Genomic DNA, 126,798 nt, shown 5'->3' on the forward strand with positions numbered 1-126,798 from the left:
CAGTCAAAACTAGAGGCTCTGACGGCCAGGGTCACCGAGGCAGAGGAACGCGTTAGCGAATTGGAGGATGGGTTAGTAGAAGAAAAAACGAAAATAGAAGCTGGTCTTAAAAAAATCCACGCCCACGAATGTAGATTACGGGAGATTACTGACTCTATGAAACGATCCAATGTCAGAATCATCGGCATCCCTGAAGGGGTGGAGAAAAACAGAGGTCTAGAAGAGATATTTGAACAAATTGTAGCTGAAAACTTCCCTAATCTAGCAAGGGAAACAAGCATTCGTGTCCAAGAGGCAGAGAGGACCCCATCCAAGCTCAACCAGGACAAACCTACGCCACGGCATGTCATAGTGCAATTCGCAAATATTAGATCCAAGGATACAGTATTGAAAGCGGCCAGGGCAAAGAAATTTCTCACGTACCAAGGCAAAGGTATCAGGATTACGTCAGACCTGTCTACAGAGACCTGGAATGAGAGAAAGGCTTGGGGGGGCATTTTTAAAGCTCTTTCAGAGAAAAACATGCAGCCAAGGATCCTTTATCCAGCAAAGCTGTCATTCAGAATTGATGGAGAAATAAAGACGTTCCAAAATCGCCAATCATTAACCAATTTCGTAACCACGAAACCAGCCCTACAGGAGATATTAAGGGGGGCTCTATAAAGGTAAAAAGGCCCCAAGAGTGATACAGAGCAGCAAGTCACAACCGATACAAAGACTTTAAAGAGAAATGGCATCATTAAAATCATATCTGTCAATAATCTCTATCAATCTAAATGGCTTAAACTCTCCCATAAAACGCCACAGGGTTGCAGATTGGATAAAAAGACATGACCCATCCATTTGCTGTCTACAAGAGACTCATTTTGAACCCAAAGATGCATTCAGACTTAGAGTAAGGGGATGGAGTACCATCTTCCACGCAAATGGACCTCAAAAGAAAGCTGGAGTAGCAATTCTCATATCAGATAGACTGGATTTTAAACTAGAGGCCATAGAGAGAGATACAGAAGGGCACTATATTATTCTTAAAGGAAGTATTCAACAAGTGGATATGACAATTATTAATATATATGCCCCCAACAGGGGAGCAGCAAGATACACAAGCCAACTCTTAACCAAAATAAAGAGACATATAGATAAGAACACAGTAATAGTAGGGGACCTCAACACCCCACTATCAGAAATAGACAGAACACCCTGGCAAAAACTAAGCAAAGAATCAAAGGCTTTGAATGCCATACTCGACGAGTTGGACCTCATAGATATATATAGAACACTACACCCCAGAACCAAAGAATACTCATTCTATTCAAATGCCCATGGAACATTCTCAAGAATAGATCATGCTCTGGGACACAAAACAGGTCTCAGCCAATACCAAAAGATTGAAATTATCCCCTGCATATTCTCAGACCACAACGCTCTGAAATTGGAACTCAACCACAAGGAAAAACCTGGAAGAAACTCAAACACTTGGAGGCTAAGAACCATCCTGCTCAAGAATGACTCGATAAACCAGGAAATCAAAAAACAAATTAAACAATTTATGGAGACCAACGAGAATGAATACACAACGGTCCAAAACCTATGGGATACTGCAAAGGCAGTCCTAAGGGGGAAATACATAGCCATCCAAGCCTCACTCAAAAGAATAGAAAAATCTAAAATGCAGTTTCTATATTCTCACCTCAAGAAACTGGAACAGCAACAGAGGGACAGGCCTAACCCACTGACAAGGAAGGAGTTGACCAAGATTAGAGCAGAAATCAATGAATTAGAGACCAGAACCACAGTAGAGCAGATCAACAGGACTAGAAGCTGGTTCTTTGAGAGAATCCATAAAATTGATAGACCACTGGCAAAACTTGTCCAAAAACAAAGAGAAAGGACTGAGATTATTAAAATTATGACTGAAAAGGGAGAGGTCACGACCAGCACCATTGAAATTGCAAGGATTATTAGAAACTTTTATCAACAGCTATATGCCAAAAAACTAAACAATCTGGAAGAGATGGAGGCCTTCCTGGAAACCTATAAACTACCAAGACTGAAACAGGAAGAAATAGATTTCTTAAATAGGCCAATTAACTATGAAGAAATTGAGTCAGTGATAAACAACCTTCCAAATAATAAAACTCCAGGCCCAGACGGTTTTCCTGGGGAATTCTACCAAACATTCAAAGAAGAAATAATACCTATTCTCCTAAAGCTATTTCAAAAAATAGAAACAGAAGGAAAGCTACCAAACTCATTCTATGAGGCTAATATTACCTTGATCCCCAAACCAGGCAAAGACCCCCTCAAAAAGGAGAATTACAGACCGATTTCTCTAATGAATATGGATGCCAAAATCCTCAACAAGATCCTTGCTAATAGAATCCAACAGTACATTAAAAGGATTATCCATCATGACCAAGTGGGATTCATACCTGGGATGCAAGCATGGTTCAACACTCGCAAATCAATCAATGTGATACATCATATCAACAAGAAAAGACTCAAGAACCATATGATCCTCTCAATTGATGCAGAAAAAGCATTTGACAAAATACAGCATCCTTTCCTGATTAAAACCCTTCAGAGTGTAGGAATAGAGGGTACATTTCTCAATCTCATAAAAGCCATCTATGAAAAGCCTACTGCAAGCATTATTCTCAATGGGGAAAAGCTGGAAGCCTTTCCCTTAAGATCAGGAACACGACAAGGATGCCCACTCTCGCCACTATTATTCAACATAGTACTAGAAGTCCTTGCAACAGCAATCAGAAGACAAAAAGGGATCAAAGGTATCCAAATCGGCAAAGAAGAAGTCAAACTGTCTCTCTTTGCAGATGACATGATACTCTATATGGAAAACCCAAAGGAATCCACTCCCAAACTATTAGAAGTTATAGAACAATTCAGTAAGGTGGCAGGATACAAAATCAATGCCCAGAAATCAGTTGCATTTCTATACACGAATAACGAGACTGAAGAAAGAGAAATTAGGGAATCCATCCCATTTACAATAACACCAAAAACCATGCGTTACCTTGGAATTAACTTAACCAGAGACGTAAAGGACCTATATGCTAGAAACTATAGATCACTTTTGAAAGATATTGAGGAAGACATAAAAAGATGGAAAAATATTCCATGCTCATGGATTGGAAGAATTAACATAGTTAAAATGTCCATACTACCCAGAGCAATCTACACTTTCAATGCTATCCCGATCAAAATACCGAGGACATTTTTCAAAGAACTGGAACAAATAGTCCTTAAATTTGTATGGAACCAGAAAAGGCCCCGAATCTCCAAGGAACTGTTGAAAAGGAAAAACAAAGCTGGGGGCATCACAATGCCGGATTTCGAGCTGTACTACAAAGCTGTGATCACAAAGACAGCATGGTACTGGCACAAAAACAGACACATCGACCAATGGAACAGAATAGAGAACCCAGAAATGGACCCTCGGCTCTTTGGGCAACTAATCTTTGATAAAGCAGGAAAAAACATCCGGTGGAAAAAAGACAGTCTCTTCAATAAATGGTGCTGGGAAAATTGGACAGCTACATGCAAAAGAATGAAACTTGACCACTCTCTCACACCATACACAAAAATAAACTCCAAATGGATGAAAGACCTCAATGTGAGACAGGAATCCATCAAAATTCTAGAGGAGAACATAGGCAACAACTTCTATGACATCGGCCAGAGCAACCTTTTTCACGACACATCTCCAAAGGCAAGAGAAATAAAAGATAAAATGAACTTATGGGACTTTATCAGGATAAAGAGCTTCTGCACAGCCAAGGAAACAGTCAAAAAAACTAAGAGACAGCCCACGGAATGGGAGAATATATTTGCAAAGGACACCACAGATAAAGGACTGGTATCCAAGATCTACAAAGAACTTCTCAAACTCAATACACGAGAAACAAATAAACAAATCATAAAATGGGCAGAAGATATGAACAGACACTTTTCCAATGAAGACATACAAATGGCTAACAGACACATGAAAAAATGTTCAAAATCATTAGCCATCAGGGAAATTCAAATCAAAACCACACTGAGATACCACCTTACGCCAGTTAGAATGGCAAAGATAGACAAGGCAAGAAACAACAATTGTTGGAGAGGATGTGGAGAAAGGGGATCCCTCCTACATTGTTGGTGGGAATGCAAGTTGGTACAGCCACTCTGGAAAACAGTGTGGAGGTCCCTTAAAAAGTTAAAAATTGAACTACCCTATGACCCAGCCATTGCACTACTGGGTGTTTACCCCAAAGATACAGACGTAGTAAAGAGAAGGGCCATATGCACCCCAATGTTCATAGCTGCATTGTCCACAATAGCCAAATCATGGAAGGAGCCGAGATGCCCTTCAACAGATGACTGGATTAAGAAGCTGTGGTCCATATATACAATGGAATATTACTCAGCTATCAGAAAGAACGAATTCTCAACATTTGCTGCAACATGGACGGCACTGGAGGAGATAATGCTAAGTGAAATAAGTCAAGCAGAGAAAGACAATTATCATATGATTTCTCTCATCTATGGAACATAAGAACTGGGAGGATCGGTGGGGGAAGGGGGGGATGGAGGGGGGGTAATCAGAGGGGGGAATGAAACATGAGAGACTATGGACTATGGGAAACAAACTGGGGACTTCAGAGGGGAGGGGGTGGGGGAAGGGGATGGACTGGTGGTGGGTAGTAAGGAGGGCACGTATTGCATGGTGCACTGGGTGTTATACGCAACTAATGAAGCATCAAACTTTACATCAGAATCAGGGGATGTACTGTATGGTGATTAACATAATATAATAAAATAAAATTAATTATAAAAAAAAAATAAAAAAATAAAAAAAATAAAAAAACAAACTCTTTAGACACATGAAAAGATGTTCCACATCACTAATCATCAGGGAAATGCAAGTCAAAACCACAATGAGATGTCACCTTACACTTGTGAAAATGGCTAAAATAAAAAAAGATGAGAAATAACAAGTGTTGGTGAGGATGCAGAGAAAAAGAAATCCTCGTGCACTCTTGGTGGGAACGTAAATTGGGGGCAGCCACTGTAGAAAACAGAATGGAGTTTTCCTCAAAAAAATAAAAAATGGAAATATCATATGATCCAGTAATTTTACTACTGGGTATTTACCCAAAGAAAACAGAAATACTAATTTGAAAAGATCTATGCACCCCTGTGTTTATTGCAGCATTATTTACAATCGCCAAGATATGAAAGCAACCTAAGTGTTATATTGACAGACAAATGAATTAGGAAGATGTGATATACATTATTATATATAGTGAAATATTACTCAGCCATAAAAAGGATGAGATCTCACCATTTGCAGCAACATGGATGGACCTACGGAACATTATGCTAAGTAAATAAATCAGACTAAGAAAAACAAATACCATATGCTTTTACTCATATGTGGAATCCAAAAATCCAGACAAATAAATAAACAAACAAAAATCAGAATCAGACTTATAAATACAGAGAACAAACTGATGGTTGCCAGAGGGGAGGGGTTTGGGGGATGGGCAAAGGTGTGATGGGGTGAAATGGGTGAAGGGGAATGGGTGGTAGAGGCTTCCAGTTCGGGAATGCATAAATCACTGGAGTAAAAGACACAGCATAAGGAATACAGCCAGTGGTACTGTAATTCTGTTTATGGTGACAGATGGTGGCTACACTCACGGTGAGCACAGCTTAAGGTAGAGAGAAGTTAAATCACTATGTTGTACACCTGAAACTAATATAACATTGTGTGTCAACCATACTAAAAAATGAAACAAAACAAAACAAAAGAACTCTTCCCTTAATCACCTCTTTCTTTGTTTCCTTACCAAGAAAAATTTATCAAGAGCATTTTGAATATGGGTGGTCTCAAATTCTTCACCTCCCACTCCTTCAACCTACCCCACTTGGGTTTCTGACTCAGCCACTGCCTCCCTTGACAAGATCATCTCCACAAGGACTGATCCCAAAGTCACATCTTCACCCTCCTTTTACACAACTTTTTCATGAGTAATCAACAACCTATGACTGTGGATATCTCCCTCTTCCTCCACTTTAAAAAAAAAACCAAAAAAAAAAACCCCTTTCTTGTAGTTCTGTGATACTATAAGAAGTTTGGGCTTTTATTTTACCAGGCTGGTCATTCCTAATCTCATTCACTTGTCTCAAAATGTAGGCTGGTAGCATTCTCAATGTTTTTCATAGGGAATTCAGTGTGGTCTAAAATTTTGAATACCATCTATATTCTGATGAGTTCTAAATTTATATTTCAGACCTGACCTCTTCTCTTCTATCAAACTGTCTAGTTGATATTTTCTCTGAATCCTATATTCTCGTTTCCCACTATCTCAGTTAAAGATATGAAAAACACTGAGGGCTCAAGCCAGGAGCCCAGGTATCATGCTTGATCTCTCTTGCCTGTCCCCGCCACATATGATTCATCAGCCAACTCTGTTAGGTCCACCCCCAAAATATAGAGGGTTGTATTTTCCAAAAATAATGATTATTTTATTTCTTCCTTTCCAGTTTGTCTTTTTTCCTTATCTTCATGCATTAGTAAGGACCTCCAGGGATATGCTAAAGGTAGGACCAAGAGTGAACATTCTTCTCATGTTCTTGAATTTAATGTGAATTCTTCTAACTTTCCACTAATGAATATAATGCTTTGCCAGAGGTTTCTGGTAGGTACATTATTTGTTATAAGAAGTTTCTTACTACTATCCTGTACTGCAAATGTTTAATCCTGAGTGGGTCTTGGAGTTTTCAAGTTATTTTCTGTCAAGATCATGAAGTTTTCTTTTATAATCTGTGAAGTCAGTGAACACACTAGTTGTTCTAGAATTGTGTCATTCTGCATTCTTGAGGTTTATCTGTTCCCCCAATCTACTTCCTCTAGACTTGGAGAATTCCCATGGCCACTCCTGGTCTATAAAGCCCTTTGCGCTGAGCAGGCTCTCGGTTACCTTTTACCATGTGATACCACCTTCCTGGGTCTTTTAGGGTGAGCCATCCTCTGGCTTTCCAGCAATGCGTTGGAGTTTTAGAAATGATCTTGTCTTTCTAGTAATTTAGAGCCAGGGTTTCCGAGAGGCTGGAGGCTGTGCTTCGTGTGCCATCTTGAGGACAGACGGGGAAGGACTGGAGTTATTTTGGTTGATGCTGTAAAGAGATTTGGGAATCATTCTGATTTAAAGGAATGCCTTTGATCCAGAATTTAATGACCTACAGCAGGACCAGGGAAGGTGACTGTTAAGAAAAAAGAAAAGCCTCTCCAAAATTAATGTTGAAGTTCAAGTGAGGAGAAACAGGTGTGGGAAGAATTAAAGACAGACCATAAAAATGTCAGGGCCTAAGGAATTTAATTAAAAGCTGATTATTTTGGGGCACCTGAGTGACTCAGTTGGCTAAACGTCTGACTCTTGGTTTCTGTTCAGATCGTGATCTCGGGATCGTGAGATCGAGCCTCATGTGGGTCTCTGCGCTGGGCTCAGAGTCTGCTTGGGATACTCTCTCTCCCTCTACCCCTCCCCCTGCTCTTGTGCCCACACACACACTCTCTCTCTATAAAATAAATAAATAAAATCTCTTTTTAAAAGCTGATTATTTCCCTTGAAAGTTTCCATCATCATCCCCCACAAAATTTTTGCTGAAAACATTTTTGTCTGTACTGAATCTTGAATATATAGAAGGGGTGGGGAGGAAACCAGTGGAAAGTTAACTTCTCATTTAATCTGACCACCAATATGACCAACATTTATGTAGCAAGGAATGAGGTTAAAAAAAAAAATAGAAGAAATACTAAAGTCATATTGCAGCTTCCCTTCTAGAGGAATAGAAGAATGCCTTTGAATTTTATTAAATATCATCGGCTTGTATAGGATATTCAGTGGAGGCGGGAGTTGGGAAACTCAGTCTTGTTTAGCTTCATCCAGTCAACAAATACCTTTTGGTGTGCCAGGCCCTGTGCTAGGAGTTGGGGGTAAAGCTCTGAGAAATGCAGACATCAACCCCACCTTCATGAAATGTACAGGCCAGTTAGGGAAGAGAACATCAAACAAACAATGCTGCAAATGTGATGAGAAGTAGGAAAGGAATCAGGGGGTATGACTGTAGGTAACAGTGCCCATAGTCAGGACACAGCTGGGTGTAGACTTTGCTCTAAGAAGTGGTTTTAAATTCAGACCTACAAGAGGAGACAGAACCATTGGTTAGCCTTACTAACCAGACTCCTGTGTCTCCAAAGCAGGAAAAAAACAAATTCTTTGCCTGTCTGAAGATTCTTTCTAACCAAGGCTACCTTTAAAATCAAGAGTGTATGGTTTCAGAATCATGGAATTCTAGAGGTGGAATCTCTGTGTTCATCACTGACTATCTTTACCATCAGTGGAAAACCAGCTTGTGTTTTCACTGTCCTGACTCAGGTTGTGGTGGCATCCATCCAATGTGAGTAGAGGAAAGAGGTGTGACACCAGAGCAAATCCTCGGTGAGAGAAGATGGGAGTCACACTGCTCTATCAGCAAACTGGAGGAAAGAGAAAATATTTCAGTTGGACTTTTATGAGGACAGGTGATGGGAACTCAACTCAAACTGGTAGAAGCAAAAGGAAGCAACTTACTGGTTTAGGAAACAAAAAAGCATGGGAGTTTATGTAGACTACTGGCCCTAGAGTCTGGAGCAATATCCCTAGGGACCCTGGAGATTCACAGCCTTATGACAAGTGAAAGTAGAGTGTCTCAACCGGCACCACTGTCGTTCTTCATTATTGCTCAACTGTGATCAGTCTGTGTCATTAGGAGATATCTCATACTAATTATAACCAAGCATTCATTGACCATGTACAGGGCACCACGTGCAGTGCTGAACACCGGGGTCACAGAGATGGAAAAGGAGAAGACACTGTTATATTGCTTGATAAGAGACACCACTGCTTAAACAAGCAACTAATAATGTGGTGTCATTAGGACACAAATTGACATGGGGGAGCAAGTAAATAATATCTCAAAGGAACACATTCAGGGAAGGCTTCTTGAAGGCAAAAAATGAGCTCATCTTGAAAGATGAATGGGAGTTTTCTTGGTGTATAAAGGAGGCAAGACTATTTCAGGGAGAAAGAGCAGTATCTGTAAATATACAGAAATGTGAACCATGGTGTTGTGAAGATTAGGAACAATTTGGATTTACTGGCGAATGAGAGGGTGGGAGCTGGAACTTGAGGTAGGAAGATAAACTAGAGCCAGAAAATGAAGATTCTGGCGTTCTACCTAAAGGCAGCAGGGGGTCACTGAGGGCCTTTAGCTGGAATGTGTGCTTTATTTGGCAGGAGTTTGGAAGACATGTCAGCTGGGATCATGCCTAGAGGTAGGGAGCCCAGTGAAGCCTGGAGGGATGGAAGTCTAGGTAGAGAGCAGTCAAGGAAGTCTACCCCCAGGGGCTTTAAAGTGAACTTGCCAGTCAAGCTTCTGGCTGGGACTGGGACTCTTTCCTGCTGACGCTCAGATTCCTTACTGCCAGGGGAAATGGTATAGTCCAAAGCTACCTTGCTGTCTGAAGTAATATCAGACTCTGGAATTGTGAAGGTAGTGAAAATCCAGAGACAGTTTGCTGTAAGACAAAAAGCAGGGGATCAGGAGTCAGAACACTGAACTTGAGTTCTATGTCTATCTCTTTCTGGTTAGCTGAAAGGTTGATGACACACTGCTTATGCTCTTAACCTTCAGTTCCTGCACCTGTAAAACGAGGATTGTATTTTCCACACCTGGCAAAGATTGCATTGAAAAATGGAAGGGAAGATTTCAAAATGCTGTAAAACATTGTGTACATATTACTTATTGTATAGTGAAACCAGAGTTTTGGATTTGAGTAGAAAGATACCATTTTGAGAAACTTGCTACCAGGTCCCTCTTCCCAAAATATGCCCTTGTAATGCATTGTGCTAGTGAGGTGAAGTCATCATCTTCTGAACTGTAAAGATAACTCAGGAGAAACCATTGATCTTGTATTTGGCAAAGCTGAGAGTCTATCTCAAGGTTGTCTGGCCAGAGCTGTGTTATTATGGTATATTTTCAATAACTCCACCTATTTTCATTTATTTCCACAAAGTTTGGAGGTAGAGGAGAGGACCAGGACACATTATCATTATCCATTTTAGACACTTAAAACCTGGGCCACAGAGAGACACCACCATAGCATCCCAGTCTCCCTCATTAAGGGGAGGCAGTGTACCCATGGCTGGTGTGGGTGATGCAGGAGTTGTGGGGCTCCTGGGGTCACCAGGATGTTATATACCTTGTGGGGGGGGTTCTGGTGGTCCCCATCCCTCCATTTTTACTCAATACCTGAATGTATATTTCTAGAGCTGTCCACATGTTCCAGTCATGCAGGGGTCTCCCTTGTCCATGTGGATTTTAATCCTTGGCTCCCCACTTAGATCTCAGAGCAGAGTTAGCCTGAAGTGGGGATGTCCAGGACCATCTCATGCATATAGATTGGCCAGAGGTTGCACATGGCCTCAGTGGTGTGGGGACAGATATCCCATCCAGTCACTGCTGGTTGTGGTCCAGCTTGTGGAAGGGAACCCAAATGCCTTCTGACCTTATGATCCCTTCATCAGGGAACACAGGCACTGACTGCACATGGCACATGATGGGATATCCTGAATGCAACCAACCTGAAGAAAACGATAGGAAAGAAGAGATGATGTGATGTGCAATATTCTTTGTAGAGTATATCTCCCCCACCAGCCCAGGAGACCTAAAACATTTTGAGTAATTCCAGATTAATCAGAGAAGCATTTGACTTTATCTCCCTGCCCAAGTTTACTTGCAATCTAACTGGTCTACTTCCAAGTTCCTTAGAGTTTGATACTCTCACCCCCACTTGACTCTGAAAAGTCAAGTCAAAAGAAAGAGAATCAGAGTAAAGGAGTCAGAAATAGAAAACAGACCAACAAAAAGGAAACTTCTCTCATGCACTTTGGGTACCTGGAGGCTCCAGTTCAGACACACACATTTATGTCCTTGATCAGTACATCCAATAGCTACATCCTCTCAGTGTCACCATAAGCTCTAGGCACACAATCCCAGTTCCAATACACAAGGAGGGAATCTCAGGAACACCTCCTTCCTCCATGCCTGGGACATTCACATTCCAGAAACAGCCAGAGAAGTTCACCTGGTCATCTTGTGACTATAGCTCAGGTCTAGTATGAGGGAGAAGAGTCATCTGTGTAGAAGTAGTGAGTGCATGGTCTGGAGATGCTATACACGGGGAAGAGGTATGATTATCTTTTGGAATATCCTTCTTCCTGCTTCCTTTTGGGAAAGTGGGGCTTGGCTGGACAACTTCCCCGAACACCTGAGTAACACTCAAGTAGTGCTTGTTGAGTCTGGGTCTGTAACTCGGACGGAAGTGATTTAGGCTGAGACCTTCCTAGTCAAGTGTTCTCCGCATGTCACCATCATGCTCTGCCTGATAGTATTTCCCTGTGGTGAGCAGGGGGGTCTCTGTAAAACTTCCGTCACTTCCTGTGAGAAACCTAAATGACCCAAAATGACAGGAAATGGTGACTGGCTGAGGAAAACAAAATGAGGTCAGCAACTGCTCGTGGCGTGTCCCATTGGAGAGTTTCCTTGGAGACTTAAGTCTTCATCTTTGTTCTTTGATCCTGGGTTAGGAAATTGGAATGCCACTACTGACCATATAGGGCCAGACTGGACATTCTGTGTTGGGCAAGTTCCTTCTGGTGAGAGGCAAGGCAATACGTCCTGATGCAGTTGCAGTCAGCTGTGAGGCCTCGCAAGATACCTGGGCTTAGTGCTGCTGATTTGGGAAAAGCCATAGAGCTGAAAGCTGATTCACCAAGAGCTAATGTTTCACTGGAAGCCAGGGTAGTGAGTGATGAGTTTGGTGAATTTATTTGTTCCTTGTAACTATTTGCGTAGTGTGCAGCACTTTATATCAGATGGGGATGGGTTTTAATGGCTTATGAAGAAATCTGTCTAGTTTAAGGTTTGGTTAGTTTTTATTTTAGTTTATGACAGCATCTGAAAAAATTTTCATTTGTCCTTTTTTGCCAAAGCCTCGCTACTGTACATGGAGGGAGACAGGGCAGAGAGAATGAACTCTGCTTGGGAAAGATGGAGTGAAAAGTGATCATTAACAAATGCACATTCTTCAATGTTAATATAAGAGAAGAAAGACTGAAAATAAATTGAACTAAACATCAACTTAAGAACTTAGAAAGTGGTAGTAAAATAATGCCTCCCCTGAGAAGCAGAAGAAAGGAAATAATGAAACTAAGAGTAGACATTATTTAAATAGAAAGAAAGCGGAAATAACCAACCTTGAAAGTCTGAAAAGATGAGTCTCTGGTGAGACTGATCAGAGATAAAAGAGGCGAGTGAAGCACAAATAATAATGTCAGGAATGAAAAGGGCAACAAAGGGACAGATGATGTGGAGATTAAGCAATCACATAAGGATGTTATAAACACCTTGAAGCCAACACACTGGAAAAGTTACATACACAAATTGTCGAAAAGCATAGTTTCAAAACTGAATTGAGAAGGAAGTTAATAATTCTGTAACCATCAAGGAAATTTTATAAAAACTTCTTATAAAGAAAATTCCAGGCACAATGTCTGGTGAGTCCTTTCAGACATTCAAGGAACAAATAATTTTAATCTTATGAAACCTTTCCAAAGAAAGCGAAAGAGGGAATGTTCAGTAACTTATTTTATGAGGAAGGATGTAACTTTGAGAAGAAAACATGTCAGGGACACTAAAGAAGGTGAATTGTAGCCCAATCTAGTCTGTAAATATAGCTGTGAGAACCCTAAGAACAATATTAAACTTATAAATAATATAACGCACGTGACTAGTTAGGTTGATACCAGGACGCCATATTGGTTTAACATTAGAAATTCAAGTTACGAACCCACCTACGTTAACAGATAAAAGAAGAAAAAGTACACAATCATTTCAGCAGTTGAACAAATGGTTTTTATTAAACTCAAAGTGCATTCAGTATTTTCTCTTAGACAATAAGGAAAGACAAACTTTCCTAAACTGATCATCAAAACCTATTGTTAGACGTTGCTTACATGAGGAAATATTCAAACATTTCCCTTTAGGATCAGAGTAAGAGAAGGATATACACTGGTACCATTTTTATTCAACATTGAAGGTCCTAGCCAGCACAGAACGCTAAGGTAAAATACATAAACAAACAAATAATAAAGAGACAAGTGTTATAAGGACTGGAAATAAATTTATAAAACTTTAAGTACTTACAGGTGATATGAGTGTGTATACAGAAAATATTTAGAAATTCTCAAAGTTTGAAAGCTATGGAGTTCAGCAGTGTTGCTGGAGTTAACACAGATATTAATATTTTGTGATATTGCTGGAGTTAATATATAAATATTAACTGCATTCCTATATACAAGCAATATTCCAGTTGTGAAATGAATACTTTATTCACTTGGAATAATGGAAAAATCCACTTATATTAAAAATTATTCAAGGAGCACCTGGGTGGCTCAGTCATTAAGCATTTGCCTTCGCTCAGGTCATGATGCCAGTGTCCTGGGATCGAGCCTATGTGGGGCTCCCTGCTCAGTGGGGAGCCTGCTTCTCTCTCTCCCACTCCCCCTGCTTGTGTTCCCTCTCTCACTGTCTCAGTGAAATAAGTAAGTAAGTAAGTAAGTAAGTAAATAAATAAATAAATAAATAAATAAAATCTTTAAAAAGATTATGAAGGATTCAAGAATGAAGTAATATATCTAGAAAATGTTCTACAGCTTATGGGAAAAAATGGAAAAGTATACAGAGAATCACTAGGAATACCTAAGGAGATGCAGAGGTAAAACATGGTCATAGACTGAAAAACTAATTTCTTGAAAGATGTCAGTTCCCCACAAATTGATCTATATTTTTGAAAAAATTTCTTAGAATCAAATCACAGCAGGGTTTATTATAGTAGTAGTTGTTTGCTTATTTGTTTTGGTGGAACACAGTGAGCTGATGTTAAAATTTAAATGGAAGCAACAAAGAGCCAAGAATAGTTGAGTGTTCTAGAAGAAAAATAAGAATATAAAAAATATTACTGTATTGTAGCATTGACACAGAGATAGAAAAATCAATAGAAAAAAACAGAGAGCCTCCAAAAACCCACAGTATACAGACACTTGGCCCAGCAGATGAGAGGAAAAGAGTAGACTTCAGCGAACAGTGCTACGGTAACTGGGAATCCATATTTTTAGACACTGAAGTTGTGTTCCTGTGTCACGTGACCCAGAAAACATCTGAACTTGAAAGGAAAATTGCAAAACTCTTGGAAGATAATATAGAAAAATATCTTCATGGAATTTGGATAAACAGAATGATTTTTAATCAAGATACAAGTGGCATTAACCATAAGGAAGAGATTAATAACTTTGACTTGTAACATTTATCAGAAAAAGTAATGTTTATCGGATGATACCAGAAGAAGAAAGAAGGGGCAACCCAGAGTGGAGAAGCTGTCAGCACACACGTAACTCACCACGGTTTTATCAACAGAATATCAGGACATGCAGAAAATCCAACAAAAAAATTCATGAGAGGAAAAAACAAAATCTAAATGTCAAGTTAATCTATGCAAAGCTGCCTAACCTCAGTAACCAGGACTGCATCAATTAAGAACACTGTAATAGGCTATTATGCACCCATCATTTTGGCAGAAAGGGGGGGCACTTCTATTAAGTGTCCACAGGATCGAGAACAATGGTAACTTCTCATATATGCAAAGTGATACAACTTGAACTCACTATTGTTTGTAACTGGTTTTCGTCTAGTACAGTTGAAGCTGTGCGTATTCTGTGGCGTGGCAGTTCCATTCTTGGGGTATACCAAGAGAGACCTTTCACGTGTGTACAGAGACACATAGAAAGAAGTTCATAGTAGCAAATGGACTCTAAATAAAAACAATCAAATATCTATCAACAGCAAAATAGATTATGTTTCGTATACTCTATTCGTACAGTGGACTATTAGGCAGAAATAAAAATAAACTATAGCTGTAGATATCAATGCAGATGAATTTCACAAATATTGTACAAAAGAGAGAATCCATAAAATGTTACATAAAATACAATCTTATTATATTTACATAAAGTTCAGAATCAATTAAAACTAAACTCTCTCTCTCCCTCTCTCTCAGATGGAGGTGGGGGGAGGAGTAGGGTGGGGGGAAGGGCAGAGAGAAAGAGAATCTTAAGCAGTCTCCATGCTGAGCACAAACCCGAGGCAGGCTTGATCTCAGGACCTTGAGATCATGACTTGAGCTGAAATTAAGAGTTAGACACTTAACGGAGGGAGCCACTTAGGCTCCAATAAACTATCTTGTTTACGGTTGTGCATAAAGGGCAGGAAAACTGTAAAGGAAGGCAAAGGGTGATCACAAAGGTCAGGTTAGTGTTCCATCCTGAGGCAAGGGAGGGGCTATATTCTTGGAAGGACACATGAGGGGCTTCAATTACTGGTGATATTCTATTTCTTAGCCTGGTGCTGGTCTGAGGGTTTACTTCACAATTATTACTTACATTGTACATATCTTTTGTGTACATTTTTTGTGAACATGACATATTCCGAAATAGCAAGAATATTGTTGGGTTGCATCTTCTGTCTCTAAAAGGTCCAACTTCAGTTATTAGAGCACATTATAACCTGTGTAGATTATAACATGACAGTGGTCCTAAAAATACTTCCTTTTTTCAGTTTTAAAGTCTATATTATAACAAATGGATTATGGCAAGTAAAGTTCAAAGTTCTGCCTGCTTCTGAGTTGTAACTTATTGCTTCTTCCTTCAAATTGTCTGGCTTTAGCAGAGATTCAAACAACTTCCATGTTTCCTTTTGATCTTTAAAAGCCTTAAGCCAGTGTCCCAACTCCTACCCCAAGATCTCATTATCTCTGGAAGGGTCCAAGAGGATGAAATCTTTTTGATAGAAAATCATAATATCCTAGTCACGTTAATTTAAATCACTTATTACTTGTGACTCAGAACTGCCCACACCAAGGAATCTTGCATCAAGTAAAGGCAAAGAAAAATAGGATGAGAATCTCCCTCAACACTGTTTTTCTTTTGTTTTCTTCTAGCTGAATATAGGATTTGAATATAATTAAAGAGATATACTGGCTCAAATCCTTTTAAGGGCAACCACCTATCCACATTCATACACCAATTTCCTGCCATTACAGGAGTAGCTAGAGCTCCCATCGGAACATCAAGCTCTAATTAAGGCATCCACTGCATAATTCTGCTTAGAGTCTTTAATACTCATGTATACACACACACACACACACACACACACACACACTTGGTTGGCATCTATATGTGAGACTAAAATTTTACTTTATATATTTGGCCAACTCTTTGGCAGGCTCAGAGTCCTTGACAGGATGTTTGAGAACAGGGATTCAAAAGAAGTAAAGATCCATGAGGTCCAAGACTCTGGTCTTCAAGGTACAGTCAGAATTCCCCGATTGTGGCCCCCATCTGGTGACGTGATTTTGATCCCAGTATGGGTGAAATCCCTGGCAAATTGAGTTGTATTTCCTAGTATCCTTTTTACATTTTGGGGGGGGGGTAGGGAGAGCTCTTCTTAGTCTTAACTATCTTGTGACTGACTATCCTATCATTATTCATTTTTTGATAAGTAGTTTGTAGCACTTGATATTCTTCTGTGAGTAGATTTTTTTTTTTTTAACCAAGTGGCCATGTTTCCTTCTCTGTGTGGTATGCGTCAAGTGGAAAGGCAGAGTCTGTACTAGGATCCAAAGAGATCTTATTGCCTCTTTTCCCTGGTGGGTGGTCACTAGTTCATGTATGTCCCCAGTGATTCGGCTGAAGAAGCCTGCCCATATATTGAGTGGCTTGACTCCATCAGTTAAAAAGAGTGCTCATCTCTGCGCCTCTTTCTTAGAAGGGGGGTTTTAAGTGAGTGAAAGGTAATGTTTACTTTGGGAGGATATTCCTCTGTGGTCTAGATATCTCTATGGCCAAAAGGGTATCTTTTAGGAAGGTTCTTGGGCTTGTTTTAATGATCAGCTATTTTATGAAAGTCACAGATTTAATAAGAGGTATTAATTAAAATTTCATATGTGTGATAGAGGCAGTGACTCTGTTGTATGTCAAGAATCTAAATCCATTCTAACAATATTATGAGTGAAACAGTAGAATGAATTTGTTTCTATTTGTGTAAGAGCGAATTGATTTGGCAGGTTTTTCATGGATAGTACAAGCGAAACTTGGCCTCCCTTGTGTTATCTCTATCCAAAGATCAAAAGCCATGGGGTCTTTTGGTGAGATATTTGTCTTCATGATAAAGACAAACTCTCAAAGACGTTAAAGTTTTGGATAGTAGGTTTAAATTACCCCTTCAGGAAATTTGCATATTTGTCCTCTTCTAAAAGTTATATTTCTTCGCTTTAAAAAATTCACTTAGAATATTTTTTAAAAAGTGAAGAGCGTATTGACTGTCAGTTGTTTTATGGGAGGAGTAGCATGGATAGCTCTTGTAAACAAAAACTAGGGCAGGGACTGAGTTTGCCACTATGGGAACAGTACTGTTAATAGTCAGGAGTTGTAATGTTTCTGCGTAACCACAAGGAGGAGTCAAAGAACAATATAGGTGACTGCAGAATCTATGACAAGAGGGAAATTAATTTAATTCCCTTTAGCGGGCTTTGTTATTTCATTTTAAAAATATTTGCCAGAAGTAAGAGGTTTTATGGTTCCATTCAGTGTAACAAACCACTAGAGCTTTAATGGTTTTGAAATTAATTTCCCATTCTTCTAATAAGTCAGTGGCTATATAGTGCTGAGAGGAGAAGATGTAGGTAGAGTCCTTCTTACTGCCTTTAAAACTGTAAGGCAGCCATTACTACTTCCCTAAATTACCCTAGGGTGACGTCTTTCCTTTGAAATTTATCCAATTTTCTAGGAATGTGGGTATTTCAGATACTGGATCTAATAGCCTATAAGAACATATGTGGTTCCTTGTCCCACACGCTGAGACATGAAGATGGAAGTTTCGGTATCCCTCAGAATGAGCAAAGGACACTTGGATACAAGTCCTGTGTTTAAGACAAGCTTCTAGGACTCCGCCAAGCTGTTATTTTGAAACATTGGATCTTAAAATCCTCCAGACTAGGTAGGGCAGGGTTGTGGTATTAAAGGATGTGTGCTTTGGATGAATGACCCTTATCATTAAGAAATTTCTTTTGAGTAACTAGAAGTAACATGTTAGGTTTTTAGCAGTTTGGATCAAGTTGGCCATTGTGGTCAGTAGGCATGTATGTGTAAATAGAGCTGCAGGTTGCAGCAGACCTGGTAAGTGTCTATAGTGTGTTGGCTGAGAGTGTGGGCTCTGGAGTCCCAACAAACAGCATTGGAAACGTGGCTTCACCACTTAGCTTTGTATCTCTGCTTCCTTCTCTGCAAAGTGGAGACAGTAATAACACTTATTCCGTAGGACTGTTATGAGCATAAATAAATAAAAGCACTTATAACAGTTCCTGGCAAACAGCATTTATTTTACTTTTTTGTTTTGTTATATATATATATATATATATATATATTTTTNTATATATATTTTTTTTTTTGGCAAACAGCATTTATTGATGATTCACCATGCTACATTCACATCCTTGTGAGCAAATATACCTGGACTACAGAATGCCCTGAGACAGTCACAGTTACAACTAACTGTGGACTTAGAAACAAGCAGTAGAGCCACTTGTAAGAAGGGGAAGGCTCTAGTTTCCACTTGCAGAGAGTGTGGGGAAGAGTCAGGTTTTTGTCTTTGTCTCTGTGGCAACCTTTTAAACCCAGTATTACCCATCCATGTTCTCCTTAACATCATGCTTAAGAACACCACTTCTGAAGTTGAATTTCCTGGGTTCAGATCCTTCCTCTACCTATAAGGAGGGTAATCATATGCTGAGACAACCAGAAAATCAGGTACCAATATCTTTTTGGAGGTTAAATTTGATATTTAATAAAATTTCAGTAGTTAACATGAGATAAATCAGAAGTTTGGTGAGCTTCCATTTTCTAGGTGAATTTTTGTTTAAATTCTAAACCTTCATGGAGGATTTTTTTCATTGCTGGGGGTTTCACTCAAGCTCTGGCTCTCCCTCTTCTTAGCTTGGTTACTTCAGAAGTTATTTAATATCCCTCAACATCCGTCTCCTCAACTATGATTTGGGGATAATAATAGTACCTACTTCAAAGGTCTGTTGCGAAGATTCCATGGCATAACTCATAGAAAACACCTCACACAAAGCCTGGGACAGAGTGACTGTCATTGTGTGCTAGGTGTCATCATTGTTCTTTCCATTCACAAATGGTTATGGAGTGCCTTTCATGTGAAAAGCACCTGGCAAAGAATAATAGTGGAATAAAAGGAAATTATCGTAGAATTAGGAGGAGGATGGGATTCAGAGAAAGACATTCCCTAAGTCACTTCTCTTTCCGGGGAGTCACTCTGCTCTGAACACAGCTCATGGAATGATATTCAACACAACAAAAATATGGTTTAAAAGCAAGCTAGAGAAAAATGGTCACACCCCATCATTAATCCTGGAAACTGAGCTCTAATGAGAACTCCACCTAGCCAAAGAATTGGGATGGGTCAGAATGGATTATGTGAAAGCTCAGGGAGGCTGCATTGTGGGTTAATTTGGTCTGCTGTGCCCAGTATAATCCTGGTTCCCAGTGAAGCCCGTCATGCAGGCGGACTTCTCGTCACAGCTACTGTTAAGACCAGACACTGCCTTGCTTCTGTGGTGACCAGAGGGATCTGCCACCTATTCTGTGCAAAGAACAAATAGGCTGGTGGACTTGGTAGACATTGCTACTGTGACATTTACTTATGGTTGAAACAAAAATACTAGAAGATGGAACTAACCAAGAAGACTAAGTGCTTTGTAACATCCAGTTTGAGTGTATACCATCTCTCTCTCTCTTTTTTAAGATTTTATTTATTTTGGAGAGAGAGAAAGAGTGAGTGAGCAGGGGGAGGAGCAGAGGGAGAGGGAGAAGCAGACTCCATGTTGAGCGTTGAGCCCGACGCAGGGCTCGATCTCACGACCCTGAGATCACGACCTAAGTCGAAATCAGGAGTTGGACACTTAACCAATTGAGCCACCCAGGTATCTTCATACCATCTGTTTTGAGTTTACACTATTCTTTGGGTTAGGTCATACCCAAGAATCCTGCTAGAGGTGGGAGAAGGGACAGAAGACAGGCTAGGATCTCAATAACTATCAGCGTTATCATGTCTGGAACAACACTGATAATGCGTGAAATACTCTTAGAGACTTCATGCCCACCCCAAGGTGGCCAACTCTGAAGTGGGATTCAGTTTTCAGGGTGTCCACACAGGTCGTCCACCCAGACAGGCCACCATGGGTCCTGGCAGGAGCTAAAGAATACCCTTGCATATGTATGCATATTGCAGGGGATTAACACGTTCACCATTCTCAAACAGTGGACTTTTATCCCCATGTCAGGGATGACAATACAGAAACACAGAGACTTTAAGAGATTTTCCATAGAACCAAAGCAAGTTCAGGGCTCTCTCTACCAGCCTGTCTCTTGCTATTAGAAAACTTCCCAAAGCATAAGAAATTGACAGCCGTGTTCAGGGCTGGCAGGGGTGAGGGAGTGATATCAGATTATTTTGGCTACCCATAGCCTTTAGAACTGTTGGTCAGGGGGCGCCTGGGTGGCTCAGTCAGTTAAATGTCTGCCTTCGGCTCAGGTCATGATCTCACGGTCCTGGGATCGAGTCCCACATCAGGCTCTCTGCTCAGTGGGGAGTCTGCTTCTCTCTCTACCTCTCCCTCTGCCCTTCACCCCTGCTTGTGCTCGCTCTCTTTTGCTCTCTAAATAAAATCTTAAAGAAAAGAAAGAACTGTTGGTCAAAAGTAGAAGCTGAGAGTTTGCAGGACTTTAGGATGCACAGATGTAAGATTCTCCACTGGAGGATTAGGATGAAGCAAGTCGGTGAGAGCAACAGTATAAACAGGGGAACAGAAACAAGGGCATTTTCCTGAGAAAGTTGGTGTCATTTGTCTTATGACTTAACTGCCTCTCCCTCCACCACCTTGCTGCACATCATTTACTCCTGAGGATGCATGTACACCCGCATGGGGTTTTCCTGCCACTCAGGCAGACAGGCCAGGCTGTTCCCCACTTCCTTCTGGACAGGCCAGCCCCAGGCCTCAAAGAATGGAGCCAGATTCTTCTGTACCTTTTCAGAGAACTTCTTCACCCATAGATTCATCTTGCCATCCTTGTCTTTGGGGATGCCAGAGAGCGTCTGGTACTCAGCAAAGAGCTGGGTGAATGGCTCCCACCCAAAGGCCTCCTGGAGCTGAGAAGAGAAAGAAGGGACAGGATGAGGAACCAGTTTGTGGAAGTACCTGCAAGAGGCACGTTCAAAGTGTATTTCAGTTATAGTGATTCTTTCCCCTTGATCATTCATGAGCTTCCCTCCTATGATTTGCCCCTGTGTGCCCACCCTATCCCTGCATATAAATACAATCCTGTTGGCTCATTCCACCTCTTGGCCACAGAACCTATACCCCTTGAATTTAGTAGGGGACTTCACAGGGAAGCGAATATCTGAAAAGACATAAATACTCAATAAATGACAGTTATTATAATTATCTCTAATTTAAAAAAATTATATGCCCAGATCCCAAGTGTTTTTCTAGGCATCAGACAGGTCTAAGCCTGATTGAGATGGGAAACCCTCATATCTCACGTGTTTGGCCTTTGGGGCTCTAAAGGCTGGGAACTTCCAACACTTTCCAGACATAATAAAATCCCTGGTTTTATACAGCCATCTCAGATTTGTAACTATTTTCAAGGCTACTATTTTGCTCTGTGGAACACTCCCTTTGGGGCAAAACAAGGAAGAAGCAGGCACATCACAAGGGGTTCAAAAGGAGAGTGACTCATGTACATGGAGGGGCAGCCCACCTGAAAGCCATGGGCAGGAGGCCCTTGTCAGCTAAGATAATAGAGGTGTAGAATGAGCAGGGATCCTGGCGTGTCCCAGACCTCTCGCCCTTTTGTGGAGAATTCTGACTCTGTAGTGTAAATCCTAAGGACAGATGACATCTGGGGAACAGCTTTGACAACTCGGAAACGTTAATGTTCAGAGCAGTTTGGGAGGGGGGCAGGGCTTCGTGTGTATTTCTCGGGAAGCCCACCTGCTTCAGGACTTTGGTGTTCTCCCATTGGACTGGTTGGTTAGTCATTTATTCATTCTAAAACATTTCAGGTTCAAGTAGGGTGACTGAAGGCAGAGAACCTTGACAACAGTTATCTCCTAAAAAGCCTCTTGTAATGTAGTTGTCCTGGAGACACACCACTGTTATCATGAAGGGACAAAGGAATGCAACACTCACTTGATCCACAGAACTAAGGTGAAGAGAAACAAAGCACAACAAAGTAACACCCATTTCTGGAGCACTTATTAGGAGACCATGGTCAAGACTGGTGAGTGGAAGTGCTGGGCTCCAATCTCAGGAATGACTAACTCAGAACTTCTGCTTATGACTGGTAGACCAGTAAGCTGAAATACTAGGTTTCCAGATACTTTTCATTTCCTCTTACTTAACATCATAAAGTACAGGGAGCCAGTGGGACAGGTGTTATTTCCTCCGTCTTAGAGAAGTCCCATTATGCAGTCGGGTCCCCTGTGCCCAGGCCGGAGGGGGTGGTGAAGGGGGTACAGGATGCTACATGATGGAGGGGTCTGCTGGCCCTCACCTCCCTGCTTTTCTGCTCTGTACCTGTAGGTATGTTTCCAGAGCTGTCCACACATTCCAGTCATGCAGGGGGGCTCCCTTTCCAAGGTGCGTTTTGATTCTCTTCTCTCGTTCTAGAGGGCTCAGAGCAGGGTGGGCCCGAGCCCTGGGGATGCCCAGGACTGTTTCATGCACGTAGACAGACCAGAGGTTGCAGGTGGCCTCAGTGGTGTGTGGCGGGAACTCCCACTCTTGTCGCTGCTGGTTGTGACCCAGCTCATGGATGGGGCCCCACAGACCGGTGCTCCTTATGCCTGCCTCATTGATGAGCTCTTGCACTGACTCCAGGTGGCACATGATGGGGTATCCTGAGTGCATCCAGCCTGAGAATGCAGAAGGAAGAGATGAGGCATGGTGGAGGCTGGGGGCACCCAAACTATCTCTCTTCATCCCTCTCTGCTAGGTAACTTTCCTTCACCATCCTGGTTGCCCCCAGTAATGCCAGAATCTCCATGCTGGTTGGAAAGTAGATGGCTTGTTCTGCTTGGTCAGAAACTGAACAGTCCCAGCCCCCTTCCCAGCCTTTCATGCCAGGTTATGCCCTCCTCCCTGCTCTGGCCCGGAACAAGACGAATACACTTGACATAAGCATTCTCGCTACAGTTCAGTGCTTCGTTTTGTGTGAGTTTTCTATTGTGTGAGTCTCTGACACTGTCCTGTGTGTGGATTTGGGATCCCTGAGGCTAGAGCGATGTCAGTTCTTCTGCAATGTAAGCCCCTGTTGTAGAGATTTATGCTCTTTAGCAGATAATCTTCTTTTTTAAGGAGAAGAACTCTGAGGTCCAAAGGAATGTTCTCTATGACAGAACCATGTTTCCTTATTTTTCTTTCATGTAAACTACTCAATACTTAACATAAACTTCTTTCCTTACTCCTTCCTTCCATTGCCAACTCTGACTTCTGTTTGAAGGAATATTTTTGTTTCTCCTTAAAACAATGAAGAGATGGCTCATTGCTGTCTGTGAACTCCTAGTAGCATTATTTTTTTTTTGAGATTGTTTTACCATCCTGTGACATCTCACCTTGTATATGTAAATGATTCACCTTTTCATATAGGAACATCTTTGCACCCCCATCAAGGTCTATGTCTGTTATGTCTTTTTTCCTTTACTGGTGAGATTATGCCTTTCACACGTAGGGCATTAAAAAAACAAAATAATGAATAATGGTGTCCACTGACTAGGAGCACCCACCAGCTGAGATCTGCACATCAGCAACAATCCTCTCGGGACGGCAGAAAGGGAAAGGCCGGGCTGCTAGCTGGGCTATAGCACCCATCATCTCATCCCAGAGGCGGAGTGCAGGCTCGGGGTCCTCCAGGTCTTGCAGGTTTGCACTCGGCACCGTCAAGATGATATTGTCTGTTGCCAGCTCTCCCCAGGGAGCCTGGCTCTCCTGGATACAGTTCCTCCACTCCTCCAGAGATGTCTTACCTGGGAATAAATATCGTGGGCCTGTCACCCATTTCCCCAACTTACCTTGAACTCCAGGAGGAGGACACTGAAATAATGAACAATTAACATGTGGGTCTACATGCTATGAAGTGAAGGACAGGCCTCGAGACCCTCCCTTCTGTTCTGCCCAGAAGTCTCCATGGACATGGTATTTCATAGCTCCTGCCTCCACTTACATCTTGAACAGTTCTTCACTCTTCTGTCTGCCAGTCCCTACCCTACCCTTCCTTAGCAACCGGCCCATAACTATGGTGGCGTCCCCGGCGCCCCCTCTTCCCTCAGCATTCAGTTCACTCACCCAACTTGTAGTATGGGGCAGGCACAGCCCCCTTGATGGTGACAGATATGGGGCCCAGTTTGCTGCCCTTTGGCACGATGACATACAGAAGGCCACCCCAGAGGCAGGAGATGGATCGTATGGCCCTGTCCATACAGCACTGATGCGTCACCACAGGGGCTCGAGACAGCTTGCCGGCCTTGGTCAAGTTATCGGTGTGGCAGCCAATCTGTACCTGGGGAGGTGATTCCACCATGTGTAGGAGGAACTAGGTCCCCTTAGTGTGTGTGTGTGGAGGGCGGACAGGGGTCTGTGCTGTTCTGGGTGAATGGTAGGTACTAGAAAAACACCAGCCTCCTCCTTTGATGAGCTATGCATGGAAAACTAAGAAATTTTAGTACTCCAAAAGTCATCGGGACTGAAAAGTATGTGGAACCATTCTTCCAGGGATTTAAACAGCTCCACAATGGATTGTCACCAGACAGACCAGACAGGTTAACCCTGAGGCTGATACTGACTAGGGCCCCACGGAGCCTCTGTACTGGGTGGAATCTGGACTCTCGTGGCAGGGCCTACGCCAATGTGGTGATTCCAAAGCCAGGATCAGCCAGAGGGGATCCTGGTCACCCTCTGTGCACAGATAGGAGGTCACCCATCCAGAGGCAGCAGGATCTGGCCTGAGCAGGGAGGACTGATTCTTGCTTCCCCCTTTGTCGAGGGCTCCCCTTCCTGGTCAGGTGGGTTGAGGGCTATTTTGTCCGGAGTCCTGGGGTTGCTTTTCTTAGGTTTAATGTAAGCGAGCTCCAGAAAGGAATTTGACACAGAAGACACCCTGTGACAGGAAGTGACCCTCAGAGCTGACGCAGGACAATTTTAATTCTGCCTCTAGGGCCTATTTTTGTGGTCAGATGAAGCACACCCGTCAGGTGTGAAGGTAATGACATACACCGCAGAAAGGCCGTGTGCTGTTGGCGATGCAGGTGAGTCCTGAGGACCTCACAGAGTCTCCTGGCCCTCCTCACATCCCCATGGGGACGTAAAATCACCATACGTGGAAATCCAGGGGCTTAGGTTTGAGTACCTGAAATTAGCTCTGGCATCTCAGTCCCTCCTTTAGGCTCCCTGAAATTGAGCTGCTTTATCTATGAAATCTGTGAAATGGGCAGAATTGTCCCTTCCTGGCCCCCTGGTGGCACTGCTGAGAGCTGAGGAAGAGAAAGTGGCTCTGTGGGTTAGGGTGTCAGCAGTGGCGGTTCTGGCCTTACCTTCAGGCCGGCACAGGCCGCAGCGTCAGACAGTGAGACTTCTGCACTCTGTCCACGTGGGAGGTAGAGCCTGGTGCTCACCCACGCATCACAGGGGCCTGACAAAAGCCAGAGGAAAGGCTGAGTTCTTCACCCACCTGCCTCTGCTGCACCTCACAGCGCCCCCCCCCACAGGCACAGCCCCTGCCCTGCCTACCTCAGCTCATCCCTGCTTCAGGCATGCACCCCTCCACAACCCCGTCTTCCCAAAAGTACATGATAGAGACTGAAGCTGGCCCAGCTGAGCTGTAGTACCTGCACTGTCCTGTGAGCCCGGGAACCCCACCTTCCCCCGGGTTCTGATGCTCTGGCTGCACTCCTCACTCCGTACCTGGGTTGCTCCCATCGATCTCCACAGTGATGGGCTGTCTGGAGCTGCAGCTCCAGGTTCCAAGCTCCTGCACCAGCTGGGAGCAGTCGGTCCCAGAGCGTGCCAGCTCCGTGGCCAGGCAGAGCGCTGCAGCCTCAAAGGAGTCACCAGCCACAGGGTACTCCCGGCTCACAGCTGGAAGGCCCGACACACGCAGCATCTTCCTCAGGAGTCGGTGCAAGGATATGTAAGCAGGGACCCCCTCTGCAGGGATCTGTAGGAAGCCTGCGCCATCGGCTCCCAGCTTCGCCAGCCAGTGCTTTTCCAAGTTGCCAGCCCCGTGGTTCAGTGCAGACTGGAATTCAGAGAGCGCCTTGCGGAAGTGGTAGCTCTGCATCTCGGGGGTAGGGATGGGGAAACAGCCCGCATCCAGAGTCTGAGCTAGGATGCTGAGGCCGAAGCCGTTGAGGATGACGTTACCAGGGAAACCAGCCAAAGCAGAGCGGCCTGGGTTCTGGGAGGCCCACCACCAGGCCTGGCCCCCGATCAGCAAGCCCCCGCCCTCGGCCACAAACTCCTGCAGCTGCTTGGCCTCCTTGTCACTGTAAGCCCCACAGCAGTAGACGCGGACGTCAGGCGTCAGATGGGGCTGCAGACTGCACTCCAGGCCGTGCTCTGACAGGAGGGCACACAGGTTTTTTAGACCTGTGTTCACCCCAAATTTGCCCGTCTGGCCTTTGGCCAGCCAGCGCACAGCATTGAGCAAAAAGGGCCCCAGCTTGGGAGCAGAGAGCATGCTCTCATGGGCAGCCAGGACCACCCGGCCCCGGCCATAGCGGGCGGCTGCCAGGAAGCAGCGGAGTGAGGCGTCCAACCCCAGAGGGAAGGCAAGGGCCCCATGCACCAGCAGCTGCGAGGGCACTCCGCCCGTCTTGATGTCCAGCTCTGAGATCCCTTCCAGGAGCTGCTGCTGATCGTGCCTGAGATCCTCCACACAGCTGCAAAGTGACAGGGGGACAAAGGGGTTCTGGTCAGTCAAAGCAGCACTGAAAGCAGCTTGCTGGCTGGGGAAATCTGTGTGGGGTTCAAAGATGACCTCATTCATGCCCATCTCTGCACTCTCACTAATAACTGCTAGGACTGGAGTATGTGATGCCATTGACTTTATCGAGTCTGAGGCAGGTTTTTTCACCTTTCCACAACTAAGCAATGGGATATCATTGTCTCATTGGCAGTGTTTGCTCTTACTTCGTGACACACAATGGTGCTTCTTATAACCGACGTGGTCACGTACTTGATGAGATACTGAGGAGTGTGGTAGCGGCCTTACGGGCACATCTTAAAGTCCATGTTCTCCAAGTGAACCCTTCCAGGAATTCTTCCCATGCTAGTCAACTGAGTGGTGGATATTCTGGCTTGACTTTCATGTCTTTAAGTAATTACACATATAAACAAGTTAGGAAAAAATAGTCCATTCCTAGAGAAATTAGTCCTATGTCTACATGTCTCAGAGCTAATTTTCTGCCCCAAAAAAAAAAAAAAAAGCTGTGAAAACATCAAATTGCTAGCTCTGAGGTAGAAACACAAGTAAATTGTTTAATACTGCACTTAAAGATTTATGCAAATACATACTCTCTTAAAATTCTCACTTAAATCTGATGAGAATATTTACCACTTTTATTAAGAAATGGTCTAAGTGTAATAAATTCAGAAAAAGTTTGTATTTCAAGATTTTTAAAAAAGATTTTATTTATTTATGAGAGAGAGAGAGAGAGAACGAGCAGGGGAAGGGGCAGAAGGAGAGGGAGAAGCAGACTCCCCACTGAGCAGGAAACCTGATGCAGGACTTGATCCAACGACCCCGGGATCATGACCTGAGCCAAAGGCAGACGCTTAACCAACTGAGCCACCCGGGCACCCATCAAGATTTTTTTTAACCAATTTGTAGGAACTCTAAATGTCAAACAATGGGAAATTGGTTAAATAAGTTACAGTTAACTATAGATGGCATACTGTATGGTAATTAAAATAATTATTAGATAATATTGGAAAATGCTTAATGGAAAAAATTTCAAAATCAGATTCCAAGATACTGTACCCTAAATAAACCAAACTTTGTGAAATGAACCATCAAAACCAAAACCCAAACAAACAGAAAACACAAAACCAGACATAGAAGCAGAATCTAAAGAATATTTATCAAAATGTCTTCAGTGACCATCTTGGCTAGTGTGATTATACCCAATTTTAAGTAGCTTTATAAAACTGTCTCATACTAAAAAGCAAATGTTGTTAAAAAATAGTTTTTTCAAGTAACAAAACATTATTGAAAAAAGTACCTCTTGTACAGTTTCTCCTTAATTTCTCTTCAGCATAAAGGAGGAGCAAATAAAAAATTGGCATCAATCATACCATGGCTTGCTGTTTATTGATTAAAAACAACAGGTAGATGCATGCGAATTAATGTGGACAGGTGTCCAGAACATTCTGCTGAGCAAAAAAATGTCTAAAATAGCGTAACTTGGTGATGCAGTTTATGTAAGACAAAAATAAAACAAAGTTAGTATATGTCAATGTAAATGTCAAAAAGTCAGGGTGAAACCACAATAAACTTTTGGATTTTGGAATGGAGAGACAGGGTTGGTACTGAAAGAGATGGTCAAAAGAGCTTTAGCCTCACTGGTATTTTTTTTTTTTCAAACAGGGAGAATGTACGAATGTAATTTGTCAGGTAATTAAAAATTAAAAATGAAATTTAAAATGTTAAGGTAACAGCTGGAAAAATAGAAATAAAATGTATAATCTACAAATGTGTTGGGGAATTTAAGGGATAGAGAAAACTTTGTCAAGAAAGAATGTAGAAAGAAACAAAGAAAGCGTAAAATCAAAATGAGAAAGAAGGCAAGAGGAAGAGATACACTGAAATTATCACTATATATAAATGGGTTAAATTTCTATATAAAAAGACAGAGGCTCTTGAATTGAGCTAAGAGCATCTAGGCATAAGCTGCTTGTAAAAGACAGATTTGAAACTCACACAGAAGCACTGAAAATGAGGAAATCGATATATCATCAAAGCTGTGTCTGAAAAACACAGCAAAAAGAAAGCAGAAGTACCAGTATTAATATGAGATGCAACTGAATTCAAAGAGGAAAGAATTAAAATACACAAAGATAACTATTTTCCATGGGTAAAAGTTACACTTTACCAACGACATAATCATCATTGGTTTTTAGGGTCCTAAGAACAAAGCACCAAAAGCAAAAACTGCTACAAAGCAAATTAAAATTTGATGAGCCCATAATTGCATGTGGGATGGTAATGGCTCTGTCAGCATCCAGTGGATCAGTGACATTAAAAAAAAAGAAGAAGAAGAGATGATTCGAGCAGAATGAAAAACACACTTGATTAGAATCAGAGGACAATAGTGCAATATTCTCCCAGACTCTGAGGACAACAGAGAGCCTGGATGCCATATTCCACTAATTTGTGGCATAAATATACAGAAAAAGCAGACTTTCTCAAACAGGATATGTTAACTAAAATACCAGTTTTCAGCTCACATGCACAGATGAGCAAATTAGATGATCTGTATCAGGCTTCTCTCAGAGTGGTAGCTTCCTTATTCCAGAGGAGTGAGACTGGGGACGGTGGTGTGGGATGGAGCACAACTGGCCTTTCTCCTCTGTATATTTCTCTGTTGTCTGTATGTTTTCACGGTAAGCTTAAATTCCTTTAGAAATATGTTTGTAAAACGATGGGATGTTTCTCAAAAGAGAAATGAAGGAAGGAAGTGGAAGCGTAGTAGATCACAGCAGATGGGACACCAAGTAATTCTCAACAGATGGACAATGAATGTTTCAAGTGCAATATTAATGATCTCAGATATCTATTTACCAACATTTAAAATCTTGTATACTATCTATTTACAGTATTGAAGCCTGAAAAATAATGAAAGTAGCTATTACTTAATGAGGCTTAATATATACTAGGCATTTACACATATGGATTATGTCTTTTAATCATTATGATAAACCCGAACTATATTATTCTTGCTTTACAAATTAGGCTTAGAAAAGTTAGGCAGCTTGCTCCATGGTTCTTAGCTAATAACTGGTGGGAATGGGAAGCAAATCCAGGGTGGTTTGCTTCTAAAGCCAATGCTGTCCACACAGCAGAAACTCTCCTTCAATTATTGAGTCTTTGGATTAAGCCCACAAGTGGGTATATGGCAAGTAACACGTATAGGTTGTGCAAAGGAGCCTTTAAATAGATGTGAAGGTTGGGGAGCCTGGGTGGCTCAGTCAGTTGTGCATCTGGCTCTGGATTTCAGCTCAGGTCATGATCTCAGGGTCCTGGGATCAAGTCCCACGTTGGGCTCCAGGCTGAGCAGGGAGCCTGCTTGGGATTCTTTCCCTCTGCCCCATAAATAAATAAATCCTTAAAATGATGATAGATAGATAGATAGATAGATAGATAGATAGATAGATAGATAGATAAAAGATAGATAGATAGATAGATGTATGTGAAGGTGCTAATAATACAGCACTTATGAAAAAGGAAACATATGTGTCTCTTCAGAGTGCAGGAGGCACTGAGGAAGAAGGGAAGCACGAGGGGCTGGTATTCAGGAAAGACACCAGATTATTGATGTAGGAAAAACGTTAGGGTTCAAAGCCCACGGCCAAGAAAGAATTCTTGAGATGTTGTGCAAAAAGCTGGTTTTATTAAAGCACGGGGACAAGATCGGTGGGCAGAAAGAGCTGCACTGGGGTTGTGAGAACCAATTGATTATATACTTGGAGTTAGGGGAGGTAAGGGAAAAGGGAGGGTTTCAAAAGAACTTTCGTAAGCTCAAGAAGACCTACCAGATACCAGAGGCCTTGCCATTGTCAAGTTAAGGTTATTTTTCCCTCTAGTAAACAGTAACATTAAGACAGTTGGGAATTTCCTTGCGGAAGTTAAGTTATTGACAAGAATGCTTTTTTCTTGTAAATCACTAAGACATTTGTAAATTGAAGGAGACTCTTGTCCTGTTGGACTGAGATCTCTATTCATTAACCATTTGTTTTTCCCTTACCTTAGTTTTAGGGCAGGCAGGAGTGCCTGAGGAATGTCACACGGATCCCACCTGGGAGTGGGGAGGGGGGTGGTGGGGTGTCAGTTTGAGCTTTGTCCTCAGCATGGCTTCTGCTCCCTCATCATAGATCACGTCTGAGCAGCAGGAGACTCGGGGAATGACTTTCTGAAAGCAGCTTAAAGAGCCCTCCCAGTCATGACAGCCATGACGAGAAGACTCAGTGGGAAATGAGCCACTGTCCCGTCACCATACCCTGGCCTCGCCTATTCTATTCCTTGTGGTGACTAATTGGCTTATTTTTCCTGAGGTGTTTGGTTCTTAATTGGTTTTCTTTGCTCTGAAATTCTCCTTTTCATCTCATTCTGTTGCTTGTTTTATTTAACATATATTTTTAAATAAAACTGTCATGGTGTGAACCGTTCTCAAGGAATCTGCTTCTGTTCACTGGGTCACATGTTTCTTCCAGGCATGACTGATTCTGTTGTCTTTCCATAGTAAATTTCTGTCTCTCTTATACTTCCCTTTCAAATTTATTAGTGTTTTTATAGTTGTTATATGGATTTCTTCCCAGTTAGGGTCCGCAGATCTTTTCCATGTTCTCCAATAGTTCTGGTCAATTCTCCTTCCTGTGCTTTCTAACTTACCCAGGACCCGTTTGTTTGTACACACACCCCACATCCATCCATCTTCCCAGATATATGGAGGTTGATGTATTTCTGCTTTCCACTTTGCCCCCTGAGGTTCGTAGCCTGAACTGAAGGCCAAAGGTCACCTGGGCCTCCTGCTGTCCTTGCTGGGAGCTAGTCTAGTCGGGGCGAGCTGAGGCTAAGCCCACTCCACCCTCCAGGGGTGGAACACGCCAGAGGGGTTCCACCCTCCACCGTTCAGGGAAGATGGCCGTTCCAGCATCCTTTTCTGCCTCCCTCAAATACTGAAGTAGCTTTGCTGCTTTCGTACTTGTGTTTAATCTCACCCAACGTGTTCATTCTTCTAAAACATGCGAAAGCATTAATGATAGTTCTTGGATTTGTGGTGTCCACTTTTTTCTTGCATCTGGGGTGGGAGTGGGGTCAGGCGATGCCATGTGCCTGCCACATGTGTCACCTGTCAGCCTCAAAACCTCCACATTCAGCTCTTTACTTAGCATTTTTCATTCATCTGGTCAGATTGGTGGAGGGGGCAGCTCCAGGATCTAGTCTCATTTCACACAACCTGGAAACTCTCTGGGATTGTGGTGAGGATCACATGACTGAACATGAAATCTTCAAGAAATGCATAAGCTGCTAGCACATGTTTACTTTCATGCGAGCCGTTCCTAATATATTCTAGACCTTAGAGGTGACACCATGTGTAAATGTATTGAGCTGTTGTTCTGGGAGAAATGTTTTCGCTAGATTCTTCTTTGTCTTGGTATAAAAGCAGTGAGCGCCTTTGGATCTGACTTTGCATGTTAAAGCAAGCGCAGTGTCCTCTTAGGCACAGAAGCATAGGTGTGCTTCGTAGAATGCCCCTCCCCTTGGCAGACAGAGTATTTCCTGCCTCCAGCAGGAATTTGAAGTTAGCGAACCTGCTGGGTCAGTCCAGGAGTATTTGACTAAGATTTGTTGGCAGGAAAGTTCCCTAAAAACCTCTAAGGGAATGCCAGGTGAAGAAGGAACAAATCTGAGCTGAGGGCCTGGGCTTAAAGTAAGCGGGCCTTCTTAGACTTTAGAGCTGACCTGGTCAGCCAGCTTCAGCTCAGTTTTTGGCTGAGCTCTCCTGGCGGAACATGCCTTAACGTGAAGTTAACCATGGGGTTAACACCAGTATTAGAGGCCACCCTTTCTTTTTTATGGTTTTGGATATGTATTCACTTATGTATTCATTAATTTATACGATGTACAAATTATCTCTTGCTCTCTACTACATTTCACACAGCAGGCACTGAGAATAAAGCGGCAAACAAGACAGGCAGGATCAAGGCATTCCTGCAGCTTTAAGGTCTGGCTGGCTGGACAGGCCTTAGCAAATGCACAGGTGGGATATAATGTACAGATTGTGATCACTGATGGTTAGGCCATAAATGGGGGAACAGTGACACCAGAAGGTCAGTCCTAGATTCAATAGGGTCATCAGGGAAGACTCCTCCGAGAAGTCTGAATAAGGAGAATAAATTGGCTTTTCAAAAGCTGAGGGAAGATCCAAAGTAGGAAGAGAAATTTGAAAACCAGGGTTTGAAAATAACTTTGCCATCAAACTGCCAATGTTATTTTTCTGAGTCACTGGATTTGCAAAACTCTTAGAATTTTATAAGACAAGAAACCTAAGGTTACACTTGTGGTCTTTGAATTTGGGGGGATTTCTAAAATACTTTAAAGATGTATGTGGCTGATGCATCAGCTACAGCCCCTCCTTGAAATACCCAAGCTAGAAAATGCCGAAGTACTCAACAAAAGGACACAGTGAAACAAAGTATGGCATGTACGCTGTACCCGAAAACTCACATTAAAAAGATTATTTTAAAAAATAGAAAAATGGTTTTAAATACAAAATAGCAGTATGCAGTCACAGCTAGCAAAAATGATGGATGATGACGGAAGTTATGGAAGGGTCAAGGTTTTGTTGGGGACATAATGAGAAACTAAACATATTCAGATACTTTAATGTCATTATTATTATTCCAGTAAAAGTTTTACAAATAAGGAACGCCGATAACGTGGAAGAGTTATTTTCAAACGTTATCTGCAGCATTCTGTTGGTCATTCAAGTTTGGACTAAACACTACTATAATAAACTATATATAGTTAAACAGTACCGTAACCCCCCAGCGCCCAATATAGTGTCTAGAACTTAAAGCTCTATCTATCTATCTATCTATCTATCTATCTATCTATCTACGTAATTTTTATTTATTTTGAGAGAGCGCATGTGTGTGTGGCAGTAGAGGCAGAGGGTGAGGAGGAGAGAGAATCTTAAGCAGGCTCCAAGTCCAGCAAGAGTCTGTTGTGGGGCTCGATTTCATGACCCTGAGATCATGACCTGAGCTGAAATCAAGAGTCAGAGCCAGCGAGAAGCCCCAGAATACATTTTAGATGAATGAAGGAATGGATAGGTACTACAAAGAGGGAAGGAAAATTGATATGTTAAGGAAATTTACTTCTTTATCCATTTCATTGCCAAATTAATAAAACAATAGAAGATGTGAGGTTAAAGAAAGCCATCTTAGTGTAACCTGAGGAAATTTTTTCCATTGTTTAAGATTTTATAAAAAGGCAAAAAAGTAATGTAAAAAAGTTTTTTTAGGTTATAATTATAGATAATTTGGAGATTACAGAAATGTTTAAAGATGAAAATGATAATCAACTATCAACCTGTCCCTAGAGATACACTATTAATACTTCATTTTATTTTCTTCTAGTGTTTTTTTCTACTTATATACGTAACATGTTTTAACAAATTTGGCATCATTTAAATATAGTTTTATATCTTAATTTTGTCTATTGTATTATGAGTATTTTCTTATCTCTTTAAGTAATGAGTCTTTAAGGAGCTGAAGAGTAAGATATACCATAATAATTAAAGCAGTGTTCCATTTATTAGACACTTAGAGTTTTCCCAGTGTTTTACTTAATAGTGAAAATACCATTAAAAATATTTGCTACTAAATATCTGCCTCATGGCCCAATCTCTCCCATCCAACCCTTCCGTCTTCCCTTCCCCCACAGGTGTTGATTTGGAGAGTCCCTCCTAGTAAACGTCCTGTACACTGTGTCGGTCTTTGAGTTGGGTTCCTGGGGAACCCAATTCCAGGGAATTTGATAATGTTTAGCAGAAATTACATTTGCATTTCTCCTTTGACTCACCAATCCCATTTCCAGGAGATATGCAAAAATATGATGACCTATGCACATAAGCATTTATTGTAGTACAGATGTAATAGTAAGAATATTGGAAAAACATTTTAAATACTAGAAACTTGAATGTCTGTCAGTAAAAAACTAACTGGATAGACTACACTGCATCTGTACATTTCAGTGAAATAAACTCTGTAGTGCGTATCGATGGGCTGGTATGCAGCCATATCCAGAAAACAATGTGGGCTTTTTAAAAAGATTTTATTTATTTATTTGAGAGGCAGAAAGACAGAGAGAGAAAGAGAGAGAGGATGAGCTGGGGGGAGGGGCAGGAGAGGTGGAAGAGAGTGAGAAGCAGACTCCTCGCTGAGCAGGGAGCCTGACTCAGGACTCGATCCCAGGACCCTGGGATCATGACCTGAGCTGAAGGCAGACGTTTAACTACTGAGCCACCCAGGCGCCCCCAGAAAGTAATGTTAAGTAAAAAAAAAAGTACGGTGGAGAAAGTATGTATAGTATACTATTATCTTTTTCAAGTCTCTGTGTGTGTGTGTGTTTATATACAAACTGACAGTGGAGTAAAGATAATTTTTTTTTTAAAAGGGAGAGAAGAAAATTATATAAAGGGAATAGGGATAGAATATTGGCTTCTTAGGATTTTACTTTAGATCCACGTAGCTATGTTACATAATTATAAAATAATGTTAATTCACAAAAGCAACTCCCAAAAGCAAAAGTAAGATATCTAAATGAATCTACATGTGTATCCACTCAGTGGTGTAACCACGAAGAGGAGGGCTAGTCTAAGTGTCGTTAAAGGGTGGTTATTTGACTTTATATACCTCATAAAACATATCATAAGGATGAAAGGAACTGAAAATAATCTTTGTGCTGGTAGTACTGTTATTTTGCAACTGTTATGTGTGTGTTGTGGCATAAAGCCAATGAGTCATGAAGGTGCTTCCTTTCAGAGCTGGGCTTTTGCATCATGGGGAAAAAAAGGAGACAGATGTAAGATTTTTAAAATTATTTAATTTCTGGGGGGAGAAGCCTGAAGGTGGGCAGGCAAGAGAAGGAGCCAGGGTCTTTGTCTCTCTCTTCAGGCTGTGTTTCTGACAATCACTGTGCCTCCTCTGCAACCCCAGGTCCCACAGACAGGCTGTCCATCGGGGGTCCCAGCTCCTGCTAGACAGGCCTAGCTTGGCACCTGCATCCAGCAGGTGACTCAGCACCTGGGCTCCAGGGACACTCTCACCTCCCTCTGCTGGTCGGGCTATTGCTAAGGCCTCAGTTACCCTGCTGTCTCTCCTACAGGTTTTCAGCCCTTGCACCACCTGCCTGGTCAGTTCCTTGTGTTAAGTGTCTCTTTTTGGAACACCAGCCAGTCCTGACTGGGCCTCACTGATAAGCCTTCCCGGATGACCATAAATACCCTCCACTCCCTTCCCTGTCACTCTGATCACTTCTTTCCTTTCCCTGTAGCTCATATCACCACCTGCTTGAGTTTCTATTTATTGGTGTCCTCAATTGCTTAATTCTCACTGGAATACAAATGAGCAAGTAGCAGGGCTTGGTCTGCTGAATGGGGCCTGGCACACAGCCGGGCTCACAAAGAAACCAATGTTCTTTCATCTGTTTGAGAGACACCGATACACACTCTCGCCAACCCCGGCATAGACCCCGGAGACACAGACGATAAGATAAGCTTTTTTATTTGGCCCCAGGACAGAGTAGTACTGAGAACCCAGCTGCCTTTGGGCCTCGGTGCATTTTAATTATCCTGTTTTTGGTTTGTGGTGCTTCCAAAGTAGAGTGGGGAATCATGCGTATTAAAATGGAAGCTCAGGGGCACTTGGGTGGCTCAGTTAGTTGAGCGTACAATTCAGAGAACCAAGCAGACTCCACGCTGTGTGCAGAGCCCAACACTGGGCTTGATCCCACAACCCTGAGATCATGACCTAGCTGAAACCAAGAGTTGGACGCTCAACCGACTGAGCCACCCAAGCGCCCCTGAGCATCCAACTCTTGATCTCAGCTCAGGGCTTGATCTCAGCGTTGTGAGTTAAGCCCCGTATTGGGATCCACGCTAGGCATGAAGCCTACTTTAAAAAAACAAAACAAAAAGAGGAAGCTCATTGAAGAGGGACATGGAATCAATTGTTAACAAATGTCAGACTCCCTGTTGGGAAATACCACTCACCTGACATGGAGTGGGATCTTGGGTATCTTCTTAGAGATCTTGAACCGGCCTGTGTCCCCACAGATGTCGGTGAAGTACACTCCAGCCACACTCGTCACCTGGTTCCCAGGAAACCTGGACAGCACGTTGTCATGACCGTGCTGACTGGCCCAGTACCAGGCTTGGCCCCCGATGAGCAAGCCGCCTCCACACTTCACAAATTGGATCAGCTCTGCAGTCATTGTATCATTGTAGGCATTGATGCAGTAAACCCCGAGGGAGGCCCCCAGTTCTGGCTGAACTTGTGCCTGAACCCCACAGCCCTGCAGGATGCTTACTAGTGGTGCCAGGCATGGGTGCACTCCAGTGGGAGCCCCAGGTGAGGGACAGAGCCAACCCACTGCATTATGAAGAAATGGAGCCAAGCCAGCATCCAGCAGGTAGCCCTCATGGGACACCACCACAAGGCGGCCTCGGCCATAGGAGGAGGCAGCAATGAGGACCTGGCCCTTGTCATTCACCATCACTGGGAAGGCAGCCTCTCCAGTAAGAAGCAGTTCACATGGGATGGGGCCTTTGGGGACATTCCAGCTGGTCATTCCGTCCATGAGGGCCTCAAAAGCACTGGCGGGAGTTGTTGCCATGGTTCAACTAGCTGCTGTAGAGAAAATCAAAGACTCAGGTTGGTCAGAACTGATGAAGGGCTGAGTGAAAGCACAGCAACTAAATGCATGCGAACAAAACCCATTTACTGGGTTCCCCACTGTGTGCCAACCACTGGGGGTGCTGCAAGGAATGCAGCAGACAAGGGCCCCACTTTCATGAATCTGGTATTTCAGAAGGGAAAGGACAATAACAGGGAAACAGATAAATGAAATGCAGCAATTAATAACTTATGAAAATAAACCAGTTATGTGTTATCAAGCAACTGGAGAATTTGGATTAGATGACAGGAGAGGCCTAGATGAGGACATGACCGCGAAGATGGAACTGACATTTCAACTGAGATCCGAAATGCTGCAGGAGAAGAGCACACCCAGCCCAAAGAAGCACCGGGCAGGGCAGCCAGAGAGCACGTGGCCGGGCGGAGCAGGCCCTGAGCGGCCAAGGGAGGGGCTGGGTCCTGCAGGGCCGGTCAGAGGTGAGAAGTGGTGTGCAGGAGTTGACTTCGTATTGTGCTGCAGCTCTGTGGACAAAAAGGTCAGGTGACCTTAAAGAAACTGCATTTTTGGGGATAGTTTTGACAAAATGAGTTGAAACCCCTCCCAATTTATCATGTCTGCCCTGACCTGTATGTGGGTAGCTTCCTGTGGTTTCCAGAGGTCTTTTAAAATTCAGTGTGCCTAAAATTGAGCTTATTATTCCCTTAAAGCAGCTCCTTTTGGATAAATGACTTAAGCCTCAGTTTCCTCATTTATAAAAAGAGAATAACACACCCCTTGGAGGATTGTTTTTGAAGATTAAGAGAATGTGTATAAAAACACCCTGTTGTGAGTACACAGTGAGCACTGAGGAAACACGAGGGTATGCCCCTATGCTGACCTTTCTAGCTCCCCTGTGACAAGGGCCATGCCCTGGGTCCCATGCCAACTCCCCTCGGCCCACCTCTGACTTCAGCAGCCGCCATGGAGGAATTTCCTGAGCACTCAGATGCCTTCTCACTTGGGCAGGTGCACAGGGGCAGCTCCGAAGTGGCAGAGGGCCAACAATGGGGAAGTGGAGGGCGTCAGGGACACATGCCACGGTGGTGGACCTCAGGTGCGTTCTGGAGTTCCTCACAGGAGGAGCTGAGCTCCAGCTGCCCACAGTGGTAAACAGCTCAGCCATGTGTCCTTTAATGCCTCCCCTCCTTCCTGGTCTCTCCCTCCCCACATCCTCAATCTGGCCTTCTGGGCTCATTTCCCAAACAAAGTACCAGACTCAAGTTCTTGTAGCAGACTTTACTTTGGAGAAGAAACTAAACTAAGACACCAAAGCTGTCCTCTATCTTTGCCTCTTTTCTCCCTCTTTCCTGTTTCCATACACAGCCAGCCACTTACCTCACTTTGTTCATCATCTGTCATTGGGGTCTCTCAAACATCATTGCCTTCAGCCTGTATTCACGTCTAGACTAAATGAGTTTGGCTTTAGTTCCAGGATGGATTTTCACCCACAATCTTCCTCAGCCACCGTACCCACTTTTTTTTGTAATAAAAACCCTCCAATTTCATCCACTCTCAATAAGGTAAAAGCTGAGTGCCTCGCCCTGATCTTAAGGCCTCTGGGGTCTGGGCTCTCCCGTCTTCCAGACTTTTTTCCTGCTAAGTTCTCCACAAACCTCTAGCAGGCTTGGCATCCCTGAGCATGCCCTGTATTTTCTGTACAAGGCCAGCTCCTTTCCATCTCCTAACTTCCCTCCCCATCTAACCACTCGTTTCTCAGCAATGCTTCCAGGAAAGTGAATTCACAAAAGAGAACCAATACCCACATGGAGCATCATGGGGCATGTGGGTGATCTCAGCTTTCTGGTGTAGCAGTGGGAAAAAAACCCAGCGAGGTCAAGATCATGTTAACTAGCTTTGATAGAGAAGTCTTTCACTAATCTGGTCCTCTATAGTTGAACGGGAAAATAGACACCCCCCCCCCCCCCCCCCCCCCCCGCCTAGGAGATGAATAATAATTCCTCCGAACTCTGACTTCCATTCACTAGAAGTGAGCGCGTGCGCAGACACGCACACATCCATCAGATTCCTAACAAGTTCGAAGAGGCAAAGAAATGTGTTTTGAGACAAACAGTAAATACTACCAGACCGGCTAAAGGAAACGAAACCCTGGACCTATGAAGAGAGAAACACGCTGACTAAGGACACGTCCTTCGGCAGGCTTCTGGCACCTCCGGGCGCGCCGCTGTGCCCAGGTGCTCGGTCCCCGCCCCAACCGCAAGGCTCTCGGATTGGCAAACTCACGATCAGTAGTCGGCTGTACAGCGTTGGCTCCGGGCGCGGTGGACTTTTGTAGTGGCGCAGCGGGCGGTCTGGGGGCTGGGTGAAGGGGTGGGACGGGGCGCAGTTGGGGAGGGCCGGGTGCCGGGTGCAGGGGGCGCGTGGGGCAGGGCGCGCGACGGCGCGCGGTCTAGAGGTGGAGCTGGCGGGGCGCAGCGGTAGGTCTGGGAGCCCGGGTAGACAGGGTGTGGCGGCAGTCCGGAGCCGGGGCGGGGGCGGAGCGCGGCGGGAGGTCCAGAGGCCGGCGGGGCGGGGCGCGGCGCTGGTGGGGCGGTTCAGGGGCGGGGCGCTATTCCCCGGAGTCGCCTCCGCTAGGCACCTCCCGACCGGACGCACTTGGGGCGGTGTCGCGCCTTGCGGGGCTCCTTCGGGTTGCGTGGCTAGTCCTCCCAGGAGGCGGGGTTCCTCAATCTGCAGGGGTTGGGGCGGAAAGCGATTCTCTCAGGCCTTCCGAGGGTTCCGGGATATGAGAGGGAGCAAAGTTGCTGTTACACTTGATTTGCTGTTGCTGTTACACTTGATTTGAAAAGCAAACGCCAAGTCCCCAGTAAACCGGATTCGGGATGAATAACGCTCAACTGCAACGTAACCCGCGGCCGAGAGTTCGTCGCGTGGAAATGCGCCCCTCCCCTCCGGTAGTGGGGTGCGGCTCCGGAGACCGCGCCTCCTGCGTTGCAGGGCTGCCCCCTGGTGGTCAGCATCCGCCTGTGCGCCCCGTGCGGGCGGAGATTTGAAGCTGTCCAGGGAAATCAAGTTAGAGAACTGGGCCTGGGAGATGGAAACGATGCTACAGTCAATAAATCTAAGAAGACAGTAGACGTGAAAGAACCATAATATCATCAGGATTTATGCTGTAAAATAAGTACCAGGGAAGAAAGGAAGAAGTAATGGGTTCTAGTCATCAGAGAGGAACTTACAGGGAAGGGAACACAAACTTAGCTTTGAAAAAACGTAAATGTTGTTTGTAGGCAGAGAAGAGTAGAGGGCATCACACCATGAGGCCGCATCATGGTCCACAGTGTGGAGATGTCAGTGTGAAAGCTTGATTTGAGAAAGACATGAAAATGTTCACTGTGACCGAAACTTGTTAACAGGACTTGCAGGAGCGAATTTGGATGGCATCCAAGGAGTTTGGATTGGGGTCTGTAGCCTGGAGGAAGGTTTTTAAGAAACTCCAGGTAGTAATCACTGAGATTCCCTCCCCAGCATCTATTCCCTACCCCACTTCTACTGTCCTTTCTAAGCAGATCCCAGTTTTGTTCAGATAATCTTTCCCTTACGAGATCCAGTTCCAAGGGTAGGTGTATATTAGCTGAAGCCAAGCATGCAAATCCCTGTCCTTCGTGCTGCAATGATTCGCTCTTTCTGGGTTATACATAATAAATATGCATGAACAATATGATACTCAATTGTCCGGCCTATGCAAGAGGCATACACAAATCACAACTGTTACTGTTATCAGTGGTACATCAGCCCAGGAAAATCCTTGCAGTAATTCCACTTTCTCACTAAACCAAATACAGGGGTTACTTTATACATAAGCTTTCTAATTATGGGCTAGCATTAATAGCCACTGACTTCCTTCTTCAATTATTTTTAGTTATGAGTTAAACTTAATGTGGTCCCATATATTCTTTCCCTGAAGGGCCTCAAGAATCTGGAAAGGATTAGCCACGGTCTAATTTAGGACTGGGGATGGTTGAATCTACCTATGTGCATTTACTGGTGTGAGTCACTGGCGAGGTTTACTCAGTCACTATTTAAGATGATCCAGAGCAGGTGTCTACAGCTGTTTTAAGACTAAGTACTGTGGTGGCCATGGAAATGCTCCGCTCAGATCTCCGACTGCAGGGAGCGGCTATGCACTTGACAGACAGCCCCAGCTGGTGCCTCTGGAATCCTGGTACCGGGCCATGCTGTGATTCTCCTGGCTTCCCTGACTGGTGATTAAGGGGACTAAGACAGGCCCATTCCTGGGAGACATGGGACTCTTCTGATGGGGGCGACTGTGGCTCAAGGACTCCCACTGGACTTGAAGAGATTTTCTGAGACCTGCCCTGCAATGTAAGCCTTTCTTCCTTTGCTCTCTCTTTCATGAGGGTTACACCGACCTCGAGGTCTGTTGGCGCCCCCAGCTTCCTCTGGTCCCTCTCTGTTTTCTCTCACAGATGTTTTCCTTAATAAATCTCTTGCACATCTAATCTCATCTTGGCTTCTGCTTCTTGGAGGATCCAGGCTAACACATACACTTGCAATTATATCTCCTCAAGTTCAAATACTCAAATGCATTTATTAAATTTGTGTTATAATGGGAGTCAAGAGCAAAGTCATTCACTTGAGAGCATTTAGGAAAGACTCACCCACTACATTTTTCATTCTTTAGTACATTTTTGATAACCCTTGTTCAAATTATAGCATGGTCTTTCTCTAGGGCAAGTTCCTGCCTGCCTGTTTATTTAAAGCAATGAAGCTGGAGTTTGCTGCCACTCCTGACAGGTGGCCAGTGCTTAATCAGAGTTAGAAAAGCTTTCGTATTCTCCTTTGGTGTATTTGTGAAATTAATCTGGAACTCTGTTTTCTTTTTGGATCATAAGTGTATGGAACACATACGGTAGGAGTGGGTGATATTGCAGTGAGGAACAAGCAAGGAGTCTTAATTTCCAGACTTGTCCCACCTCCAGGTCAGACGTTAATTTGGTTTTGTACTGAAGAGTTCAGTTGTCTGGGAGCCAGGGGAGCTTAGTCCAAGGCTGAGTGTGGGTGTTTTTCCTCTGCCTCTAAAATATCAGACCCATTGTGTAGGCACACAACAGATCCTGTTTCTATAATTGCACCCATAACAGCGTGGTTTATATGTCTTCACACACAAACTTACAAATGTTGTCAGGATGTCAGAGGGGCTAGTGTATGGGAATTGGGAGTGCGTAAAGGCCAATCTCTCTACAACAAAATTCCTACAAAGAGTCTCAAAGCTCCTAGTCCTATGGGACCAGCAACATTATTTTTTATGTTTCTCTACAAATGTAAACAATTATTTCCAAATTGATTATTCCAGAGCTATGTAACATCAAGGTCTTCCTTCTCAAGGCTTTTCATTTTATGTTGAGACCTGTGATCCAAGCATCTTTTAATTTTAATTGAGGTTGAATAGATACTATGTATCTTAGTAGGGGAAGAGGGAAATGGAGTAAGAAGCCAAGGATACCTGAGTCTGTTTCCCGTGACTCCCTGCAGGTTTGTCCTGATGGACCTGTAAGTCAGAAACTTTCATTGCTGTGCAAATTTAGTCAATTTTTTCCAAATCAATTTTCTCCCTATAAACATGGTTCCAAATTCTACTTGTTACTGGATCCATCAGGCCATCAACAGGGGCCCAGAACTTAGAGGCATGTCTTCACTGAGTACCTTTGGTAGAGGTCACAGCAACTACTGAGATGAGCCCCTCTTCTCCTAAATTTCAGAGGGACAAGCTCCTGTGAAGTGCACCTTGACTTTGAAATTTGAGGAGAGATAGTCAAAAGTTGTGAGTTTCTATTAGGTCAGTGGATCCTATCATAAGGTTAAGGTCAGAAATCAACACTTATCTCTGAGAGAGTAACTATTGACTCCTGTAGGGATGAAACTCTTGCCTGTCTTGCTGCTGTCAATATGCCAACTATAGTTTTACCTCTCTTTGCCTTGAGTTGTCTGCTTGGTTTGCTCCATCATTTCCTTCAAGGATTTGCCAAATATCCCCTTACCAAAGAGGCTTTCTAGGACCTCACTACATAAAATGCCAAATATATCCTTTGTCCAGTCCCCCCACCACCCAGAACACTCACTTTCCTAACTTTACTTTGTTTTATATTCCTTCATAGTGCTTATCATACTTGATATATGTTTATTTGCTCATTTTATTTTATTTTGTCTGTTTTTGCAATAAATGGTGTTTTATTTTTTTTTTAATTAATTTTTTTTTGAGAGAGAGAGCAAGTGCATGTGTGTGCATTGGAGCGGAGGAGGGAGGGGCAGAGGGAGAAAATCTTAAACAGGCTCCATGCCCAGCACAGAGTCCAACACGGGGCTCGATCTCATGCCCTGAGATCATGACCTGAGCCAAATGCTTAACCAACTGGGCCACCCAGGCTCCCCTATTTATTCATTTTAATGTTCCAACTGGAACATAAGCACTTTGAGGGCAGGCGCTTTATTATGTTTATTGTGTATTTCCAGTCCCTATAACAGGAACTAGCATTGTAGTAGGTGTTCAATAAACGTTTATTGAATGAATTTATAGGTGACCCAATGACCCGATTGGAAGGGGATACCCAAATGTGGGACATGCATTTTACAGATTTTATAAAAATTTTATAATGATTTTATGAATGTTCAGGAAACTTTTCCATGAGCATTTCTTAAAAGAGGGCAGATAAAACATGAAAGATTTTTATTTAACATAGTAAAGTATTTTTCTAGTGACTTCTTCTAGTTTTGTGCTTAAAAATGTTTAAAATTCAGTGAGTCCACAGATTTTTACTACCTTACTCTCCATCTCACAGAGACCATAAATTCAAAAGGGGGAGTTTGAGCTCTGGAGAAAATAGTTTCCGCTACTCCTTTTATCAAAACATTATATATCTAACGTAAAGGCATCTTTAGTTTCTGTTTTAAATTCCAGTTTTTTTCTGTGTGACTCAATTAACAAATGCATTTACACAGATTGTGAAGGTATATTATTGTTGCATTATTCCTGCGAGGTAAAAACAAACTGCCGCCCTAATGCCTACTTTCTATTCCTCCTGGGAAGGGCTCAGGGAATCTACATTTCAGAAGTGGGGATGTTTCAGACAATACGTAAGTGACCTGTTAGTATTGACTTGTGGTCCCAACTTCATTTTGAATTACAACCAAGACTTCCATCCTATCTAGGGAAGCATTAGGGAGTCATCCTTTCCAGGGGTCATTCTTGGGTACCTTGTGATGTTACTTTTCCCCAGTTTATCCCTATGTTCAGTCAAGAGGAAGGCATATTTTAATATTGTGTAGGAGCAACAAAAGCCATTCTTTTGGGTTGAGAAAGAAAACAAAAGCAGGTCTTGGCATGCAGGAGCTTGGCTGACACACTTGCAGCTGGCACTTTTCCTCCCCTTTGTACATAAACAATCTCATAGAACACCCACATCAAACAAGACAAGAACGAGATCCCTGGACAACCACAAAATACCAAATATTCCTCTTTTTTGTCTACAATGAGGGCCTGCTTTTTCAGAATCCAATTATGGATTTATGGTCACTTCAGTCATCCCCACCAATAGATGAGATTTACTGAGACGATCATAGAATTGCCTTTGCTTCTTTAGACTGTCACCAAAATTATCCTCCCAAAGCCCAAATTCTCTAAGTAGTTTAACACCCTTTTACTGAGGTGCCCGGTTTCCTGCAGTGTTTTACTCTCACTGCAATCCAGCTTGTTGAACTACAGGTGTATTGCTGGTGGTCTTTGGCTGGAGGGCACTAATACCATCGTCTGCTATCCCTGAGGATATTCTCTCCTCCCCATCCCATTAGACTCTCTGTACCAAAGATCCACTAGGCCTTATCCAAAGGTCACTCCAACACTACTGACATGAGTCAGCTGTTTGCCTTTTTATAGTTTAATCTGTTTCCTGTGAGGATTGAGATTTAAGTCAGCTCTAGGTTTTGACTGTTTGTTACCAATGGACAAGCTCACAGTGCCGCAGGTCTTGTGAATAAATGTCAAAAGCCTTATTTGAGGCTTATTTTTGTGTCCTTGGTAAGTTTGGTCTCAAGGCTGCTCTGACAGTAAGAAAAAAAGGAGAAACGATGTCAAAAAAAACCCAAAAAGTTGGAGTTGCCTCTCTCTTTATCTTGATGGAGACTGTGGGAAGAGTTTATGAACTCTTTCAGGTACCTGGCTCTTATTGAAAGCACAGATGCTTTGTAGATAACAGTTTTGTAGATAACAGGACCAGGCATAGGTAGAGCCTGTTTTACATATACTTGGGCCCTGGATTACAGGTTGTGTTGAGGAATGGAGAGATGTCTTCCGTGTCTGTGGGGACTCTTCTGGACTGCGTGATTTCATTGTTTTTATGTTGTACATTTGATCATTTTGCCCTCCTGGCTCCCACCCTACTGTCTCCCTCCCACCTGCACTATTTCAGATCTCAAATTATACTAAATAATTTTGGCAGTCTGCGAAAGTGAATTTTATGTCAAAATTTTGGCGGTTCATGCAAAGAAATTTTTAGTACCTACATGTATGCATTCCTTAATTATGTATATTTGAGTTCCTTTATAGTTCAGATGAACAGAAGTAATATTTTAATGGCCCTCATGTACACATATTTGTATTAACATAATCCTTGGCTCCTGGTACTGTCATCACTGGTCAATGCATGGTTTGTTTTTAATTTACTCATTCATTTATTCTATTTTTTCCTAATATACTGAATACCTATAAAACCATCCAACATGTGGATAGAACATTGATAATAACTTAATCTTTACAACTTTCCTCACAAAGAAGTGCTTCTTCTTTATAGTGTTCAAATTTACAAGAATCCAAATGCATAAATAGCATTCCTATAGCTTTCTTGAATTAGATTTGGAGTGTGTGTGTGTGTAGTTAGAAGATGTCTGAGGGGCGCCTGGGTGGCACAGCGGTTAAGCATCTGCCTTTGGCTCAGGGCGTGATCCCGGCGTTATGGGATCGAGCCCCACATCAGGCTCTTCTGCTATGAGCCTGCTTCTTCCTCTCCCCCCCCGCCCCGGCTTGTGTTCCCTCTCTAGCTGGCTGTCTCTATCTCTGTCAAATAAATAAAAAATCTTTAAAAAAAAAAAAAAAGAAGATGTCTGAAAAGTAGAGGATCACCCACCACTCCATCTCTACCACACTTGGAAGATTAACTTTAATGATGAGGGTCAAAGAAAGAAATCCTTTTCAAAAAGGAAGCTGAGCAGGGGACCAAAAGCTTTGAAGGACTAAAGAACATAGATATGATATAGTCTTGAAAGAAAGGATAGCATGTGTTTTGTCAGCAAAAATAGTCAACATCTAAGGCCATATCTGGTTACCTGTTGGCTTGCTAGGCATATACATTAGAGGAGGTTGGGACATCAAGTGGGGACCTTGGTTTAGGGACTAAATACATCAGACTGATCTGTAAAGCCAATATGTAAGGATGTAAGGCCAATATCCTTAGGGAGCTCTATCTGGCCTTGGGAGTTAGAAAATAGAAGAAAGTAAACTAACAGAAAAGGAAGAGCCACTGAGAGTAGGAATAGCAAGACACAAGAAATCTGGGAGCCAGAAGATCTTCCCTAGATGGCTGACTGCTTCTCCAAAATAATGTAGGAGAGGAGAGGGGTAAACAGCAGAAAGCGGATGATGATGTTCAGGCAAAGAACATAACAAGGAGACTGACAGATAGAAATCCTGACCCCATCTGGTCTCATATAGGACTAAAACTTTCTAAAATTGTCAAATGAATAGGAACAAATATCATACGCCTTTTCGGGAAAGAACACTGGTTGGCCATCTTCATGCAACACCTGTTGAGTGTTCCTTCACTCAACAAACATTGAAAATCTGCCAGAGAGTAGGTTAAATCTCAGATACATGGTGAGATCAGGGCAGGCTTTGCTTTTTGTGGAACACTCGTAGAAATGAGAAGGTGAAGTGTGAATAGCTGGAAGGTATTTCATATGGCTAGAACCAGAGAGTAATGGGGATGTACGATGAACCGGGACACATCAGATAGATCCAAATATTGGAAGGCATCATATGCCATTTTAAGGATTTTGGTTGGAGCATATCTTAGTCAATATGAGGTCACTGGAGAATTTTTATTTGAGTTTATTAAAAATTTTTCAAATACATGCACAAGGTAAAAAATTAAATAGTACAGAAGGACTTGAAATGAAAAACACAGTTTCCCACCCCACCCCCTTTAACCCTAGACCCGTTCCCTAGAGGCAATGCATTTAACAGTTTCTATTTTTAGATCTTCTGTTGACTAACTTGCTAGCATTAAATAATATGTCTGAACAATAATTCTTGACTTATTAACTTTAGACAATCTTTAATAATTCCCCATTATAAAAGATAAGGATTTAACTTACACTATCCCCACCTTTCCTTTGCCTATCCTTTCCCAAATTTTTGATAGATATGCCATTTTTAAGACTTCTATTGATTTAATTTATAACTTTGGACAGTATACTATCCTCCAGTTCTTGTTCCATTAACTGCAAACTTTATCTTCTCATTCCCACCGTGAATATCTAAGTAGCCCCACTCTTCCTGCCACCTCTCTTCCCCCAACCAATTCTCAACCTCTTTCTGCTCTCTTATTTCTTAACTTGTCAGGATTAATTATTTTCAGTTTCAGTTCTGAATGAAACAGTAAGCCTTTCATGTTTTGTCTCTAGGCTGGTCAGAACACTGAATACCAACAAACAGCATCCACATTACTTTGGCTAAGTAAATCCTGTTTACTGAGAGCTGAGTAGAAGCTAGGCCATTTTCTCCCATACACATCCAGTGTTCATGAAGCCTGTGCCACTTCTAAGGAGAGGTACCTACCGCCAATGTCCATTGAGTCGCTTCTTACATCCCATGAGTTTTTGTTGTTATTTCACAATTGGACCCGAATGTCTTGATATATTTCTGTTTTCTTTTTGCTGACTAAAGAATGTATGTCCTCCACATATTCAAACACCCCAGCTTCTCAATGAAATTATCTATGGAACAGAATGCATACTTTCCCCAAAGAGCCTGAGACTGTGTACTCTCATCTGAAATGGGTCTGCTAGAGTGACACATCCTGGGTGGGATCCACTGTTTCCTGGATTCTATTTTTTCCTCTTCCCCAGTTTTCCTCCTCATTTTGCTGGAGAACTTCCTCGAGGTACTTTCTCAGAAAGGGTGCAAAGTAGGTAGACTTTCTGAAAACTTGCACGTCAGAAAATGTCTTTATTTTGACACTACTCTTGACAGTTTGGCTTGCTGTGTTATTCTGAGTACGAAAATTTTCCAAAGTGAAGAAATTGTTCCACTGGCTTCTAGCATTCAGTGTTGCTAATGAAGAATCCGCTGCCAGTCTATTTCTTACTCCTGTTTTAGTTGAGCTAATTATAATGAATTGACTTTATTTTCTCTTTGGGCACTTTCAGTATCTTCCCTCTATCCTTAATATTCCAAAATTTCACAAGATTGTGTCTAGATATAGGTTGTATTGGGAACCCCTCAATCTGGAGACTTGGTTCTTTATGTTCTTCATTTTTTGTCCTTTTTATTTCTTCACCTGTATTTTTTTATGTTCTCTTTTCCAGAAAGTCCTAATGCTTAGATATTGATTGTCTAGATCTTTTCCTTTATTTTTTCTGTTATTTCTTTTTGTTCTATATCTAAGGAATTTCCCTCAACTTTATTTTCCAGCCTGTCTGCTGAACATTTTGGGCAGTTTTATTTAACTTTTAAGGGCTCTTTTTATTCTCAGTTTTTCCTTTCTTTGTAGCATTCTGTACTCATCTTACAAATACACCTCAAATCTCTCTGAAGATACAGATTTTAAAGTTATTCTTTCCATGTTCACTTTGTTTCCTCTAGAGTTTGTTGTATTTTCAAGTCTCCTAATTCTAGCTGGTTATTTTTCTTACATGCTCCTCCCCTGGTCCTCCCCCTCCACCCCCCGATGCCCAAAGACTGGGGATTCCTAGCTGACTGTTTGCATTTAAGAATCAATGTAACTGTTAACTTTTATAGGAATTGGTGTGGTTGTCCTCTGCCAGTGTATGGTTGGATCTGTTTCTCCAATAAGCCTCTTCTAGGACCAGATGCACTTGGGTTACTTGAGGAGGAGTTTCAACAGTCAGAGAACTACCTGATAGGCTACGGGGTCACTTATTTCCACAAAAAGAGAAATTTTATTCTGGGGCACCAACTCCCACCTCTCCTCAGGCAGTTTATTCCATTTCTATGCAAACAACAACAAGAACAATAGATTCTTAATGGATACCAATTATAGACTGCCTGTATTCTATGCACAATGGTGGGGGCAGAATAGGATAGGGTTCAGTTTTACAACTGGTATAACTCTTTATAGATTTTTCAGGTGCTCATGTTTCTTTGGGATTATGTTGTTCAGATCAGCTTCTATTCTGTCTGAAAGATACCTTCACTCTTTCATTCTCATGCTTCATCCACTTTCTCTCTTCCAGAAATGTGTTGAGATCTTCTTCAGTTAAAATCAAGTCTGTTCATTTTTCTTTGCTGAGATGTGTCAATTCTCTTTTGCATTTCTTGACTTCAATTTCAGTGGGGCCTGGGGAGGGAGGGGAGGTAAACTTATATGCTCAGTTCATCATCTTATATTCAAAGTCCCACTGGAAGCTTTCAGACAGGGGAGTGACATGAATAGCTTCCTATTTTAAGAAGGTCCCCAGGGCTATAATGCTAAAAATGAACTAAAGAGGGCCAGGATGGATACAAATATTATTGCAAAGGACCAAGAATCTGATTTCCTTGCTGAGAACATGCAATGTCTGGGACTTTTGGGAGTCAGGCACTTTACCAAAATAACCCATCATTCAAAACCCAGTACACTACTAGAATGCTTTCATGGTGCCCTAGAGATGATAAATGAAACCTGAATAGACTGGAATCTAAAAGACCTGGATGATGCTAAAGGGCTCACTGTCTTTGGGATGTACCTTAGGAACCTACCTCAAGTTCTTCCTTTGAACTGGATTTGGGAGAGACAAAAGGACTTTCTGTTCTGATAAAATTGGATGAGGGGTGAGTACAAGCAGGCAAAGAGCTGGCAAGTAGGGACATAAAGGTCCTTCTGTTTGCTGGCTGGTTTCTTCATTTTCTTATTTATTTGAGTATTCAAAGCACTGTAGTTACTAACACCCATTCTGTAATCAGAGTGCCTGGGTTCAAATCCCAGGTCTACCATTTATTAGTAGTAGAACAGGGTAGACTTAGGCAGTTTACTTGATCTCCATAAAATTCAGTTCACTTATTCCTAAAATGGGAATGATAAATTTCCATCTCATGAGATTATTGTGAAGATTAAACAATTTATATAAAAGAACAAGTATAGTATTTGGCACATACTATCTACTTGATAGAATTCTATCTAATTGATAGAATTTTTTCAAATGTTGAATGCATATCCAATATCATCTATATTTAAAGCATCTAGATGATACATATTCATGAAATAAGGGAAAAGAATTCTAGGATTAAGAAATGACATAATAAAGGAATCCACAAAAAACACTCTCTAGGTCAAATCTTGTTGTCTCTGCATCCAGCCAATTCTTAATAAGGCAAATAGAATAGTGTATTAAAACAACTAAATAAATAGAAGTGGTCTAAAAGGAAACTGGCTGGATGTACACATTATTCCCAGAACCTCAACTCTAGTTAAAATTACACAGAAATGGGAGGTTTTGAGTAAGATTAGAAGAAAAGTTATGAAAATCTTTGCATTGTAATTAAATAAAATTTTTTGTCAGTCGTATCCAGTTATCTGGTTCTGAAGTCAAGATTTCTCTCTGTGTGTGGACTTTACCTGCCAAACTGGTAAGGAACTCTGGGCAGTGATAGGGATCTGTGTCACTACAGAAACATAAACACCATCCCTAACCTGGATGCCCATTGTTTGCTAAAGACAAAAAGCCCTCATGGGTTTGTTCTGATTTGTCAAGTGACTTACACTCTTGATTTAATCAAAGAAGGAATTTTACCTGAAAGATGGAACTGAATAAAGAGCCCAAACCCCAAGTAGCTGTTAAGACCCCTGCTATGAATTTAGAGCCCACGGATTCTGTAGACCCTGTAACTCATAAAGCAGTGGACCCCAGTCCTTTGAGAGGCTGGTGTCTGAAGTGTAGGATGGGATGGGATGGGTCACACTGCCTCTGTAATGCCATCTAAAGGGTAGTCTAGCTCTGAAATGATCAATACATATTCATTAGAAATAACGGCAGCTGGCATTTTCTCAATACCTTCCAACAGCCAGGCACTGTTCTAATTCCTTTTAGAGGGACTAGAATTTAATCCTCACAATAATTCTATGAAATAGATACCATTTTATAAGGAGTTTGCCCAGAGTCATATGACTAACAGGTGAAAGAACCAGGCTTTGGATGCAAGGAGTCTACTGCGAGAGATGACAGTCTTAACCTCCAGGCTACGGCAAGAGAAGGGGAGTACTCAGCTCACTACTCTGTGGACCAGTGGAACATGGAAGAATCGCTTAGATGTGCAAGCGCTGCATTCACAAACCTCTTCAGAGCTATCCGTTTGAGTCTTCACGACATCCCTGTGAGGTAGGGATTTTTGTCTTCATCTCACACACAAAGAAATGTGAGCAGAGATACAGTGACTTTTCCAAGAGCTAACACTAGCTATGGGCTCTTTTTTCTACTACACCAGATTGCTTTTCAAGCTCTTTGAAAACTACCTAAGACACAGAATATCAGGGAACTGTCTGGTTATCCTGGTAAATTTGTGTTTCAGGGGATTCTATGCTCAGGTTTTTGGAACAACCGGTGAAAAACAAAAGCCCAGAGAGTCCTCAAGATGTCAGGGTGAGAACCACCCCCAAGGGCCATGGCCCATAATGGTGAACCAAAGGCTGGCATAGAAGCAGATGCCAAAGCTCTCAGAGCCAGGCCAGTAGAAGGCCAGGAGGGAATCTGATAGTTGAGAGCAGAGGAACGAGACCCATAAACAGAAGGCCTTGCTCCTAAGAAATCCTGATTCCCCTTTTTGCTGTTTTCTTAACCCACTTTCTAGAGATGGAACTACTAGGTATTAAGATACGGGGGCAATGAGCCAAGAGCACAAGGCTAGAACCCTAAGAGACAGAGGTCGAGGAGTGAATCCCCATCTCTGCCTACCTCCCCAAACCTCTCTACCTGCCACCTCGCTGGGCACTCCTTACATCTGTGTGAGGAGGTATAATTTCATAATATTTTCCTTCCATTCAGGCAGATAGGCCAGGCTGGTAGCCACTTCCTTCTGGATAGGCCAGGCCCAGGCCTCAAAGAACGGAGCCAGATTCTTCTGCACTTGGTGGGAGAACATCTTCACCCACAGATTCATTTTGTCAACATTGTCTGTGGGCAAGTTGGTCTGGTTCCTATACTCAGTGAAGAGACGGATGAACGGCTCCCAACCAAAGGCCTCCTGTAGCTGGGAGAGAAAGCGGCAGCAGGAGGAGACATTTAATCCACAGAAAGGAGATCCAACAAACACTATAATAAATTTATATAATGTATTTAACCCCTAAAACATTAGTTTCATTTCTGTCACTGGCCCTCTCTCCCGTTCTAGCTGCTGGCCTCATGGGCTACTCTGTCTTCTCTTGACAAGGGCCTGTGAGCTATTGAGGTGCTCAGTGCAAAGCAGACACTCGATAATGGATGACTATGGTAATCACGGTCATGAATATTATCAGTATTTCCTACCATTGTCATTCATGTAGTTCTCTCCATCGTGAAGGTGTCAACAGGATATCGCACACGGATTTAAAGCCAGCTGATATGAAAAAATCCTTGTATTTTTCACAGCTGCAAAGCTGAGCCCCAATAACTGGGGAACTCCTCCCCTTACCCTGACATAACCTGCATCGGTCACAGGTCTGTGGCAATCTGCAAGGCTACTAACATGGCCTTTAGGAATAAAAGTGAGTCCGGTAGAAACAGAAGATGATGTATGGTCTAGGTGGTTGGAATGAAGTTAAGTAAGGCATAATTTTAGGAAAAAGCAGCTGGCCCGAGGCCACGGGAAATAGCCCGTGTGAGGCCGGGTTATGGTGCTTTAAGGTTACGACGGAGATTGGCAGTTCTCTGAGACAACCTCAGCTGGATTTCACAGGTGAGCAACTTTTGTCCCTGGGGTGAAACAGCCCCAGCGACGAGGTTAGAGTCTCTGGGCAGTTTTGCTATTGTTCTTGGGGCAGTTAATACCACAGAGAGGAATTCGGGCAGGTGGAAGAACCTAGCTGGAGACTGAGTTCCAGAATCCTAGGTGAGACTGCACGGTGGCCTGAGAGCTGCTTTAGGGACTCAGGGGAGGGACCTGGGGTGCTGGACAGTTGTTCAAAGGCAGAGGCAACCTCGTGTGCAGACCAGTGAGGCATCCTGGATTGCCTCTGAAGGAGAAACTGAGGCAGTTTCTAAGGAAAACCACGAGTCCCATCCCATAACGTGTGTGGGGGGGGGCAGGGTGTTTGGTGTTAAGATAGCTATGTCTTGACATGGTTTGACTTCTGTCTCAGGCATGTCTGGGTTTGAAGCCAGCCATGGTAACTGTGGAGTACTGCCTGCGCCTCTGCCTTGGTGCTTTCTATCTTCTCTCTTGAGTCTCCTCAAAATCATGGTGTGAGGGTGCGGCTGAGGCAATTAAGTTCAGTTTGGAGTCACCAGAGTGTCCCCTAACGAGGTTGTGCTGGCGATCCCTGCAGTGGGGGTTCCCCTCCCCCTCCCTTCTTGCCCAGTACCTGTAGATATGTTTCCAGGGCAGTCCATGCATTCCAGTTTTTCACGTTGGGACCCTTGCCCAGGTAGATTCGGACTCTCTTCTCCCGAACTGGAGGCCACAGAGCAATGTTGGCACGGCCTCGAGGGATGCCCAAGACCGTTTCATGCACGTAAACACACCACAGATTGCAGGTGGCCTCGGTGGTATGCGGGGGGAACTCCCACTCCTGCCGCTGCTGGTTACGGCCAAGCTCGTGGACGGGGCCCCACAGCCCCTTGGTTCTGATGAGCTTCTCATTGATGAGCTCCTGCACAGATTCCAGATGGCACATGATGGGGTACCCTGCATGCATCCAGCCTGGGAACACAGGAGGGAGGAAGAGGGGTTAGAACGCTCCCCACCCATCTTTACCAGGACTTCCAGAACCCCATAACGTTCAGAAGGGCAATCCACATGAGACCCATGAGGCTCTCCCCCATCTTCTTTCTGTAACTGCGCCTCCACCCTCACTCTGACCCGACAGGAATGGGACTAACGCACATGACAAATAGCCCTTCATGTTTCTCTTCAGCTTTTCACTTTTGTGAGACTGCCCTGTCATGTGAACCTGTCTCATTATACTCTTTTCTCAAAATAGAGAACTCTTGGATGGTGGTTCCCCTTCTCATTATTTAGATACTGTGTTGCCCACATTGACACTACTTTATAGTGATCTCTATAAGGTAAGAAAATAAATTTCCATCATTCTTTCATTTCCACACATCCCCTGACTTGTTAGGCTCTTGACCCACTCGCAGAGATCTCTTCATTCAGTGTCTTCTCAACATTGTTAAATTCTTTCTCCCAACAGCTGTGACCTGGGGGGATACCCCACACCACTTTTACTTTCTCCCTGAAGCCCCCGATGGGACCCTGTGAAAGCCTAGCACTTGGTTCCTGCACTATTCTGGCTGTTGGAAGACAATTCTGGACATGCTGACTTAAACTGTTCATAATTTCACATACAGTTCCACAGCCTACTTTTCTCGTGTCCCATAATGCCATCGTATTTCCTTATGCCATCAAAATGTCACTTTAGAAGTTTTCCTCAGTGTCCGTTGATATATTACTTAACCATTCCATACCACTGGACACTTAGGTAGTTTCCAATTTTTTGTTGGGGGATATGGCTGAGTCTGTTTTTTTAAAATACATATTTCCCCCCTTTCGTTTAAATAGCAAGACTTATATCTTCTAGTCTTGCTAGAAAAACGTTTTCACCATGCTGGCTGCCCACTGCATGCTGTGGAAAAAAAGGAAGGCCGTCAGGGCAGCATGCACAGAGCACCCACCAACTGAGATCTGCACGTCAGCCACGATCCTCTGAGGCAGGCGCAGAGGGAAGGGCTCAGCCCCCAGCCGCGCCACAGCCTGCATCACCTCGTCCCAGAGGCGAAGCAGCGGCTCGGGGTTCTCCAGCGTACGGAGATTGGCGGTTGGCACTGTCAGGATGATGTTGTCCGTAGCCAGCTCTCCCCAGGGACCTGGATTCTCCTGGATGTGCCTCTTCCACTCCTCCTGGGAGGTCTCCCCTGGGAAGAGAGTCCATGGGGCTTGAAACTCACTTTCCTAAATCTCTTATGTTGAAACATTCCACCTGAACCCCAGGAGGAGAACACCGAGGTCATGAGTGACCATATCCCCCCCCCTTTATCCTTCTTCTAGGAAGTCTCCAGGAATGTGGTTTGGTCTACATCTCTTTAGCCCAGTGCTGAATCGAAGGAAACTTAGCTTCTTTCCCTCTACCAACCCAGAGTTTCTCTCTTCCTATACCAAACAGCCCAGATGATCTCGTGACCCAGTTCTCACACTCCCCTGGGGTTCACCCCATGGCTCCCACTCACCCAGCTTGTAGTATGGGGCATGCACGGCCCCCTTCACAGTGACGGGCACAGAGCCCAGTTTGCTGCTCTGAGGCACGATGATATAGAGCAGGCCGCCCCAGAGGCAGGTGATTGACTTGGTGGGTTTGTCCAAGCAGCACCGGTTAATCACGAGCGGGCCTCGGAACAGCTTGCTGGCTCTGGTCAGGTCATCCGTGTGGCAGCCGATCTGTATCTAGAGCAGAGAGATCCCCCACCCCCAGTCACCTCGGGGTGTGTGCAGGTGGAAAGGGAGGGCTCCCAGGAGCTAGGGACAGGAAAGGTCACTGAGCCTTGACCATGCAAGCCCACACCATTCCATCATTCCTCGGGGCTGTGTGGACCGAATCGTGTGTAAATGTCCTCCCAGGGGAGTCAGCTTCACACAGGGTCATGTTGAGACGCTGAAGTGATGCGCACCAGGTGTCGCCCATAGGCTAATGCTGAGGAGGGCTGACTCCCACAAAGGGCCCCTGGGTGTCTCTGGAACCCACAGAATCCTGGGTTGCCTATATCATGGTGGTGACTCTGGCCTTGGAAATGGGGCAGAGGGGACCTTGCTGATTCTGGCCTTTTGCTGACTGGAGAGGAGGCCCAGGGGGAGGCATGGGACCGGCTCATGAACTGTAAGGTGGATTCAGTCCCTCCTGTTCTCCAGGGCTCCCCTACTGGGCGGATGGAGCGGCTCCTGTACTGGGTGGAGTCCTGGGATCGTTCTCCCAGGTTTATGCTAAATAAGTTCCAGAACAAGGGCACAGAACAGGCCCTACCTGTCACAACGACTCTTCAGGGGGACAGAGCAGAATGGCTACTTAATTTTCAAACAGAGTGTGTGTGTGTGTGTGTGTGTGAAAGTGACAGAGCCAGAGGGGGACCAAGGGGAGCAAGGAACAGTCTTCGGTGTCACAGGACAGAGGCAGAAAGACCTTGTGCTCCAGTGGGAGATTGGATGGGCACAGAAAAGGAATGGAGACTGAACACTTCTGCATGCCAGGGCGCCCTCTATTTAGTGCCTTTTGTTTTTTTAGTTTTAAGAAAAATTTTTATTATTATTTTTTAAAGTAGACTCCACACCCAACGTGGGGCTTGACCTCACGAGCCTGAGATTAAGAGTCGTGTGCTCTACCAAACTGAGCCAGCCAGGCACCCCTGTTTGGTGCCTTTCTTACTCCCCACTCTAGGACCGAAGCGAAAAGCAGAAAACTTAAGAGCCAGGAGCTGGGTAGGTTTGAGTCCTGGGCTCTGAAATGTATCAGATCTGGGGGCTGATTGATCAGAGTATCGTGAAGACACAACGTCACATTAGTTTCAGGTGTACTAGATCGGTATTTTCAATCCACCTGCATCTGCAGCTCCGTTGCTTCATCCTTAAAATGGGGTGAAAGTACATGCCCCACGTTGCCAGTAGGGTTTTTTATGAGGATCAAACGAGATGGCGACCGTGAGAGCAAGAACATTTGGGTTCTGTGCCACGAGGAGATGGGGCACGGCCTTACCTTCAGATCAGCGGAGGCAGCAGCTTCAGGCAGTGAGACCTCGATAATCTGCCTCCCGGGAATGTAGAGCCCGGTGCTCACCCAGCAGTACCGGGTGCCTGTCAAAGCACAGAAGGGCGGGCTTTATCCCTCCTCCCGGACGCCGTCTACGTGCAGCGTGCAGCGTATCCACAGCCCCTTCGGGAGCTGGGCACGCCTCTCTCCCTTCATGCTGCCCTGACTCAACCCTTGCAAACGTTATCCAAACCCCTCATGCCCATCTCCTTGCAAGGGCACGGCCAAGGGTGGAGACGGCCTTCTGAAGCCCTCTACCCCGTTCCTGCAGCCCCCACGCTGAGCGCTGCGCCGCCGTTCCGTACCTGGATTGTTGCAGTTGACCTCAACGGTGATGGGAGACTCCGAGGGCCGCAGATAGGGGCTGCTGTACATGTCTTCGATTTCCGGCACTAACAGAGAGAGGTCACTTCCAGAGTGGGCCAGACCGGTGGCCAGGGAAAGCATAGCACCCCTGCAGCAGTCATTGATAACGGGGTTCTCTCGGGTTGCGACGGGGAGCCGATACCGACTGAGCAACTTCCTCAGGAGCCGATGCACAGACATGTAGGCAGGGATCTCCTCTGCGGGGATCTGGAGGAAAGCTGCCCCATCCGGCCCCAGCTTGGCCAACCAGCCCTTTTCCACGTTCCCTCTCTTCCTGCCCATTATGACCTGGAACTCGGCCAGAGTGGAGCGGAAGTGATAGGTCCTTATCCCTGCTTTAGGCGTACGGAAGGGCCCTGGATTGAGGCTTTGGCTTGTGATGCTGATGCCAAAGGGGTTGAGGAGGAGGTTTCCTGGGAACCGAGCCAAAGGGGACACTCCAGGGTTCTTGAAGGCCCACCACCAGGCTTGGGCTCCAACAAATAGTCCCCCGCCCTCGGCTACAAACTCCTGCAGCTCTTTGACCCCCACATCACTCACGGGTTCAAAGCAGTAGACACTGGCATCACTGGTCAGGTGGGGCTCAATGCTGGTATCTATGCCTCCCACTGCAAGCAGGCCACTCAGTGTCCTCAGTTCTGTCTGCACCACGATCTTGCCTCGGCGGCCCCCGTCCAGCCAACGCACAGCATTGAGCAGAAAGGGGCCCAGTTTGCCCACAGTGAATAATACCTTGTGGCCGGTTACGACCACCCGGCCCCGGCCATAGCGGGCAGCCGCTATGACACAGCCATGGTAGGAATCTAACCCCAGGGGAAAGGCTAGAGCCCCGTGCACGAGCAGCTGAGATGGGAAGCAATCCGAGTTGCTGATGTCCAGCTCTGAAATCCCGTGCAGGAGCTCCTCTCTGTCCTCGGAGAGATCATCTTCACAGCTGCAAAAGACACAGGTGTTCTCTATTAAAGGAGTGGCCACAGAAAGCTCAGAACAGCGCCCTCCATACAGCAAGAGTCAGCTTGACTATTATGATCACGTTTAGCTCTCGCGGGAGAGCCGGGAGAACAAAGTAGACATATCTGACCTCACTGGGTGGGCAGGCTGGTCTGAGGGAAGACAGAGGGACATTCATTCTGGTCTGCTCATTCTTGGAATGCAAATTCTCCAAAGGAAATCTCAAAGGAAGCCCTGTGTGTTTACCCAATACCATGTCTTAACTGTTCTAGATTTAAGTGTTTATTTCAGCCTTTTGGGCATTATATAGATAACTGAATGGGCAATCATGTTTTCATTCTTATAAAGAGTCTTACTTATAAATTTCATGCTGCCAATTTTCAAGTAAAGTCAAGGGAGGACTGGGTTGGTGGCACCACTGAAGAACCACTGTTATCTCAAAAGGTGGGGCAGGGGAGCTGGCCAGCTTCAACTCTAGTAGAGACCCTCTTGTTACCTGAACCCAAAAGGATTGACTGTCTACATCCAACACTCCACCCATTTCTTGCCGGCTTCCAGGAGGCACATATCCATGCTATGAGGTGTTTCTCAGCACCATCTGGACATGTCTGTGGGCATCAAACCCCTGTAAGACCTCAGGACACCCATATCCTCCAAACGGGAGATGCGGCCCTGGGTACCTAGGGGGATCATTAGCAGGGAGGAGGTAGAGTGATCTCTAGAAGCTGGAGATCCCAGAGCTGGTAATGCCACCTTTGTTAAGTAAAGCTGACTATACGGTCAGAAGGCAATGCACGCACACACTGAAAAACCGGGAGTCAGGTAGACAGCGTGTCTGTGTTGTGCTCTCTGCAGCTGCAAGAACTCCGGTTAACTGATGGGAGACTGTGGTGCTCTTCGTAGGTACGATCCTTTTCTGAAGACAAAGGTTATCACCTTACTAGTGACTCTCCAGCTCCTCGAAGAACTAACCACGGAAATCATTCAACTAGCTCTTCTTGGTCTGATTCCAAGTTTAGCAAACCACCTTGTGATGATAATCTTGCTTCCGATGATCATCTGCCTACACAAAGAAGTCAGGGGCCAGGCCAAGCAGAATGTTCTAGTTCTGTGACATATCTATTTCTCAAGCAATATCTTGCACAGTCTATCTTTAATTTGGTGATTCTAAAATTAAAAATATTAGTTGTTACAAGTTTTTATTACTTTATACCTGTATACAAAATTAAATGGAAAATGTGTTTTAATTCTCATAATAAGGAGTTCTGTTTATAAATTTCACGCAATTAATTGTTTGACAAGTGAAGTCAGTGAAAAGGTAAGCTACTGTGTTTAGATTAATACACTGGCATCAAAGTTTATACACTAGCCTATTATGATAAGATGGGCAATACTGAATGTGCGAACTTGAGGCCCAGACACTGAATCACTAGCATATATCGTCTATAGACAATGACCCTAGGTGAGGTCCTGCTAATGCTTAGCCGAGACATCTGTTATTTCTAAGAGCTATGACTTATGAACAGGAGGAGATAAATTTTTGTTTCATAAACTGAAAAAAAAAATCTGAACTGGATTTTTATTTTTCCTTCCCATTCTCTTCTGAAATGAAACAAAAGTTTTAAAATCAGAATAAATCCATGATTGCACTGGGGTTTGAAAAGGGCACAATCAGTAAACTGGGCTAGTGAGAAATTTATCGAAATTATAAATCAAATGGAATCGGACTGGTCAGAAACCCATGAGCACAGAATCTGTAACTGCATATATGTGAAAGAAAAAGATCAAGAAAAAAGAATAGGATTATAATTTGTCCTGAGAAAATACACTTCAGTAACCAATAATGATCAACCTAGAATTTCAATGCCATTTAACATTTAAATAAACAAGAATTGCCAAATATTTGAAAGAGAAGCACCAAACTAACCAGAGAAAACCAATACCCAAGGAAGTAACAGTGATAAATGGAGAAGAAAGTCCTAAATAAATATTGTATATCATTGGAGAGTTTTGAGATTACATATTATCTCTCTTCAAAAGGAAAAAAAAAATTCCTGCTACAAAAAGTTACTCTTTAGAATAACAATATAATTGCCAAGCAGATCATCTCAATTTAATACATGGACAGAAAGCAAATCTTGTTGGAGGTAACCTCTATGAATAAGTCAAAGGGAAAACTGAGTCAGGTGATAATTCCAGAGAGCAGTGTTAAAAGGCAAAAAGATAAACATTAGCAGACAAAAGTTAAGAGAGAAGGAAGGACAAAGGAGAAGATCTAGCAAGTAGGAGTTAAAAAAGGAAAGAAGAAAGAGAAAAAAGCAGCAACAAACCTACAATTACATGCAACTTCCTTGGACTGAAGAATAGATTTTTGTTCTTAAAGTGATAGGACTCCCTGAAGGCAAAGCAGGGTAATGAGATGAAGTGTAGGGTCTAGCTGATGACTGATACGCTAATGAACTTCAAACATAAAGAAAAAGCCTTGAAGGCCCGGAAAGAAAACAAAGCAAAAGAGAACAATTTACCCACAAAGACACAAGCGTCCTAAAAACAAAGGATATGAGAGCAGTGAAGACACTGTATGACAATTAGCCACCTAAGATTCTGTGCTGGAACAAGGAAATACTGAATGCAATCAAGGGCTTAGAAAATGTACCACTCATGAAAGTTTTCCCAAAAAGTTACTTGAGGTTTCCCTGTAGGTCTAGAGAAAGAAAAATAAATACAGCAGAGGAACAAATTGGCGTCACGAAGCAGTGGCAGGCAAGGATACCAGTATCGTTTATAGCTAATCCTGAGAAACTGCTGATAAAGGTCGAGTGACACTTGCACCAGTTGCTAAGAAATAATTCCAAGCTAGCAGAGCCATGATATTAACACAGAGGGAAAAAATTCAGGCAAAACCAAACTGGAACCAAAATACCAGATGATTTCAACAAAACATGGAAGGTAGGGGGTGAGCATGGAAAGTGCAAGAAAAGAGACAAATGAAGTTCTTAATTTGAATTGGAGATGGAGATTATAAAAGCTAGTTAATTCTCAACTCAGATCTAAAACTATAAGATTATTAAAAAAATAAAGGCATCACAATAAATATGGCTATTAGTGTATAATAAAGGTGGCATCTTACTGGGAATAGACAGATACTTTCACAACTGTTGTTGGGATGACTGGATAGGGATTTCAAAAAAGATAAACTGGATACCTGACATCATGCAACACACCAGGCAAGATTCCAAATGCATCAGAGAGGTAAATTTTCAAAAGGAAACCACACAAATACTAGAGGAAACCAAGAGTGAAATCTCATAATCTGGGTTTGAGGAAAGGCTTTCTAACTATGACTCCAATCAGATGTAGTAATAGAAAAGATTGATAAAATTAGCTACATAAACATTTTTGATTGGCAAAAATACTAAGCACATTCGAAAGGCAAACACATTATAAATCACAGATAAAAGATGAAATTTCTAATCAGCAAAGAACTCTTAAAGTGGGAATACCAAAAACACATCAGAAAATGGGCAGAACATGTGAAAAGACAGTTGGCAACCGCAAAAAACCACAAATGACTCTTGCACACACTGATTTACTTAGAGAAAAAAGAATGCAAATTACAACTGCATTGGAATACCATTTCCCAGCTATCAGACTAACAAAAATTCAGAAGTCTGATAACTGTTCTGTTGGAACTGTGTGGGGAAATCGGCATTCTCTTTCCATTGCTGGTGAGAAGGCTAAATGGTACAACCCACTATGGAGATGAATTTGACAATTTCTAACAAAAGTATACATATATTTATTCTTTGACCTAGCAATTCTACTCTAGAAAATTAGCCAAAAGGCACAACTCCAATAAAATGAAAACATGCAACACAAAGTTACCCATTGCAACTTTATGATAGCAAAAAAATGGAAAGCAACATGAATGCCCATACATTTGAGACTGGTTGAATAAACTATGGTATACTTGCAGAGAGGAACAGAATGCCACCATGGGAAAAAAAAATAACAGAGGGTTCTAAATATTGTAAAAGAATAATTATAAAGATATATTAATTGAAAAAAGCAGGATGCGAAAGAGTTTTCATAGTATGCTACCTTTAATTTGCAAAATACTGGGAATGATACGTATCCACACACATACACTGTTGCAAAAAGAAACACAGAAGAAATAATCAAGAAACTAATTAAATTGGTTATTATACAGGGGTGGGAACAGATTACACACAGAGGGAAAGGGAATGAGAGGGGTTTTTTTCCCCTGGATTTAAACATGTTTTCAATTAAAAAATTAGGCTTTATTCTTTTAGAGCACTTTTTTTTTTAAGTAGTCTCCATGCTCCTTATGGGGTGCAGACTTATGACCCTGAGATCAAGAGTTGCATGCTGTACTGACTGAACCAGCCAGGGGCCCCTAGGGCACTTTTATGTTCACAGCAAAACTGAGGGGGAAGGTACACAGATTTCCCAAATACCTTCCGCCCCCACACATCCATAGCCTCCCTTGTTACCAACATCCCCACCAGAGTGGTACATCTGTTACACTCAAAACTACAAGAAAACATTATCGCCTAAAGTCCATGGTTTACATTAGGGTTCACTCCTGTTGTACATCCTGTAGGTTTGGACAAAAGTATAATGACATGTATCCATAATAATGGTATCACACAGTATTTTCACTGCCCTAAAAATACTTTGTGTTCTGCCTATTCCTCCTCTCATCCCACCCCTAGCAACCACTGATCTTTTTACTGTCTCTGTAGTTCTGCCTTTTCCAGATATCATTTAGTTGGAATCATACATTAATCATGCATTTAAGGTTCCTCCATGTCCGTTCATGGCTCATTAGCTCATTTCTTTTTAGCACTGAATAATAGTCCATTGTCTGAACGTACCACAATTTACTTACCTGTTCACCTCCTGAAGGACATCTTGGTTGCTTCCATGTTTTTGCAATTATGAACAAAGCTGCTACAAATATCTGTCTGCAGGTTTTTGTGTGGATATAACTCCTTTGCATAAATAGCAGGGAGTGTGATTGCTGGATCCTGTAGTAAGAGCAGTTTAGTTTTGTAAGAGACTGCTACACTGTCTTCCAAAGTGGTTGTACCATTTTGCATTCCCATCAGCAATGAATAAAGAGTTCCTGATGCTCCACACCCTCATCAGCATTTGGCGGTGTCTGTTTTGGATTTTCCGTTTAGTGACATCTCATTGTTTTACTTTGCATGGCCCTGACAACACATGATGTGAAGTGTCTTTTCATATGATTATCTGACATTTGTACATCTTGTTGGTAAGATGTCTGTTAAGGTGTTTGGACCATTTTTTTTTTTTTAAGATTTTATTTTTTATTTATTTGACAGAGAGAGAGACAGCCAGCGAGAGAGGGAACACAAGCAGGGGGAGTGGGAGAGGAAGAAGCAGGGCTCATAGCCGAGGAGCCTGATGTGGGGCTCGATCCCATAACGCTGGGATCATGCCCTGAGCCGAAGGCAGACGCTTAACCGCTGTGCCACCCAGACGCCCCGTGGACCATTTTTTTTAAATTGGATTGTTTTCTTATTGTTATTTTAAGGGGACTTCTTTGTATATTTTGGATAATAATCTTTTATCAGATGTGTCTTTTGCAAATATTTCCTCCCAGTCTGTGGCTTGCCTTCTTATCCTCTTGACATTGTCTTTTGCACAGCAGAAGTTTTTAATTTTAATGGAGCCCAGCCTATCGATTATCTCTTTCATGGATCTTTGGTATTATTTCTAAAAAGTCATAGCCATATTCAAGGTCATCAAGGCTTATTTCCTGTTATCTACTGGGAGTTTTATAGTTCTGTTTTACATTTAGATCTGCGATCTGTTTTGAGTTATTTTATGAAAGCTATAAGGTCTGTGTCTAGATTCACTTTTTGGCTTGTGGATGTCCAGTTCCATCATCATTTTTGAAGACTTTCTTTACTCCATTGTATGGCCTTTCCTCCTTTGTCAAAGATCAGATGACCAAATTAATGTGGGTCGATTTCTGGGCTCTCTATTCTGTTCAGTTGGTCTGTTCTTTCACAAATACCGCTCTTGATTACTGTAGCTGTATACTGAGTCTTAGTCAGATAATGTCAGTCCTCCAACTTCGTTCTCCTTTAATATTGTGTTCAACACGCCAATTTTGAAAAATCAACTTCCCACTGACATGTGGTAAAATTCATTTAAAGTGTACATCTTGATGAGATTTTGTTACCTTTATATGCTTGAAAAATCACAATAAAAATATATAACATTTTCATCACCACAGAAATATACCTTTGCCCCATTTCAGTCAATCCAGTCTCCAGGCAACCACCGACGTGCTTGCTTTCAGCACAGATGAGATCTGCCTTTTCTAAAGTTTCATATACATGGAATCACAAAGTACATACTCTCGTGTTTGGCTTCTTCTACTCAGAAGACATTTTTGAGAGCCATCCATGTTATTGAGCCCATCAGTAATCCATTCCTTTTTATTGCAAGTAGTATGCCACTGGGTAGATATCCCACATTTTGTTCATCCATTCATCTGTTAATGAACATTTGGGGCTTGCTGCCATGAACGCTCATGCACAAAATTATTGTGTGGACATGTTTTCCTTTATTCTGGATAAATACTTAGGAATGAGATGGCTGAGCGGTATAGTGAAAGTAGGTTTCAATTTATAAGAAATTGCTAAACTGTTTTCCAACGTAGTCATATCATTGTACATTCCCAACAGTAATGTAGGAGAGTTCCAGTTGCTCCACATTCTTGCCAACACTTTGTGAGCCTTTTTAGGAACAGTTCTAGTGGGGGGTATATGGTATCTAATTGTGATTTTAATTTGCATTTCTCTGATGACTAACGATATTGAGAATCTTTTCATGGGCTTATTGGCCTTTCATCTTTTATCTTCTATGAAGTATCTTAAAATATTTTTTCCTTTTATTTTATTTTTTACTGAATTGTTTATCTCATTGAGATGTAAGAGTTCTCTGTGTATGCTGAATGCAAGTCCATTGTCAGATGTAAGTACTGCAAATAATTTTTCCAGTCTGTAGCTTGCCTTTTTGTTTTTTTAATACTGTCTATTGAACTGCAGAAGTTATTAAAAAAATTTTGATGAAGCTCAGTTTATCAATCTTTTCCTCTTATGGCTCATGTACTTTTTGTGTCCTATCTAAGCCATCTCTGCCTATGCTAAGGTCACAGATAATCTCTCCTGTACATTCATTTATAAGTCTTTAACAAACAAACAAAAAATATAGATTTTGAATTTTAGCCTCTGCATTTAGGTCCAGATTTTTTAAATTATTTGTTTAATGTGGAGTGGGATAAGCATCAGGATTCACTTTTTCTCCCTAAGGGTGTCCATTTATTCCAGAACCAGATGTTGAAAAGTTTCTCTTTTCCTCATTGAATTACCTTGGCACCTTTGCCAAAAAAATAACTGAGCATGGATCTATGAGTCTATTTCTGAACTTTGTAGTCTGTTTCATTGATCTGTATGCCTATCCTGCCAAAACCACAGTATTTTGATTACTTTAGCTTTCTAATAAGTATTGAAATTAGGTTGCTAGTTCCTTTCATTTGCATTAATTTTAAAGTCCACTTGAACTTTGGTTGGGATTGCATTGAATCTATACATCATTTGGGGGAAAACTGACATCTTAAAAATACTGAGTGTTCTGATTCATCAATGTGGTGTATTTCTCCATTTTTTTAGGTCTTAATTTCCGTCAGTGACATTTTATAGTTTTCAGGGTATGGGTCTTGTAATATATTTTATTAACTTTATTCATTAGTATTTCACAATTTTGTGTTCTGTTTTAACTGATAATTGTATTTTTAATTTCAATTACCAATTTTTGGCTGCTATATATAAAAATGTAATTGACTGGAGCACGTGAGTGGCTCAGTCAGTAAAGCGTCTGCCTTTGGCTCAGGTCATGATCACTGGGTCCTGAAATCAAGCCCTGCATTGGGCTCCCTGCTCAGCAGGGAGCTTGCTTCTCCCTCTCCTGCTCCCCCTGCTTGTGCAAATGCTCTCTCTCTGTCAAAAAAATAAATAAAATATTTTAAAAATGTAATTGTTTTGTATATTGACCTTGTATCCTGCAACCTCGCTAAATTCATTATAGCGGGTTTTTTTTTTGTAGTTTTAAAGAATTTTTTACATAGATGATCGTGTTTTCTGCAAGTAAACATAGGTTTACTTCTTAGTTTTTCATATCTGTGCCATTTTTTGCTTGCCTTATTGCACTGCCTGGGACCGTTAGTACAATGTTGAATAATAGCAGTGAGTGCAGGTATCCTTCCTTGTCTTGTTTTCAGTCTTAGGGTATTTCACCATTAAGCACATTCTTAGCCATAGCTTTTTCAAAGATAGCTAATTATATGGTAGAAGTTCCTTTTTATTTCTAAATAAGATATTATCATGATTTGGTATTGAATTCTGTCAAATGCGTGTGTGTGTGTGTGTAATGAATTATATGGTTTTCTCATTCATTCTGTTAATTTGGCAAATTACTTCCATGTTAGAATGTTAAAACAGCCATGCATTTCTAGGATAAGCTATACTTGGTCATGATGTAGTATCCTTTCTATATATCACTTTTATTCTTTTTACAATATTTTATTGAGAATTTTTGTATCTTTGTTCATGAGGGAGATTGCTCTGTAGTTCTCTTGTAGTGTCTTTCTCTGGCTTTGGTATCAGAGAAATACTGCTTTAATGAATCAAGTTGCAAAAATTTTCCTCCTCTCCTATTTTCTTTAAGGGTTTATGTAGGGTTAGTATTATTTTTTCTTTGAATGTTAGATATAATTCATCAGTGAAGCTATCTGGATCTTAAGTTTTCCTTATTGGGATTTTTTTTTGCATTGTTGATTTTAAATAAAATTTTTATTTTTAAAATAAAAAAACCATAAAAATTGCAAATGTAGTACCAAGTTCTATAAGCCCTTCACCCAGTTTTCCTAATGTTAACATGTTAACAATCATGGTACATTTGCCAAAACTAAGAAGTTAAAACTGGTAAAATGTTATTAACTCCAGACTTTACACAAATTTCATCAGTTTTCCCACCATTTTCTAGGATCCAATCCAGGAAACCACATTGTATTTAGTGTTGGGATGTTTTAAATTATAATTCCAACTCATTTAACACATATTTTCTGTTTCTTCTTGTGTCAATTTTAGTAGTTTGTCTCTCTCTGGAAATTCATCCATTTCATTTAAGTTGTCAAATTCATTGGCATACAGCTGTAATATTCCCTTATTATCCTTTTAATATCTGTAGGATCTGTATTAATCATCCCTATTCCATTCCTAGAATTTATCATTTTTATTATCACTCTTGTTTTTATGATCAATATATAGAGAGACTTACCACTTTAATTTTTTTTTCAACTAAGCAACTTTTGATTTTATTGATTTTTCCCTATTGTTTTTCTATTTCCTGTTTCATTGAATTCAGCTCTCACCTTTATTATCTTCTTATTCTTTCCACATATTTTGGGTAAGGTTTTCATTTTTTGTTTAGTTTCCTGATGTGGAAAACTTAGGTCACTGAATTTAAACTTTAATCTTTTCTAATAAAAGCACCTAAAGGCATACCTTTCTCTCTAAGTACTGCTTTAACTGCATTACACAAATTGTGACATGTGTTTTCATTTTTATTCAGGTCAAAATATTTTCTATTTTTTTTTGTAATTTCTTTTTTGACTTGTAGGGTATTTACGTATTTTTTAACTTACAAATACTTAGAGATTCCAGATATGTTTATGCTACTGATTTCTAGTGTAATACCACTGTGATCAGAACATACTATATATGATTTCAATCCTTTTAATCTTGTTGAGACATTTTATGGCTCAGCATATGGTCTATCTTCATGAATGTTTCATGTACACTTAAAAAGAATGTGTACTCTGCTATTGTAACCATGCTAATAGTTTACACATTCAAAAAATAAAGTTAAATAAACAATATGGGCAAAAATCCACATTAAATGAAAGTAGGACCAAATGATTAAAAAAACACCAAACAATCCAAGTACCTTTTGAACATAGTACTCGGACTATGTTCAGTGCAGTATATTCTGAGGACAAAACTAAATACAAAGAAATCTTTAAAACTTATTATTTGTGCTGTTGGTAATAGTATGGGGACAGTAATCATGAAATTATTTTGTGTGCACTGTAGGACTGAGCAAATGAGTGAATACTAAAGTTGTGGAAACCAGTATTCTCATTATGGGAGATGGAAGATACTCATCAGGAATGAGGGAAGAAGAAGAAAGCCTGTGGTTTGGGGGTAAACTGGGGGTATCAGTATGAACTTATTAAAAGATAAATATTTGCTGGCTGTCTTCTGAGGAGCCCAGGAATGATGACAGTCCAATAGCAATGAGCACACTGAGGTGATCCTGGTTTCTAAATACCCTTCACCACTAAAAGGAGCTAGGACTCCTGGAAGAAATGGCTGGATCCAGGTTTTGGACTAGAAAAGAACAAGATAAACTTGCAACATCTTATTGTACCAGACATTGAGTAAACACTGAAAAATGATGGGTCATGTCAAATGATTTAGCAGTCAGCTTAACAGGGCTTTCACTTGCCAAATTTGAGACAATATGACCTTCAAAAAACACTGACTATAAATAAATTATAACATATTTGATTTTTTTTTAAAGGGTCCATGACATGAGTACAGAGTGATACTAAAACAAAAATTTAAAACCGCCACAAAATCAACAACAAATGTTGTGGGGGGTGGGGAAGGAAAGCTCTTCTTGAAAGAAGGATCTCAACCAATTCTGGGAGAAACCTACAAGCAGAGCTGCACTCAGGTAGAATGTCAGGTTGCTATAGGTGCACGGAAGAGAGGCATCCATATCAGAATGGGAGGGGGTGGAGGAGGTGACATTTCACACGCATCTTTTAAGAAAGGAGCAGGAGCTACCCAAGTGCAATAGAAGTAACCACTTTTGTAAATATCGACTCAGGCACAGATCATCAACATAATGGTAAAACCAGTGGGTGGAAGGTTGTTGGTGAACAGGACATCAATACTCTCAAATTATCACACCATAGATTAAACTAGTTAAAAAAGGGTGAAAGGCACTGTTACAATAGGAAATCTGGCTAACTCCAATTTAACTAAATGGCCAACTCTATCATCACCAGTAACAGTAAAACTGATGACACATGCCTCCTGATTTGATCTATTGTAATGAGCACAATTTCACCTATGTAGCTTTCTTGCCAAAAATGTTTGGACTGAATACAATCATGAAAAAACAATTAGACAAATCCAAACTGAGGGGCATTCCATAAAACAACTGGGCTAGATGCTTCAAAAACACTAATGTCCTGAAAAACAAGAAAAGATGGCAAATGTTTTGGTTGGATCCTTCCTATATTTAAAAAAAAATCTAAAAAAGACATTGTTGAGACAATTGCAGACATCTGAACATGGACATTAAATAATAGTATTGTATCAATGGCAAATTTTTTGAGATCATTGTATCATGGTTATATTGGAAAATACCCTTGTCTTTAGGAGATGCATGCTGAAGTATTTAGATGTGAAGTGTTACTTTGTCTATCGCTTACTCTCAAATGGTTAGCAAAATAATTATTCCTGTATGTTTATATAGTATATGTGACAAAATCTAAGCACTGATGTATCTAGGTGAAGGGTGTGGTAATCTTTACATTATTCTTGCAATGCTCCCATAAGTGTGAAAACTTTTAAATAAAGATCTGGGGAAAAAAATGAAAGAGGACTACAGGAAGAATAGAAAAATCATGTGTAATTTCTAAACAGTGAAAAAAGATAAATAACCAATGGAGCAAAAGGCATAAAGGGAAAATTTTAAAAGAAGCAACAAGAAAGTATAACAAAATGTTGAGCAAGATGATATTGACTAGAGCATCAATTTTCTCGATTATATAAATGGACGATTTCCCTTGTAAATGGCAGAGGCTCTCTGATTAGGTTAAAAAATTAGATTTATACTAAGGGACAAATCTTTTGAAAAAGATACAGAAAGAGTAAAAGGATCAACAAAGAAACAAAACAACAAAAAGGAATAGCAATTACCATATTAGACAAAAGAGTTCAAGGTGAAAAATACTAGTTGCAAGAAAGAAGGATATGCTTAGACTGACAAAACATACACACCAAGAAAAAGTTCATGAGTTTTTAGGATACCAAAATATAGCTTTGATATTTGGAAAGTAAAAGCCAAATTCAATTCTAAAATCACAGTGGGAGTGCGGAACAATTGTTTCAGAAATCTCTTTTAGATCAAGTATATAAAAATTAAGTAATTTATGGAAAATATGAATAATCCAGTTGATCTAAGCAGTAAGTTTAGACATAGGTACATAATAGAGAATTTACAAATGCTCTTAAAAAAAAAAACAATACTGTTATTGATGTTTTGCCAGGTCAGAAAAAATAATGCTATTGAAAATATGTGGTAACAGTGTTGTGGTTATATTTAGAGATCTGCCTTATCTTTTAGAGATACACTATTTTATGGATGGAATGATACAACGTCAGGGACTTGATCAAAACAAACTGGAAGAGGGAGGGAAGGGTAGGTGATGAGTTGAGACCAGTTAGCGGGAGTTGATAATTGTGGCACTTGGGTAACGGGTACATGTTTGTTCACTGTTCTAATTTCTATTTCTGTGTATGTTTGAAGATTTCCAAAATAAGTTTCTAAAAGGAAACTGACAAGTGTTAAAATGAATAGGTATACATCTAGCCTGTGTGGGTTTTAGTGACAGGATATTCGTTATTTATAGGAGAAAAATTAGAAAATAACTTTATTGTGTACTAATAGGTGAATGGTTAAGTAACTTATGGAACAATCCAACTGTGAAATGCTACATAGCTGTTCTGAAGGATGATGTACGTTTATTAGGTGCACATGGGAAAATGTTCAAGATACATTAAGTGAAAAATCAAGTTGCAGATCTCTGTTCCTCCTTCTCCTTTCCCAGTTCTACCACCCCCCCACCCCGTACACACACACACACACACACACACACACACACACAGAGAAGAAGGGTAAAAGATAGAGTGCAAACACTGGGGAAAAGAACAAATTAGCAGGGACAGAAGGGGAGGTAGAAATGAAGATCTTTTACTTTTTCCTTTGCATATTTCTGGATTATTTCAGTTATTTTTCAACAAGCATGAATTTTGAAAACTAAAGAAAGGAAAATGTTCATAAAAAGGGAAAGAGATCTGAATTGTGATTTAGCAATTACTCTTCTAAAGTGCCCTGTCTTCCCACTTGGATTCATTCTCTACAACTTCTTGTTTATTTTTTGAGAACCAGCTAATGCAATTTTAGTCTACAGAACTAAGCATGCAGTGAGAAGGGTGGAGTAGGAGTTAGGTCATTATATTTACCCCCAGCATGCCTGGTCATGATCCTGAATAAAATTCTGTAGTTAGCATTCTGATAATTCCTAACACGTAACAAGCAGTGACCTCCATCGATTCGTGGATCCTTGTTATAAATAAGCTTATTAATTAATGTTTTCCAAACTGCTTGGGAAGTCATATTCATGATTATCTTCCATAAACTGACAGTTTTCTTGCTTCATTTGTGCTAATTTCAAGTAGACTACTCAATTTTCAAAATTCTGAAATTTTAATAATCTGTAATTCTAAGACTTTTTTGTGTGTAATATCCTTTCATGATCTTTCAAGATGAAGGGAATATAAATTGTTATCAACGTGTGATGTTTGTCAATTCAGGTTTCACAGGGGTGTTTTCAAGCCAAGGAATTTGAAGCATGCAGGCATTTCAGGGCATGGCCATTTGTACAACATTCTTTTCTATGCATCTCTGATGACTTTGAGTATATATAGAGGTCACTGTAGACAGAAAACCACAGTCTCAATGGCATATAGCCAAAAGGAGGACAACGATGTTCTATGCCAGCGCTTTCCATTTAGAGGGAAAAAGGTGGAAGGATATGCCAAGGTCACGCTGCATTTACTGGCAGTAAGATCCTGGGTTTCCAGGTTCCAGTGGAACTCAATATCACAGCCCTCTTCCCACAACAGTTGTTTGGTTTTTGTAATTCCTTCCAGGTCTGGTTACTGGAGATGTTTATGTGCTTTTAATTCTCAGGTCTTCGGAAATCATTTTCTTGACATAAGACATAATGCCTGGGATATAGAACATACTCAATAAATGCGGGCTATATAAATGGATGAATGAACAACAGAGTTGAAGCCTGAAATTTGTGTAAAAATGAGACAAGGGGCTTCAATCAAAAGAGGGACTAGACAAACTATTTTGGTTGATTCTCCTAAAACCACCCTAAGATTGATCATCTAATGATGCATTTTATGTGCATCATATCTCTTATTGGTGGAACCAATTCGGTCTCTGGTACCTGTTTTATTAAATGTGTAAAGAGGGTAGAATGTGGCAGCTGATCATGATGATGCTGTCTCATGTAAAAACATGAGTTTAAATGCCAACACTTTATACAACCGGGACAACATACATGACCTGAAGTAAGGCACCATAATGATGGATGCGAGGTAAGTTTCAATGGTTGGGAATGATATTCATGATGTCACACTCTTATATACCATAGTGTGGAGGCTGGATGTGAAAATAATCCAAGTGTTTTAGTTATTTGAGTGTGTTTCTTAATTCACTGAATCCTCACAACCAGCCTGAAAGGTAGCCATTATTAATCCCACTTCAGAGATGAGGCTTAGAGAGGGCGACTATGACACCAGGTTATAGAGCACACACTGGACAGAGCTTGGCAACTTACTGAAGTCTTCCTTCTCAAAAATCTGTGCTTCTTCCAGGTTATATGAATCCTGGGTCCTGCAGTGAGACTGGGAGTAGTTTATGACAACGGACCCCGTGTTTCGTCAATGACATACTTCATAGGAGGTGAGTCCCCTTTTGCACATAAAGTACAATGCCATTGGCCTGAGGATGAGCCTGACAGGAGAGTAGAAATCGCTCAGGGAACAGATTACAGGTGGCGTGGTCTCACAGAGGGCATGGAGGCTAGCGTTCTAAATGCAGATGATGAAGCTGTCCAGGCAGGAAGTGAGGGCAGTGACTAGGAGGCTCATGTGCTGGCACCTGTGGGTATTCTCACCAGGCTAAAAGTAGATCATCTGGTTTTATTACTTAGGGATTTGTTTTTCTGATCATAAAGGAGACTTCCTCTAATAAAAATTTGATTCATCTTGATAAGACCTACCAGTTTACTCTTAGAAGGGTGAGAGGACTCCAAGATCTTATTTAGAATTTAGTAGGAAATATGCAAGTAATAAGATTAGCTATCTAATAAAGTTATTTTAATTCAGACTCTCATGTTTAAGTGAGGGTTTAAAAATAAATAAGATCCTTTGACAGAGTGACTAAATCCATACGGGTTTTCAATCTGAACTTTGCTAAGCATGTGATGGAAATCATCTTCCTTCTTCAATTCTAATAGAAGCATCCTGGTGTCTTGCATTGTCTAATGTTTCTCAAACGTTTTGCGGATATTCTGTATAGTACTACCTATTCCAATAAGAGTGGAGAAAGATCCAAATGCAGGCAAATGATTAAATGAATGAGGCATTCTCATGAAGTGAATCAAATATAACTTTGAAGATTATATAGAATAAAAAATACTTGTGAATGGAATTCAAAATAGTATGTATACTAAGATGATAACAATGTGAAATTATGGATGAATGGGGAAAATAATATGCAAAAATGAAAAGAGTTGTGGGTTTATGACCTATTGCTTTTTAAAATGAACATTTAAAAAAATAGGAGATATTGAAAAATATTGAAAAAGTGGTTTAAAAGAGTACCCTGTGAAGAAGAATCATAATTCAAAAGTATTGGCAATTGGTAATACACACACATAGACATATTTTATGTATATCAGAGATGTTAAAAAGGTGAATGAGAAAAAAGTGAATCATTTGGGGAGTTAAATTTGGTTTTACATTTTCTGTTTATGTATAAAAAGTATTTATGCATTGACAGATGTGGAAGGTCTTTAATGTGACTTGTGAATTATTTTTCTTGTCTTTTAATGTTCTTACGTGTGAAGGGAGGTAATGAAATATATACCTTATTAATAAAATTTGGTAGAAAGTTTGGAAAATAAAAGTTTAAAAGTAAAAATCATCTACCATTATTCCATGACCCAGAGCTCTACCCATTACTGATATTTTGACCTTTTCCTTCTATAATATTTTCTACACATAGCTCTATTTTTTTAACAAAAGTGGGAACATATTGAACAACAGGTTAGCATCCTACTTTATTTACCTTTAATAATACCCTCTAAAAGATTTTTTCCATGCCCTTCATTGTTCTTGGAAGCGTAGTTTTAATGGTTGTTTAATAAATCTATAATTTTTTAGCCGTACTACTCTTCCCTATTACAAATAATGCTGAATTGCATATCCTTGTACATGAATCTCATTATATCTGATTCTTTTTTAAAGTCCTATTAAAAGACGTACTAAAGGTCTATTAAGGCCTAATTCACATAAAGTAAAATTCGCTTGATTTAGATTTATAATTAATGGATTTTGATACACAGTTTGGGAACTGCAACAACATCAGGTGGGAGAAAGATTGCTCAACGTCTACCTTTCAGTATTCGCTATGTGAGAGTAAATTTTTTTTTTTAAGATTTTATTTATTCATTTGAGAGAGAGATAGAAAGAGTACAAGCTGGGGGGAAGGGCAGAGGGAGTGGGAGAAGCAGGCTCCCTGCTGAGCAAGGAGCCAGCCGGCGAAGGGCTCGATCCCAGGATCCTGGGATCATGACCTGAGCCGATGGCAGAGGCTGAGCCACCCAGGGGCCCCCGTGAGAGTGAATATTAAGAAAACTATGGGGTGAGGAGGAGAGGGTTTTTTGCTTTCTCTTTTTCCATACTCATCTCAACCGATGCATTTAATCAGTATTTCACATCTCTTTCTCTTTCACACACACACACACACACACACACGCACACCCTCTTGTGCCTTTTGCTTTCTCCTCCATACTTCATGTCAGGCAGTCAGCTCAAGAAAATCACTACTGCCATCTTCAATCCATACACAAGTCAAAAAATGACCCACCTAACATAGGAGCAATGCTATGCTATACCTACCTGTATAAGCAAAGACAGTCAAGAGTTGTGACGCAATCTTACCTAGTAAATAACCAATACTAATAACCCACAATCTCCACAACAGAGTCTGCATACTTCCCTTATTAAATCTGATTTTTCTCAAGCATTAGTCTTCAAGTTGATTTTACATGTGTGCACCCACATACATGAGTACACATACACACACATGTACAGCCTAACACCCCCAACCCCCCAAGTTGAGAATCATTGATGATAAGAGAGGATTTAGGCATAACCAAAGAAAAAAGAGGTATGGTTTTGGTAGAGAAAAACATCTGTGAAGGCAAGTAAGGGGGATTAGGTTTTTAGAAATAGAATTATTGTCAAGTCTTACCTCCCTATTCCTTAGGATGAAGATCATTGGTAAGCTGAAAATTTGATCAATTTGGTCAATCACTATGCCTCAGAACAACTGTGTCTTTCCTCATTGCACATGTGGGGTTTTGTTTCAAAAGTTCCATGGCAAGAAGAGGCCACAGCCCATTCCCTATGTGTCTATACTCACCCTGGTATGCCTTCCTCACCCAATCCTACTTTACTCTGCTCCTGCCAGTCAGAAATTTCAGTGCTCTCTGCTCCAAGTATGCTGCAAGTTTTAATGTACAACAGGGCGTAGCCTGGTACACTTCTTATACTCCTGGGACTACTCCAGCCTTTAATCTCCCTCATTCCTCCATCTAATCACCAGCCAACAAATGTTTCCTGAGCACCTCCTCACCTGCCCTACATTCAGCATTGTATGAGATGCTGGAGCACAGTGTGAACAGAACAGACTGGGCAATGCTTTTAAAGAACTTCCATGTAGCCTGTCTCTGTACCTATCTCCTGTCTCCCTCGTTCTCCAACATCAGGTCTTTTGCCTGTAGACATAAAATCCTCCCCTAACTCCAAGATTTAGCACAAACAACTCATGCTATCCTTTCTTCTGTATCACCTTCTGAATCCTCTAGTTCTTATTTCCATCCCAATCCCATCTGGCTGGACATTTCAAAGCCTTTCCCACAGCTTTTTAGACTTTGTCTTATGGGGTCCCTCATGTCTGTTTTCCTTTTCCTCACATTTCATTTGAAAGCAAACTTCTGCAGTGACCCTTCCTGGCTTAGCAATGCCAGCTCTGGGATTTAGCAATACATTTTAAGCTAGACACCAGGAAACATCATGGTCACTAAGAAGTTTCTCTGCTCAAAGAGCTGAGTGGTCTAGTCTGGGGAGGCAGCAGCAATGGGGACCTTGATTGATTTAGGGTGATCTGGCTGACTTAGGGGAAATCTGCTTAGTTTAGGGTGAATCCATGCCTAAGTGCCAAGTTCTTTTCTGCTAGCCTAGAAGCAACCTAAAGACAAGAACCGTGTATTTTTTTTAACGTGGGACCAAATCCCCACTGGGGTAATGGACTCACCTAACTAAGACTGGAATCTTGGGCATCTTCTTGGAGACTTTAAAGAAACTTGTGTCTCCTTTGTTGTCGGTGAAGTACACGCCGGCCACGCTGGTCACAAGGTTGCCAGGGAACGTGAAAAGCACCCTTTCATCATCACCCTGGTTGGCCCAGTCCCAGGCCTGGCCTCCAATGAGCAAGCCCCCTCCACGTTTCATAAACTTGACTAACTTTTCCGTCATGGTTTCGTTGTAGGCATCAATGCAGTAAACTCCCAGGGAGTCTTTCACTTCCGGCTCAATCTTTGCCTCCATCCCAGAACCCTCAAGAATTTTGGCCAGGGGTGCCAGGGATGGGTGTACACCAATGGGAGCCCCAGGGGAAGAACAAAGCCAACCCACTGCATTGAGGAGAAAGGGAGTGAGCTGGGCTTCTACCAAGTAGTCCTCGTGGGACACCACCACCAGGCGGCCTCGGCCATAGGAGGAGGCAGCAATGAGGACCTGGCCCATGTCATTCACCATCACTGGGAAGGAGGCCTCTCCAATTAGAAGCAGTTCACATGGGATGGCATCTTCGGGGACATCCCAGCTTGTCACTCCATTCATAAGGGCCTCAAAGGCAGCAGAGGGAGTCGCCATGGCTGGATCGACTTCTGTAGAGAAGAAAGCAAAGACTCAGTTTGGTGAAGAATAGATAAAAAAATAAAGGAGCCGAACAGTTCACTCCTCCCCTAGCAGGGGCAATTCTTCCCACGACGCAGATGAGATTGACTCTGTGAACTGACTCAGGGACTCACCAGGGATGTCAAGGTATCCAACCCAGGAGACCCCATCACACCCTTCCTGGTCCTCCTAAACTCTTGTGTCCAAACGAAAAGAATTTGACAATTTTCCATCTCAGAAGGAAACAAACAGAAGTGGAGAATGTGGGCAGAATTGTGCCCCCGAAGAGTTAACCGTAATCCTAACTCCCAGTACCTGTGAATGTGACCTTATTTGGAAATAGGGTCCTTGCCAGTACAATCAAGTTCAGATGAGGTCATGGTGGATTTGAGTGAGCCTTGATCTAATGACTGGTATCTTCTAAGAAATATCTGGATGCAGACACAGATGCACAAGGGGAAATGCTAAGAGAAACCGGAGCAATGCATCTATATGCCAAGGGAGGCCAGAGGTTGCTGGTGAGTACCAGAAGGTCTGGAAGAGGCATAGGAGAGATTTTCCTTCAGAACTTCTGGAAAGAACTACCTTGCTAACAGCTGGACTTCAAACTTCTATGCCCCCAGGACTGTGAGAGAACATATTTCTGCTGTTTTTGGTGACCCAGTTTGTGGTCATGTGTTACAGCAGCCCCTGGAAACTAATAGAGTGGTGCCGCATGCTGTCCCTGCCCCACTCAGCACCCACATTGATCTTATTAATCCCAGTTTGAGGATCCCAGAATTTCAGTCTGCAAAGTCTGGGTCCTCAGAGAAGATTCTTTGGTTGCAGTCAGAGGCTGGGGAAGAGGAAAACATAAGTCCTCTGTGGCTTGAACCCAGGTCCCAGACAACCAGAAATTATGGCAGATACTTACTTGTACCTGGACAGTGGAGAAAGGTGTGTATGTCTGTGGATGCATACTCACATAAATGCTTCTTCACCACGGGCTCCCTGCTCAGGATGCTTGACGTCTGACCTCCACTATACACACTTTACTGAAGCAGTTCCCCCAAGAGCAGATGTGGTTTCATACTCAGGACATCCGGGGGTTCTCACTGACCGCCCGGTGGCACCAGCCAGTGCTGCTCTCCTGGACCCTGAGGCTATCACCACCAGTGATGTTACGGCCACAGCCGACCTCTTCATCTTCAACCTGCTGACCCATTCACTTTCTACCCTTCCCTGACCTCTTCTGAAAATGCAGATGTTCCTTAAGTTTTTATCTTTGGTGCTTCACGTCTTTCCTTCTATTTCCCTTGTCAGAGAATATGCTCGCTCTCAGGGTAACATGGCTAAGCAGTTACGAACTCAGGCTCTGGAGTTAGGCTGCCCGGGCTGAATCTTAGCTCTGTTTGCTCACTAGCTGTGAGATGGGGCAACACATCTCAGACTTCATTTCCTCATTCATTAAGTAGGGACGAGAGTGTCTAGCACATAAGGTTGTCCCAAGGACTAAAGGAAATAACAGGTTAAGTGTCTTTCAATTATTTATTATATACACATATCAGTGTACATATGTATGTATGTATGTATGTTTACTCATAATTATTTGGTTAAGAGTAAGCTGTTTAACTTGCAAATGTGCATAATAGAAAATTCTTATTTTTAAAAAAGATTTATTTTAGAGAGTGAGCGAGTGAGCGAGTGGAGGGAGGGGCAGAGGGAGAGAATCTTTAAGCAGACTCCCAGCTGAATGTGAAGCCCAACAGGGGCTCGATCCCATGATCCATGAGATCATGACCTAGAGCCGAAACCAAGAGTCAAACGCTCAACAAACTGAGCCCCCCAGGAGCCCCATAGAGAATTCTTATAAAGTGAACAAAAACCAAACCTAATGTCAGATTTTATAAATACTGCACTAAGCATTTAATGATTCTGACTTTATAGTTTTCACATTTTGGAGCCAATGCTAACACTAATATTAATTATCATTACATTTAGCTCTCAAGTGTTTCCTTGGGCCCTTGAGAAAGTCCTGCACACAGGCATTGTGCCTTCCCCAGGCACAGATGAAAAGGCCCTGGTTCTGAGGTAATGAATAAACTCAAGATCGCTCCTGAAAGAGCACACTCTACCATTTGCAGTGGTCTCTAAAACTAAAGGAGTCTAAGATTCAGTCTGTCCCTTCCAAACTAGCTCCACTTCGGCACGTCACATGAGCTCAATGTCCCTAGCTGCTAAGGAGGGTGACATTTACCTCAGAGAAGCTTTGAGATGATAGAATCAGCAGGCAGCTGGTTCACAAGAGCTTGTCCTTTCCCTGCTCCTCCTGGTGTCCACAAATAGCCAGGACGGCAAACCGCACAGAGTCACAGTTGTGCCCCTTCTTCCTCCTGTCCCATATCCAGCTGGTCACAGTCCTGTCAATGTCATCGTTCACGGTTTCCAACCACACTGCCAGGAACCTAGTTCAGACGCTCAGTATTTCATTCCTCGACTAAACTGACCCAGTTTCTGAGTCACCGGGGTCTGTTCTTGCCTCTGTTCTTCTTAGGCCACTGATAGCATTATTTCCCGAAAGAGAACCCCCTCCCAGAGCTTTGCTTTTTCTCACAGGGTTAAATCTGACACCTTCATCTGGGGTTTAAGGTCTCCAGAGCTGGCTGCTCCTTACATTTTCCAGCCGTGTCTCCGGCCACCTAACCTCTCTGCAGCTTCCAGAACACTTGGCATCCCTGGACATGCCCTGCTTTCATTTTAGAGTCCCTTTCCATTCTGTTCCCTTTCCCATCTCTTTCTACCTGCTGAAATCCTACCCTTCTAAGAGAAGATACTCACAGAAGAGGAAATTTAAATGCCCAATTAGTCTATGAAAATATACTCAATCTCACTAGTCAGACAATTGAAAATAGAGTGCATGAGACTGCCCACAAGATGGTCAAAAAGGAAGAAGGCGAAGGAGGAGAAGGTGAAGAAAATGAAGGCAGATAATAATGCCCAATGTCCAAAAGGCTAGGAGGAACACAACCACCATTTGCTGGAAGGGCCGAGAAGCTGAGAGCCGTCTGACAGTGGCAGCTTCATTTCAGAGGTGAGCAGCAGTCCCTCTTCTGATTACCTTTCTTACAGAAACAAGAGCAGCAGTATTAAAGAATGCTCACTGCCACACGAAACTACAAATGGAGACAGATAAGTGCGAACCTAGAAATGGAGATAGATAAATGACAAGGAATGTTTTCCATAACCACCTATGACTTCTGTGGGTGCAGCTCTCTAACCCAAAGCCATACCTATCCCACTTCGCATACTACCCCACCCCACAGCCTGTTGTTACAACTTGCTAAGACCCTGGGGCGTAGCCCCCAGCCAGCCACGCACTCCCTAAAGAACTGCCCATCAGAGCCCTCCCCTCCGGGCCCTTGTCGCTGCCAGGGCTGGTACTCCAGAAACACTCAGAGCACAGAACTCACATTTCTGTCTCACTAGTTGCCTCCTTCTGCCTGCCTGGGTTTGGTAGGAAACACTCAAGCTCTCCCGCCTCGGTCAGTTTCCCCTGTCCTGCACTACCAGTGGGCCAGCGACGCAGCCTCAGTCTGATACCAATGCTGCATGTGTGGCAAGCCAACGTCTGAGAGGGAGAATGTTTGGATAAAGGATGATAATCTATATTACAGAATATCATGTCACTATTACAAAGAATGAATTAAATCTGTTTTGCATCTACATAGAAAACCCTATATATACTTTAAGTGGAAACCTCAAATCACCGTAATATATAGGACACAAACCCATTTTTGTAGGGATGAAGATAACAACAGTAGTACTAGTAAGTTTAGTAGGAGTAATGACAATATGCTGCCTTCCAGGTACCAGGAATTATTATAAGTTTCTTTCCTAGAGTATTTAATCCTGACAACAAACCTGTGAGGTATGTACTATCAGTAGGTGGTTTTACAGGTGGGCAAAAACAAACAAAACAAAAAAAGTGATGGCCAGAGAAGGTGTTACTTGCTCAAGTCACATAGGAGTGAGTGGTGGATCCAGGATTCAACCCAGGGAATCTTGTACTGAGTCTACATTCTTAAGTACCACAAATATAAGCCTGTTAAGGATCAGGATTTTATACGCAAGAGAAAAATCCATGGAGGCCACATTTCAACATGCTGACATTAATTGCATTAGGAAGGGAAGAGGTGAACAGTATTCTTTCTCTTTTTACAAATCTGCATCCTTTGAATTGTATATATTACAGTTACAGTTAAAAATAACATAGGTAATATAACTTCAAACAAGCAAGTAAACACACATTAAATGATTGAGTATATGCATTACCGGATTGCTCAATCTCACCTAAAACGTATTTTTTTCATCTCCCAATTGGCTGAGCTTTTACCCACTAAAAATTTTGATTTCCTCTTCTGTGCGATTCTTTGAACTTCGCAGCTGGTTCTGTTCCCACTTTAACCAGCTCTACCCTTGACTCCAACACTTAACTTTTAAATGGAGTGCTTCCTGTTTATGACTGAATGAATCCCTGTTTGCTCTGCTAGCTTGGGGAATGCAGAGGGACAAGCCAGGGGCGGGGGCGGGGTGGGGAGGGGAATCCTTTTTCTTTCTCTCCCTAAGTTCTTCATCCTCGGTGCTCCTTCCATGGCTTCTGCTTTCTCTCCTCTGGGTCAACTCTGGCCTCTTTCAGCTTGCTGGAACCCAAGGCACCTCTAACGCAGAAGGTACTTCCAGGCATAACCTGTAACTCAGGCAGAGAGCTTTACAAACCACCTACCCCTACCACAAAGAGGCCATATTAGCAAGGGGTTTCCCTTTAAGAGATGTATTTGGAAGGGCAGGAGGGTAGCAGGCCTGTCTTGAATACTGCACCACATCCCGCATTATAGTTTGATTTCAAATCCAAGTAGGGTAAGGATCTGAGATCAGGGGTATGCGTGGTTCTTTGGATTCTCCAGGACAATGAAGAGGTGCTCTGTGAGTGAATAACTGAGTGATGGATGTGGAGGTCAAGGGCAGACCTAGGATCACTTTTTCAGCAAACAGCTACCCTGGCCTTGACAAATCATTAGTAGCACAGACATCCAGTCCTATAGGTCTTCTCTTCTTCCTGCCATTTTCTTCCATGACCCCCTTGTTTCTTTTTTCCTTATACATCCAATACCCTGTCCCACGTCCATCAACTTCTAAGCTAGAATTGGGGTGGGTTCACCCTTCTTTTGCATTCTGTCCTAAATATTCCCAGATCTGTGTTATTTATTTTTCACTGAAAAATGGTTTAATTAATATATTTAAAAAGTATATGAAATATACGTGGAAGAACATTAATTTAAAAAATTAAACAGATTCCTATGTACCTACTACCCAGCTTAAAAACAGACCATTACTGATATTTTTGAAGGCCTTCTTGTGATCTCTCCAATACCTCCCCCATTCCCAAAAAAGTAGGCACAATTTTAAAATGCTGCTTTTCTATTCCCCTATTCCTATCTTACTACACTCTCTTCTCAATTCTTGAGTCCCCCAGGGGCTCTCTTTCTCTCACTCGCATTTGCTCATTGGTCTCGCCAGGAAACTCCCAGGAGAAGAGCATCACCGGCAGACAAGCCCGGGAGTGTTGACCAGCCTGCCTCCCACCCCAAAGCACAGCGTTCTAGGAAATGAACAACGTGCGACACAGGTCGTTCTTAAATTCGAGGGGCTGTCCATACTGAGTTCTGGTGTGGGATCCTCTCGGTTCCTCTTCAGGCCCTCACCCCAGCCAGACTTTCCTACACAGGCCCAGAGCCAGTCCGCAAAGAGCTTGTCCGTGACGTCAGAGGAGGAATGGAGAGGGGCTGGGGGTGGGGGCAGTAGGGAGAGGCGGGGAGCGAAGCGGAAAAGCTCTGCCTGCTAGGGAATGCTCCAGACCCTCTGGCACGGTTTGGGTGAGGTAGGGGTACACAGACCACTGACGCCTCTTGCGCGCGCGGGGGCGCGCGCGCGTACACACACACACACACACACACACACACACACACACACGTCTCCCGGCGGCTAGTAAGAGTGGGTAAGGGAACTCAGTCCCAGAGCCGGTGTTTGCAAAGATCAAAGGGCAGTAGGACAGAAGTGATGCTCTGTCCCCAGCCACCTGTGTGACCCTGAGCAAGCCCTACCTCCTCCCTGGGCTGTGGCATTCGCATCCTACGAAGCTGCGGAGGAGATGCTGCTCTCCGGGTCGGGCCCGTGCGTATCTCGACCACACAAAGCATGCAAACACAAACATCAGATGTCAGAACCCGGAGAGGGGCAGCAATGCGGCAGTGGCGACGCGGAGCCCAGTCAGCAACAGGGGCTAGGACACAATCAGCGAGGGACCCATCCCAGATCCCGGCGCCCCCAGCCCGCTGCGCGCCTCTCCCGCAGGTCCCGCAGGTCCCGCAGGTCCGCCCGCGCCCCCTCGCGCCCCCTCGGCCTCCGGCACCGCCCTCCCCCAGAGCCAGGCCGAGGTCCTCATCAGCCGTCCCTTCTCCGGCCTGCGGGGCTTCCACAGAGGGCCACTCACCGGGTCGCGGCTGCAGCTGGAGGGGGCAGGGCTGGGTGCAGAGGGGACGCACAGTGCGGCAGGGAAGGGGCTTCCCGGCAGGCAGCGCCGCGGCGGCGGGCGGGCGAGCTAGCTGGTAGTGGGGAGGAGGCGCAGCCGGGATGAGGGGGTGGGTGGGTAGGAGGGGTTCCCGAGGAGTCTCCTCCTTCCCACTTCCTCCTGGGCGCTAGCGCGAGCCCGAGCCCGAACCCGAGGGGCGGCGCTTGGCAGGGGACAGCGCTTCTTTGTGTCGCCGGCCCTGCTGGCTCGGCATTGCGGCGGCCCCCATCCTGGGAAGAGTGGACGGCCGTTCTAGTAGAGACGTAAACTCTGACTATTCATTACCAAGGGAAAGACTGAATAAATGACAGGGCACCTTCCGTGCGATATTATTCAGTTCTTAGGAAGACCTTAGATGTCCATATGATTGGGAGCGATGTACCTGACATACTGCGGGGGCGGTGGGGGGGCGGAATACAAATTGTAGAAAACTGTTAGCTATGCTTTCATTTTTATAATTAAAGATAGCCCTTTACGTATTTGTACTATGATGGGAGAAGGGAAGGCTACATCTCTACCTGTTAATATTGTTTGACCTGAGGAGGAGTGCAGGGCAACTTTTATATAGCTCTGCATTGTTTTGCATTGTTACATATGTGACTTTTGTAAGTTAAGAATGTATTATATTTGAAACAGACAATAGGTAGCTAGCTTCTGTGTATATTTCAGTTCCTATTTCTTTCTTGAAGTCTTTTCCCATCACCAGTTGACAGTTGCTCCTCCCTTCTGTGAATTGTGAGTTCTACTTTGTCCGGTGACTTCACCGTCCTCAGGTGCTAGGTTTAGCGTGGGAAATGCAGGCTAGGAAAGCAGGTAAAAACTCAGACTGTCACCACATGTCCTGCATTCAGATCTCAGGGCTACAATCTAGAGGCTGAGTGACTTCCGGCAAGTTACTTAATTCCTCTGCCCCTCAGTTTTACCTCAACAATGGGAATGATGAAATTAGTACCTATATTACAGATTTATTGTAAGGCTTAAATTAGGTAAGTGAATACTTGTAAAGTTCTTAGATCAATGATGGGCATACAGTAAGGCTGTACCAGTGAAATAAAATAAGTATTCAGGCTGTCCTAAGATTCAGTACTTCGTATTCCAGGAAGATGCATGCCTTTGAATACTGACTAGAGTGTTGGTCCAAATCCAAGCCATATTTCCTTTCCCCAGCCCCCTTCAGCCTCCTTTCCTCTTTCCTTTCTTCTTTAAATCTTTCCCCAAATTGAATCATATAATTAATAGCCAATAGGAGATGTGGGTAGGTGAGCTCAGTGGCATAAAACATAGAGGGAACACCAGGAACAGAAACCAAGAGAACCTCAATTCAGGATCCTGCCCAGTGAAGGACCGCCTGAGTGACAGTGAGCACGTCCTTTATCTCCCTTATGCCCCGACAGGGCTCAGGGTTCTAAGCTAATAAAGAAGGGCAGGAGACTTGCTTGCTAAGTCCCTTTCCAGTCTGAAATGACAAGACAAATAGCACCACAAGGCAAAACCCCCCAAAACTGAGTTGCGTGGAAATTTTAAAATGCAAAACAAAAATGCACCTATTGCTTATGTAAAAGTAAATAATGAAAGGACAAAAATATACATGAGAAGGATAGACCCTAACTTATATCTGAGGATGGTCATGAGATTTGATGGGGAAAAGATTTTAACTGTCAGGTTTTGTTTCTTAGAAAGGAGAGAAGACACATACAACATATACACATAGGCGGGGGTGGGGGAGAAACACACACACACCCACGGGGTGGGGGGCGGGGAGAGCAAGTGCGCTGAAGCAAAGGTAATAAAATGCCCGCATCTGATAATTATATTATTTTCTGTACGTATCTGCAGCTTCGAAACATTTCATCATGAGAAGTGCTGTAAAAGGGCAGAAATTCCTGGAGAAGAAGAATGAAGCACGAAAGAAATAAGAGCCAGAGTGGTAGGAAAAACAGAACCAGACACAGAGATGGAGGGACTGCAGGGAATCCTCTTTGGAAGACATCTGCCTCCTTAGGCCGAAGCAGTCTCAGGCCCAAACCTAGACTACCTTCGCAGCCCGGCAGGCGCCCTCTCCCCCACGCTCCCCTGCACCCCGGCCGGGTGGTTCCTTCTCCCACCCCGGCTGCGCGGGCTTGGTTCGTGCGCCGGGGCCTGCTCCGGTTCCAGAACGATCTTTGGACGATACTCACCCGTTATCCAGCAATTTTCCCACAGGGCTACTCTGGAGGGGGAAGGGACTGCTCTGCAGAGACGTGACAAGGAGACCTGGCAGTCAGCCTGCGGACTCGGTAATTGGTGGAGGTGGCGGCGGGAGGCACGTCCAGGGGGAGATGGGCTGCAGTGCAGAGAGGGGCTGGGAGTGGGGGTGGGACAACCAGGGAGCTGATTGGCGGCTGCGGCGGGGGGGGCGGAGCCTGGCCGGCCGCCCCCGGACCTCAGAGGCCCCGCTTTGTGTAGGTTTCTGCGACAGGATGCAGCCCCAAATCCTGGATGGAGTACCAGCACGGCTCCGGGAGTGCGCCAGGGCAATTTGTTAAAAAAAACAAATCCTTAAGACTGTTTACCAACAAGGGAGGGGTTGACAGATAAAGATTTGTATATAAAATGATACATAACTATTTACAAGGATATGTATATATATTTATGTGCCAGGGGTTAGGCTGTGTCTATATTCACATTTTTAATGAACATTTAACATGATATAAAAATAGCTTGCATTTTTTGTAGGAAAAACTCTTAAAATATTTATATATGCTTATATAAACACAGAAATTATATGGCAAACATAAATCAAACTATTAGAATCAGTTACTTCAGACAGTTAAGAGTAGATTACTTTTAAGTATGTTTTCTTCATATACCTCATTAACATTTCATATTATTATTTTGTGATAAAAATTGATAAATTTAATGAACTAGAATAGATAAAATATCCTTGCTCAAATAGCTGGTAGTGACACATCTGTAAATATTATTTCTCTCTGTATGGGGGATTCTTGAACTTTGTCCCTAGTCCTGTCTCATGTTAGTCAAGTAAGAACAGGATATAACAGTTGACTTTGAGCCATAACCTGACTATATTGTCCCGCCTAGAACCCATGTCTACTCATTTCGCTTGGTGAGCTCAACTTTAGAAGCTGGGGGAAAACCACTTGTCCCTTTTATGGCTGGTTCCAAAGGCCTAAAAGCTTTGTGTGGCCTCTGTACATTCTGCTGTTTCCTCACCCCTCACCCATCACTGCACTGGCCCCTATTCTCTGGGTGCCTAAGGAAAAGAAGAAGGTGTCCCTGACCAAACTGTTCTCAAGAAGTGACCATGAAAAAGCTTTCTCCCCTACCACAAAACAGTGTCCAGGCTGGACCTTCCACAGGAATGAGGATTCAGTGGTAAGCAGATAGATTACTACATCCTGTATCATTTCGGGGTTTCATTACAGCTCCCCAAAGTGGAGTAAACATAAGTCAAGAACTGTTTTATTCTTCTTTAGATTCTCCACTTCATGTGGCCACAAAGAGGTGCTTGGTAATGTCCGCTTGATGGATGGCTGGACAAGATACGTGACTGTGGGTGAAGAAGGCAATCTTGGCATACTCCTCCACAAGACAAAGACCTGCTTAACAGTGAAAACCAATCAAATCACAGCTTTCCTATGTTGTGAGTTTTCTCCTCTTCATATTCTTTTCTTTTCATCTTCTCCCATGAGCCTTTTGTTTTCTTCCTTATATCTGCGAAAATTTCAGCTATTTGTAGCCTCTCTCTCTGTTTCAGACTTCACATCACTAGCTCAGTTTTAAATCCTATATCCTTCTAGAGTTTCTGTTTTTCTTTCCAGTTTCTACCTTGGGACTGCCATGAAATTCTGAACATGATGAAACAACTTTTGAAATATTACATTCTGTAAATACTCAGCTAAATTAGAATGAACAATTTATTAAAAATCCGTACTATAAAATATTACTTAGTTCTTAAAAAGGATAAGATTAAGTCATACCTCTTAGTTCTTAAAAAGGATAAGATTAAGTCATACCTTTTTTTTTTTTAAATGATTTATTTANAGAGTTTCTGTTTTTCTTTCCAGTTTCTACCTTGGGACTGCCATGAAATTCTGAACATGATGAAACAACTTTTGAAATATTACATTCTGTAAATACTCAGCTAAATTAGAATGAACAATTTATTAAAAATCCGTACTATAAAATATTACTTAGTTCTTAAAAAGGATAAGATTAAGTCATACCTCTTAGTTCTTAAAAAGGATAAGATTAAGTCACCTTGAGGAATGCTCTCAATATATATTTTCAGCAAAAAATTTGTAATGCTCCTAATGTGTGTTTGTTTATCTAAGCAGGAAAAATAAGGACATATTTGGCTATCTTAGGAAGTGGAGCAGGTTGACCAGTAATTTTTTCTTTAGACATTTTGTATTTTTAAAATGTTGCAAACATAATTTTGAAAAAAAAAGGACTATTTAGTAATACCACTCTAAGGTATACACCCAAGAGAAATATTATATAGATAGATAGATAGATAGATAGATAGATAGATAGATATAGATAATAATCACCAAAAGACATGTGCTAGAATGTTCAAGGCAGCACCATCCATAATAATCTAAAACTAGATGCTACCCAATACTATCCTCCCTTCTTTCTTACCCCTAGTGCTGCCCTGGCACTATCTTCTATTACAAGTGTCTTAAAAATGTTATCTTCAGATAAATTTGAGAATTTATTTTCAAAGGATCTCTAAGGAAATTCTAAAGAATGTATCTCACGAAGGAATAAAATAATCTTAGATAAATTATCTGAAATGTAAGACAAAATGGTAAGAGACTTCTAAATATGGCATTGAGAGAATATCGTATTTGGAACAACCCTTCCATTGAAAATTCACATCAATAAAAGTTGGACAAAATATAGAAAACAATGGAAGACTTTGAAGAGCAAACAACACCAGCAGAACTTGAGAAGCTATAATCCCAAGGGAAGAAACACACAGGACATGAGCTCTACATCTGCTGGGGATTTTCTGTTTAGGGCATTTTCCAGTTCACAATGCAGAAAAAGTGAGGCCAAGCAGAAAGTGTCAGTCTTACTGATTCAAGATTCTCAAACCAACTGAACTCAGAGGACAAAATTTCAGACAAGAAGGTATCTCTGAGAAGTGAATATAAAAAAAAAAATTTATGTACAAATTCCCCTTAATTTGTCACTGGCTGACTCTTAAGCTGCACACACAGGGAAGAACCACCACCTCCAAAAAAATCCACCAAAACTTGCTGAAAATAGCAGCTAAAATGTTAAACAGGTGACAGTTATTTCAGTAGCTGTACTGTTCTAGGAATAAAGTGGAGGTCAAGTCCCACAAAAACAATACACTCTTATCATCACATTCTGCTGTCAGTAGAGACGTGAGAGAATCCATGGCATATCAAAAGAATGACACCTTTAGAGTAAGGATTATGGTCTTGGGTAAGGAAAAAATTGAAATGCACCAGTTTTAAGAAAGATTAAAACTAACCTTTGATAGCATGAAAGTAATCTTCTGGTACTTTATCCATTTCTCACCCCCCAAAAAATCCTCTTTGAAAAACAGTAACATCAACCATAACTTTATAATTTTTCATTCATGATGTCCTTCACTCAATCAAAAATTTAGGGGAGGCTAAAAATCAGATTACTTTGCCAAGGACTCAGAAGAAACAACAAATAATAGAAACAGACTCACAGGTGGTTTAGACATTTGCATTCTTAGGGACTTACTTTAAAGTAACTGAGTCAATATGTTAAAAAAATTATAGAAGCAAGGCTGGAGAATTTCAGTATAGAATTAAAACTCAGAAAACTCCCATATAGAAAACCCTGAAGACTCCACCAAAAAACTGTTAGAACTAATAAGCATATTCAGTATATTCAGTATGGTTGCAGGATACATAATCAACATACAAAAATTAGTTGTGTTTTTATAAACTAACTATGAAGTATCTGAAAAGGAGATTAAGAAAACAATCCCATTTACAATAGCATTAAAAACAATAAAAAACTTAGGAACCAATTTAACCAAGGACCTAAAAGATCTATACACTGACATCTATAAAACATTGAAGAAATTGAAGACACAAATAAATGAAAAGATATTCCGTATTCATAGATTGGAAGAATTAATAATGTTAAAATGTCCTTACTAACCAAAATTAACTACAGATTTAATACAATCCCTATCAAAATTCCAATGGCACTTTTTACAAAACTAGAAAGAAAAAAAAAACCCAATCCTAAAATTCATACGAACCACAAAAGAACTCAAATTGCCAAGGGAGTCTTCAGCTAGAAGAATAAAATTTGAGGCATTACAAATGCCTGATTTCAAACTATACTATAAAGCTACAGTAATCAAAATACTATGGTACCTGCATAAAAACAAACATATAGGCCAGTGGGAAAAAATAAAGAGCCCAGACACAAACCCACACATTTACATTCAACCTACTGTCAACAAAAGAACAAAGAACACACAACAGGAAAAGGATAGACTCTTCAATAAATGGTGTTGGAATAACTGGATATCTACATGCAGAAAAATGAAATTGGACTCTTATCCCATACTATATATGAAAATCAGCTCAAAATGTATTAAAGACTTAAATGTTAAGACCTGAAATTTTAAAGCTACTAGAAGAAAACATAGGCTTCTTGATATTGGTCTGAGTAATACATTTTCGAATATGACCTCAGAAACACAGGCAACAAGACCAAAGTAAACAAGTGGGACTACTTCAAACTAAAAAGCATCTGCACAGCAAAAGAAACAATCAACAGAGTTAAGAGACAACCTATGGAATGGGAGAAAATATTTGTAAACTATATATCCACAATAAGGGGTTAATAAGGAATTCAAACAATGCACTAGCAAGAAAATAAATAATCCAATTAAAAAAATGAGCAAGGGACCTAAATAGACATTTCTCAAAAGAAGACATACAAATGGCCAATAGGTATATGAAAAAGTACTCAAATCCACTCATCATCAGGGACATACAAATCTAAACCCTGACATATCACCTCACGCTTGTTAGAAGGACAACTATCAAAAAGATAACAAGTGTTGGTGAGGCTATGGGGAAAAAGAAACACTTGTGCACTTTGTTGTGAATGTACATTGGTGAAGTCATTATAGAAAATAGCACAGAACTGAAAGTAGAACTGCCATATTATCCAGAACTTCTGGGTATACATTCAAAGAAAATGAGATCAATATCTGGAAGTGATATTTGCATTCCCATGTTCATGGCAGCATTATTCACAGTCGTCAAGATATGGAAATGACTTAAGTGGTTATCCAATGAATGAATGGATAAAGAAATTGTTGTATGTATATACAATGGAATTTATGTAGCCATAAAAAAGAAGAAAACCTGCCCATTTGTGACAATATGGATGAACTCTGAGGGCATAATGCTAAGTTTCAAAATAATTCAAAGACAAATATTATGTGATCTCATTTATATGTAGAATCTAAAATAGTCGAACTCAGAAGCAGAAAGTAGCATGGTGTTGGGAGATGGGAGATGTATAGGTCAAAAGTTGCAAAATTTCAGGTATGTAAGAGAAATAAGTTTTGGAGATCTAATGTATAGCACAGGGACTATAGTTAATAATATTGTATTATATACTTGAAATTTGCTAAGAATAGATCTCAATTGTTCACACACACACACAAAAGGTAAACTATGTGAGGTGATCAATATATTAATTAGCTTGAAGTAATCATTTCACAATGTATACATATATCTAAACATCACATTGTAGATCTTATATATATGCAAGTTTTCTCAATTATATCCCAATAAATGTTATGAATTAAATATGTTATACAACTAGAGTATTCCTAAAACATTCAACCTAAAACATTCCAACATATAATTTCCAAATAAGAAGAGCAGTAAAACGGGGAAACAAAGGAGTAAAAGAGGGAAGGGGAATGAAAGACTGAGATAAAGCACAAAAAAATAATAAGCAAAAAAAAAAATAATAAATAAATAAAAGAGAAATAAATCTATTTGCATTACTAATCACAGTAAATATAACTGGAATAAATTATTCAATGGTAAGTTATAAATTGTCAAACAATAATTTTATTTTTTTATTTACTTATTTTTAAATATTTATGTATTTGGGGAAGGGAGGGGGGGTTGAGGGAGAGGGAGAGAATCTCAAAGAGAATCTCCGCTGAACATGGAGCCTGATGTCAGGCTCAATCTCATGACTCTGAGATCATCACCTGAGCTGAAATCAAGAGTCGGATGCCCAACCAACTGAATCATCCAGGCACCCCTCAAACAATAATTTTAAAACCAGCATTTAAAAAATACAGATAAGTTTATGGCCTATATATGACTTAAAACATAGATTTAGAAATATTTAAAGTCAAAGGATGAAAGAAAGATAAATCTTTCTTGGAGGTAAAACCAATCAGGGTAACCACTAGTCAAAAAAACCTTGATTTGATAGCTGAGCAAATTAAGAATTTAAGACAAAAAGCATTAAAAGGTAGCCATAATATTGAATCCTTACATTATGTTAAAATTTTCAATTTACTCCAATTCACTAATAACATAGCCTCAAAATATATAAAGTAAAAATATACAGATCTACAATGAAAAATATCAAAATCTATCATAGTGAGACATTGTAGCATACCTTTATTGTAACTGATAATTCAAACAGAAAAAAAAATTGTAAGGATATGGCAGATCTGGATTGTATAATTAACACACTTGTTTTAAAGGTATATATGTGACATTATATAATTAGACACTACACATTATCTTCAAGCACACAAATGAAACTGACCAGTGCTAGGTCTTAAAGCTAGCTTCAGTAAATCCAAAGGAATTGATATTATACATTCTCTGATATCATACATTATGAATTAGGTAACACTTACTGCAAGATAATAAAAGAATCTTCATGTGAGTAACTGGAAATTAAAATGCACTGTTCTAAAAAATACATGGCTTAAATAAGAAGCCATAATGAAAATTATAGATACTTACAGCTACATCATAGCAAAATATTCATATCAAAACTTGTGAGATATAGGTAAAAAATAGTGACACAAATTTAAGAGCCTAATGAGCTGAGCATATGAGCTAAGCATATACCTTAAAAGCTTAGAAAATAACAAAAATCTAAAGAAGAACTAATAAAATAAATAATAGTTAATGAAAAAAAATGAAGTTTCGTGTGTGTGTGTGTGTAAGTATATGAAAGAGCTAATAAAGTAGTCCAAATTCTGGCAAAATTAGTCAAAACAAAATGAGAAAGTATATCTACATACATTAATAATAAAAACAGGTCATAATAATAGACGATGAAACTAAACATAATGAGAGAATATTATGAACCATTTTATTCTATTAAGTTTGAATTATATATATATAATATATATGTATAATATGCACATATATGTACATAATACATATACATATGTATATATATATAAAACAAATATCTTAGAAAATAAATTCATGAGAGTTGACTCATAAGGAAACCTAAATAGTCCTATAATCCTTAAAGTAATTGAACCAATAAGTTTAATACCTTTTGATAAAATAAACTCCACACCCTGGGTTTTTGCTGGTGATTTGAGAAAATATTCAAGGACCAGATAATTCCAACCTAGCCCGAATTCTTACATAGAATAACAATAGTGAGAATACTACCCATCTTATTTTATGAGATGACATCAACAAATAATAAAGTTAGAATCAAAAAGGATAATTACATGCCATTCTCAATTCACATATATAAATGCAAATATCTAATGCTTATTTTTATATCTTTATATAAAAGTTATTGCATATTTACCATAGACAGTTTATTCCAGGAATGCAAAGTTGATTAAATATTAAAGATTGAATACTATACTTCATCATATTAACATATTTAAATGAAAAAAATATGAGAAAATCAATAGCTACAGAAGAAGCATTCAATAAAACATCTACTCATATTAAAAGCATTTCCTAGAAGAAGAATCAAACTTTCTTATCATGGGACAAAGCATTTACAAACTAACCATTGCAAATGCAATATTTAAAGCTGACATAATGAAATCTTTCTCTTTATTATCTTAAGGATGAAACAAGATGCCCTTTTCACCTTTATCAGTTTTATACTGAAGGTCCTAGCCAATGCAGTAAGACAGGAAAAAGAAATTACTTTAATTTCATTTAAGGATTAGAAAGGAAGAAACAATACTGTTGATTTTCAGGTGTTATGAGTGCCTGTGTAGCAAATCTGAAAGACTGTACAGGTAGATTTAGAATTATTAATGGAGTTTGTCACATTTGATATAGAGTCAATATATAAAAGGCAACTGAATTTCTATACACCAGAAACAATAAGCTACAAAATATAATTTTATAAAAGAAAACATTTACAATAGCAGTAAAAATATAATGCATTTAGAAATAAATTTAATAAACACAAAGCAGAAGGAAAACAATGAAAAATATTATAAAACATTAAAAAACATTAAAGTTGAACTAAATAAATAGCATTATATATCAAGTTGATAGACAGAAAAGTGTAACATCTTAAAGAGGCCTTTCCTCCCTAAATTGATATATAAAATTAATGCAATATCAACCAAAATTCCAGTGGGTTTGTTTGCTTGTTTGTTCCTTGTTTTGGAGAATTTGATAAGTTTATTTAAATACTTATATGGAGGCTCCTGGTTGGCTCAGTTGGTTGAGTATCTGACTCTTGGTTTTGGGTTGGGTCATGACCACAGGGCCATGGGATTGAGCCCCACATCAGGCTCCATGCTCAATGCAGAGTCTGCTTGAGAGTCTCTCTCTCCCAATCCCTCTGCCCCTCCCCCTGCTTGCACTCTCGCTCTCTCTAAAACAAATCAATAAAATCCTTAAAAAATATATTTACATGGAAAATCAAAAATCCAAGAATTGCTAAAAACTCTTGAAGAAGAATTAAAAAATGCGAAGATCTTTACTACCGTATTTCAAGATTTATTATAAACCTAGAATCATTAAGGAAATAGATAACTACAGGATTAGGAAACTTAAAACAAATTCATGCAGGGGCGCCTGGGTGGCACAGCGGTTAAGCGTCTGCCTTCGGCTCAGGGCGTGATCCCAGCGTTATGGGATCGAGCCCCACGTCAGGCTCCTCTGCTATGAGCCTGCTTCTTCCTCTCCCACTCCCCCTGCTTGTGTTCCCTCTATCGCTGGTTGTCTCTATCTCTGTCAAATAAATAAATAAAATCTTTAAAAAAAAAAAAAACAAATTCATGCAGATATGAAAAACCGAATTCTGGTAGATCAGTGGTGCTGGGACAATTGATTATCCATATGGAATAAACAATATAACAATCCGTTTCCAGGTAGATTAAGACGAATTGCCAAATGCAAAACTATAAATGCTTTTAGAGGTAAATATAGTAAAATTAATTTATTTTCTTGAGAAACAATTTTCTTTTTATAAGAGAGAATATTGGTAACTTGAAATTAAAATTCAAAACTTAGTTCATTGAGAGAGAAGGACATACAGAGAAAGAAAAACTAAGCACCAAATTGAGAGCAGATATTTGTGGCATATACAGCTGACGAAGAATTGATTATTATCCACATTATATAAGGGAAGCTTTCCAATGAGTCAATAAGAAAAAGACAAACAACCCAATATGAAAATGAGTAAAAGACAGGAACCAGGATTTCAGAGAGAAAGCACAATAGTTCACCAATGTATTAAAAGATGGTCACTTCATTAGTTATCTGAGAAATGCTAATTAAAATCACAGTGGAACACTATTTCATGCCCGCCAGACTGGCTAAAAATGAACTTTGATAGTATCAAGTTATAACAAGTATGTAGAGTAATAGAAACTCTCATCTATTGCTACAGGGAGTAAAAACCAGCTCAATACTTTGCAAACAGGTTGGAAATAACCTAATAAAGTTGCACATACACAAATCTTACAATCTGGTAATTGTATACCTGGGTGTGCAATCTAGGGAACCAGAGTGAGCCTGTGCGTGTGAACCAGAGGCGCACACAAGAATGTTAGAGAACAACATTATTTGTTAATATCCCCTGTAGTAGGCAGACTTTAAAATGGCCCCCAGTAATCCCTGCTTCCAGATGTTCATGGTTTTGTGTAAGCCCTTTCCCTTGAGTGTGGGCTACAACTAGTGATTCACTTCTAATAAAGAGAAGATCACATGTCACTTTTGAAATTAGGTTACAAAAATAATCTGGCCTTCATCTTTTTCTCTCCTTCTCTCAGGTAGCCTTTATCCTGGGGGAAGCAAGCTGCCATATTTTGACTAGCTTCTAAACAGAAGCCCATTTGCCAAAAAACTGATGTGTCCAACCAAAGCCAGTGAGGCCAAGAAGCTTGCCAATAGGCACTTGAGGGAACTTGGAAGGGGTTCTCTCTACCTTCAGCCTTGAGACAACTGTAGTCCTAGCCGATATTGCTTACAGCCGGTGAAAGATACTGCATCAAACACTCCCAGATAAGCTCCTCCTGGATTCCTGACCCACAGAAACTGTGAGATAATAGGTTTTGTTTTAAGCTGCTAAGTGTTGGGGTAATTTGTTACACAGCAATAGATAACTAGTATTTACCAAACTAGCAACAACCTAAATGTAGAGTGGGTAAATTATGGTATATTCATACCATAAACAGTGAAAATGAAGGAATCATCAAGGGTGAGTCTCAAAAACGTGAGTATGTACAGTATAATGCCATTAATATGAAAATTTAAAAAATAGGGAAAGCAAACATGTACCTGTATATGTTTTCGGAATACACACACAAATCACAAAGCTATAAAGAAAAGCAAGGAAATGATTAATCCAAAAACCAGCTGTCACCTCTCATGGAAGGGAGAAGGATGGGCTTGAAGGGGACACGCAGGGGGCTTCTGTGGTACTGCAATGTTATTTTTTCAGGTCTAGGAGATGGTCAGGAATTCTCATTATTCTTTAGAACGTTCTTAGATGTTTTATATACTCCTTTCTAATGAATTTTAAAAAATCGAGCCAAAGCAAAAATAAAGCAAGGTATTGAAATGAATTCAATGGACAATTAAATAATTTGGAATATGAAAGGATGGATGAAGGGATGGATAGATGGATGGAGGGATGGTTTGCTAGACAGATCATTCGGTCTTTTATGTCTAATTGGACTTGCACTTCTTTCAAGAAGTTTCATGATTATCTGTTTCATAAATCTTTTTCTTCTATACTTAGGGCTATCTCCGTTCATTTCAGGTTTACCCAACTCACTGGCCAGCTCGGGCTGTTTACCTGGGAACTGTATAATCCAGTACTTACAGCTTCAGGCCAAACGCATTCCAGACTAACCGTTCCACCCGCTTCACCGCACCTACTCTGAGCACCACCCATTCCGCGCCCCACACCTCCCTCCACCAGCGCAGACACACTCAGAGCCCTTGGGCGCCTACAGCACTAGAGTCGGTGAGGACTTTGACCTTTCGAGGGGTTGGGGGGTGGGTGGGAGTGGTCCTGCAGAGGCCAGCAACACCCCGATAATTTAAGAGCAAGGCCCCAGGAGATGGGATAACATTACCTCCCGGGTTCCCTTTTGGTTAAATCTCAACGGCTCCTTGCAGAGCACACGCACAAAAAAAGCACAAGAAAATGGGGAGGAGGAAGGTCATCGCCTCCTGCCAAGCACGGGTGACAAACACTGCGGCAAGAAGAAATTGAGACCGAGTTGCAGGGAGACAGCAGAGAGGAATCCGAGAGGTAAACAGCAAGAAATTCTGTTAAACACGTCTGCCACCCTCCCCTTGAGGACAAGTAGAGGCCCCACACCAGTCCCCAACCTTCCCTACCCCACAACACGCACGGTCTCCTCGGGCATTCCCTCTGTCTCCCAGTCCCCCCCATCCCACCCCACCCCCGGGCCACAGCGCTCCGGGCAGTGGCCTGTGTCGCTCCCAGGCCTCTTTGGGTCCAGAATCCATCGCTGAACCCCACTTACCTTTTGCCCCGCTTTCCCTGCGGCGCGGGTTCAGGGCAGAGAGGACCGGCTTGGCAGGGGCAGCGGCAGTTCCCTAAGGCAAGGAGCTTCTCAGGTGAGAAGGGACTGGGCGGCGGAGGAGGCTGGGGACGTGGAAAGTCGCAGGCAGACAGGGGGGCTCGCGGGGGAAGGGGGGCGTCCCGGGAGCTGATTGGTGGCCGTGGCGCTGGGGCGGAGCTTGGCCCGCAGTCCCCGGACCATAGAAACCTTGCTTTGTATCAATTTCTGCCGGAAGATGTGGGCCCCAAATCCGGGATGGGGACCCCAGCACCAGTCCAAGAAAGTGCGGCAGGGCAGTTTGTTAAAAAATAAATCTGAGACAATTTATGAACAAGTGAGCAATTGATATACAATATTATATTTTTATATAAGACAATACACAATTATTTCTAAGACTGAGTTAAATCTACGGGTCCTCGATACATTTTTAATTAAAACCGTCAAGTTGCATTAGAATGGAGCATATGATTACATTCTTGTAAGAAGAAACAACTTTGCCTTGCTTATATAAGGGGCAGGGCTAATAGTTGTCTATTGATACTTATCTTCATAACCACTGAATCATTTTAAAATAGCACATGTATTGTTTTATAAGTTAAATAAAAAACAAGAAGGTGTTAAAAATTTTAATAACCAACAAATAGGTGACAGATACTGGGCATGAGAGAAAGAAAGGTGTGGCTATTATAAACCTAGATTCTGAAGCCTCTAGCTCATCTCCTTACCGTCTGGGGACTGCATTCCCTCCTCTGGCTGCATTAACAAATGACCACAAATTTAGTGACTTGAAACAATATTTATCATCATACACTTCTGTCCCTCAGAAGCCCACTGGCTGAGATCAAGGTGTAGACAGGGCTGTGTTCCTCCTGGAGGCCCTGGGGGAGAATTCATTTCCTTGACTTTTTCAACTCCTGGAGGCTGCCCAAATTCTTTGGTTTTGGGTTCCATCTTCAAAGCCAGATCTCATCACCTGGACCTCTATGGTGGTTCTCCAATTTCTCTTACTTCTCTTTCACTTATTTCTGAGCGACTTTGACCTGTTAGTGCCCTTTCCACCCTGGATCCCACAGGCCACTCTCAGTTCTGAATCCCACTTCCCTTTTTTATGTTTATTTCTCTTTCTGTTCATCTTCTCTTCTGCCTTTGTTTGTCTTTGTCCCCCCAGATAATTTCCTTCTTTACAGGTAGAAAGTGTAGTGGGTAGAGCACCTTATCAACAGAACACTTGGTTGTGCCCTCTTACTGGCACTTAAAACTCTGTTGCTTTTCAGGCTTGTGGAAACACGCAATACCCTGTGAGACAGGGTGTTCTTAACTCTGACAACTGTCAGTCCTAGTTCCCCGCCTCTCCGCGTTCCTCTCCGGACCCTCACCCGGGCCTGACTTTACTTCCCAGGCCCAGAGCCAGTCCTCAAAGAGCATGTGGGTGACGTCAGAGATGGAGGGGCATGGGGGCTGGGGTGCGGGGAGGCAGCTGTGGGAGGAGAGAAGCTGAGCCAAACAGCCGAGCCCCCACTGGCAGGGAATTTGCTGGCTGAGGTCCGTGCTTGTCTGCCTGTGCTCGGGTGTTGGAGGTTTGCAGGCTGCTGGCCTTGTCTCCTCCCAGACCCTACACACACACACACACACACACACACACACACACGTTAGGAGCAGAGCCTAGAGGACTGGGCCAGTGATTTTGGCCTCTCACACACTGGCCTTAGTGGGCACAGAAATGTCAAGGTCATGCTCCATCTCCACCTGTGCTAACCCGTTCTGCCGTCTGCACTCAGTATTCCTTTTTCGAGAAAGGAGGAGATTGGACGAGATGTTTTAACTCCCAAACTCTGTGACCAATTGCACAGCAAAAACAGCACCAACTAAAAATGGTGGGTTTTTTGAGTGTCGGGAGGGAGTGGGGGCAGGCAGGCATGTGTGTTGTTGACTCTTCGTTTCTGAGAAGAGGAGGATATGGCAAGAGAGAAATGCAGCTGCCTTGGCAGAGAGAATGAGAAAGAGACAAAGCTCCTCGCCAAAGCACTCCGGGTCTTCTAGGAGCGCTCAGTCTGCCTCCACAGAAGCCCCCGACACCCCACTCAGCTGAACAAACGTGCCCAGACGTTGGCTTTGTCTTTCACCCTCAGAGGACTTTCTAGTCAGAAACTACCCCTCTGTGTCTGGGTAGCCAGTTGCTCATTTCTAGAAACCTTTGAGAACTGAGCCCCATGTCTGCCCTCCTCTCTGTGGCCAGGCCTGGCAGGGCAGTTCTAAGGGAGGCTAGGTTTCCACAGGGAGGCGAGGAGAGAACAGGTGGCTTGCAGATTTCCAGGCAGAGGGGGACAGTGGTTGTACCAGTGAACAGAAAGGCTGACCCTCTCCAGAGGGAGAGAATTCTTCCTGCCTTTGAACTGATCCTTCTGTCCTTTTTCCTGGATCTTGAGCCTGTTGGCCTTCAGACTGGAATTCCACTATTAGCTCCTCTGTCTGCAGCTAGCTGATGGCAGAGCTCGAGACTCACTGGCCTCCACCATCGCCAGAGCCAACTCCTTGTAATCAGTCGATGTCCTCTATCCCTATCTATACAGATATACCTATCTGTAGCCCCTCGCTGGGGCTTTATTTACCAGGCAGGCCTCGCTCCTCCTGTGTTTTCCTAAAGCTTTTTTTTTTCTCCTCACCACCCCTAAAAGCTCTATGTTGCATAACAAAGGGACTTCTAGGGTGGGAGGGGGACATTTAAGTAGTGAATGTAACTCTTCACTATAGTCCGTGGTAAAAGCCTAGAGGAAAATAAATCAAGATACTGGAGTGCCTTTATGGTTGATTCCATCTTTCCCCATTTTCTCCTTCATGTCCTCATATGTCCCTCCCTGTGGACTTTAATAGGGACTAAAATGAATTTTTTAAATGGAATTATTACAAACGCAAGTACAAAGAAGAACATTTTTAAAGCTTATGCTTGGAACATTCTGTGCTTAGAAATCAAATGTAGGAACTTCATTGAGAAATAAATATAATCAAAATAGGAACAGTGGGAGGATGGGGGAAAACTGAGGGAAGACTAGTAAAGCAGGAGTTTTTTTTTTTTTTTAAGAACGGTTAAGTGCTATCTTCTGTTTTAAGGACAATGACTTCCTTATTTTTATGAAAGCAATACAGTGCATTAATAGATGGGAATACAAGAAAAGAGGAAAGATCATACTGCATGTTCTATTTTTATTTTTTAAAGGTTTACTTATGTAAGTAATTTCTACACCCAACATGGGGCTCAAACTCACTACCCCGAGATCAAGAGTCGCACAGTCCATGGGCTGAGCCAGCCAAGCGCTCTGCGTGTGCCATTTTCAATTTAAAAGGTATTTAACTTTTCCCAGTCACTTTGGGCTTCTGTAACAAAAATATCATAGCTGGGTGGCTTGAAGAACAAATATGTCTTCTCTCACAATTTTCTGGAGGCTAGGAAGCAGGAGATCAAGTTGCCAACATCCTCAAATGGCAAAAAGAGAGAGCTTGGATTTCTTCATCCCTTTCCAAGGGCACTAATCCCCGTCATGAGGGGTCCACCTTCATGACCTATCCCCTCCCCGAGGCTCTCCCTGCCAATATTATCAACATTAGGTTAGGTTAGGATTTCAACATATGAATTCTGGAGGGATACAAACATTCAGTCCACAAAAGGGTCATTTTTTTCTTTTTAAAAAGATTTTATTTATTTATTTGAGAGTGCACAAGTTGGGGGGAGAGGACAGCAGAGGGAGAAGGAGAAGCAGACTTCCCGCTGAGCAGGGAGCCCTACGTAGGACTCGATCCCAGGACCCTGAGATCATGACCTGAGCCAAAGGCAGATGCTTAACCTACTGAGCCAACCAGGTGCCCCGACAATGTCACTTTTAAGTTAACTTGAATTCAACTAAGAAGCCAAAGAATTGCTGAGGTAAATGTTTCTCCATAGCATGAATATCTGAAATATTGCCAAGTGTTCTGAGCCAGAGTTATCTGCATTTGGTTGGATGTATCCTCTTCTTGGGGTGCAACACTTTTGAACCCCAGGAAGCTGCTAGTGCTGCAGGCTTCTTTGGTCTCTGTGTAGACTAAGCTGGAGGTAGAGAGATGTTTCTGCGTTGAAGGATTTTACTCTCTTTTTCCAGGGCTACCCACCTCGTCAGTCCATTATCTCAGGATTGGCCAATAACAGCAAGAATTCTTAGCATTTTATCAACTCACCTTCTATGAAGGAGCCCTTGGCAGAACCAGTGGGGGGTCGGGTTTAAACATCATTCCAAGATGCAGAATCTTATTTTTTGCAGCAGATTTGGGGCCAAGCATCCTGGCTTCAGATACTCATTCTTACATAAGACATGGTTTGAAGAGAGCCTAGTACATAGAAGGTCTCAGTAAATGCCATGCATTTATTAAATTATATGCACTTTTAGGTTTTATGGAATGATGTTGTGCCCCACTCCTTCTTTGCTTTATGCCAGAAGTATATTTTTTATGCTCTTACAATTTTCTTTTTTTCTTTTTATTTTATTTAAATTCAATTAATTAATATATACTGTACTATTAGTTTCAGAGGTAGAGTTCAGTGATTCATCAGCATCATATAACACCGAGGGCTCATTACATCACGTGCCCCCTTACTGCCTATCACCTAGTTACCCCAACCCCCCACCCATCTCCCCTCCAGCAACCCTCAGTTTGTTTCCTATAGTTAAGAGTCTCTTATGGTTTATTTTCCTCTCTGATTTCGTCTTATTTTTCCCTCCCTTCCCTTATGATCCTCTGTTTTGTTTCTTAAATTCTACATATGAGTGAAATCATGTGATAATTGTCTTTCTCTGATTGACTTATGTTGCTTAGCATAATACCCCTAGTTCTATCCACGTGGTTGCAAATGTCAAGATTTCATTCTTTTTTTGATGGCTGAGTAATATTCTATTTCATACACACGCGCACACACACACCCCAAATCTTCTTCACCCATTTATCTGTCAATGGACATCAGGGCTTTTTCCATAGTTTGGCTGTTGTGGACATGGCTGCTATAAGCATTTGGGTGCAGGTGCCCCTTCCAGTCACTATGTTTGTATCCTTTGGGTAAATACCTAGCAGTGCAATTGCTGGGTCATAGGTAGCTCTATTTTTAACTTTTTGAGGAACCTCCATACTATTTTCCAGAATGGCTGCACCAGCTTATATTCCCACCAGCAGTGTAAGGGGTTCCCCTTTCTCCACATCCTCACCAATATTTGTTGTTTCCTGAGTTATTAATTTTACACATTCTGACTGGTGTGAGGTGGTATCTCATTGTGGTTTTGATTGCTCTTACAACTTTTTAAAAACTAATTTCATTAGATATTGATGGAAGGGAATTTTGTGATGGCCTCCTTCTGCCATCTTTACATGGAAATTTCTGTTTTTGCCTTCTAACAGAAGCAAGCATTTATGCGAACCAGCATGCCCCTGGAAGGATTTCACTTATTTTCCTTTATAGAATTATCAAATGTTCAGCTTTTACATTAACCTAAAAATGTTCATAGGCCTTTTCCCCTCCTATTCACTGAAATATATAGCCCACACACCCTAAATCTGTGGTCTCTCTGTCTCTTTGTTTGTCTCTCTTTAAATCCCATTTAGGAAATTCAAATAGGGTGGTTTGAAGACAGAAAAGCAAAATATGCTAACATGTATCTTAAAGAAGAAAAATAAGCTATTTTAAGGGATCCAGAAACAAGTCTTGACAGGTCTGACACAGGCCTAGACACTCTTAGGGGGCACTTGTGGACACTCCTTGGTTTATATGATGTTCCTTGGTGATGACACCAACAGAGCCTGGGGGCAAGGTAGCCTCCAAAGCCACCCATTTCCTTCAGCTAGCCTCCTGCTGGGCCCCCTTTCCCTCAGACCCAGGGCCTGGAATTCTCTTTTCTCAACCCAATCACCCCCATTGAGCTAACTGCCAGTTCTGCTCCTGACCCACTTGAGGGCCTCTGTCTGACCTGCAAGCCCTGAGGCGGTCTAGCGATGGCCAGGCGATGCTCATAGCGATCTGTCTGTCTGTCTAGAAGGTACTGGGGCCTGTCCGCCACCTCTGCTACTGCCAAGGAGTGAACAAAAAACCACAGCCCCTGTGTTTTATCTGCTTGTAGATGGAAAAATAAACGTCCCCACGAAGTTGGATAACCACTGGATTACTGAAAAATATCCTCCAGAAATGGACTGGTGTACTTTCATCGGCAAGTGCAGCAGGGCTGAAGAAGTCAAACATAAACACGGGTATGTAACCACTGTGATTGTGTGAGGTTTTGACATTAGAACTGATATAAATTCTATTTATAGTCTATTTATTTTGTTCCCCTTAAATATCATATTTTTTCATTACATTCATTACATTTTCCAACTGATCAGATCATGCTGGTCTGAAGGAATGCTACTGATCTTTTTTTTCCCTGAGATTTTATTTATTTATTTACTTGAGAGGGACAGAGACAGAGAGAATGAGCACAGACCCGGGCGGGGGGCGGGGTGGAAGGAGAGGGAGAAGCAGACTCCCCGCTGAGCAGGGAGCCCCATGAGGGGCTGATCCCAGGACCCTGGGATCACGACCTGAGCTGAAGGCAGATGCTTAACCTACTGAGCCACCCAGACACCTCTCTACTGGTCCTTGTTTAAAGAAACTAGTAAGTGTGATGTTAGCTATTGATTTAAAATGGAGAGATAATACTTATCATATTAAGGAAGTATATTTTTATTTCTAGTGTACCAAAATATATAAAATCTGGAATGAACAAAACATCTTACTACATTTCTTCTTCTTTTTTTTTTTTTTATTGAACCAGTAGATTTTAACTTCTTACATTGGTGGAATTCATGGTTTTGATTATGGGAAGTTATGTTTTTATTAAGGTGTTAAAATTATTTTAATGCTTTATTTAGGAGTTTTGATCTATTTCTTTTTTTTAAATAAACTTCATCAATACAGCAGTCCTAGATTTTTATTCTATGGAACATTGGTCAGGAACATTTTAGTAAGCGAACTGCTCAAATAACTTTGAGAAATTCCATATGCTACATCTATTTTTGCAGATTCAAAGTCATATCAGCATATTGAAGGCTCTGAGCAGTCCTGCAGTAAATAGTACTCCTTACATTTATTTAATGTAATACTACTTCTATTTATTTAAAAATGAAACTTTTTTCCTGTAATATTTATTAGCATTCCGATCAGTTATTATACATCTATATTTATAAAGTATTTATCTATATATTTACATATATTCAGGTATTTATAAAATTGGCATGCTTTTGTATATTGTATACAGTTCCAGGTTGTATTCTTTTCCCCATGACTTATATCTTGAACATTTTATCATGTTACTAAACATTCAAACATGGTATTTTAACGGCTCTATAACAGTTCAACTCATTTACTGAAATTATATTTGGTCATTTTCCATTTTGGAAATTAGATTATTCCAGAACTTTGCTAATCACAATAATTGTGTTAAAAATACCTGTTTTACCTACCTCTTGATCTGCATATCTGATTATAGGGTGGAGTCCTTGAAGGAGAATGGAAACAAGCCAAAAGACTACATTTAGAGGGTTTTTTGATACATAGTAACAAATTATCCTCTAGAAATGTTTTGTACATTTATACTCCCAGTTCCTGGATATGTGTGTACCCATCTGAACTTCTGATGGACTCAGTATCTTCTTCTTTTCCAAACATTATGCAGGCTGTCCACATGTTGACTGAAATCCTTTTTGGTACAGATCAAAGCATGTGTGGCAGAATAGGTTTTTCTCTCCTTTCTTTCCTTCCTGGAGCCTGACACATATGGAGCCTTCAGTGAGAGAGAGGCATATTTTTTAAAATATAAGCCAGGGTGTGGGGAATTTAGGAAGATTTACCAGCTTAAACTTAGTATCTGCAGTTTATAAGTCCATATATCTCCTAGACAGTCCTTGCAGAGGCTGCTCTTGTAAGGATCCCTCTCCCTCTCCTTTCTCATCTCATTACCCCTTCCTGTCTCAGCCTTGGAATAAGTAGGGGAGCTGAATGGAGCAAGAGAAATGACTGGAAACTCAAACTGAAGACTGGGCACAGAGGACTTGTGGTGGGCGGTTGCAGGGAACAGGACCAAGGTGCTGGGAAAGAAGAGGAAGAAGACCTAGGAAGAAAGTTTGTGCTAATTACAGGTGCTTGCTTAGGATAAACCTTGGGAATATGCCCTACAGTGTTTGAATAGCATCAGGTCAGAGGACTGAGCCAACGGAATTGCTGAACCATGGCTGCCAAACTGTTAGAAAAATAGTTTCAAGAAGCTGAAGTAGACCCTGAGAAAGTGATAATGGTACTTAAAATGTGTTCTGAGGGGAAAAGAGGATTCTGTGCTCTCATTTCCAAAGATTAAGTCTGTAATTTAAAACCAATGGTTCAATTGCAGAGTCAGGATTATTCTGTGTTGAGAAAGATGCCAGGGAATGATAGCTCGTAGCGTAGTGGGGGATGTGTGCTGGTGAGGACAAGTCCATATCGATTAACATATTTTGGAGGAAAACGTTAGATGGATGGGTAATATGACAAACCCAAACAGAATGAGATTTGCTGATATCATTTCCAGAATCCTGGGCTTTGGGGCTATGATGGGCAACAGGACAAGCAATCACATCCACATGGGATCACATCCATGTCTTTCTACCAAGTCCAGAAAGCCAAGAATGTTTTTAGGGTACAGAAAGGCAGAGCAGAAGTAAGGGAGGGGTTAACTATGGAACAAATACAGTAGGGGTCTGAGAGACAGAGGACTCTTCTGGCAGAATCTAGAGGTGATGCCCGAGTTGAAAGCTGTGCCGGCAATAACTCAGTGCATTACTGGGTGCTGGTCTTAGAGTCTTTGGAAGGGTGGCGAGGGCTGAGAAAATGCATGCCAGATTTCTGACTATCAGGGGATGAGCAAAAAATTTGAACTATCTGATGAGATTGCAAAAAGTTTTCTGTAAGGCAATAATAAAGACCCTGGAACTATGGCCCGGTTCAGCCAAGCACAGAGTCAAGCTTGACTCATGACTCTGCTTGCATAACCAGCCTGAGAGCTGCCTGGAGTTCTTTCTGCTGATGTGTAATGGAAGTGGCAGAAGAGGAAGGCAGAGCCAGGGAGAATTACAGGACTCAGGATGGAACAGCTGAGCCTGCATCTTGTACCCTAGCTCACGTCTTGGAGTGTGATGAACAAGCTGACAGGTTGAACAGGTGGCTCTTCTCTTTTAAGGACAGAGAGCCCTGAGAGGCAGCAAACCCCATTTTGGCCCAGGGAGGGTGAGGTGGAAAGGACACCTCAACTTTTGTTATTGTTGAAAACTTGATGGGCAGGAGATCACAAACTTTACTCTTCTGGAGGGACTTCACTTCTGTGTTAAAGTTAAAGAAAAAGTGTTAACAGCCAGTTGGATGATTTCGGTAAAAAGATGTTGGACATTTGAGTCAGAGTCTTGCCGGACTCATTATTGATCCCACAGCCTCCCTGACCTTTGGAGATCCCATCATCCCCCTGAAGGACTTTGCAGTGCCCACTCCAAGGAATCACACGTGTTGTATTTGTTATTGTTTTAGTCTTCTTCAGTCTTTCCTTCGTGTTATAACCTTGACACTTTTAACTACTACAGTCAGTTACTTTCTATATCCTCAATTTGAATTTCTCTACTATTTCCTCATCATGAGTTTCAGGTTATGCATTTTGGCCAGAGTATCACAGAAGCGACGTGGAGTTCTTCGTTCTATCGGATGTCACGTGATTTCATCTTCTCCCATTACAGATGATGTCCATGCCCATTACTTGATTAAGGTGATGTCTGCCAAGCATTTCTTTTGCAAAAGTCTCTCATTTAGCTCCCCTATAATACAGTCCTCCGGTGCTATTTTAATTTAGTGTATAACCCCATAAACTTACTTTTTCCAGATGTGGTAGCGATGGCATACCTCAGGCCACTGACCTGCCTTTATTTGTATCAGCGTAGTTGTCATATCACATTAGCCTTTTTTTATTTGATTATTTAGAACATTTCTCTTAGCTTTTTTTGATGGGAGGGTAAGGAGAAGGTGGGATGGCAAATGCGGATGGAAGAGGAAGGGCTGTGTCTGCATCTGCCGTCATGAATCAAGCTTGCATCCAAGCCTGGGTACCAAGTGTGTGAATGCTGGCTGGTGGATTGCCCTTGCCTGTCTCCTCAACACGTGGAACTGGTGGGTGAGTTGCTGAGCTCCAGGGGTTGTGCCACAGAAAGAACAGATGGAAGGCAGGGCACCTGGGGAGCTGGGCCTGAGCTCTGTCATTAATTTGTTGTGTGACATAGAGCAATCCTCGTTCTTCCCTGGAGCTCAGTTTTCATGTCATGGAAATGAACAGAGACATTTTCTTTCAACACAGCTAAAGAAAAAAGAGCGTGTCGGGACCGTGAGATTCTGAGATGAGAAATACGGCACGAGAATAATACAAGTGGAGTAAAACAGAAACAGATAATCCTCAAGGAAACTTTGGCCCCTTTGGGCTCCCAGAGAGTCTCTAACTCATAAACCTACTTCCTATGCCCCACGTTCACAAAGACCCACCATTGCAACCATGTGCACCGTCCATAACTTCTCCCCCCTCCCCGCCACCCTGCCCCAGGGAAGGTCCTCCTGCCCTCTCATCCTTGGTGCCTGGTAAACTAATCTTGCATATTCCAGAAACTCTGAAAGGTAAAACTCCCTCATCTACACAATTTAGGATTTCAGCTCAGAACACGCTTAGGAAGAGGCTCACCCTCAGAGACGTGATAAGGAGACAGATAAACAGCCTAGAGTTTTTAAAGTAAGAAAAGAGAGTGAAAAGGAGAATTATTGTCCATAAAGCTCCCTTTCTTCCTTCTGGGCTTCACTGGAGGCCCGAGGGGCTGGAGAGCTTTGCAGTGGAGACGCTCCTGACTCAGTAAGATTTATAGATGCAGCTTGCAGAGCTGCTAGGCTCGGGCAATTCACAGAGCTGGGTGAAAAGAAATTACAAAATCACTTAAAAATCTTTTAGTCTTGTTAAAAGGTACTTGTTTTTTTCCGCTTTAAAGGATCAGATTCTTTCTTAGCTGTTGGTTCTGACACAGCTTTCTCACTGAAGTGCTAACGGAGACCTTTTACACAACTGGAGGTTGCTAGTTCCAAAGGCTTCTGAAAATTATTACCAAGGGGCTATCGGGTAAAGAAGCATAAAGGAGAAGGAAGGAGGTTGTTTTGCATTAAAATAAAGAAGTGCAAATTAAAAAGCTGAGCTGCCTTCTAGGAATGGAAAGAATGAGTCATGGGCATGGTTTTCCAATAGCATTAGGAGCCCTGTGCCCTTACATGCTCACAAAACTTCTCTTTCTGCTTCAGGTGGGAGGGGCGAGGAGAAAATATTTCCTTTAGGCAAACTACCTAAAAGCCACAAACCAGATCTGTTCTTTCCTTGAGCTTCCAATGCCAAGCAAGACAAATCGACTACTCTGGTGGCAGAAGGCAGCACGCAGCTGAGAGAGGCTGGCTGGAGAGACCATGGCTATCTAAAGCCCAGAAAAGCTTTGCTAGCCATCCACGTGGTTCACTGTGTTCCAGGGACATGTTCTCACCTTAGGACAAACTGGGAGCTCGGCTTAGGGGGCTGGGAGTGAGGCAGGGTTGATGCCTTTACATTTCAAAGATTGTTTGAAACCTCTTTCTTTCTGTGCCAGGAAACTCAAAGAATGTCTAAAGGAAAACAAAAACAAAAATGAAAGCCTAAATTTTTTTCCATTAGGAATTTAAACATCTAGATAGATAAAAATAAATCTGCCATCATTACTAGATCCAAAGAAATCTGCTCTTAACATTATTAAATATTTTCTTCCTTTTTCAGCCCCTATTTTTAAAAGCATAGCTGCATGTTGTGCTTAATTAATCAAATCGTTCAACAATTTGAAATAATTATAGATTCACAGGAAGTTGTTAAAAAAAATGTACAGGGAATTCTTGTGTACCCTTCACCTAGTTTTTCTGAATGGTGACATCTTGCATAATTATAGTGCAATATCACAGCCAGGAAACAGACATTGGTTCAAGCCACAGAGCTTGCTCTGATGTCACCGGTTTTATATGCACTCCTGTGTGTGTGTGTGTGTGTGCATGTGCAGGAAGACTAGTATCTCTTGTGATAAAGATCCAAAAGTGTTTGCCTCTGTGGGAGTATATTGGTTACAGAGGAGCACGAGGCACAAAGGGAGTTTCTGGAAATGTTTTATATCTTGTTTGGGTGCAGATTATATGGGTTTATATGTCAAAACTCACAGCACTAAACATTCAAATCCATACATTTTATTGTATAAAAGTTATATCTCATTTTTAAAAAGTAACATACAGTGATAGAAAATATTTGGCTAATCCACGGATTGAAAAGAAGAGAGTGGGCAGTAGAATTTGAGAGACACAGATGTATATGGAATAGCAACTGCCCTTCCCCTTTGCCCCCTCCACCTCTTACAAGATGGAAAGTGTGGGACAAGTCAGAGACAGGCGATGGCCCTTTTGGCTCAGAGTTGTCAAACTACGGGCCAGGGGCTCCTGAGTGTGAGAAGGGGCAGGAGGGAGCTGGAAGACGTGGGATAGCCTGCAGGCCCACCTTCCAGCCTCTGAAAGATAAGTCAGTCTCCCGTGGTACAATGGGCTGAGTGTTGGCATCACCTCCCCCTCTCCAGTTCACAGGTTGAAATCACAAGGTGATGGTCTTGTTAGGTGAGGCCTCAGGGAGGTGATTAGGTTAGGAAGGTGGAGCTCTCATGAACTGGATTTATGTTCTTATAACCACATCTTCCAGCACCTTGATCTTGGAATTCCCAGCCTCCAAACAGCATGAGAAATAAACTTCTGTCGTGGATAAAAAAAAAAAAAAAAGAAAGAAAATATTTGGCTAATATTAATCCTCAAGCCACTGAGCATATCAGATTAGAGTGTTCAAGGTAATCAGTTCTAGGCAAATGATTAGTCTTTTGGTCAATATTTCTATTCTAGATTCCAGAGGCTACAATTTACCTTTCAGATGCATCTTGATTTTTGACCATGAAAAGCAGGATGATACAGTTTTTGCAGTATAGTCCCCGTGCATATGCACATTTGAAATGACAGTTTGGATGTCTTCACTCATGAATGGACTTGCATTTGGACCGTAATTCTCCTTATAGGATGCTTTTCATTACCATGTTCCTCAAGCTGTAGATTAAAGGATTTAGCAAGTTGAAAATGCTGTAGAATTTGAGTTTGTCATTTTAGTTCAGAAAACATAAGCAGCTGGCTTTGACATGTACAAAAATCAGCAACATGAAAACAAACACAGAAAGTTCACATGAGACACGAAGATAAAGAAAGATTTCTTTGGTATTTGGTGAGTCTCATCATCAGGATAATGGTGATAATTAATATATGCCTTCTTCATTTATTCATTCTTCCATCGACTACTTATTATGAATTTATGTATTCTAGGAGCTGGTGATAGATCATTGCATGAAAGAGACTAAAATCTTTTTCCTCATGGTGCTTACATTCTATTGGGAAGAGACTTAATAAATCCAATAATAAGAAAAGGATATGTTAATTTTAAGGGTTGTTCAAAGATGATCAGTCTATTAAAAAAAGGAAAGTAGGAAGATCAGTTGTGTGGACAAAAGGGAGATCGTGGTTGTCTCAGTGAGAATACAGTATTTGGGCAGATCTTTGAAGGAGATGTGGAATGAGCCATGTGGGTATTTGGAGAAGAGGGTCCCGGTTGAGAGAGCAGCCCAGGCAAAGATCTGAGGTAGAAAGTGCCAAACATGGTCAGGGAATAGCAGGTACTGAGAGGGGGAGATGAGATCCATTCACGAGGGTGCCCGAGTGTGTGCAGAACTATCCAAAATGAGAATCAAGAACTCAATAAAGAATTTGCTGGTGAGTGTCACGTCAATGCATAATTAAGCCACATCAATTTCACCTCCTAGATTTCAAATTCATTTCCTTTTCTCCATGGCCATATCTTGCCCTAATCCAACCTGCTCTCAGTTCTCCCTAAGAATGGCCATACCTCTCACCTTGTTGGCCCTACATCTATTCCTGTAACCAACAATCCTTTCTCCATACTACAGCCAGGCACATATAATTATGTCCTTTTTGGTTGTGAGAGACTAATATTTTTTATGGCTTACAAGTTTTGATTTCACTCACCTATCCAGGCTCCTCTGGTAGCACACAGCTCTGTAACACCTCCCACAGCCAGAGCTGTGCAGAGACACTTCTCTTTCCCAGAGATCTTGTTCACTTCTACATTCCCCAGGGCACCCTCCCCACGCACATCATATTAACTCCTGCTTATATTTTATATATCAGCTCACAGGGCCATTTTTCAGGAAAAACTTCCCTGCGCCCATCAGGTGGCTGTGCGGTTTGTCTATTATGGCTGTTTTACTGACTGTAATTGTGCTAGATCATTAACTTAAGGTTTATAGATGCACTTTCATGCATTTCTGTTCTTAAAAAAATTTGGGGAGCTAAAACTGAATCTGCTAATTCAAAGATAGTATTTGAGTATTATGCTAAAATGTTTTGGTTTTGAAGGGATCCAAACTTTTAGACACATCTCTTTTTGGGGAGCTAAAACTGAATCTCAAAGATAGTATTTGAGTATTATGCTAAAATGTTTTGGTTTTGAAGGGATCCAAACTTTTAGACACATCTCTTATAGGAGAACTATGGTGAAGAATTTGCAGAAGTTGTTGGTTACTAATTCCAAAGGTTTTTGAGTTATCTTAAATGCCAAGGAACTTTAAACCAGGGATAGTCAGAAAAATCCATACGACAAAGGGAAGGGAGTTGCATCTCATTGCTTCAAAAAGGAAATAGAAAACCCAAAGGCCTTTACAACTGGAAAGAGCTAGTCAGGGTGCTTTCATGATTTGTGGAATGGCATGCCTCTGCAAACCTAACAAGCTTCCCTCTGGGTTTCAGGTGGGTAGGACAAAAAGATTGAGCAGATTGAGAGAGAGGGAAATACTAATGGTTTTCCCAGAGAATAAAGATAGCTAGAAAGGCAAACCAAATACATCTTTTCAATTAGCTCTAAATGCTTAAGCTAGGAAAATTGATGCTGGCAGGGACAGAAGGCTGGCTTTGAAGGGTGTCCAGAGAGGCAACTGCTGACAGACAGCTTGAAGTGCTTTTCCTGCTTCTCTGTGGTGAGTCATCCTTTTATAGGGCAAGGCTATCAAAACAGTGCAAAACAGGTCATGGCAGGTGAGTGAGTTGAGGTTGGTGCCTTGAAGCTTCAAGAGTTAATCTTTTCCACCATTCTTTGAGGGTCTCCCCCTGTGGTTAGAGCCTGAGCCAAGGTTTTAAAGGAAAAATCAGATGAGCAAACACAAAAGGAAACCCATTTTTTCCCTTTCTTCTGTTATGATAGTGAAACAGAAAAGTGGAAAGAAGAAAAAACCCCACTCATTGTACTATTCCTATTATTTACCAGATTTCCATATATCCTCATCCAGTAATCATAGTTGTAAGCAGTAGAGGAAAAGTTTGGCTAATGTCAGCAGAAAACACAGTTATTAAAGGGCACTAAATAGTTCACAAAATCTCTGAAATCAGGCAAGGAGTTGACCAACATTATGAAAAATGGTCAAAAATCCTGCAGAAGCGATCCCTGGCAGACACCACTGCAGTCTTTCCTGGGTTCAGGGAACGTAGTGTGTGCTGCGGATACCCCATAGTGCACCGTTACCACTGCTGATTCTAGAAGCCACACTTGCTTTGCCTCAAGCGCCAACCTCACCATGTTGAGTTCTGGGCAGTTCCTCCCTTTTTGCATTGTTGATTCCTTGTCCCGAATCTGGCACAAGAGCCTGGGTCACACCCTGTGCTCTTGATGCAAGGGATGCTGAGAGCATTTTANCTGCTGATTCTAGAAGCCACACTTGCTTTGCCTCAAGCGCCAGCCTCACCATGTTGAGTTCTGGGCAGTTCCTCCCTTTCTGCATTGTTGATTCCGTGTCCCGAATCTGGCACAAGAGCCTGGGTCACACCCTGTGCTCTTGATGCAAGGGATGCTGAGAGCATTTTAGCCTCTTTTGGGCGGAGGATACCCCAAACACAGAAGGAAGGTTCAGACACTGGTTGAAAAAAAATCACGACAAGTGATTCCATCCATACATTTCACAACTTTGGCTGCCCAAATCGATGTATCACGTTCTTCCCATGTTTACTCCATTCTTCCTCTAGAATGTTAACGTCCTGCATGGCTCGTCTGCTACCTGTGTGCTAATGTGCAAAATACAACACCATAACATACCCTGTGTAACGTGGTGGAGGAAAGGAGATGAAAGAAGATAATTAGCAACAGCCAGGAAGACGCCGTACTCCATTTTGTGACTGGTGTGTGGTCAGAGTGTGACTTCTGTCCACTTCCCATCCCTTGATCCCTCACCCTCACCCAGTTGTACAGCATGTGGGCGTTCTTCACCCAAAGAGTCGTCCAGTCTTCCTCCTGAGAAAGCAGAAATGTTGAGCATGGGCATTTGGTAGGTGGAAATATAGTATGTACCTCAGAGTCTACCTGTTAAGTTTTTGTTTTTCTCCTTTGCATTGCATTGACTGTGTATTTTTCAGGGCGACATTTTCTCAGCCAGTGCCAATACATTAAATTCTAGTGGGCCACCTGGAGACTGCAGACATTGCTTACGAAGAACATTCTGGGCATGCAGGAGAAAGGAAAGGGCTGTCGGTGCAGGGCAACATGAGAGAGAACGCTACTAAAGCCATTAAGGGGAAACTTGTTTTTTAAAGTTGGGCACTGAGAAATATTTGAGAATAAAAATCTGACNTGAAGAACATTCTGGGCATGCAGGAGAAAGGAAAGGGCTGTCGGTGCAGGGCAACATGAGAGAGAACGCTACACTAAAGCCATTAAGGGGAAACTTGTTTTTTAAAGTTGGGCACTGAGAAATATTTGAGAATAAAAATCTGACTCAGTATTTAATAACCATAAAGGCATCCTTAAGGTTTGTCTGTAATACAAGCCCATTGGGGACATCTGGGTATGAAAGGTTGCCCTGTTTCTCTGGTGGACCGTAACATTTAATCTCCACAGGGCTTTAGGGTAATTAGTGACCATGGATAGTGGTACATAAATGCATGTGTGGAATGTTAGAACATCTATGAACACACATCTTTTAGGAAAAAAAATCTTGATTTATCTATTTTCTCTATGCATATAAAAGCAAATAAAGAATTTTGGTAGATTTTTAATCTTAAAAGGGATGCATTTAAGTGATTTTTGACATGACAGGTCTAATCATGAAAAATGCTACTCTCCAATTTACCCTTTGGAATTTGGATCTGACTGTCGTGACTCTGGAAGAAAGAGCACCGCATGCTGGTCATAGATTAGAGCCGCTTCTCAGCCTTGTTGCTGTTGATGTTTTGAGCCATATAATACTTTGTTGTAGGGGACTGTCCTGTCCATTGTGGGGTCTTTGGTAGCACCCCTGGTCTCTACCCACTAGACAACCAAGTGTCCCCTAGTGGACCAAAAAACCCAGTGGAGAACCACTGGGTTAGAGCATATCCAACAAAGCGACCCACAAGATACTGTGTCCTAGTGGAAGACATCTCGACTCTTCAACAATTTATTCTACCTGAGTGATGTGTTAATGTGGTGAGACTTGTGAATCCTCAAGTATTAGACCATTTCTTATTTCTTTTTCTCAACAACACAAGTAAAATTATGAGATTTGAGTTCTTGTAAGCGAGGCAAGAAGCACTTTTCACTCGTTAACTAATTTGGTGCTCAGTGTTAGCCCTGGGGGGAAGCACTTTTATTAGCCCTATTTCATAGAAGAGGAACCAGAGCCACAGAGAGGTTAAGAAGCATCCTAAGGCCACACTGCGAGTAGGGGATAAAGCCAAGATTTTTGAAAATTGATTTTTAAAACATATTACTTTCTTTTGAATTACTTGTGCCTGGCAAAACTTGTCCGATAGTACAAGAGGGTACATTATAAACTATAAATCTCTTCACACACCTACTGCAGTCTTCTTTCAAGGCTCACACAGTGTGTGCCTGTGTCTGTATAGTCTCCTCAAACGTAACTGCTAGTATGCCATACAAACTACTTTAGATCTTGCTTTTCTTACTCTACAACATATCACAGAAACCCTTTTGTGCCATTAATAGAGAGAGAGCTGCCTCATTATTTTTTACCTTGAAACAATCAGCTCGTGGTAGAATTACAAAACATTTCTGTTATAAAATTTTAAAAACCTACAGAAGAGGAGGAAGAGTAACACATCTCCGGGTATCCATGCATACAACGCTCAACTTCAAAATGATCAAATCATGGCCAGTCTTGTTTTATAGACAGCCTCACCATTTCCCCTTCTCTCAATCATTCTGAAGTGATATTTTACTATGAACTTCTAGAAGATAGAAACTTGTTAAATTTAAAACCAAAATACTATTCTTGCACTTAATAAAACTTAAAAAAATTCCTAAATATCAATTATTCACTAAATGTTCTAATGACTACTTTTCTCCCACTTGCATTCTGATGTTTTAAAAAGGTATATATGTCACACACACACACACACACACACACACACACACATATAATTTAGAGAGAGTGCTTGGAGTGGGGAGGTGCAGAGGGAAAGGGAGAGGGAGAAAATTTCAAGTAGATTCCTTGCTGAGCCTGGAGCCTGATGCAGGGATTGATCTCACGACCCGTGAGATCATGACCTGAGCTGAAACCAAGAGCGAGATGCTTAACCAACTAAACCACCCAGGTGCCCCTTGCATACTGATTTTTAAAAATATTCTTTGTAGTATGTATCTGCTACATCAGGAGCAAACCAAATTAAAAGAAAACAAAATTAGAAGCAAACTGAATCTCCGCCTGGATCACGTTCTGTGGTCTGATCTGTTGAAGCTGAAGACCATGTGCTGCTCCTGGTCCTTCTTGTGAGATGACACTAAGCAGCCTCTACTTTACACTGTCTATTATCTTGTTGTCTGTAAAATCTCTAAAAAATGAGTTTTTTAATTTATCTTCCATTTTACCATTTCTAACACTTTTCACATCTTTCTGTGTATCCAAATTCTGTCCGGTATCATGCTCCCTTTGTCTGAGAAACCTCTATGAACGTTTTTTGTATTGTGCATTTCCCAGCAGTAAATTCTATTTTTGTTTGTCTGATGAATTCCTATTTTTCCTTCATCTTTGGAAGATATTTTCTCTGGGTGTAGAGATTTGAGTTGACAACTATTCTTTTTTTATCAGCACTTTCTAATTGTCACTCCATTGTCATCCAGCCTGCATAGTTTTATTTTTTTATTTGTACTTTTTAAGATTTTATTTAAGTAGTCTCTATACCCCGTTTAGGGCTCGAACTTACAACCCCGAGATCAAGAGTTGCACAGTCCACCGACTGAGTCAGCCAGGTGCTCCCCGCCTGCATATTTTTAAAGAGAAGTCTTTTAATTCATATTTTTGTTCTTCTGCATGTAACATATCTGTTTTTCTTGTTACTTCCAAGATCTTCGCCTTTTTTCTTTCAAGCAGTTGGAATTTGTTATCTCTAGTTGTTTTTATTTGTTTGCTTATTTTTGTGGTTATCCTCCTTAGTGTTCTCTGAACTTCTCGTAACTGTGGTTTGATGTACTTCATGATTTATGAAAAATCTCTTGTCATTATCTATTTAGATATTTACTCTTTGTTCTTTTATTTCTGTTCTCCTCTGAGATTCCATTTCTATATGTGTTAGTTTGATTCGTACCTTCCTATGGGCACCCACTGCACTGTCGACCATTTATCCTAAAGAAATGAACATTTGTTCTCACACAGAAACTTACATGTGAATGTTTATGGCAGTTTTATTTATAGTAACACCATCCAGAAACAATCTGGATGTCCTTCAAATGTGGGTGATTAAGTAAAAGGTGGTACATACACATCATAGAATACTCATCAGTGATAAAAAGGAATAAACAGGGGCGCCTGGGTGGCACAGCAGTTAAGCGTCTGCCTTTGGCTCAGGGCGTGGTCCCGGCATTATGGGATCGAGCCCCACGTCAGGCTCTTCTGCTATGAGCCTGCTTCTTCCTCTCCCACTCCCCCAGCTGTGTCCCCTCTCTCCCTGGCTGTCTCTATCTCTATCGAATAAATAAATAAAATCTTAAAAAAAAAAAAAAGGAATAAACAATTGATAGATACAACCTGGATGAATCTCCAGAGAATTATGCTGAGTGAAAAAGCCAGTCTGAGAAGAAATATACTATATGATTCCATTTACATATAATTCTTGAAATGCCAAAATTCTAGATATGAAGAACAGATACTGATTCCCAGAGGTCAAGGAGAGGTAAGGGCTGCACAGAATTGGTGTGGCTATAAAAGGACAACATGAGGGATTCTTGTGGTAATGAAACATTCTTAACTATATCAATATCAATATCTTGTGATTTTATAATATCACATTGTCATATCATATTAAAATTTAATATGTATGTAATTATATCCTATTATATATCATGTTATCTTATGACATGGCAATATAGCTTTGCAGGATGTTACTTACCATGGGGGAAACTGGGCAAAGGTACAAGGATACTCCTGTATTATTTCCTAAAACAGCATGTATATCCACAATAATCTTAAACTACAATGGTTTTTTTAAAAAGATTTTTTATTTATTCGACAGAGATAGAGACAGCCAGCGAGAGAGGGAACACAAGCAGGGGGAGTGGGAGAAGAAGAAGCAGGCTCATAGTGGAAGAGCCTGATGTGGGGCTCGATCCCATAATGCCAGGATCACGCCCTGAGCCGAAGGCAGACGCTTAACCGCTGTGCCACCCAGGCGCCCCTACAATGTTTAATCAAAAATAAAATTTGAATGCCTCCACAACGTATACACATATGAAATCATCATGTTGTACACTTTAAATATTTGGCAATTTTATTTGTCAATTATATGCTTATAAACCCAAAAGAGTTTGAAAAGGGATAGAAGTTTCACCCTTCTGTGTTAAGGATCTTGGACGATCTTAATTCTTGTCCATTTTTTTTTAGTAGTTGCTAATACTTCCTTTATCAACTTTTGTACGTTTAGATTTTTAAATCTATCTATGTGATGCTGCTATTTTTGGAGCTTAAATAGTACCATGAGGAATGTGCTAGGATGTCCATCATACTTGCAATGATCACAGAAGCCCACTGGACACGGTGTGTACATCAGGGGAGGGAAGCACATCTGTTCTGTCACCAAGAGGAGAAGTAAGGGCATCTGGAGCCAAAAGGGGAGAATCGGTGTTTCCACCAGATTTAGATGCAGCCCCAGTCACTGCTCCCTGGATGGGGGCCTTGAAGTCTAAAGTCTGGTTTGGGCCCTAGGAGGACATCCTCCAACCTCAGAAGGCTGGCTTCTCTGACTGCTTGGAATGGCCTAAGGCTGAAATGAAGATGTGGGAGGCAGAGGGATGGAGAAGAGCCTTCCACAGGGAGAAGGGCAGGGTGGAAGCTCTGTCCTGTGCATTGGGAGTGGTGGCAGCAATTAACATTGTCATGCAGGAGGCTCCTGGGGGATGTGTCAGTCCTCCCCTGCAAATGCAGCTGCTGCCAAAGCTCATTAGGTCTGTGTGTGAGCTGTGAGCTCTTGTCACGGTCCTCCCTGTAGTGTCCCTAGCAATGGCAACTAGTCCCGGGTGATTGAGGAGCCCTGGGGCCCAAGGAATTTGGGGTGTCTCTTCTATGTGGTCCATCCCTGTGCTGGAGGGAGAGCTCTTGAGACCAGGTTAAACGTAGAGGAAAGCAGACACATCTCCTTTGTCAGCACTGATGAACATCTGAGAGGCATCCACAGCCTGTGGGAGTGTGGCCTTAGCAGGGACAGAGACAGAAATGATGGGACTTGTTAGGGACTTGGATCAGGGGCAAGAAACGTGACTGGTGAAATCTTCTCATCTGAAGTATTAGAGCAAATGTGGTAAAATGACTGTGCTTTGCAGGAGCATGAGGCCTGGGAATAATTTTACAACAGGCTTCTTAATCCGCAAGCTTAGTACTGAGGTAGAGAGGGAAAGAAAGGGAAGAACCCCACAAGTATGATGATATCTTTTGTAAGGTATTGATATTGACTAGCAGGTGGTGGTAGTATGAGAATATTACATTTCCAGACAAGAAAAGATACAATATCGATTGCTTTAAATTCTCCCATCTCAGTTATTTCTAAAGAATTTAGTTCTCACAATATTGTGATTTTCTTTTTTTAAAAAATAGATAAATGAAGATGTAAGGCAATTAAGGGCTTATTCAAAGACACTTGACACTCAGAGAATGAACTGGAGGCAAGATTCAGGTGTCCTAACTCATCCCAGGGTTGGTTTTTCTAGAACTGGCTGTGGGATTACACCATGGAGACTTGCCAGACAGAGGGAATTATATTGCCATGAAAACCCTAGTCTTAGCCACAGGGAACAAGAAGTATAAAGAAGACAAGAATTTACATGAGGCCATAGTACAATATGTCACCAAAAGTGAGTGTCAGGTTCATACATGTTTGAGAAACTGGGTCTCGGTAATAGGTCTCAGATTAAGTGAAAAGTCAGGTAACCAAATCTGGCTAGAAGAAGTTAACAGGATCACAAAGAGAATAAAGTAATTTTCTTTCAGGAGGTCAGACCCATGTTTGAGATTCCAGGCAGCCCAGCCACCCGTGGGTTCTCTGTTTTCATGTATTAGGATGATGCAAGCACTCCTGCTCGGGATGGATGCCGTCAGTGTCTGCATCACCCAACTCTTCAGTCACGAGTCAGAGAAACTTCTCTCTAAATGAAAGTGCCATTTCCATGGACAGGTCACCTTGTTGAAGGTATGGCTCTGAGTTATTTTGAGCAGCATGAGGGAGCTATGTGCAGGTTGTGGGACCTGCCTTCGTGTGTTCTGCTTCTGTATTTGGAACTTTGACTTGTCCCAGCCAAGTCTGTTTAGCTCCCCAACACTCAAGGTCACGTAGGTTTCAGGGAAATGGACGGATTTTCTTTATTTAAAAAAAAACCATAAGTGACTGAAGTTGAGCTTTCAAATTAATTGTATTAAGTTAGATAAAAGGTGTTGTATTAGGAATCAGAACACTTGTTTTTTGTTTGGATATCTCTGTCCTAGAGAGAAAGCATTTTGGTTCTATGTGCTGTTTGTATTAATAACTGGATAATGAGAGAAGGCACATGAAGGTACTTTAATTGGGGCCAAAGTTTCTGTTTAAACAATGAAGAGTTGATGTCTGCATCCATGCCTGAGACCTGATTTTCCCTATAATTTCAGTGTCATTCCTGATCCCTCCTCCATTAGTAAGGGTCTCAGTTTTCTACTGTTATGTGACCTATTTTAAAGGTCACAATAAGGTCAGGTAATTTATATTTTAAAAATCCCGTTTAGAATAATTACATCTATAAAATTCACAAAAAGGATAATTTCCACACAAAAGGAATAAACACAGATGTTATTTCTATTTTCTTAATCTACCAGGTATTCACAAATGGACTCTATCATTGTGGAAAACAGAAATATTTGGATATCAATTAACTAAAATGTAAAAATTTTAAATCCAAGGCAAAGGACTTTTTAGAAATATATATACTGTATGATGGGTTAAAAGTAATTAGCTGTTGTATCCATGAAAGGTATTTAAGTATTAGCAGCAGTGGACAGTGGCCGGATCAGAGAGATTCAAAAGCAAGTATTTGCACTGACCAGATGGATGGAGATAAGGCTGTGGTGGTATATTAGCAGTGTGAATGAAGTTGAAGGGAGAGATGGGAGATTCGTAATGAAACAATGAAAGAAGAGGATTTATTCTGTGGAGTATAAGGAAGAAGGAGAAATTAAACATGATGTCCTGGGAGAGAGGAGGAATTTTCGTCCATTGCTAGAGATAACGGAGTCTGGAGGGCATACAGTTTGTGGAGATACGAGTTGAATCAACGGTGGGTTATTTAGGAATCATTCATTATGCTATTGAAGAAACATCTGGATTTGCAGAGATGTCTAGGAGGTCATTGTGGGCTTGAGATGGAAGACCCAGTGTTAGAGACAAGTCCTCCAAGCAGAAGCTATAGGAAGAGCACAAGTTCTGTGCACAGAACCTTAGAAAATCCTCACAGTAATGCAGCAGGAGAGTTTAAAACAATTACCAAAGACTACAGATAGAAACATTAGTTTGGAAGAAAATCAGGACAGAAGAGCATCACAGAGTGGAAAATTTAAAGGAACAAATAGTTCAGTTGCTTAAACAATAACGAAATAAAGTAGGATAAGATCTCTGAATCTGAGGATTGGAAAGCCATGAGTGCCCTTCAGGAATGCAGTGTTCATGAACTAGTGAAGATGGAAGCCAGATTTCCATGGCTTGTAGGATGAATGTTGTGAGGAAATAAACCCTGCAAGTGGATACCAATCATCTCAGAACTCTGGATGTGAAAGGAAGAGAGAATCAGAATGGTATTCATGTAGCAAAGATTGGGTTTTTATAATGAGGGAAAAGGAGTCAACCAAGAGCAAGAGAAACCCAGGATGGTTGAAAGGGACATGAACAAAGGAATAAGATCCCAAATGTGATCAGTGGAAAATGGAAGGTCAACCACTGCCTTCACTAGATGATGGATGCCTGCCTATTCAGTCACTAATGGACCAACTGTAGATCTTCCAAACATTTGAGTTCGCCAATGACCCTTTCAGTTGGCCAATATTTCCCACATTTTACAAATTAAAAAATATAAAGTAAGAGAGGTTAAGTAGCTTGCTCTCGCCTTCAGTAAGCAGGAGAGAACAGAGTTAAAGCAAGAACTTCCAGGCTCTAAAGGTCCTGCTTTCTCTGGGATGTGACATTGTTGCTCATTTGTCATGAGACAAAGGCTGTAGTAGGGAGATGTGCAGGGTGGGCGAGAGGAGCAGAGTGAGTCATGGGCCGGCTTGTTGTCCAGGCAGCTTGGACATGCAACAGGGGGACAGTGACGGGAAGACAGTCTGTTCTGTGTCTTTTTCTTCCATTTGCGCATTAGGAGCACAGGAGAGTAGATCACCCTTGAAATCCCAGCATCTGGCAAAGATGGCACTTAGAGATATTTGCCAAATTAATCAAAAACAAATGTCTACTTCCTCTGCTAAGTAGTCAACAAAAGTTAACAGATTTGTTTTCTCTTCCTCTTTTTATACCAGTAAGCCAGAGCAGCCATTTCCATACTGTCCTTTTTACTGAGACCATCCACAAGGGCTAGAGTTGTAGAAAAATAAAAAGCAAGTCAGAATGAGTGAAAATACGGGTAGCAAAATAAAAAGAACAAGATAAAATGACCACTCTTCTCCCTTTCCTTCCAGAGACCAAAGACACCAAATTCTCAAAAGACCCATATTTTCCTACCTTGCAGATTTCAAATTCACTAAAGGTTTTGCTTCCGTTTTTTATGTCTGAAATCGTGGGCAGGATATGAGAGGAGAGCACAACACTTGTTACTCCGTCTCTGCCAGAGTGGGACTCCTGCTATTACTCTTACCCATAGACAGAGTGCCACTGCCAGGAAGAGTTTATGAAGTACTTTCCCCAAAGTTATCTACATTTGAACTTAAACATCCTTGGGAGTTATGCAATGTTGCCCATTTTGTATGTAAAAGTTTAAATGTCTAACTCAATCTCTTCTCTGTTAAGTCATTAAAACAAGATTCATATTCAGCTTCTTTAATCCAGATTTTTCCATAAGACACCAGCCTTATTTGGAGTATATATCTGCTTCTTCCAAATCTTTTTTTTTTTTTTTTGGTAATTTTTAAAATACATTTCATCATGTTTTGTGCAACAGATATGTGTAGGGTTGTCCTCAAACTTTGGCCCATGTTTACCATCATTACTTATTTTGCCTCCGAATGTCATCTACAGTTCCCTCCTGCCCTGGAAACTCAGGTAAACTAGAGAGGTAATAAGCTTCCAAAAAATTGCACTGCTTTATCTCCAGGCTTAAACTGACTCCCTGAGATCCCATCATGCCCTTATGACAGTGCTAGCCTCCTCTCTTATGTGGAGCAGGTGCAGTGGGTATTAGGATCAAGCCGATAGGCTTGGCCCATATGGCAGATCATTAGGTTGAGCATTCTCTTAAGTTATTCTTACGGCTCTTTAATTCAACAGCTTCTGTTCTCTCTGACTCTCTGCAGATTAATAATCTTCACATTTTTAAATGGAAACAGATAACCAGACATGGGCGAGAGAGTTTATCCTTCTTGGCCTGTCCAGTGACTGGGACACACGGGTATCCCTCTTCGTCCTTTTCTTGATCACATACATGGTGACAGTGCTGGGGAACGTCCTCATCATTCTTCTCATCAGACTGGACAGCCGACTCCACACCCCCATGTACTTCTTTCTCACCAACCTCTCCCTTGTTGATGTCTCTTATGCCACAAGCATCGTTCCTCAGATGCTGGCGCATTTTCTTGCAGCACATAAAGCAATCCCATTTGTGAGCTGTGCAGCCCAGTTATTTTTCTCCCTGGGCTTGGGCGGGATTGAGTTTGTTCTATTGGCAGTGATGGCCTATGACCGCTATGTGGCTGTGTGTAACCCCCTGCGATACTCGGTCATCATGCATGGAGGCCTCTGTGCTAGGTTGGCCATCACATCCTGGGTCAGTGGCTCTGTCAACTCTCTCATGCAGACTGCAATCACCTTTCAGCTGCCCATGTGCACAAACAAGTATATTGATCACATATCCTGCGAACTCCTAGCTGTGGTCAGACTGGCTTGTGTGGACACCTCTTCCAATGAGATCGCAATCATGGTTTCTAGCATTGTTCTGCTGATGACACCTTTCTGCCTGGTTCTCCTGTCCTACATCCAGATCATCTCCACCATCCTAAAGATCCAGTCCACGGAGGGAAGAAAGAAAGCCTTCCACACCTGTGCCTCTCACCTCACAGTGGTTGTCCTGTGCTATGGCATGACCATTTTCACTTACATTCAGCCCCACTCCAGCCCCTCTGTCCTTCAGGAGAAGTTAATTTCTGTCTTCTATGCCATTTTAATGCCCATGCTGAACCCCATGATTTATAGTGTAAGGAATAAGGAGGTGAAGGGGGCCTGGCAGAAACTACTAGGGCAATTATCTGGGTTAACATCAAAACTGGCAACTTAATGAACCCTGAGCATCACTTAGAGAAAGGAGCTTTGCCTGTGTTTTCTCCCACTTGACTCAGATACGGCAGTCATCAT

At 41.9% G+C, this 126,798-nt stretch overlaps 4 protein-coding genes and 1 long non-coding RNA gene across 20 annotated transcripts; 2 read left to right on the forward strand and 3 right to left on the reverse strand.

The window, feature by feature from the left end:
• Positions 1-18,662: 18,662 nt before the first annotated feature.
• On the reverse strand, positions 18,663-40,520 carry TCAF2 (TRPM8 channel associated factor 2). Of its 12 annotated transcripts, none has more exons than XM_034638732.1 (10): positions 40,278-40,520; positions 39,372-39,437; positions 38,328-38,518; positions 37,354-37,990; positions 26,261-27,237; positions 25,891-25,988; positions 24,647-24,860; positions 24,088-24,327; positions 22,880-23,217; positions 18,663-21,450 (listed from the first exon to the last, which is right to left on the reverse strand). In XM_034638732.1, the coding sequence occupies exons 4-10, from the start codon at positions 37,974-37,976 to the stop codon at positions 21,196-21,198; spliced, it is 2,745 nt and encodes a 914-aa protein (XP_034494623.1). In that variant the 5' UTR covers positions 37,977-37,990; positions 38,328-38,518; positions 39,372-39,437; positions 40,278-40,520; the 3' UTR covers positions 18,663-21,195. The 12 variants fall into 12 exon arrangements, with proteins under 12 accessions (XP_034494623.1, XP_034494638.1, XP_034494616.1 ...); XM_034638747.1 differs by having other exon boundaries at positions 37,354-37,987; positions 39,372-39,442; XM_034638725.1 differs by having other exon boundaries at positions 39,372-39,442.
• An 8,983-nt stretch (positions 40,521-49,503) lies between these two features.
• On the reverse strand, positions 49,504-99,607 carry TCAF1 (TRPM8 channel associated factor 1). 5 transcript variants are annotated; one of them, XM_034638692.1, is made up of 9 exons: positions 99,459-99,607; positions 78,182-78,815; positions 58,573-59,567; positions 58,214-58,311; positions 56,700-56,913; positions 56,148-56,387; positions 54,836-55,173; positions 53,276-53,526; positions 49,504-50,641 (listed from the first exon to the last, which is right to left on the reverse strand). In XM_034638692.1, the coding sequence occupies exons 2-9, from the start codon at positions 78,799-78,801 to the stop codon at positions 50,632-50,634; spliced, it is 2,766 nt and encodes a 921-aa protein (XP_034494583.1). In that variant the 5' UTR covers positions 78,802-78,815; positions 99,459-99,607; the 3' UTR covers positions 49,504-50,631. The 5 variants fall into 5 exon arrangements, with proteins under 5 accessions (XP_034494583.1, XP_034494581.1, XP_034494576.1 ...); XM_034638690.1 differs by lacking the exon at positions 99,459-99,607 and adding an exon at positions 87,610-87,768; XM_034638685.1 differs by lacking the exon at positions 99,459-99,607 and adding an exon at positions 85,355-85,511.
• On the reverse strand, positions 81,110-85,646 carry LOC117797173. Its single transcript, XM_034648280.1, has 3 exons — positions 85,583-85,646; positions 84,966-85,462; positions 81,110-81,224 (listed from the first exon to the last, which is right to left on the reverse strand). The coding sequence occupies exons 1-3, from the start codon at positions 85,644-85,646 to the stop codon at positions 81,174-81,176; spliced, it is 612 nt and encodes a 203-aa protein (XP_034504171.1). The 3' UTR covers positions 81,110-81,173.
• On the forward strand, positions 88,571-97,956 carry LOC117795212. Its single transcript, XR_004619096.1, has 3 exons — positions 88,571-88,807; positions 88,909-89,075; positions 97,731-97,956. It is a non-coding gene; the product is annotated as an uncharacterized LOC117795212 (long non-coding RNA).
• Positions 99,608-125,767: 26,160 nt separating the features above from the next.
• On the forward strand, positions 125,768-126,721 carry LOC100475579 (olfactory receptor-like protein OLF3). Its single transcript, XM_002924173.4, has one exon. The coding sequence runs from the start codon at positions 125,768-125,770 to the stop codon at positions 126,719-126,721; it is 954 nt and encodes a 317-aa protein (XP_002924219.2).
• The last annotated feature ends 77 nt before the right edge of the window (positions 126,722-126,798 follow it).

This window comes from Ailuropoda melanoleuca, chromosome 1 (genome assembly GCF_002007445.2).
Source record: "Ailuropoda melanoleuca isolate Jingjing chromosome 1, ASM200744v2, whole genome shotgun sequence".
Lineage (NCBI taxonomy): Eukaryota > Metazoa > Chordata > Mammalia > Carnivora > Ursidae > Ailuropoda > Ailuropoda melanoleuca.

Coding starts and splice junctions, on each gene's coding strand:
- TCAF2 (XM_019804783.2), bottom strand. CDS start 37,976: ATGGCAACAACTCCCGCCAGTGCTTTTGAGGCCCTCATGGACGGAATG. Junction 25,989..26,260: donor GATCGATGGGAGCAACCCAG/GTACGGAGTGAG, acceptor GGCTTTTGTCAG/GCCCCTGTGATGCGTGGGTG. Junction 24,861..25,890: donor CGGCCTGTGCCGGCCTGAAG/GTAAGGCCAGAA, acceptor TCACCTCCCCAG/GTACAGATTGGCTGCCACAC.
- TCAF1 (XM_034638692.1), bottom strand. CDS start 78,801: ATGGCGACTCCCTCTGCTGCCTTTGAGGCCCTTATGAATGGAGTGACA. Junction 56,914..58,213: donor CTGCCTCCGCTGATCTGAAG/GTAAGGCCGTGC, acceptor TCTCTGCTCTAG/ATACAGATCGGCTGCCACAC. Junction 56,388..56,699: donor TGCCCCATACTACAAGCTGG/GTGAGTGGGAGC, acceptor CTCTCTTCCCAG/GGGAGACCTCCCAGGAGGAG.
- LOC117797173 (XM_034648280.1), bottom strand. CDS start 85,646: ATGCCGAGCCAGCAGGGCCGGCGACACAAAGAAGCGCTGTCCCCTGCC. Junction 85,463..85,582: donor TGCCAAGCGCCGCCCCTCGG/GTTCGGGCTCGG, acceptor ACTACCAGCTAG/CTCGCCCGCCCGCCGCCGCG. Junction 81,225..84,965: donor TGCCACAGCCCAGGGAGGAG/GTAGGGCTTGCT, acceptor TGACATTGACAG/GACTGTGACCAGCTGGATAT.
- LOC100475579 (XM_002924173.4), top strand. CDS start 125,768: ATGGAAACAGATAACCAGACATGGGCGAGAGAGTTTATCCTTCTTGGC.